Raw genomic sequence first — 143656 nt, 5'->3', positions numbered from 1 at the left:
GAACATGTCTAACTTGAAATCACTGACCTTTTTGTTAACTGCAATTTAATGGGGTGATTCACTCTATTTTCCAAGTATACATCCATCTTCTTAAAAGTGTTGACATTCCAATAACCCTGCTTTTGAGCAGAGTCCTCTCAATGCGTGCTTGCTTACTACTGAAACACCAAACAAGCACACCCTTGAGATTTTGGCACCCCACTTTATGAATTCCATAAATTCAGTGCATTTATGATGGGCCTGCCTGGTGCTCTTAATGAGACTCGTGAAAACTTTGCCTGGTAACACTTTGACCTGCTGAGCATAGGAGAATACACAGTAGTTATTTGAGGGGTGATGTCACACCCAAGTGATAGGAGTTTTCCATGTCTGCTGGCCTTACGTAAGACTGAAAATATCACACCACGACCTAACAACGATAGAGCTGGGTTTTTTTGGTTTTTAGCTTGGATAGCCCTCCCCAGAAGATGGAAAACAAAGATTTCTCTTTCAAACTAATGAAGTTCCACAAATCTGGAGTTTCTATATTAACAAGCAGCCAAAAGTCCTCATCAAAGATCTCTGCAGTCCCAGTAGTAGGTTTTGAACCTTTAAACCTGGATCAACAATGAACATTTTGCACTGCAAAAGGTAAGGACCTAATCCCCAAAATCTAACACAGTTTTTAGTTACTTCTAACCAAGACTACACCTAACTTTTGGTGCAGTAGTGCTCTTTAGTCACATCTTAATTCTTTATATTTTGCTAAGTAAATGAGGCACATGACCAAATGTGCATGGAAATACAGTATAAATGTCAAAAACGGAATTTGTACAATTTTAATGAACTTCAAAGTCAATATTTAATATGACAAATGACATCAACAGAGTCTGAACTCTCTTAGACAAGCTTTCTTGTCATTTCTATTTCAAGATGATCCCACGCTGCTTCAATAACTTTGAGGTCCGGACCTTGGGGAGGCCAATCAATGACTGACCTGGTCCAATTGTGTTTTCCAATCATGTCGTTGGTGCAAAAAAATACTATGTTATTCCTGTCAAACTGCGCTACCTTTGGCATTTGCCACAAATTCAGGAACAAATTATGTTTTTTTTTAAAATTTGTGACACGCTACCAGTAACAAACTCCGTAAATTTATAATCTAAAATTCTCTAAATTTTAAAATCTCTAAAATTCTCAAAAAAATATGATTGCTTGAAAAGTCTGAAGAATTGAGGGATGGTTCAAATCAGCGGTCCCAAACCCCGCGGCCCGGAGTCGTTTGGTACGGGCCGCGAGAGTTGAGGCTCGGGTGTGAATTTATGGTTTTCAGGGTTTTTATGGTTATTTTTTTATTATTTTTTATCGTTAACTCGGTTTCCCCGGGTGTTTTCCCGTGTGGTATGATTAAATCTTGGTACCGGTATTGGTTTTATTTTGTTATGTACCTTAAAGGCCAGCCCGTGAAAATATTGTCAGACGTGAACCGGTCTGTGGCGGAAAAAAAGGTTGGGGCTCTAAATGGCCCTTAACCATTTTCTGAATCCACTATTAACAGGAAACCACATGTGGATGCAACTAGTAAAAATGACCCTTGCCACCCAGAGGCTGTCTGACCAGCAGTTAGATTCACATGAAAAAAAATAAACAGCTACATTTAATCAAAAATGGTCCCTTAAACCAATTTTTAAGCCCTTGGTAGAATAATGAGAAATCAGACACCTAACAAGCTGAATCCTGCTCTGTTTCATATTGGCCAGTCACTTCCCCGCATTGTGGCCATTCACCTTTGTGACACAGTTCAGCGGTTTGTGTCGTCAGACAGGGCGGCTCTGTAATGCTTCATAATCAAGCTTATCTATCCAAGCGTGGAGAGCAGCTGGACTGAGCTGATATTAGTATGCTCCCGGTGTGGCTCAGTGACAGAAGCTGGAGCTCACTCTCCCTTCCTCTCTCCCTCTCATTGCGTGGTATCAGATGAAGAATTTCATGTGAGAGAGGGTAGAATGAAATGTGCTGGCGATCTGCAGCAAACTTAGATTGGCTTTGTAGCTTTTACTGTTTTGAAGTAACTGATGGTCAAAGCACACATCAGTCTAAGCTGGATAATACTGACCCTGACAGCTTGTTTGCAGAGGCAAAGGCGCTGTGATTCAGCAGAGGCCCAAAAGAAAAACTGGACCACAAGTTGGAGATAGATGTCAAATAAAAATGTGTGCTAGAATTTTTAAACTAGCCCCTGACAGTGAGTTCAGAAAAGCAAAGTGAGCTGCTGGTGTGGAGCCTTGCTGTAATCTGACAGACTGATGTGATAAAATCAGGCCAAGCAATTGCATCGTTGTACCTGGAAAAGCTTTTTCTCTCCTCTAAAAGGACAAAGGCTGCAATTAGCGTTAGTGATGACTGCCAACTGCTGACATGGCTTTGTATCACCCACCCATCGTGGCTCTGTTTGTACCGTTTTTTGAGGTGGGAATCATTAGCTTATCTCAGTATCATGTCTCCAACAGAGAACGCTGACCGTAGAGGCAGTTTGGGCTCCGGCAGGTGTTTTTTACCCAGTGGGGATTGGCTAGATGCAATTTGCTGTTTCAGAATTGGACTCTTTTTCAAGGTTGCTCTTCTCCCACATAGACTCCACTAAAAACATGAGAAATGCCTGGCAGCCAGGTACCCATTGTAACCACACTCGAACAAGGATCGAGACAACTCTCAGGTAATTATAGAAGGTAGAACAAATTTTAACCAAAGAAACAACCTTTGCTTCAATCTAACTTAGAAGTCAGTACTCATAGAGAAAGAAGATGTGGGTTAATTTGACTACAAACAAATATGGATAATGTAACATATATTATAAGTCATAATAATTTATAATTTACTTTCAACAGCTTACCACCTTTTAGAGATTCTTTACTTTTAGTTGACTATATTTTTCTTCTCAGTTCATAAATGAAATTGCATTTTATTTATTTATTTATTTAAATTTTGTGATTTTAAGTTTAGCTGAACTGACCTGTCCTACTTGCAGAAGTACCATGTAATGTAGGTTATTCCTAACCCCTTGCTAAGGTATCACCGAGGGCCTGTAGTGATGCGTAACACATGTGGACCGTGCTTTACAGATCCCTAAACAAAAGCAAACCGTCTTATTTTCCTGTGACGGGCAGCAAGGTGCAGAATGTGACTGCAGCCTTAGCTAGTAACAATAATTCATTTCTGAGTGCATCCACTCTGCAAATGATCTACATTCAGCGTACCCACTGGGGTCACTCTGCAGAACAAAGCATTCCTCTTCTTCCACTTTGTTAGGTACCCTTGTTCAGCTGCTTGTTAACTGCAGATGGTTGACAGCGTGCTATCTCTCTGGAAGAAAGGTGATTTAAGTGACTTTGAACGTGGCATGGTTGTTGGTGCCGGAGGAGCTGGTCTAAATGTTTCAGAAACTGCTGATTGTGCCAGTAGCCTTTAACGCCATGTGTTCTCCTCAGTAAGGATGAGAGAGAATGGGATATTTACACACAGTTTTTTTTTATTCTTACCATTTGAGTGCCAACTGCATTACAAAACCACACAGCGATCTGTGTCCTCCTCTGGTCCCTAATAAGGTGATATAAGTCAGGTGTGCCTCTTTCCTCAGCTGCCACTATTCCCCAAACCACACCACTCCATCTATCCATCGTCCAGCTGAGCCAGAAGGGCAGGCCATCTACCAGTCAGGGGGCTGGTGGATCGATCCCCAGCACCTTCATTCCACATATCCTTGGGCAAGATGCTGAACTTTGAGCTTTAAAAAATACACAGGCATAGAAAAGAAGTGCTGTATAAATATGTTTCTGATTAAATGAATTCAACTTGTGGTATGATGTGCTTTGAGTGCTCAAGTTGAGTAAAAAGGTGTTATATAAGTGCCAGTCTATTTAGTAGAAAGGTGTGCCTAATAAACTGTCTGTTGAGTATTTATATACTGTGTAATCATACACAAAATACAGACTCAGCAGGAGTAATCATTTAAACACTTTATTTAAGTAAAAATGAGTTTGGTGACATAAAAGTGCCTCCAATGCTGGAAAACTAAGTACATATTCTATTATCTGGCAGAGAAGAGAGGGGAAAAACAGAGTTTACACAGGGGAAACAGTCAGGTACAGGTGAAACACCTTAGGATGGAGACACCAGAAAGTAGGGTTGAGATCACCTTGAAATAAGATAATCATGATGTCATTGCACGCTGTGTTCCTCACATCCTTCTGCATCTTTTGGAAAGCTAGCAACATTTTATAGCTCTCAATATTAGACTCAGGGGTTGTTTCTGGAAATAAAAACATAGCGGCCAAATGGCCTTCTGTGCAGATGTCGTGGATTTGTTCAAAATACCCTCTTTTTAAAAAATGTATTTATTTATTCTGATCCTTTTAAGCACCACAAGGCAAGTATGAATGGGCCTGGATCTGTTATATTCAAGACAATGGAGCCATTTCTACCTTCAAAACTGTCCATCTGATACCAAATCAATGTGGATGGATAAACAGAGCAACAGTTCAGGGAATAAATATGCAAATTTGGTTTGAGGGAAATTGTCACTTTAACAGTTAAGCTCCAGCATCCATCATGGTGGGAATAAATTACACATTACGATGTTTACAAGTTCAGTGTTTCTTTTCCACTGTAAGGCTGAAAGAAAGACAATTACGATATGGGGAATAATTCCCCACATAATCTCTCTCGTAAAAACACCCCTCCTGGTAAACTTACTCATTTACTCACATGACAAAATAGCCGGTTAGATTTTTATAACGCATTTTTCTGAATTCACACAGGGTCATAAGAATTTGATTGCCCTTTATTGTCTTGAATATTGCAGTAAATGTGCATGGACTTAAGAACAAGTTTACTATTGTGTCACACAAGGTGCACTTTCAACTTGGGCCGCTGAGAGCCGGGAGCAAAAAAACACCCAAAGAGCCAGAATGGCCCAATACAGTGGATATGCTATGGTGGGTTTTTTTTGCCTCTCTTCTTGTCCATCCATTAACAGTGAATTCATTGGTTGCCAAGTTGAGAGTGAACCCCGGATAGGTAACAGGTAATGTTATCCACCTTGACATTTCCCCAGTTAAATGTAATCTCTGGAATTTAAGCCACATTTCTTCAGAGAGACACACTCTGACACACTATTGCTTTTCTCTTCCTTTGTATCGATTTGTTTTGTATCAAAGAGCAGTGAAGGCAGGGATAGAGAAGGGAGAGAAACGCCGTGGCAGAAGCACAGCTCTTCTAAAATGTGTTTTCACTATGTTAGATCAGGCTTTGTGGTGACAAAACATAAATGGACTGCATTTATAGTGCTCTCATCTCATAAAGGATGTGGCTGCATGAACATCACTGTATGCCACTGCAAACTACAGATATGGAAAAAAAACATAACATGATGAAAAGCCTGTCATTCACTTTTTCCCCATGAAAAGTGAAGAACATCTTTCACACCTACACCTATATGTATATATATATACAGAGGGCTGCACCAGCTAAAGGAAGTGTTGGCATTTTTAATGTGCAATCTGTGTAGAAGTCTTCCTGGAGTGTTTCTTATTTCGTCGTTTTTAAAATAAACCTCAGATAGCACAGGAATAGAAGAAATATAAGTACAAAGAACTTGCCAAGGTCCTTGGAGGGAGGGAGAAAAGAAAGCTGCCAAGCTTGTGTGGGCAGCATTAGAGCAACATCCATCCCTGGTGAGGGGTGGAAGAAGGGGAGGGAGGAACGGACCACAGAGGACCCCAGCTCTTTGTTGGGATCTGAAAGATGGACAATGCTGCTACTGTGTGCCGAGAGAAGGAGCCATGCTGCTGCTGGTTCCATAATACTGTCAAAGCTTGTCACAATTATGCCACTCTTTTATTATGTTCTATCGTTTTTTCTAATTCACCCCTGCTTCACTTCCTTTTTGCCTTTCTCCCCTCCACTCTCTCAGCCTTTTGCTTAAACCTCACCTTTCATAGTAATGATTTCATGTAGCGCTTGCTTGTGACCTCCTGCAGTAAGCCACAAATGGCATCTGCAAATGATCCAATCATGCCACTGTGCTTAAGGTGGTGGCGTGATTGTAAATGTTAAAGTGAATAAGTAATGTCTCTAATTTTACACCAGCTGGACTGCAGATGTGAGATTTGTGATAAGTGACACATGGAGAAATTTAAAGGACTCAACCAGTTTGCTATCACTGTGTAAGAATTGACTTGGACTTATCTCAAATGAGATGTTTGATTTGGATTTGCCTTTCACAGTAAAATTTGGCTTGCAATCTCAAGGGTTGGTCTGGACCTGTCACACATGGCCATTTGTTTAAATTTTCCTGATGCATTCCAAATATCACTTAATAAAAGTTTGGACACAGGAATGGGACTTCCACCCGTCCACCGCATTCACAAGTCCAACATGATGAGAATCTCTGTCAGCCTCTGTGAACTCCCTACTTCATCTTAAAAAGAAAGCACTACCTTGTTGCACTACTGGGAAGGCAGATCTCTAACTATTTTTAGCTGATCTCTTCCTCACAAGGAGTCACCACAGCAGGTAGCTCTGCATGTTTGATTTGGCAGATTTGTTCACCAGATGCCCTTCCTGAACCAACCCCAAAGCACTCAGATTTAAATCATGGAGCTTTTGCTTGTTAGGCAAATGAGCAAACGATATACTTTGGAGCCACTGAGAGTCAGATCACTAAATTAACCCAAATGTTTTTAAAAAAAATTCACATTACACTGATAGGAGTTCCTCAGCCATGCCATGAATCTCACAGTACACAGTTTCTGTGCTGATGTTAATGCCAGAGGAGGTTTGGAGCTCTGTGGTTACTGAGTTAGCAAAGCATTGGTGAATTCTATGCTTTATGCAATCATATACTGTGATTCTTAAATGCTTTGCAACAGTATCCCTTACAGGTCATTGTGGAACTGCTAGGAGGGGTTGTGTGATTTTTTTGAGGTTTTTCTTCTGTTATTGTAGGGTTTTTACCTTACAATATAAAGTGCATTTAGGTTGTTGTAGTCATTTGGCACTATTTAAATTTAATTGATTCAAAAATTAAGAAACTGAACGGCTCATTTTGTTTGTCTACAGAGTGTAAGTGGTGATGGACTTGGCTAAATGGATATTTCTGTCCATTTGCCTCAGTCTAAAATTGCATTATGTCGACATTTTGCTTAGTGTTATTGAAGGAGTTAGAATTGGAGTTGATTGGAGTAGTCTGCTGTGTCCGACAGTGTAGCAATCAGATCTGTTGTCTGAAGGCCAAAAAATACCAAACAGATTTACTTTTACAAGTGGACCATTACAGCATTCGCTATCCGGTCGTTAAGTCTGACGTCACTAGCCGTGTCTGGGCCTAAACTCCGCTGCAGGTCCATATGTCAAACGATCACTATGGCATTACTGAGAGTTGAAAAACTGTCTAAAGTCTTTCATCTTTAATAAAATAATCAGCGTTCTGCTCTACCAGGTGTAACAATTGAGTTTAACATCCAGGCCTCCATGAAAACGGAATTTATGACATTTAACGGAGTTAGAAGTTAGCAGGAAGTTAGCTCACTAGCTTCCATCTAAATACAATATAGCATGTCCTGACTGCAGGGTTTTGGAAACAAATTAAAACGTACAGCTCTGTTATCACTTCTAACATAAATGAAGACAGAAAACTAAACAGCAGTGACGTTTGTAGGGTTACTGAAGTTTGGCTAGCTGGTATATAATGATGTGCTACGTGACCGCTAGTGACACAGCTATGTTAGCTATAAACAAGCTAACTTTTTTCCCACTCGATAAAAGTTACCGTGAGTGTTCTCGGTGGTCAGGAACAAATGTAATCGCATGGCAGGATGCTGTAAAAGGACCAAACTTCAGCCAGGAGAACAACTGAGATAATCCATTCACAATACGAGGTTAGTATTTCATATACTGCTGCATGGGCTGGGCTGTAGTTACATCCTAAGGTTTTAAAAACTGAGCTTAAATAAATGATTAGTGGTAATAAAAGCCGAGGGAGGTCAACAGTAATCACTGACTGTTTTAGGAGCTTTTTGAGATTAAATAGAAGAAAATACAAAACATTAAACATGTTAACAGCACAAAAGCCATATTAAACGCAGACTACTTTAGGCCCGGAAGCAGGATTCGTCACGTCATCACTTAACGACCGGATAGTGGTCCACTTGATAGTCATATTTTTTAGAACTTTATTAGGATTTTTTATTTTGAGCAGAGAATAGAAAAGAAAAAAAGAAAGAAAATATAGCTGGAGGGACAAGTAAACAGACCGATAGGGACAGAGAGAAAGGCAGAAAAAAACATGAGAAGCTGTTTCAACACCAGCAAAAACCAAAACCAAACTTGTCTTGAGTAACTTAACCTGGTGTTGTAAGTGCTCGATGACATTAAACTGGACTTCTCAGTAAAGTTTGCAAATAACTCTTGCAGCAGAGGCTCAGGGCTTGATTTGGACATCTCATTGTGATTTTCTCTAACAGATTTTAAAGGGCCACAGAGTTGTGTGCATTGTAATAGTGCCCAGCCGGTGGCTGCCTCCACCCCAAACACGGCAATGATTGTCTGAAGAGACCTGCTAACAAGAGAAAAAACTGAAATAACACGAACACGGTATAAAATGTGGTGGTAGTGGTGCTTGTGCTTTCAGACTCACTTGAAGTACGCATGAAAAAACGCTGCATAAAACGCTTCACGTAAATGTAGAGGCAGCCAGCTGTGGAATATTGCAGCCGTAAAGTGGAGAGGTTTTTTTTTTTTTTACTGAACAAAGCCAGGACAACCGCAGAGGAGACCGTGTGGTGCTTATGTTTTATTTCAAGAAACTTTAGGGAACAACCCTTGACTCATATTCAGCATACTATAAAATGTGAATAGCTTTCCAAAAGATGCAAATGGATTTGAGGAAGGCTCAGAATACGTATGATTGTGCATTTCAGTGGTATTGTGTATACATATATATATGAGAGCAGAGGAGAGAGAGGATAATTAACGCAGCAAGACTAATGATTTGTATCGCTAGGCTGCAATCTAAAAAATAGGGCGCATTTAATTGAGTTACTGAAATGAATGCCATTTGCAGTTTGCAGGATATTGATTTTTTTTCTTTCTTTTTTTTTGCTGCTGTATTCAAAGCAAGTGGCTGTTGTTTCAAACAAATTTGAACAGGGAATGAAGTTGTTTCTTTCGTGAATCTGCTCTATTCACCATGTAAATGCAGCTTGAGGCAAACAGTTTATTTTGATGAGACAGGGTGAAAAGAAAAACGTGGGTGAATGAAAGGTCGAGAACAAAGTCTGAAGTTTGCAGAGAGCGTCAGCTGCAGCCAACTTCCCTCAGTTTTGTGTCTTTTCTTTATGTAAGACTTTTGAATTTTGCTCAACGAGCACTTGTGCAACTTATTTTCGTTCTCTGTCATGCTAGTGGAATTTGTGCTCTCTTCAGATGCCTCAGGACATGAATATTGCATTTAGTTCGACCCTAAACACTGACATTATTTATAAAGGCAATCATCATCAGCCGTGAAGTGAACCCTGTCTGCCTGCACCAAACAGCTGACTTCAAGGACTGTCTTTGTCGCATAATAAAGCAGGGATTCAAAACCACACACCAGTATACATGTTCTTCATTTTTGTAATATATATATATATATATATATATATATATATATAATATCAAACTTCCTTGGTGCTTAAACATTTCCATAATGTCCATTATTATGTCCCACTTTGCGGTTGCTTCTCTCCTCAGCAATTTGATAGAGAGCCTGTGTCGTCTTTTACCCCAGGTATCTTCATTGTGTGGTTGATGAGGCTGTCAAAGACAGTGTCTGGCCAAGTGATGAGATATGACAGGAGTGAAGACTTGCCTCACTAGGTCTCACCTGCAGCTGCTGGCAAAGTCAGGATGTGTGCGTGTGTGTGTCTCACATGTGTGTTTGTCTGTATTATAAAAACCCCTGGTGCTCATTTTCAGTTATACCCTCAAAATGGCTGTGGAAAACCCTCACTGGGCTTCAGTCACAGCCAAATAATTTGCACTCAGTTGGTAGTCGAAATGCAGTCAGTAAGTATACAGGCATACACACTTTTTGCTGTTGTGTTGTCTCTGGGATCTATCACATTAGATTAGACACAATATGATATGCACAGAAAAGGGATTCCAGTAGTTTATTACACAAATTCATTAACAAATGGCTTGCTTGACTCTGAAGACAGCTCCCCTGTATTGCTGCTACTGCTACATGTTTGACTGATACAATATTGTGCAAAAGTGTGAGAAGCCCATGTTGTGTCTACATGTTACATAATTTTTTACTAGTTACTATTTGTTACTAGCACTCTTTAGGCAAATCTATGAAAATTTCCAAAGGATAACACAGTTTAACAGGCATAAAAAATGTATTTTTCCACCAATAAGGTGATTTGCAAAGAGCTATTAACTTAAACTTGGTATAATGCTGCATGAGGTGCAGTGTGGCGTTAAAAAGAATTGAGAAAACTGGATAAGTGGAAGACAAGAGAAGTGGCAGGTGTGAAACTATCTACAGCAGATGGACATTATCTGAAAGTCCTACAGGACCTGAGAGGTTCATCTACTGTTCACTGAAGTGTCTTAAGAAATGGTTTCGGTGGCTGTCAAGAAGTCATTCATAAGGAAGGAAAGCAGGGAGAAAGGTATGCTGAGGTATGCAAAATTACACAAAAACTGGGCAACACAAAATATGCGGCAACATTGTAAATTTAGAGCCGGTCTACTGGAAAAACAATGTAACGCCACCATTTCTAACCCCAAGCATTTTTTATGTTTAATGTTCCGTTAAAACATTTTCATATCACTGCATTTTGGAATTACCAATTACCAGTACTAATAAAAACACAAAAACGCGTGTGAGAATTTCCAACAACTGTTATTATCTGCTTAGATATCACCATCAAATCTTGGATACCTCACAGTGGAATCTGAAGTCGGGAATTTCATTTTCAATACCACATGAAATTGCAATATCAATAACAGCTTTAAAAAAGTGAGTAGAAAAGGTAATGCAGCTGAATCTACAAGTATCAGCTTCTTGACCAGTTCCATCAACTAGATCACCGTTATATTTTCTGCCCTGTATGGTAGATTATAGCCAGAAATACAGAAAATTTGTTCCTGTCCAAATTCTAACACTGTATGTCTAAGTAGGTCAAGAGAAAATGAATAGGAGAGTTGGGGAGGGTGGCTGGTGTGAAGTGATAAACAGAGGAGAGTTCAGCTCAGTATGAGTCATCATGGGTGGTGAGGTGGTGGGCAAACAGCTTTCCTGTGTCAATAATGAAGGAGGGACTCTGTGAAGAGCAGAGCCATCACAAGGCAAACTGTGGATTATCAACTCACAGCAGCTCACAAATGACAAGGAAGATGCATGTATGTACATTCACACATTTGAGGAAGGTGCCCAGTGAATTTCCTTCGAAACGATGCACGACACAGAGACAGCATAAAAGTGTCTGGCTCAGACCTCTGTGCTGACTTCAGGTCATTAAGGTGTCACATTAGATTTCACTCTAAATGGCCCAGCAGGGCTGAACTCCTTCCCTAATGAGCATCTGCACCACTGTCAGCGCCACGGTACATGTTTGATGGAAAACACTGTAATGCATTATTCTGTTCAAATGAAAAACAACAAACAATGTGAAGAAGAAGAAGAAGAAGAAGGGAAAAAAAAGTGGAGGACACCCAATCAGGCGCTGCACATCCAAAGCATGAATAAAACATGAGCAGCAGAGCAGGACGGTTTTGCATTATGTCTCTCTGTGGACATTTTTTTTTTTTTTACTGTACACTGAAAAACTCTTCCAGGCAGTAGGTGATAATGCACAGTGGGAAACTTTTGCTCTCCACATATTCTGCAACACACGCAGAGCTATAGTTAGACACAAGTTTGGAAACTCTAATGGGGGATTAAATGACTGCACTGTCGAAGTTTGGTTTTCTATGACCTCCACTATTCATTCTTTAAGGCTCTGGAAAGCTATTTTCTCAATCAGCATCTTAATATGACTAATACGATCCAATTTCATGTGACATCCTCATTATATTCCCAGTGGCCTGATTTGGATGTGACTTACCTGATCTGTGTTCAACTCCTAAACATTTCCTGCTTGTTTAGTCATGAATAGTTACCTTATACTGGATTTAGAATATTATATTTTACTGAATATAAGCTTTATAGATCTGCATAGGCTTTTCTGTAAATGATCATGGCCCAACATGGTTGCACAATTATGTTACACAAACCCACAAACATGCTGCAAACCAGTTTAATAATATGTTATTTTTATAATGCAACATAACACCATTATTTTTTTTTGCCTGTAGGTACAATTCATATGTAGATTAGTATGTGGCTGACTGTCAAATGTCTTTTATGTAATAAAACTACACTAACTTTCCTCTCCAAATATTTGGTATCCTATCATACTCTGTAGTTTTACCAAACAGTGGGTCTCCCACACTGCACTGACTGACTCTCAAACAATAAATGCTCTTAATGAAAATAGTTCTGACAGTGTAATATCAATAAATCCTGTAAGTAATTGGTCTGATAGACATTGTGCTAGTCTTGCCAGACCAGAGGGATAAACTGAAAGAAGTAAAAAAAAAGTCAGGTTCTCTGCCTTGACGAAACCTAAGATCCAAGTCAGACATACGGTGGATGAGCTTGAGCTAAGATGAAACCACCTGTAAAGCATTTATATTTACATGTATGGAGGAGCAGAGGGTTTCCCAGATGGCACAGAACTCATGGAGAGACATTCTGCAGCTCTCAGACAACCGTGCTGCAACAGTGAGTATAAATGGATGTAGCTGTGTGATGATGTCACCATCGGTGAATGAAGCAACCAATGCAGTGAGGATAAATGCGCCATTAAGCCAGGCTTTCTGCTTCACACTTATTGCGTACTCACGAGTTTCACACATCATAGACTTTTTCTGCACAAAATTATCCTTATGGATGCCTCTTCCTCCAATCAGAGAGGCTGTCAGTTGATGATAATAAAATAGTTATAAGAATCTATAAAGAACATAAAAATGTGACAGTAAAAGGAAACATTGTTGCAAATGGGATGAGAGACTAAAGTTGAAGGAAATTTTAATCTGCTTATTTCTAATATTATAGCTGCACATTTGGACTTTGAAACCTTAAACTGGATGTATTTAAACATTAAAAGTTACTGTATCATAGTCTAATAAAATAATATGGAAATTGTTTGCTAATAGTTTGTGGTGAAATCAAACTAATATGTATATATATATATATATATATATATATATATATATATATATATATATATATATATATATATATATATATATATATATATATATATATATATATATATATATATAATCTGTGCTGTAGCAGTTACAGTTCCAGCAGTGTAAAACAAGTTATCCGCAGATTTAAACCAAGTATAAATGCTATGATACACAGTTTGTCCAGCAGTAACTTTACATTTAGGTGTCATTCAGTGGTTTTACTATGGTAAATGGAGATTCGTGACATCTTAATAAAAGAACCACCATCACATTGTGAAAGATCTGCGTGTAGCTGTGGCCTCTGGGTACTGTCCTGATTGTCCAGCTCTCTGAAGGTGCCACGATTCTACCTGTATTTTTCCTCAAGCACTGTAAAAACTGTGAGAACGTTCTTGTTCCACTCAGCTCGCCTCTACCTTGGTGACAGGCCAAGCCAGAGTTTACATCTATGAGAGGCCCCAACGTTTTCATATTACAAGATCAGAAATTCCTGAGGGGTTGGTGCACAGTGCTCTGACTGTTTGGTGCTCCTGCCAAGTCCTTAGTAACAGACAAGCCTATATTTAGCCAGGTTTTATGGGGTGTTGGAAAGTGCCTAAAATAGTTTGGAGGGAGACACTTCTACAATGCTACCCCACAAGGGTCTATCACACTCGGGAATATCAAACTCTGCAAACACAGCTCTTATTTTGCTGTGATTCTTGGCACTTGAACATGAACGTGATTGTTTACCTTTCTGTCTGAGGCAACAGTGAAGGCATCCAAAAACTTAAGTGAAAAGTCTTTAAAACTCAATGAATCATTTAGTCTGTCAGGGCTTTCAAATAGAATTTTCCCTGCACGGTTAATCTGTGGCTGTGGGATAAACTCAAGCTAAAATGCAGTTGATTTCCAATGCAGCCTTGACCCTGTCTTCTTATCTGACAGTTTCAGTCCTCCAACCTCCATCCTGGGGGAAACCTGCAGTTTTCAAGAAAAATTCTGATACCAGAAGAGCTCCATACCTACAGGAAACAATGACTGACAGTCTTCAACATCAAAGGTTCAACCTCTTGTCAGTTTGATGCAAGAGTTTCAGAGACACAAGCAGAGGAATATCAAAACTCCAGAGTCTCCAGCCTGAAGTGCAGATACAAATACATGAATGATCTCACATGTGCAGTACAGAGATTCACAGCTCTGATAGAGTTCAACTAAACACACACACACACACTCACTCACTCACACAATCGCACACATACAGAGACTCGCAGCTCCAATTGATTTCAGCTATCGTTCTACATTTTACATGAGACTTTGAAAAGCCTGCACAATCGAAGGCTCAAAGGGAATTATAATATCATGAAAGACATGTGGGCTGTACCTTCGACAAAATATGTATCTGATGTATTTTTAACTCTGACTCATAACTCTGAAAAGTTTTGTTTGAAAGTTGGCAGAAATATAGTATTGTCGCCCTGCTCCAGAGTGATTCCATGAATATGTTTATGGCCTGGGATTAAGTGATAATGAAGTGTTACGTACAATGCTGTGCAAAGTAGGCCTGATGCAAAAGATGTTGGAACTTGCAAGCGATGGAGCAACAAAGTGCAGCTCAGACTCAGAAGAGTGCTGATATGATTATGTGGCATCCTCAGTTAAACCAGCAGTATGAGTCAATAACTGACATTCCCTCTATTGTAAACACAGCAGGATATCACCACTATATTAAGCCTGAATTTCATGGAGCCTGTTTGGATTATGCCTTCTCTGTTGATATTACAGATACATATCCCAGCTGAATTTTCCACTAGTGGACAGAAAAATGAAGCCAATCCATGCATGTGCTATTTAGTTCAAATTCACTCCAGTCCACTGATCCAAGCCTAAATAGAAAGTCGCTCCCAGTCTGAGGATGGCACCCGTAACCTTACAGGAAACCCAGGGTTAGAAAACAAATTCTTCAGATGCTTAGCTATAATTTTAAAATGTGCATAAAACCGCAGCGAGTAAACAATTCTGTCTGTGAATTGTTTTTCCACCTGCAGGAACTACGAGGATGTGAAATTCAGTGTGCAAAGATATTGGGAGCAGAAAGGTGGAATGGGCTCAGAGTGGGCTTGGTGGTCTGGTCTTGTGACCCTTCTGTGTGATGGTGTTAGAGGACATTTCAGACAGCACCTAATATCTTGCAAGCAAGCTGGAACAAGTTCCCAGAGAGTTTTTGGCTTGTTCACTGTGCTGTTGACAGCAAAGCCAGTGCCCTGATTGCCTCCCTCCCTCCGCTCTTTGGACCTGAATAGCTATTCCAGTGAAGCACCGAGACGTTGATTATGCAGAGCAATGCGTGCTGGGAGAGGACCAATTACTCTGATGTGCCTTTTCATGTTTGCACATTGTTGAGAAGCACATCGGCTGGTGTCCCAGGGGCACACACAACAGTACACGTCTGAAGAGGCAATGCCAGCAGCCGTGATGGTGGGCGCAGTCATAATTGTCACAGGAAACATCATGAATATAAATATACAAAGAGAATATGCCAGTGAAAAGCTCTTTATTGGTTTCAGGCAATAACAAAAGGGAAATTAAGTCTAAAACTATTTATTGCATCAGGAAGAAAACTAGGTCTACACACACAATACAGACAAATAAATGGCAGTATAGACATTTAATATTAAGGTGCTAGAAACATTCATCACAGATTTTGGTTCATAGTAACATGACAGCATCACACAGTTGCTGCAGATTTGTTGGCTGCACATTGATGATCCTACATCCTACCACATCCCAAAGGTGCTCTGTTGGATTGAGATCTGGCGACTGCCAAAGTCGTTTGAGTACAATGAAGTCAATGAACTCATTGTTCAAGCAAGTCTTAGATGATCTGAGCTTTGGCCAGTTATCTTGCTTATGGTAATAAGGGAATAGACATGATCTGCAACAATACTCCCAGGTAGAATATGGTGTTTAAATTAGGTGCAGTAGGGGGCCAAAGTGTGCCAAGAAAATATCCTCCACACCATTACGCCAAAAGTAGGCAGAACTAGTGATTCAAGGCAGGATGGATTTCATGCTTTCATGTTGTTTACTCTAAATTCTGAACTGAAATATGCTGCAGGACATGAGACAGCAAATGTTTTTCCAGACTTCCTTTGACCAGTTTTGGTGAGCCTGTGCAAACTGTAGCCTTAGGGCAAGGCAAGGCAAGTTTATTTGTATAGCACAATTCAACAACAAGGTGATTCAAAGTGCTTTACAGAGACATTAGAAACAAGAACAAATAAAAAGCATGATTTAAAATTGATTAAAACAAGCAAATAAACTAACTAACTAATTAACAAACAAACAAACAAACAAACAACAGTATATAAAATCAAAACAGATAAAATCAGAACAGTAGATAAAATCAGTAGTTAAATGTAAGTTTTGAAATTTAAGCTTAAAGTGTGGATTTGGTGCTTTATTCAAATGCAGCTGAGAACAGGTGAGTCTTCAACCTGGATTTAAATAAACTGAGTGTTTCAGCTGATCTGAGGCTTTCTGGGAGTTTGTTCCAGATATAAGGAGCATAAAAGCTGAATGCAGCTTCTCCGTGTCTGGTTCTGACTCTGGGAACTGATAAAAGACCGGATCCAGATGACCTGAGGGATCTGGATGGTTCATACTGGGTCAGGAGGTCATTGATGTATTTTGGTCCTAAACCATTCAGAGCTTTATAGGCCAGCATCAGAACTTTAAAGTCTATCCTCTGACGGACAGGCAGCCAGTGTAAAGACCTCAGAGCTGGACTGATGTGGTCCACTTTTTTGGTCTTAGTGAGGACTCGAGCAGCAGAGTTCTGAATGAGCTGTAGTTGTCTGACTGATTTTTTAGGTAGACCTGTAAAGATGCTGTTACAGTAATCAAGCCTACTAAAGATGAATGCATGGACTAGTTTTTCCAGGTCCTGTTGAGACATCAGATCTTTTATCCTTGAAATATTCTTGAGGTGATAGTAAGCTGACTTTGTTATTGTCTTAATGTGTTTTTCTAAGTTTAGGTCTGCATCCATCACTACACCCAAATTTCTCGCCTGGTTTGTGGTTTTTAGATGTATAGATTGAAGTTCTCTGGTGACCTGTAATCGTTTTTCTTTGGCGCCAAAGACTATTACCTCAGTTTTGTTTTTGTTTAGCTGGAGAAAATTGTGGCACAACCAGTCATTGATTTCCTCAATGCATTTACCAAGAGCCTGTACAGGGCCTCGGTCTCCTGGTGACATTGTGATATATATTTGTGTGTCATCTGCATAGCTGTGATAGTTTATTTTGTTGTTGTTTATAATCTGTGCCAGTGGGAGCATGTAGATGTTAAACAGAAGGGGTCCTAAGATGGAACCTTGTTTCCTGTTCGTTTCCTGTTCTCAGCGGACACCCGATGTGGTCTTCTGCTGCTGTTGCCCGTCTACTTCAAGGTTTGATATGTTGTGCATTTGAGTTGCTGCTGCATTCCTATCAGCTCAAAGCACTCTGGCTATTCACTTCTGACCTCTGGCATCAACAAGGCATTTCCGATGAGAGAACTGCCGCTCACTGGACCTTTATCTGTAAACCCTAGAGATGGTTGTCTGGGAAAATCCCAAAAGATCTTTCTGCCTGCCTGTCCGTTATCAAAAACCATGCCACGTCCAGAGTCACTTACTGTAAATAAACTTTCTTCCCCATTCTGATGCCAAGTTTGAACTTCAGCAGGTTGCCATGACAATGTCTACATGCTTAAATGCATTTAGTTTCTCCAATGTGGTTGACTGATAAGCAGTTGAACAGATGTACCTAATAAAGTGTCCATGAGTTATTCTGATTTTAGAATCAAATAGGAGTCGTTATCTCAAAATACTGGATCCTACCTTTCCCATAGAGTAACCAAATCATATTGTTTTTCTTTCTCTCTCTTTATTAAAATTGCATGTTGGATGAACTAAACCACGTAGTGTCCTTGTCATGGTCCGCGGCCCGGCGTCCGGGGTGCTGCTGGGATGTCCACGCCCACGAGCGTGGCTGCTAACCCCACACCTGCATCCCATCCCAGGCGATCACCAGGTGGACTATTTAATCCTGCCCTACCTGCTGCTCCACGCCAGTCCGTAGTCGCCTCTCAGCGATCACAACTCGGCGTGTTTTTGTTTTCGAGCCACCTGCCTGTCCACCTGTCCGCCTGAGATTTGGTTCACATTCAGCTTCGCCGTCTCGACCCCTTTTGGAGCTCCACCCCCCTCTGGTTCACTCGGCCCGGCTATCACCGTGAGACGCACACTCCACCTTCCCTCGTATGCTGCCTTTTTTCCGCACCCCAGTAATCTGTCTCTCTTTTTGTTTTACAGCCTCTCACAGCCCCGCTCTCGGCGTTCCCTGTGCGGTCCCTCGGTTTCTTCTGGTTTCATACGTTGTTTTTCTGGCTACCCTCACGGGACACCTTTAGTTGCAATAAAAATTACTTTCTTTATTCGCTCCTACCCTAGTGTGTGTGTTCTGCTACTGGGTCCTGCCTGCGCTCGGAACTTTGGTTCATGACAGTACGGACTGGCCAGTATGGACCCAGCAGATCCACTCCGCTCCGCTATTAATAAACAGGGCGCTATCCTCGGTCGCCACGATCAGCAGCTCCAGTCTCTCCAAGACCGTTGTCAAGAGCTCAGTGACACTCAGAATAAATTACAAACTAGGCCGTCCGACCCCGTGCACCGCGGCGTGTCGCCTCCGCCGCTGGAACCCTTCCACGGGGAGCTGGACCTGTGTGGGGGGTTCCTTTTCCAGTGCTCCTTGTTTTTCAGTCGCACGCCTCACGCGTTCCCCACGGGTACTGCTAAGATCTCCCACTTCGTGGGATTGTTATGGGGGCGTGCTCTAGCATGGGCTGAAGCCTACTTGAATTCTCACCCCATTCGTGATTGCGATTACGATGACTTCCTGGAGGAGTTCCAGGCTACGTTTTCCCCTCCGGTATCGGAGGACGATGCCGCGCAGAAGTTGCTGGGGCTCCGTCAGGGGCGGCGCAGTATTGCGGAGTACCTAGTTGAATTCCGTACTCGAGCGGTCGCCGTGGGTTGGCCCGATTCGGCTCTTCGTGGGTTTTTTTTACGGTCGTTAAATGACCAGATGAAGGACCAACTAGCTTTTCACGAGGAGACCAGATCCTTTGATGAATTGGCCTCCCTCTCCCGTAGGATTGACAGACGCTTGCGGGAGAGGGATGCCGAGCGGCGGTCTAAGCCTATGGGCTCCGTATTGCGCCCCGGGTTTCGCGTTTCTCCGCCCCCGCCCCCAGCTGCGTGTGCGCGCTCTCCGTCGCCGCCCCCGCCTGAACCCATGCAGATCGGACGCTCTCGGCTTTCTCCGGAGGAGAGGGAACGCCGATTTCGGGCTGGAGAATGTCTGTACTGTGGGAGGCCCGGTCACTGCATCGCTGTTTGCCCGGTCCGCCCAAACGACCCGGCCCACCGGTGAGTCCGGGGATACGGGTGGGCAGCACTCTAAGCACTACTAGACCCCGATTGTTACTGTCCGTTACTATCGTGACTTCTAATCAGACTTTTACATGCCCCGCGTTAGTGGACTCCGGGGCGGAACAGAACCTTATGGATGAGAAGCTGGCTAAGAGGCTAGCTGTGTCTCTTACTCCACTCGAACCGCCCATCCCTGCGTCTACATTAAACAACCAAGTGTTTGCATACATAACTCACCAAACCGCGCCTGTACGGTTAATCACATCAGGTAACCACCAAGAGCAGCTGTCCTTTTTCACTTTTCCTGCTCCTGACACCCCGCTTATCCTAGGCTACCCCTGGTTACAGAGACATAACCCACACATAGATTGGGCCGGAAAAAGTATCGCGAGCTGGAGTGTGTTTTGTCTGGCGAACTGCCTGAGGTCAGCCGTTCCCTCCGCCTCAACGGAACGGAGGCCCGCCCCGCCACCCGCGCCGGACCTCTCTTCCGTGCCCCCCGACTATCACGATCTCCAGCAGGTGTTCAGTAAAGATGAGGCGCTCTCACTCCCGCCTCACCGTCCATATGACTGTGCTATCGATCTGCTCCCGGGTGCATCGCTGCCCTCTAGCAGATTATACAACCTGTCTCGCCCCGAAAGAGAAACCATGGAGAATTACATCCAGGAGTCGCTAACTGCAGGACGTATTAGGCCGTCATCCTCTCCCGTGGCTGCGGGTTTTTTCTTCGTGGGAAAGAAAGACGGGACGCTCCGCCCGTGCATCGATTACAGGGGGCTGAATGACGTCACCGTCAAAAACAAATATCCCCTCCCACTCATTAGTTCTATTTTTAACTCACTCCAGGGAGCTACGGTCTTCACCAAACTAGATCTGCGGAACGCCTACCACCTGGTACGGATACGTGAAGGCGACGAGTGGAAGACCGCCTTCAATACCCCACTAGGGCATTTTGAATATCTAGTGATTCCGTTCGGGTTAACGAACGCCCCGGCGGTTTTTCAAGCCTTAGTCAACGACGTGTTACGGGATTTCCTGAATGTGTTTGTTTTTGTTTACCTGGATGATATTTTGATTTTCTCCAAGACGCTCGAGGACCATCGCATCCATGTGAGGAGCGTGCTACAACGGCTGCTCGAAAATAGACTGTACGTAAAAGCGGAAAAGTGTGAGTTCCACGCCTCATCCATTTCCTTCTTGGGCTACATCCTCGCTGGTGGGCAGGTGAAGACCGACCCGGTGAAGATCAAAGCAATATTGGAATGGCCGGTTCCGGAGACACGAAAGAAGCTTCAGAGCTTCTTGGGGTTTGCGAATTTTTATCGCCGTTTCATTCGAAACTACAGCCAGGTGGCCGCGCCTCTCACCCAACTCACCTCACCCAAGGTGTCTTTCACATGGTCCCCTGAGGCCCACGCAGCCTTCGCTAAATTGAAGCGATTATTCACGTCCACACCCATTCTGACCCATCCTGACTCTTCTAAACAGTTTGTTGTTGAGGTCGACGCATCTGATGCGGGAGTCGGGGCGGTTCTTTCCCAGCGGTCTGGGCCCCTGAACAAACTCCGGCCGTGCGCCTTTTTCTCACGCCGACTCACCCCCGCGGAGAGGAATTACGACATCGGCGACAGGGAACTCCTAGCGGTAAAACTCGCATTGGAGGAATGGCGTCACTGGCTGGAGGGGACCGAACAGCCCTTCGTTATATGGACGGATCATAAAAATCTACTGTACCTTAGAACCGCCAAGAGGTTAAATCCCCGTCAAGCTCGCTGGTCCCTATTCTTCGCCCGCTTCAACTTCACACTCTCCTATCGTCCCGGGTCACGAAACATCAAACCCGATGCGCTCTCCCGTCTGTATTCCCCCGACAGCGAGGCGGCCCCCCCCGCCACCATCCTGCCTGCCTCCTGCGTGGTGGGTGCTCTCACCTGGGAGATTGAGGAGACCATTCGCCAAGCGCTCCCGGGGGACCCTGACCCAGGGACTGGACCGCCAGGACGGCGCTTCGTTCCCGCCGCCGCCCGGGGAGCAGTCATCCACTGGATCCACACAGCACGATTCGCGTGCCACCCGGGCGTGAGCAGAACGGCGCGCCTCCTCAGCAGACACTTCTGGTGGAAATCGCTACTACGGGACGTGAGGGACTACGTGTCTGCCTGTGCCGTCTGCGCTCGTAATAAATCATCCACGAAACATCCCATGGGCCAGCTCCACCCACTCACTACTCCCCACCGGCCCTGGTCTCACATCTCGCTTGACTTTGTTACCGGTCTCCCCACCTCTTCTGGAAAATGTGTCATCCTCACCGTTGTGGATCGGTTTTCTAAGGCCGCCCACTTCGTCCCGCTAGCCAAGCTGCCCTCGGCTGCTGAGACTGCCCAAGCGTTAGTCACGGAAGTCTTCAGGCTCCACGGAATTCCCCTGGACATTGTCTCCGATCGCGGTCCCCAGTTCACCTCACAAGTGTGGAGGACCTTCTGCTCCAATCTCGGCGCCAAGGTCAGTTTGAGTTCCGGTTTCCACCCGCAATCCAATGGGCAAACTGAACGCCTTAATCAGGAGCTGGAGACTATGCTGAGGTGCGTAGCCAGTCAAAACCCCTCCTCCTGGGTTACTTACCTGCCCTGGGTGGAGTACGCCCACAATACTCACACCTCGTCCTCCACCGGCTTCTCTCCTTTCGAAGCGTCCCTCGGGTATCAGCCTCCGCTCTTCCCGGAAGAGGACCTGTCCCTCTCCGTCCCGTCGGCCCCTCATCACCTCCGGCGCTGCCAACGTGTGTGGCGCTGCGCTCGCCGCGCCCTCCTGCGCGCAAAGGAACGACAGGCGCACTACGCCGATCGTCGCCGCGCCCCAGCCCCTGACTACCAGCCGGGACAGAAGGTTTGGTTGGCTGCTGGGAACATCCCGCTCCGGGGCACGTCCCGCAAACTGGCTCCCCGTTTCATCGGGCCGTACGAAGTGGACCGAGTCATCAACCCGGTGGCAGTCAGGCTCCGGCCTCTCGGCGTGTGCATCCCACGTTCCATGTATCTCAACTTAAGCCGGTCCGCCTCAGCCCCCTGTGCCCTCCTTCCGAGCCCCCTCCTCCCGCCCGGCTCGTCGGCGGCCATCCGGCCTATGCGGTCCGGCGGATCCTGGATGCGCGCCGGCGCGGGCGCGGCTGGCAGTATCTTGTGGATTGGGAGGGGTACGGCCCCGAGGACCGCCTCTGGGTCCCGCGCTCCTTCATTCTGGACCCTCGTCTCATCTCTGCTTTCCGTGCTTCTCTCCGCAGGCGGGGTCCCGGCCGGTCGCCTGGGGGCGACCCTTGAGGGGGGGGTACTGTCATGGTCCGCGGCCCGGCGTCCGGGGTGCTGCTGGGATGTCCACGCCCACGAGCGTGGCTGCTAACCCCACACCTGCATCCCATCCCAGGCGATCACCAGGTGGACTATTTAATCCTGCCCTACCTGCTGCTCCACGCCAGTCCGTAGTCGCCTCTCAGCGATCACAACTCGGCGTGTTTTTGTTTTCGAGCCACCTGCCTGTCCACCTGTCCGCCTGAGATTTGGTTCACATTCAGCTTTGCCGTCTCGACCCCTTTTGGAGCTCCACCCCCCTCTGGTTCACTCGGCCCGGCTATCACCGTGAGACGCACACTCCACCTTCCCTCGTATGCTGCCTTTTTTCCGCACCCCAGTAATCTGTCTCTCTTTTTGTTTTACAGCCTCTCACAGCCCCGCTCTCGGCGTTCCCTGTGCGGTCCCTCAGTTTCTTCTGGTTTCATACGTTGTTTTTCTGGCTACCCTCACGGGACACCTTTAGTTGCAATAAAAATTACTTTCTTTATTCGCTCCTACCCTAGTGTGTGTGTTCTGCTACTGGGTCCTGCCTGCGCTCGGAACTTCGGTTCATGACAGTCCTTAAATTATTACCCTTATTGTTTCGCCATGAAGTCTTTTTTTTATATGTTTCACTGCATTTAAAAAGCAGTAATAGTTTTCTGCACCACAGTGCTTTTTCTAATGGTGTTAAAAAACTGGCTGACCATAACCACATCTCATATTCGCACATTAGCATCAACCCCACATAACATTTTCCAGCTTAGCATTCACTGAGTGCTTGTGGTTTGATTTCAGCTGAAATAAATAGATGACCTCGTGTCGGCTCTGTACCTGCACTCCGACCTCTGGGACCCTTTGTGCTGTTAATAGCCTCGCTGGCACTGAGCTGATGCAGCTTCTCACATTTCCCACATCACCACAAGAAGAGAAAATAGAGGAAAAAAAGCTCAAGAAGGCAAACAGCACCATTTAAATTCACAACTGATAGTCTGTAATTTTTCCCCCCTGAATGTTTACCTGCAGGATAACAGCCTTTCATTTTGTGCATTGTTTAGTATCTATTGCAGCAAAAGACAGCAAACTGTAATGCTTTTTCTTCCAGCTTTCTATAATGAACTCACAAAATCCCAAACAGCAACTGAATGCTGATATGTGCATTAGTATAAAGAAAAAACAGTCTGTCACGCACTTATCCCTGTTTAAGTCCTTTAATACTTTAAGCTTTGGCTGATTCATGGTATGCATTTGTGTATTTATGGGACAAATCATGTAGCATTTGGTTGAATCAACAAAGAAAGCAAATACTCTATGACTGAAAGGACTTTCTTTTAAATGTCCAAGTAATATTGCTTGTTCATGTTTGATTGCATGTCTGATTTGCATGCGGTTACTCTCGAAAAGTGATTTGTTTTTGTCTCCGCAGGTCACAACTTAAGTTAAATAGTCCAGTTGTTTGGTGAGTCAAGCAGTTTGGGGCTACAAAGCAATGGATTTCTTTCTAGGCTTGTTTGGGGAAAAACAAAAAGTTTTAGGAAGCAAAACTCTATTTCTTTTCTGATCATAATGCCTCTGTCCATCCTCCCAATCTGAAAAACAATCCCATTTTAGTTGGAGGTCTATGAGTGTCTGCCGTCATTCAGCACCTGCCTCGTTTTGCTAGATGTTTGAATGACAGGTATGTTGGATGGCTTTCATGTACTCGAACAGAGTGTTGCGTTGGGAAAGTTTCCAAGGTATAAATTTATATATAGTAGTAGTTTCAAAGAAGACAATCAATAAAAACGCACAGCAATGGGATGCAGGGTTGCACATACATCAAGAAAAACTCTACTTCTGCAGAAGAGACACCTTCAAGTCAACTGCTATGGACAACCTGGAGAAGAGAAAGATTATGCATTTTCAAAGTGTGCCCTTTGGTCAGATGAGACAAAACTGGATGTCTTTGGCCACAGAGCCATTTCTTATGTTTGGAAAAAGAAGGCGGAGGTGTAAAAGAACATGGTGGTGGCAGTATTATGCTGTGGGCATACTTCAGTGCATCTGAAACTGGGAATCTCGTTAAGGAATCATGAAGAAAGAAGGACATATGGAGATTTTGAAAGAAAACCTCAAGCAGTCAGGAGGAAAACTGGGTCTGGGTCGTTGCTTTGTCGTCCAACCCACTTTTTACAAGGAGAACCTGGAGAATTTACTGTATGTAAAATTTATCAACATGAAGAATCTTATTCTAATGACTTTTATAATTGGTTTGAACTGAGCACTGTTCAGTTCATCAGGAGTGAGAATTTGGTGAAATCGTGCTATGAAAATAGAAACGTGACCTCAAACATGAGCACAATTTGGATGAAGAACAGTTCAGCAATCCCTGTGTGCAGTTTCACAAAAACCTGACCAATTCTATGTGAGAAGTAGTGATTCCCATGATTTGTGGAGGGATAGAAAGATCTATGACATCGGTGTTTGCCATGCCATGAGCTCATCAGTCCTTTGGCTACATTACAACAACAACAAAAATGAAATCTACAGCAACATAAAACTAAAGAAAACTATATGTCACCTACAATGAAACAAAGAAACAAAAAAGACGTCAATCTTAGTGACTAGCTGGTAAAGAAAGTAACTTTAAAGGCAAATATTTCCCACCAGAAGCAGTGAAGACCAAAGCAGAGCTAAAAAAAGAGTTTCTATTGGACTCCATTCATCAGGTGGCAAATAACCTGATGTGTCTCTGTTATCTGTACCCATATCTTTGTTATAGTCTACAGCAGAAGAAGCAAAACACTATATATCAAGGCACATTCAAACAAGTAATTTTTGGATACAACATTTTTATCTCCTCAGCCAAACATGAATGTTTGCGTCCAAGATTTATTTTTTAATATGCAAACTAAGAAGGCAGATTATAACAGATAATTGAAAATGTACTTTTTTTTTCTTCTTCAGTCCCATTCAGGACTGAAGTGCATGCTGTCTTAGTCTTTGCTGTCCACGCCCTGAATACAAATGAAAACTTTTTAGTATGAGCTGGGCATTAGTCCGGTAAGCATAATATAAAAGATTTCTCCAGGGGTTAACTGTTTAGATTCAATACAGAAACTGCCCAAACGAAGGGCAGGCTTACCGAGTGCTGAGAAGCATCTTCAAGTATTCATTAAAGGTTTAAATGTGAGCGGTAACATCTGAAGAATGTGAAATAAGGGCCTGGGTTATTGACTGAGCCTACAAGTTAATTTAAGCTACATCATTAATCAAAGAAATTGGTGTAATTAAAAAAATCAGGTTGGGAATGTTAAGTTGATAGATGACAGCTTTTAAAGGGTCAGAGATCTGCAATCCCATGTGTGATATTTAGCTATAAACGGAGTACACAAACACAAGGGATTATCCACAATTAGAGATGCAACTTCATGAATATGCACGACAAGACGTTGCAAGTGTAACTGAATGTGCCTCATTATCAGCTCTGTGCAGATACTTACCTGAGGCCTTTTAGGAAATCAGACGCCTCTTTTGATCCTCTGTAGTCAATTTACAGTATCTTTAGTCAAACTTTATTTAGGCAGATTCTGTTGGCAGATTATGTGATATAAATAATGTACTTTTGTAAAGTTAAGAAGCTTGAATCTACTTTAGAAACTTTAATTCTTCAGGCATCAGTCCAATGTGAGATATGTATGTGAGATATAACATGTATTAACAGGATGTAAGCGTGGGCTGTATTACAGCATTGATACCACAGTATTTTAGAAAATCCAGATGGTTTTCAAGTCAGTCTTCTATTAAACAGATGACTATGTTAGCCACTGTGATCCTCTCTGTTATCAATTCAATTCAATTTTATTTATATAGCGCCAAATCACAACAAAAGTCGCCTCAAGGCTCTTCATAGATACAGAGAAAAACCCAACAATCATATGACCCCCTATGAGCAAGCACTTTGGCGACAGTGGGAAGGAAAAACTCCCTTTTAACAGGAAGAAACCTCCGGGAGAACCAGGCTCAGGGAGGGGCGGGGCCATCTGCTGCGACCGGTTGGGGTGAGAGAAGGAAGACAGGATAAAAGACATGCTGTGGAAGAGAGACAGAGGTTAATAACAGATATGATTCAATGCAGAGAGGTCTATTAATACATAGTGAGTGAGAAAGGTGACTGGAAAGGAAAAACCCAATGCATCATGGGAATCCCCGGCAGCCTACGTCTATTGCAGCATAACTAAGGGAGGATTCAGGGTCACCTGGTCCAGCCCTAACTATATGCTTTAGCAAAAAGGAAAGTTTTAAGCCTAATCTTAAAAGTAGAGATAGTGTCTGTCTCCCGAATCCCAACTGGAAGCTGGTTCCACAGAAGAGGAGTGTGAAAACTGAAGGCTCTCCCTCCCATTCTACTTTTAAATACTTTAGGAACAACAAGTAGGCCTGCAGTGCAAGAGCGAAGCGCTCTAATAGGGTGATATGGTACTACAAGGTCATTAAGATAAGTTTTTTGGACATCCTGATAATAATGAATTGCAGTAGTCCAGCCTGGAAGTAATAAATGCATGAACTAGTTTTTCAGTGTCACTCTGAGACAGGATATTTCTAACTTTAGAGATGTTGCGCAAATGGAAGAAAGCAGTCTTACATATTTTTTTGATATGTGCGTTGAAGGACATGTCCTGGTCAAAAATGACTCCAAGGTTCCTCACAGTGTTACTGGAGGCCAAGGTAATGCCATCCAGAGTAAGAATCTGGTTAGATACCATATTTCTAAGATTTTCAGGGCCGAGTACAATAACCTCAGTTTTATCTGAATTAAGAAGCAGAAAGTTAGCGGCCATCCAGGTCTTTATGTCTTTAAGACATTCCTGCAGTTTAACTAATTGGTGTGCGTTATCTGGCTTCATAGATAGATAGAGCTGGGTGTCATCTACATAGCAGTGAAAATTTATGCTATGTCTTCTAATTATGCTGCCTAGGGGAAGCATGTATAGTGTAAACAGAATTGGTCCTAGCACCGAACCCTGTGGAACTCCATAATTAACCTCAGTGTGTGAAGAGGTCTCCATTTACATGTACAAATTGGAGTTTATTAGATAGATATGATACAAACCACTGCAGTGCAGTACCTGTACTACCTACAGCATGTTCTAATCGTGCTAATCCGGTCGTTAAGTGATGACGTGACAAATCCTACTTCCGGGCCTAAAGTAGTCTGCGTTTAATATGGCTTTTGTGCTGTTAACATGTTTAATGTTTTGTATTTTCTTCTATTTAATCTCAAAAAGCTCCTAAAACAGTCAGTGATCACTGTTGACCTCCCTCGGCTTTTATTACTGCTAATCATTTATTTAAGCTCAGTTTTTAAAACCTTAGGATGTAACTAACCTCGTATTGTGGATGGATTATCTCAGTTGTTCTCCTGGCTGAAATTTGGTCCTTTTACAGCATCCTGCCATGCGATTACATTTGTTTGTGACCACCGAGAACACTCACATTAACTTTTATCGAGTGGAAAAAAAGTTAGCTTGTTTATATTATGCTAACATAGCTGTGTCGCTAGTGATCACGTAGCACATCATAGCCAAACTTCAGTAACCCTACAAACGTCACTGCTGTTTAGTTTTCGTTCTTCATTTATGTTGGAAGTGATAACAGAGCTGTACGTTTTAATTTGTTTCCAAAACCCCGCAGTCAGGACATGCTATATTGTATTTAGATAGAAGCTAGCGAGCTAACTTCCTGCTAACTTCTAACTCCGTTAAATGTCATAAATTCCGTTTTCATGGAGGCCTGGATGTTAAACTCAATTGTTACACCTGGTAGAGCAGAACGCTGATCATTTTATTAAAGATGAAAGACTTTAGACAGTTTTTCAACTCTCAGTAATGCCATAGTGATCGTTTGATATATGGACCTGCAGCGGAGTTTAGGCCCAGACACGGCTAGTGACGTCAGACTTAACGACCGGATAGAATATTATGGTCAACAGTATCGAATGCTGCACTAAGGTCTAGCAGGACAAGCACAGAGATGAGTCCACTGTCAGAGGCCATAAGAAGATCATTTGTGACATTCACTAAAGCTGTTTCTGTGCTGTGATGAGCTCTGAAACCTGACTGAAACTCTTCAAATAAGCCATTCCTCTGCAGATGATCAGTTAGCTGTTATGCCTACGATGGGTCAGTAAGCTGCAGCACCAAGTGTCATCAGTCAAGCAGTATGGGTTTGTGGAAGAAAGGTGCTATTATGGTTCCTGCTACGCCCAACCTCAGTTTTACAATAATATATTTTCAGAGCAGGTAACCACATATATCAAATCCTTTGAGTATTAGCTTTAATTCAAAGAGTTTAATAAAAGTAACTGCATTAACTGTTTAGAAATTACAGCCATTTTTTACAGAATCTCAGAAGTCATTGGATTACTGACTTACAAGTATTTTCACGGCCAGGTGAGGCCTGTTATTTATCCCTATTATTCCAAGTTTTCTACTTGCATTTAGTAGCTGTTCACTGGAACTCTCAATATGAGGTCAAAAGAGTGGTCAATGCAAGTGAAAGATGTCACTGTTAGGTTAAAACCAACCAACCAACCGACCAACCAAACAACCAACCAACCAACCGACCAACCAACCAACCGACCGACCAACACACCAACCAACACACCAACCTACCAACCAAGCCCAAAACAAAATAAACCTATCAGACAGATAGAAAAAATCTTTAGGAGTCGCCAAGGGAACACTCTGGATTATTCTTAAAAAGAATGAAAATATGGGCCAGCTCAGTAAACACCAAAAGGCCCGAAAGACCACAGATGACAACTAAAGCACATGATCACAGAATTATTTCCATGGTTAAGAAAACCAGGAATACTTTTGAGGAGGTGGACACACTATTGTCAACGTTTACAATCAAGAGACAGCAATAACAATGCAAATACAGAGGTTTTAGGAAAAGATGTAAACAACTGATTACACTCAGGAACATAAAGGATAGATGAGTCAGGATTAAACAAGATTAACTTATACCAGATTGATGGGAAGAGAAAATTATGGAGAAGAAAAGGAATAGCTCATGACCCAAGGCAGCTGTCAAACCCTGTGGAGGCAGTGTTATGGCATGGACATGTTGGGCTGCCAGTGGAACCAGGTCACTAGTGTTTATTGATGATGTGACTTCTGATAGAAGCAGCAGGATGAATTCTGAAGTATAAAGGACTGTACTCTCTGCTCAGATTCAGCCAAGTGCTTCAAACTGATCAGATCGTGCGTCACAGCACAAATGGATAATGACTCAAAGCAAACTGCAAAAGCAACCCAAGAGTTTCTCAAGGCAAAAGAAATGGGATACTCTTCAGTGACCAAGTCAATCACCTGATTTCAACCAAGCAGAGCATGCTTTTCAGTTATTAAATATAAAGCTGAAAGCAGAGAGATCCACAAACAAGCAGCAACTGAAGGCAGCATCAATGAATACCTAGCAGAGCATCACAAGAGAGGAAATACAGCATCTGGTGATGTCCATGGGGTTTAAAGTTCAGGGAGTCATTGACTCCAAAAGATTTTCATCCAGTCATTAACAATAATACTTATATTTAATATTATGTTAGTTTTTCCTGTTAATTAATTTTGAGCCTATGAAAATCGGGGGAATGTGGATAAAAAGTTGTAATCACTAAACAGTTTATGCAAAGTTGTTGTTAATCCCCTTGATTTAAAGCTGCAAGTCGGCACTTCACTCACATCTTGGTAGTTTGTTTGTAAATCCATTGTGGTGGTGTACAGAGGCAAAAGTACAAAAATGTCTGCTTTCTTTTTTCACCTGCAACAAAGATCATATGTAGGTATGAAAAAAACTGATACTGCCTAAACCCTGCAGGAAGAGATTAATATCTGCCTCCGTGTAATCTTGCTCTGACATCCTGTGTGTGACAGTTTAACTAAGCATTTCCAGCTGCAGCACACAACACTGACCTTTTCTAAGATAAATGAGGAGGAAACTGTGTGGCTGTTCTGAGACACTCTGTACTGGCTGCTCAAAAAAATTTGGCGACCTATGAGGACATCAGCGCTGACCAGAAAGAAGTTTCCAGTGGTATGTGGCCTTCATAATTTCCACATTTAAGAAACATGAGCACCGAGAATTTTCAAGAGCATGTCTCTTTGAAGAAAAAAATTGCAATGACAGACAAGAAAGCCCCTCACAGGTTTATATGTGGGCCCATGCGGTCAGATGAAATTTCCATTAATACACCATAAAATACCAGTGCTGTCCTCTATGAAAGGAGAAGATCTGCGATGTATATCATACTATAAGTAATTGCAAATAGTGGCAATCCTTACATCTATACATGTCTATAAAAAAAGACAGGCTTATAGAACAAGAGCAAAATTGTGTGCTCACAGAAGATTATTCAGTGCTTTAAAGGACCTGCAATCTTACTGGGTCTGTGATCTGAAAAGTGAATTTCTACCACTGTACTATACTTCTATGTTATCCTGAAAAAGATGTTTTTGGAAACAGTGCTGTTTAAATACTCAGCCCAGTAACATACGTTCACTGAATAAATATTTTGGACCTATTTAAATGATGCGTATTTGTAGGTCACGTTTGCTCGGTAAACACAGAGGGCATTGTCCAATTCAGACATGCTGTTTTGTTTTTCAGTGTGAAACTGGCCACTGGCAGCAATGGAAAGATTCATACATACAGCACTATGCAAAGATCGTTTATATTTTTCTAAGAAAATAGGAAACAGGTGCAAGCATAAATGTAAATACAGTATATAAGCGAAAAACACAAGTTTGTATAATTTTAACACACGTTAAAGTCAGTAATTGGAATGACTACCTTCTTCAGCACAGCCTGAACTCTCTTTGGCAAGCTTTCTTGGAATTTCTTTAATTAGTTGTCAGGAATAATTCTTCAGGCTTTCTTGAAGGACATTCCAAGCTCTTCTTTCAATGTTGGCTGTTCAGTTCTCTGTCAAGATGTTCCCACACTCAATAATGCTGAGGTCAGGATTCTGGGGAGGCCAATCCATGATAATAGTGTGATTGCATGTTTTTACATGCTTTTACTGTATTGGGATCATTGTCATCCTGAAAAATGAATGCGTTGACAATCAAACATTCCAGATGGGAGGATCAAAATATTTTCTGTCAGTTTTGACAGGATCCCCAATAAGACTGGCTGAAATGCATTCCCAAATCATGACATAGTCTCCACTGTATTTTACAGATGTCTGTAGACTCTCGGTCTTATACCTCTTTCCTGATCTTTATATTAACCAATGTTTGAACCAAAGGTTTCAAATTTTGATTCATTACTTAATAAATTTTAAGTCCAGTTCTTGTGTAATTTGGTCTTTTTTCCCTTGTTTTCCTTAACAACGGGTTGCTGCCAGCTGGCCTTCCACCTTTCTGATGAGTCTTTAGTAAACACGTCTTTGCACGTCCTATTCTTTAAAGAAATGACTTTCAGGAACTGCTCATCTTCTGTAGATAATTTCCTATGCCTGCTTCTTCTTCTCTTGTCCTCCACTTGTCCAGTTTAGTCACATTTGTTAAGGCCACGCTGCACACTGTGCTGAGATATGCCAAGTTTTTGACTTAAAACTGTTTGAGAATCACCAAATGTAAGTACAACAATTGGAATCAACTCCAGATCGTTTATCTGCTTAATTTGTCATGAAATAACAAAAGAACGCGCCTCACCAGGCAATGAAAATAATTATGTGATTGTTATCCAATTACTTCAGAGATTCTGAAAAGAGGAGACTGTGTATAAAATGACTGTAATTACTAAACAATTAATGCAATGCTTTTGTGAAACCCACTGAATTAAACCTGAAATTGCGCACTTCAATCACATCTTTATTGTTTGATATGTACACTGTGGTGGTGTTCAGAGCCAAATCTACAAAAATGAGTCATCTCTCAAATATTTATTGACCTGTCTGTAATTCTCATTTATCTCGTACTTTAATTTCAATTTCCATTTAGAGAGCTGCAAGTATGCAGCTCCGCTGTCACTTCTGTGGTAAGATAATATGCATTATACAGGCTGGATATATTACTATGATACATATGGTTGTCTGATCTGTGTCTTATTATATACCGAGGATATCAGGAACAGTGATATGCCACGATAAGCACCCTTCTTCCGCAAAACTCCTACTGCTTGATCGATGCAATTTGGTGCTGCAGCTTACGGACACATCATGGGCAGAATAGAGAGGACGATAGTGGCTTCAAGATGAATGTACATGTGGTAACATGTTAGCTGTCTTGTCATTGAGAGTACGATACGGAATGCTCCAAAACAGCGTCATATGCATTCTTCTATTTTATTAGTCCTGCATGTTGTCCAGAGCAGGTAGTCACGATTTTCCCTCTTAGTAGCTGCAGCTTCACCAACAAAGTCTAGTGCACTGTGCATGCTGTGCAGTGTACTAGTGAGCCTTACAATGCAGTATATCTCTAGCTGTTTAAAAGAAAGGCAGCCCATAGATTTACCTGACTTGAAATCAAGCCATCTGGATTTCTTAACGCTTTGTTAAACCATAAAAATACTATTTTGTGCCAAATTATGAACTTTAACAACAGGTTGCTTGTAACAAAGAGTCTAAAGATACTCGATTAAAATAGTTTCTTTTACTCTGTTATGACACAAAACTGATTCATCCCTTGAGTCAGGTGCTCTCTTTATGCTTGATTGATTTATAGGCAAGTGTTAAGTAGCTTAACAAACAAAAATATCAGTTTTCACTGATTTCCAAGGACTGGAAATGTTCAAATAAAAACTCTGAAAGACCTTGAGAGAGCTTGGAGAACTATTTTGTCAAGAACACTTTAGAAAATGAAGTCTGACTCCTTGGAAGGAATATATATATATATATATATATATATATATATATATATATATATATATATATATATATATATATATATATATTAGGGGTGCAACGATATTCGTATCGATATTGAACCGTTCGATACAGTGCTTTCGGTTCGGTATGCATATGTATCGAACAATACAACATTTGTAATTTATTTTATCAACTTTCCTTCTGACGATGCTGTCTGTGTGGAGCGCTCAGTGAATCTGCGTTCGACTACTCCGCCTAGGCTGCACTGTCGAGCGCAGATCCACTGAGTGCTCCACACAGACAGCATAGTCAGAAGGAAGAGCGCAGGGCACCTCCCCCACCCTCATTCAGATCTGGCGTTTGGAATTATTTTGGTTTTCATGTGACGTATGACCCTGAAGGTAAGCGAGTCATGGACTAAAGTAAAACAGTATGTTGGATGTGCCATGCAATGCTCAATTACATTGGTGTGAACTAGTGCGTTAGCGCAGTTAGCTCGTTAACGTGTTGGCCGTCTAGCCCCATGCACGGAGCGATCGGCGGTAGCTCGTTAACGGAGATTTGCCGTGTTGTGGCGTTAAGGTCATTTCAACGAGATTAACCTGAAAGCACTAGTGGGAACACAACGAATATGACTGCACATTTACGCCGACATCATCCTAGTGCAAAGACAAAAACAACAAGCATGCTACTAACTTTAGCCGAGTCATTTAGACAGCTGTTAGCACATGATTCTCCTTATGCTGCTGAGAATATAGCCCAGAAGAAGCGGATAGTATAGCTTTTATTTTGGAAAGAGCCATTTCTCTGTAATAAACTCTCTTTTCCAAAGATGAGTGATTCCTCAATCAGATACAGGGCTCGCAATATCGCTAGCCCGACGTCCTGGAGCTAGCGATTTTTTCAGTCGGGCTACCAAAATCTATCTCTTCCCTGCCCGTCGGGCTATTGTAGGAAAAATATATGTCAATGCTTTTGCATTCTTTCAGAAATGTAGCTGGGTAATTATGTCATTGGCATCGGTGAGCCACTGTCAATATGTGACATATTGAAGTCGCGTTTGAATTTGCGCTTGTTTTTTTGCTTTCACTTTGCAATCGTGTGAACTGTGTATAGCGAGCGACATCACTGATCTGTGAGTGATGATAATTTGTGCACCAATTCCTCTGACATCGTCTTATTAATCGTTAGCTTACTATGCAAACATGACAAGTGAAATCTCCCGCAGCTTACACATGTGAGAGGTTGATCGCGCAGAGAATCGCTGAGCTTATGTGAGTGCGCGTGTAAAAGCATTTCAGTTCTGCTGAGCCAAATAAGACAGGTCAGGGTGAAGAAGTGACAGCCAAAGAAAAGCTTACCACAAAACGGAGAAGTTATGACAAATCAGACTATAAGGCAAAAAGAAAGTGCAGCTTTATGGTTTCATGGACAAAAGAATTTCTGTGGCTGCAATATGATGAGCTAAATAACCAGGGCTGCACATAAGTGGTCCGCAGGTGCGCATTCGCTGTCAAAATAAAAAACACGCACAAGGGTTAGGGTTAAATTTAAAAACTGTACTTTTGAGTTAAAATATATATTTATAATTTTAATAAATGACAAATAAAAAATGCATGAACATTTTTTTGTATCGAAAAAATATCGAACCGTGACACCAAAGTATCGAACCGAACCGAACCGTGAATTTTGTGTATCGTTGCACCCCTAATATGTATATATATATGTATATATATATATATGTATATATATATATAGGTTGCAAGACCAGACAGGTTGGTCAGTCTGGTCTTGCAGTCTCGGCTGATTGTTCTGTCTACCAGTAGCTGGTGTTTTGCGCCTCTGGTATTCTTGCCAATCCCTTTCTGTGTCCCGCTCATGTATTGACCCATGTGCCTGTTCATCTTAGCCGATATGATGCCTGACAGGAGCTTCCATGTAGTACTGAGGCAGGTTATTGGTCGGTAGTTGGAGGGGACCGGTCCCTTCTTGGGGTCCTTGGGGATCAGGACCGTCCGACCTTCGGTTAGCCATTCCGGGTGTCTCTCGTTAACTAGCAGCTGGTTCATTTGTGCTGCCAGACGCTCGTGGAGTGCAGTCAGCTTCTTCAGCCAGTAGGCGTGAACCATGTCGGGCCCTGGTGCTGTCCAACTCTTCATACTGGAGACCCTTTCTTGGATATCTGCCACTGTGATGGTTACTGGACCCTGTTCAGGGAGGTCGCTGTGGTCAGCCCTCAGATCCTCTAGCCACTGAGCATTGCCGTTATGGGTTGCTCTTCCAGTATTGCTCCGTCTCCAGCCTTGGTGGTGCTGTTCTCTTATTGTTCCCTTGCCACTGAGAGTACACCTTTGCTGGTTCTGTGGAGAACAGCTGGTTTATTCTCCTGCCTTCTATCTCTCTGGTGTACCTCCTCAAGCGGCTGGCCAAGGCTGTGAGTCTTTGCTTGGCAGTTTCCAAGGCCTCAGGTATGGACAGCTTGCTGTATTTCTTAGGCACCTTATTTGTCGCACCTTTCTGCAACTCCGTAAGTTGGCTAACCTCCCTCCGTGCTACTTTGATCTTGCCCTCTAGCCTCCTTCTCCATGGAGGGTACTGCCCCTTGTGGCTGTTCAACTTGTAGCCAAGCATCTCACTGATCACTGCGTGAAGTACCCTCAGAAGGTCTGCTAGATGATGTTAATGCAGCACTACGGGCAATACCTACAACCACGATTACAGACACTAACAAGCTGATCTACAATACGGCAACAGTGATCAGTGAGATGCTTGGCTACAAGTTGTATTGTAGATCAGCTTGTTAGTGTCTGTAATCGTGGTTGTAGGTATTGCCCGTAGTGCTGCATTAACATCATCTAGCAGACCTTCTGAGGGTACTTCACGTAATCTTGGTAACCGGCTACGGGGGATCCAGGTTTCAAGCTTGGCCATGATCTTATTTTTCAGGTCAGTTCCTCTCGCACTCAACGATCCTTCTCCTATCGCACTTGGGGCTATGTACCCAATCTCGGGTGATGATATCTCCCCCCTGACCTGGCGTCCTGACTCCTCCTTGCCGTAGCATTTGTGTTGTACCTCGTCAATCTCTAGCTGTGAGAGCAGTCCCTTCTTTCGAATGTTGGAACACTGAGCTACTAGTTGTTTCGCCGTCATTGTGGATGTTGGGTATCGAAGAATCCATAGGTCCCTCATCCTATTCATGTAGCCCCTTCCGCCGGGGTTATTTGCGTAGTAGCATTCCAACAACGCCCTGTTTTCGTCTCTTGCCCACCGATATATATATATATATATGTTTTTTAAGTTAGGGGTGTCTCAAGATAATATGCCTGTTTTTTTGTTCTTTTTTTGCTCTCTTGCCATAAATACTGGTTTTAATTTTTAGCTTTGAATCAGTATACTACTACAAATTTTGGTATCTATGCTTTTCATCTTCTTGCTACTTTGGATCTTGATTTAAAAAGGCTAAACTGTGATAACCATTCAATTAAGTCCAGTTGCATGTTTCCAAAAATACCAAAATTTTGTTGCGTGGCTTGACAGAAACCGGGTGTAAACGATCACACGGCACAAATTCGAGACTGTGTTTCCTCCTCTGAGCCAAATCAGAATCAGGAATTTATGTTATTACTTCCCTGCATTCTCAAAAAAATAAATAAGTAAAGAGAAAATAATAAAAAAAAAATCTTAAAACATTTTTATAACCCTTCCTATATCTGAGTTTTCTGCCACAGTCTTTGCAACCTCTAGTCTGTTGTGATGAATAAGAAAGCATCTTTTTTCAGGCTGATTTATTGTCATAATTCAGATTTTTAAAAAGCCATTTTAAATGTACTTTTCTGGGTTTCACAAGATACAGTAGGATTCTGGATGCTGCAAAGGCTCTCTGCAATTTGTCTGCATCTGTGCAAAATGCAATGAAAAACTACAGCAGTCTATACAATGACTATGGCTGTGTCTGCTCATCCTTTGAGACTGCAGTTTTGGTTGCAGGCTTATTTACTGTGTTTCTAGTCTAATTGTAAACAACCGAAAAGAAAAGATTTTTTCCCCAGCAGCAGTTAAGATTCCAATATAAACATCTCAGACACATCACCTGCTAAGTGGCGTAAATTAAATCTGAGCCGACGCTTGGTGATAAACAGCAGAAAATAAACGGAGGAACAGCGCAGGGGTGGGACAAGTAACTAAGCATAATTCATCCGATTAAATCCAAGCAATCTGAGGAGGATAGTAACTAACCCACAACTACTGAAGCAATGACAAACAGATTTAATGTAAAATGAGTCACTTTTGCTCGGAAAATGTGAGGCAGTTACGGGGAGGTTAAGCCCATAGTGTCTGCGTCGTGGGACACAGAGCTGAGCCTACTTTGAACTTTATGCCCCAGTTTCTCATAGTCAGACACAGCAGGCATCATCCCAGTGTTTCCCTATGAAATCGGCTCGGACCAACCATTATCCGGCAATAAAGCCTTTAGCTCTGCTGTATGGTGGCCAAAGCCCTGGGGGATGAGATAAGACGCGAGGGTGGATTTGGCTCTTAAAGCTGTAAATCTTTTTTTACATGCCCTCCTCTCAGCTCATGTTGGAGACTGTTGCTGTCTGAGCTAATTGGCTGAAAGGACTCTGGCAGCTCAAGGCCATGAAAAGAAAATGAGCGACAGAATCCAATTGGCTTTGCCTATACAAACAGCAGTCTGAAAAATGACAAAGGGAACACACAGGGGTGAAAGAATTCAAAAGAAAGAATAATGAGAAGGGTGTAATGACATGTCACAATACAAATATTGAAAAGATTGAAGGAATATTTGCTTTATATTTGAGCTGCTATTTGCTCGTCTGTTAATTTAATATCTGCATGTATGAAGCTGTCATCACCAGAAAAACAGCCCGTTCCAGCGTAAATCGAGGTAGCATTCAAAGGGAGGAAGATTGTTTGTTTGTATTATATGGCAAAAATGAAGAACAAAGCACCCTTTGTGTATGGGTTACACATTAAATATGTAAAAAGTTATTCTGACCTTGTCAAACCTTTGGGGAGGAAGCAAAAAAAATACTTTTCTCAATAGACCAATCTGGAGTGGACGTTATGGTTACATTACTGCAGCTGTGTGCAAACTCTGTGGGGATAAAATGAAAGAAATACAGCAAAAAGCCATAAGTTCATGAGGTCATTTTGTGCCATTTTAAATGCAAAAAGAAATAAAATAAAAATGACCTTGAGTTTTATAGAATATCGCTGCCCTTGGAAGTGAAAGGCAGAAGCTGATGGTTGCATGCAATTAAATAGATACACTGAACTGAATAAAATCTCTGAGAACAAGACTGCATGAAATCTGCAGCACAAAAAAAGGAAAATAAGTGATGCACAGGACTGTGGACGTTTCTTTATATTTTGTCAGGAAAATGGGAAATTGTTGCCGTGATATATTTTGATAAGATGTCAACACCACTGGCTGAAATGCAGCGCCCAACCATGGACAGAGGCTTTACCGTATTTCAGATGGCTGCAGACACTCACTGTTGTACCCTTTTCCTGATATCCTCCATACATATTTCTTGACAGCTGCTTTTCAGTTGAAACCATTTTTGATGAGGCTTCGGTGAACAGTAGATGGCTCGGCTAACGGCATGAATCGTGTGTCAGGTCGTTGCCTGACGCTTTCCTATTTCTTAAGGACATGACTTTCAAATATAATTTTGTTCACCTGCAGTATGTTTTTTGGCCTGCCACATCTTCTCTTGTCCTCAAATTGTCCAGTTTATTCAAATTATTTGAATTTTAATCTGATATCTCTTTAGAAACCTTGATTTTGGTACTTTGTTGGTACAAAATGCTATTTTATGACTGTTAAACTTTCTCATTTTTGGTATTTTTTTCCGATTCCATTTCAAAGGGAACAGGTTATGTGGTTATTTTGACAGGCTAGACAGGTACAAGGACTGGACTGAAAATGAGCGAAAAAGGAGCCAATATCCAGAGATCTGCGTTATGATTTTACTGCTTTAAATTTGGGTGTTTCCACGTACTTAACATTAAAATGGTCAATATTTTAGCTGTGGCGTGACATAAGAAATCAATGGCCACTGACAACAGACACAAATTGAGGACATGAATTAAGCCAAATGAAAATCGTGACAATTTAATGACTTTATGTCATAAAGGTAGAAGAAATAAAAGCAAAAAGTGGAGAACTAGACGCTTCAAGGTGAAGCTAAAGCACTCTGCACCATATAAGCAAAGCCATTTTTGGTAATGTCCAGTCTTCAGTTGGAATTTTATTTTAGTTTCTGTTAACTTAAATGTTGTTTTCATTCCAGTTTAATTTCTAGAAATCATAATAGATGTGATCAACTGTGTATCTTACCAAGCTGTGAGCTAAAGCACCCATTAATTAACAAAGAGTGATGGTGGCAATAAGTTTAACTCGGTGCAGAAACCTGTATTTAGGAAACAGCAACTTGGAGGCGAATAATGACCTTGGATGTGTGCCCACGTCTGTTTCACTCAGCAGACTGTGTACTGCTGCTGTGAGTGCGGCTGCTACGACACCTGAATGAGCGTGAAACAGCAAGCCATCACAATAATGTTCGGCTGAGAGGAGGTGGGTGTGCGGGGGAATTTGTAGGAGAGAGGAATCATTGATATGAAGATTACAGACAGCTCTCCGTGCAGCGTTCATGAATTCTTATCTTTGCATTACTCATTCTGTCTCAAAATAAGAGCACAATGTCAAAATGAAACAAGTCATTTGTGGCGATAAGAAACAAACCCCTGTGGTGGTTTTTTAATTTGTGCTCTATTTAAATGTGATCCCCAGCAGGGAATAAGATCTGTCTGAGAAAATCCTGTCTCGGAATTAATTCTGTATTTTTAACCTAGCCAAATTTTTAAACTTTACTGAAATGATGAGAGGAGAGAAGCTATAAAGATGTTCAACATCTTTCAGATCTAGCTAGCTGAAAAAGCAATTTGAAGATATGTCATAGTAAAAAGACCAAGTGATTAATCAGTTTATGTCTAAATTGTGAACAGATGGACCATTAAAGAGTCTGCTTGTGCTTTTCACGTGTTCTTTTCAGTGACATTTTTCTATTTCCTCCCAGGCACTTTGCATTAATGTCTCACTTTTGCTTTCGAGCGGTGAGGTAACACTAGGTAAGGTCAGCTTACAGAATGGAGCACTTGACCATTAATGTCCTCAAACAACCGACCGATGTTAGCCAGCTAGCTTTTGGGCTGGGTAGCTAGGAATTTGTGTTCATTTTCAAGTAAGCTAAGAAAAAAGAAACGTAGTTAAAACTATCCAGCCAGGCGGTTATGTTATGCTCAAGGGATGCAAATACACGCTTCAAGCAGCTTGAGCCCTAATGGCTTCCTGGATATTACGCAGAGGACCTTTAATGAAAACAATCATTTCCTGCAGCCAGAATCCTCTTAATCCTCATAAACCCAATACGGTGAAATTTGTTCAGTTTTCCAGTTTATATGTGAGCATAATAGTCAATTTTGCCAAATTCATGTGATGGGTACTCTATGTCCACTTTATCCTCCCCTCCTTCTACATTCTTCCAGTGGTGAATGAAAGGGATTCACTGTTAATGGAGAATGTGAAGTCACTCCACTGGCAGAAGAACACAGGCTAGCACCTGGATGGAGCATTTGTCTCGCTGTGTGTCACTGACGGATTGCAGTTTGTGAAACATGGCCAGACAGACAGTACACTGGATACCAGCCATTCAATTTAATCCCACCACCATCAGTCTCATGGCCATTATGACTCAGCCACAAGTACTCTGATGGAGATTTACTCACCTGTGTTCCCACTTCAGACCAGAGGAGTGGAGCCAGCTAGACGATATCCTCCTTTTCCATTTCTCCAACCTGGGATAAACACAGTCACATCCAAATGATTTGACAGCAGAAATGGATACACAGACCTCTATATCTCTCTAACAGAATAACATTTGACAGATCCCACAAGGCAAGTCCAGCAGGATGTATTTCCAGTAATACAAACCAACTAATCTTTTCCACAGAGGTTTACTTTGGTTCTTGAATGAATAGGTAAATTTTCTCAAACCATTAACCTCGTAGTCTAAAGTTGCAGTATATGTCTCCATGAAAGCCCACAGTCTGTCATTTTGATGACCCATATCACCTTTCATTTGTTTTTACCATGTTTAATTCAAATATTGAAATGGTAAATGTTTCAGAGAGCAAAAACGAATCATAGTGGGTTAGTAGATAGATATTTCTTGAATAGTTTTTCGGTCATTGATAGGATGGTCTCCGCTGATATGGAGGAGAGAATGAAGGTAGATATATTGTCTGTACAAAATACCAGGTGGAAGGGAAGCAAGGCCAGGAGCACTGGAAGTAGATTCAAGCTGCTGAAATTGAGTAGGGGTAATCTTGGAGGAAGAGTACATAAAGGGCACTGAGGAGATGAAGAGAGTGTCAGACAGGATCATGAGTTTGAAGTTAGAAATACTAGAGGTGATGTTGAATGTTGTCAGTGTCTGTGCCCCACAGGTTGTGAGTTAAAAGCGAAAGAAGAATTCTGGAGTAAGTTGGATGAAGTGCTAGAGTGTCCCCAGGGTGAGAGTGGTGATTGGAGCTGACTTCAATGGATCTGTAGCTATTAGAGGGGTGATGAGAAGGTGTTGGATAGGTATGGTGTTAAGGAGAGGAATATTGAATAATAGGTGGTAGTGGATTTTGCATAAAGCATTGAAAAGGCTGTGGTCAACACAGATTTCAAGAATATTGTATGGCGAAGGGGCAATCTGAAGGAGACAGGAGACTGCAAGGTGGTGTCGGGGGTGAAGGTGGCTCGGCAGCATAAGGTGACTGTCTGTTGGGATAAGTATGAAAATCAAGAACAGGGAGCAAGTGAAGGTAGAGGCAATAATTAAATGATGAAAGTTTTATATATTGCAGAGTTTAGAGAGGAGATGAGACATGCTCTGGGTGTTAGGGAAGAGTTAACAGATGACTGGGAAAATACCACTGAAGTGGTGAGGGAAACTGCCAAGAAGGTATTTGATGTATCATCCGGATGGAGAGAAGAGGACAGGGAGACTTGTTGGTGGAATGAGGGAGTACAGGAAAGTATTCAAAGGAAGAGGTTAGTAAAGAAAAGGTGGGATGGTCATGGAGATAAAGAATTTAGACAGGAGTACAGGGAAGTTAGGTACACTGCAAAGAGATGTAGACTTTTAGGGAGTTGAATGTGAGGTTTGACAGTATGGAAGGAGAAAAGGACTTGTATTAATTGACTAGACAGAGAGATTGAGCTGAAAAGGATGGAGTGGTTAAAAACAGAGTTGGAAATGTGCTAAGGCAGGGGTCAGCAACCTTTAACACCGAAAGAGCCATTTGGACCCGGTTTCCACACAAAAGAAAACGCTGGGAGCCGCAAATACTTTTTGACATCTAAAATGAAGATAACATTGTATATATTGTTTTTTACCTTTATGATTTGTGTGAACAACTAAGGTGTGTTGCTTATGAAATCCATGACGTGCTACAGAGAAAATTACATTTTATTTATGTAATTAACACATTTTGAACTCTTAAAGAAATATAACAAAAGGAAAGACACCCAGCTGAACTAAAATGATCCAGCAAACAAAACTGTTATATTGCCTTTGGGCTTTTGGAGCCTTGACCTGACTTTTAAAAAATAACTGGAAAAAAAGCACTATGCTGCTACAAAATGAAAAATAGATATTTGCAAAATTCTGCCTAAATATGTATTTTACCTGGTTAATGTGTGTGGCGGGGCGTGGTCTGCAGCACCGCTGCAGGGGAGGCGGACGCACCTGAGCGGCACCCGCAATCATGCCTCACCACCTTAACGTCTGTGCTATCTATGCTGTTGTGTTGGTGTGTGTCAGGCTGTGAGCTGAAAAGCTACAGCCGGCTGTATGCGTCAGCAACCGTGTGTGAAAAGTTTTACAGGTATGAAGTGGTATTTATGCACCAAAAAGGTGATTCCTAAAGATTAATCAACCAAAACTAGGCATACTTGGTCACGGTGTGAGTAAAACTAACAAATGGAGGAGGAAACAAAAAACTATCTGGAGCTGGTGAACAGAATCCAAAAGCCACATCCAATCCAGCAAAGATCTGACACAGCACCTTAGAGAGGCAGCTGGACTTTCAGTTGATTTATCTATGAAGCCTCATCAGAAATGGTCTCACTGGAAGGGTGACTGTCAAGAAACCATTATTAAGAAAGTTACACAGGACAAAAGGTTGAGAAATGCCAAATTAAAAAGAGCCTGGAAATCAGTGGCAACAGGTCTTATAGAGTGAGGAATGCAAATTTGACATTTTTGGTTGAAGTCATCAATATGTACAGAGGAGATATGAGAGGTAAAACTGTGAGTCATCTGTAAAACCCTGTGGTGGATCTGCCCTGGTTTAGGTCTACATTTTAGTCAGTAGTGTAAGAATCTTTCAAAATTGATGGAATGATGAACAGAGCAAAGTACTATCAGATTTTTATCCACTATGCCATGTGGAAATCATCTGATTGCAAAGGCTTCGTTTTTCAGCGTGACCGTGATCCATAAACACTGGCAAAGCAGGAAAAGCATAGCTGGATAGAAATAAACATAAAGGAACACTATCCATTCAATAACACTATTATTAAAGCAACATGGGATCATTTTGTCAGAGAAAGGAATAACAGGCAGCCAGCATTCATAGAAAAGCTTTGAATATCTTTCAGGAAGCCTCGAGAACTATTCCTCAAGACTAGTTAAAGAAATGACAAAAAGGCTTAGCCAAGAGAATTCGCCCTGTGTTGAAGAATAAAGGTTGCCATACCAAACATTCACTTTCAAGCTGTAGACAATTATACTGGCTCTTGTATCAGAAGTTCAATTGTTTAAAAAAAAAAGATCATCAGTGAATAAACAATCTTCTTATTGGCTGTTTTGTTTCCCTGAGGTTGTCCAGTTTTATTCATGGCTGTGCTTCCTAACCATACAAAATCCTCCTTAATGGAAGTTGTCTTCCTGCTCAATCTGTGCATTACATTTTCCTTGACAAACTTACAGGCTTTATGACCTTGTGCTCTTTGAAAAGTTCTGATGATTACAGAGCTGCGGAATCCAATTTAGCTTCCACGAGCAGCCGTTGATATATGAAATAGCTGCCTTTGGCCACGGCTCGAGCATCTCTGTGTGCTCTCTGCTTTGTTAACCCACCAAAACCCCCGTGTTTTCATATGCCAAGACAAATGTGATCACACTGTTGTAATATGTTACATTCATCCTATCCTGTAATGCAGAGTTCAAATCTTTTGGGTTAAAGTAATTATTTGTGTTTGGTCTATAACCAGAACATCAGTAAAGCCTTGTGCTTGTCTAATCAGCTCTAATCACACTTATTTGGATGAAAATTGATATTGATTGGCAGAAACAGCCGCACAGCTGCAGTGCCACTGACAACAATGACAAGACAAAAATGTGGTTTTGAGACTGCAGGTCCTCAGCATGAATTCCTACATAAGGACAAAAGTATGCAAAGGTGAAGACACGCAACCAAACTGCTTCATATGAAAAAGAACACACACACGCGCACACCCCTCATTGTGCATCTGAAACACTGAGGAAAAGAGTTGAAGTGAGCGGAATGAAAAATAACATGTGCATCCATGCTCTGGCACATCGCGATGCAGTGCAGAATTCATAATACTTCAAAAGAGCTCTGTGGTCCCACTCATTTCAGACATAAACACTACAGAAGTATGCTGCTCAAGCCGTGTCTTTGGTTACCGAACCGGCAACAATGGGGTTGCCATTGACTGTCAGACAAGTGAAGAAAGATGCTTAGCCAGTGCCTGAAAATAATGCGGATCTGATTGACGTGTTTCCATTACTTTGTAATAATTACTTCATCATTGCCGTCTTAGTGTCTACAGTTTATTTACATGATGGTGCCTTTCTAAACCTCATTAAATCCCCAGAAGATGCAAATGAGGAAAAAAACTTATATGTACCTCATTGTCCTCCAGCCATTTTCCAGTTCATGTTTTTGTCTGAGTTGCTATTTGAATTCCTTTGTTGGCTCATTAAAATCTTCAGTGCCAAACCAGTGATGTTTGTTTCACATCACCTGGCATGTTTAAATTTTGGAAGACACAAGGGTGATAGTGAAAGAATTTCCTGCCCACAAAAATAGAGTGGAAAAATGTGGAAATGCAGAGTCCCAGCAATAACCTGAACAACTGATACCGCCAATAACATTGACATTTTATTAAAAGGTTCCTGTTCACAGTTATTATGAAAAATGATGTTTTATAAACTGATTTCCAACTTTATTAGACACGCTTGTTCAGCTGCTCAAAAAGACCTGCTGAAGTTCAAACTGATCATCAGAGAGGAGGACAAAAGTGAATAGGGTGACTTTGAACGTGGCCGGGTTGGTACCAGATGGGCTAGTCTGAGTATTTCAGAAACTGCAGTTCTGTTGGGATTTCTAGGGATTATAGAGAAGGATCCAAAAGAAAAAATATCCAGCGAGCGGAAGTTTTCTGAGCAAAAAATAGTTTGTTGATGCCAGAGGTCAGAGGAGAATAGCCAGAATGCTTCTGGAAGGCAACAGTAACTCAACTAACCACTTGTCTTTTGTACAGTCATGGGTTTAGAACCAAGTTATGCAGGAGACCACACTGGCTTCCACTCCTAAGAACAGGAAGCTGGAGCTATGGCTTGCAGGCTCAACAGAATCGAACAACAGAAGACTGCAAAAACATTGCCTGGTCTGATGAGTCCAGATCATTCAGATGGCAGGATCAGAATTTATTATAAACAACATGAAATATGGTAATTCTTATATAGCGCTTTTCTACTCTCCCGGAGTACTCAAAGCGCTGTATACAACATGCCTCATTCACCCATTCACTTCTAAACACAAGTGCAAACTAAAGTACATTCACACACATTCATACTCCGATGAATGCATCGGAGGGCAACTTGGGGTAAGTATCTTGCCCAAGGATATTTGGCATGCAGACTGGGGAAGCCAAGGATTGAATCACCAACCTTCCGATCAGCAGCTGATCTGCTCTACCACCTGAGCCACAGCCACCCCACCTGAGCCCACTGCACTAAAATTGCCTCCACGGTCACCTTATGTCAATCCAACAAGCCACCTTAGGGATGTGGTGGGATAGGGAGAGTTTTCGAAGGGGTTGAATACGGTACTAATTAAATATAGCTAATAAAGCGGTCATTGAGTGTACATGCATGCAAATACATCTCATGATGTATGAATGATAAATGGAAGAGAAAAGGGACGTTATATTTCCTTCTACAGACTTTCAGACTGAGTGCTATCTGCACTGTTTGTACGTTCCAACCTCGGGTGTATTATTTCAGTGTTTTCAGCAAACATACAGTCAGTCTTGAAAGAGAATGGGCTCAAGGTTAAGATGGAGACAATCAGACCGTTTCTATTCACCTTGCTGAAACCTTTTAAATGAATCAGTGTGTCTTTGTGATATGTGACTACCACGGTTTTTGTGCTATCACTTTATTTTGAAGCAAAACACTTTTAAAGTGAGGTGCAGTGGTTCTTTTTTAAAGCTTCTTTTGATTGATTGATTGATTGATTGTAAAGTTTTACACTTTTTCTTCATATGTTGTCTTAATTTTCCTTATTTTGTCCGGTTAAATGCTCAAGACTCCATAACATTAAAAACAACATTAAAAATGAGTCAACTCAACAACTCACAGCACTGCAGTGCAGAATCTGAACAAGGACCTCGTCCCCTCTTCCTAAAGGTGAAAGCAGAGGCATAAAAAATAATAAGCATTAATTAATTAAACAAATGCCATTTAATTATCTTTTCCAAGTGATAACTGCAGTCATAATGTCAAAAAAAAAAAACCCTCTTCAGCCTGCATGAGGTTATTCTGGCACACGTGGAATTCATTTCTGTTTATGTATTTCTGGGAAGTGTGTTGTGTTGTTATAAAAAAACAATGGGTGATGAACCTGCCTGCTAAACTGATGTATGGGATCCTGTTCAGCACTGCAGGAGTTTCTCTATTGGCCCTCTCCAGAGAAATGTCCTCCTCTCGAAAAAATGGTCTTTCTACTAGACAAACAAACAGGCGCTCATAAATCAAACATGTATTTTAAGAAAATCTGTCTGTTTTCCCTGCAGTGACTCTTTTTGCTCAGCTCAGTTAACACATGATGCAATTTATTGAGTACTGCAACAGAAATATTACATTTTTCCATTCATTTGATGAGTCAAAAGGAGCAGCCTCCTAATGCACAGAGACGTATGACGAAGACAATGCACTGTGGCAGCTTTGGCCCAAAGTCCTGGTTTAGTGAAGTGCTGAGGCAGCAACGTTCACTGCGGTGTCAGGTACAGATGTCTCCCTGCGAATGCTGAATCAAATGATTTAGCAAGCATAAAGCAGATTAAAACATGCTGTAATATTTGTTCTTTTGATCTGGGCTATGGGTCCACATCATCTTTGGTCATCTGACCACAGAAAAAACCCTGCTTCCTGAGAAAATCATCAACTGTTCCCCCCTTTCTGTGCAAAGCCATTAGGGGATTTTCTGTGATTTATTCACATGGTCTTGATCCAAAGCACTTTCCAGTATACATCACTGAAAAGGTCGTTTAAAAGTCTACAAGAAAAACCCAAACATGAAAACCCACACTTAAAAAAATAAGTTATTAAATTCTCTTTTATCTTTAACATGTCTGAGAAAAGTGATCACTTGCAGTCTGTGACTTTGATAACTTGCCGTAAGACGTGAAAAACATCAGAAAAATCCTACGGTTATATTCCTCTCTGCCATAGACCATAATTATTGTTCAAAAACTGCTAAAACACATCAGTAAACCAACTTGACACAAACATCATCTTCTGGAAAGCCTTATAAGAGTGTACAACACTGCCTTCCACCAAATCAAATCAAGTCGTGTTTTTTTTAACCAAACAGAGTTAGAGGGCAATGTAATCTCAGCTGTTGGACTGTGTTCAGGAAAGCAGGAACATTTTCTAAATTAAGAATATGCTCCATTTTGTGCCACATGCAAGTTTTAGGGAGATTGCCAGGGTGTATGGTGGAGATAAAGAGATACTGAGGCCCACTGTGAGGTTAAGATTAGGAAAAGATTTCTTTAAAAAATGGAAACTATATATTTCTGACCTATTTTTAAAGATTGGCAATGTTTGGGGAATCTTTTGAACAGTAAGGGATAGAGCTGTGGCCACAGGAAAGGTAGGGAAGGCAGAAGGTATTGAGAAAAGATTAAAAATTGATTTTATTAATTTTATTTACATTACATCAAAAATATTTTGAAAAGATGTAAGTGGTTGAATAGTTAGGGGTGTTACATGCTTAGAACGGAAAATTACAATAAATTCAAAGAAGATAGGTGCCATCTAATTTACTTAGGCTACTGTTGCTCATCATCTGTCTTATTGTTAACAAATAATTATAAAAAAACATATTCTGGGGTAATACTTTATATATATATTGGACTTTGGACATACTAGTCTAAAGTCCAATACTGATTAACCCTAATGACTGTGGGTTTTCAGCAAAATGACAAATTTTTAAAGCTGTCAGCGTTAATCTTGTTAAAATGACGTTAACGCCATAACTGCATTAACGCGGCAAATCTCCGTTAGCGAGTTAGCGTGGATCGGCCCGTGAGTTGGGTTGCATGGCGTCAACGCGTTAGCACGGTTAGCTTGTTAACACGTTAGCGCCGTGCGGGGCACGGGGTGATCTGCGCTAACTCGCTAACGGAGATTTGCCATGTTAATGCGGTTATGGCGTTAACGTCATTTTAATGAGATTAACGGTGACAGCACTACAAATTTTATTGCAGTGTACGACATATAATTCACTTTAGTAGCTACACTTTGCTAGTAGCCAAATTGAACATCGTTCTGCCTTCAGAACTGCCCTCATTCTTGGTAACATAGATTCAACATTGTGCTTAAAACATACAAATTGCCTGTTCCACATCCAAAAGGTGCTTGGATAGAGGTTTGGTGACTGTGGAGGCATATTAAATACAGTGTACTCATTTTAATGTTCAAGGAACTGTTTGAGATGACTTGCGCTTTGTGACATGGTGTGTTATTGTGCTGGAAGCAGCCAGCAGAAGATGATTCCACTGCGCTCATAAAGGGATGGACATGGACAGCAACAATACTCAGCTAGGTCGTGGTGTGTAAAATATCAACCATTCTATTACACCACCAGCAGCAGCCTGATCCATTAATATAAGGCGGGATGGATCCATGCCTTTGTGTTGTTTACACCAAGTTTTGGCCCTACCACTTGAATGTTGCCACAGAAATGGAGACAGCTAATGTTTTTCCAGTCTTCTCCTGCCCAGTTTTGGTGAGCCTAATCAAACTGTAGGTCCAGCTTCTTGTTCTCAGCTTACATCTGATGTGGTCTTCTGCTGCTGTAGCACATCTACTTCAAGGTTTGACGTGTTGTGCATTCAGAGATGCTCTGCTGCATAACTTGGCCACATTCTTCCAATCTTCTACTGTCCATTTTTGCTGAAATAATGTAAATTGTCGCTTCAGTTCAGCGTTCAGAGATGCTCTTCTGCTTCCAATCAGCTTGAAGCAGTCTGGCCTTTCCCCCCTGACATCTAGCATCAACACAACATTTTCACCCAGGAAGCTGCTGCTCACTGAATATTTTCTCTTTTTTCTTTTTCAAGTTGGTTGTGTGGGAAAATCCCAGTACAGTAGATCAACAGTTTTTGAAATACTCAGACCACCCTATCTTGCACTTAAATCATATTTCTTCTCCATTCTGATACTTGTTTGAACTTCAGCACATCATCTTGACCATGCAAGTTGCTGCCATGTGATCGACTGATTAGATGCCTGTGTAGTAACTGAACAGGTGTACCTAACAAAGTGGCTTGTAAAGCTTTTAATAGGGAGGACCTTAATAGGTGGCCACCAAAGATTAGGGTAATGAGAAATTTGCTGAAGATTCAGTGTGTGTCAGTGTGAGGTTGAGGTTTGACCTTTTATCATTCTAGCTATGAGGCATTTGTATGAAACATTTTTAAAACGAATTCCTGAGTTAAACCTTTTACCAAATCAAACTCTAATCAGTTCATCCTTGAGTCCAAATGAATGTTTGTGTTGAATAAAGAAATACTGCCTTTTTGTGAATGGGACTACCAACTCAAAAACATAATGCCTGAGGGCACGACTGTCACCGAGAAATAATAAAATCATTATTCAATCTTTGAAATTGCATCCCAGGGTCTTTGTTTAGTCCTCATATTAGTGCTGAACAGCGCACACATATTGCCAGGGTCAGGCTGTAATCACTGCTCAGCCTTCACTCACACAACGTGAAATGAAAGAGATGAGTAATGCGCAGGCTGAAAAGAACGGCATGGCAGAAGTTGCCTGACCCCATTGGAGTTTAAACCAGACTTAGCAACAAACACATCTTCACAGAGCACGAAATAAACACAGTTTACCCCCCCTTTCATGACCAATACTGGAAACAGACTGTATTCAATGGAAACCCAATCATTTATGCATGAGCTCAGCATTTATCCTTCAATTATCATGACTCATGATTTTATCAGACATCATTTCCACCCCCTCTCACCAACAGGCTTGCGCAAAAGCCTCATCTGACTGTCCTGCTGAGTTCTTTGCAACAAATTAAACCCTTCCTATTATGCAGAATACAAAAGAGACCATGTTAAGATTTGGAAGTGCTGCGGGTCATAGAACGACTCAATGGTAGATATTTAACAGACAAACCGTGAAGCGTCTCGCTCAGTTCAGAGACTCTTTGTAGAGTTTAGTTAAATTGGGATAGAAGAAATGTTCTCATCTCAATCAAAGTGTGACAGCTACTGAACTACTGCACACCTGAAGCAGAAAGTGCAACAAAGTTATATTTGACTAAACTGCAAAAAAGAAGCTTTTCAATTTGATCTACCTTGGCTCCAATTTTGAAAATATATGAAGAGAACTTGAATTCATGGAATATTTTGTAGTCCTTTGATCAAATTTGAAGGTTTAAAGATGCTGCTTTCCACTGCCCCACTGTTGATTGAATATTGCAGTGACATGTTAATGCTTATAAAGGAGCTAGTCATTTCTAGCAACGCTGCCAAAAATTAGCACTTTGATCTTTGGCAAGCCATATTTTAAAAAAGCAACCCTGGGATGTGTGTGATGAAATAATAAATCGAATACCACTGACAAACTGAACTACATCAGGTTGTGGTACGAACACCTTGCCATTCAGTACTTGAACTAGCTCAAAGAAAAAGCTGCTTGCAAATGAACGCACATATTTTGCCCTGTCCTCAGAGTTACATGTGACCTAACACACAAAATAAACTTGGAAATGCAATTTTCTAAAACGCAAAAAAACCCAAAAATCAACAACACAGGAAGATAAAACAAACAAAAACGAGCTGGGGTTTTTTTTTTTGCATCTGTTTCCTTTTTTCTCTGATTTCCACCAGGCATAAACAAAGTGGAGGCAGTTTCTGATAGGCAGGGTGGCTCATATGATCTGGGTGACTTTCTGAAGAAAAAAAAACAGGCCTACCACCTTCCTCATAATCATCGTCATCATGTTGTTGGTCTCAGTAGTGGATTACATTAATATTATCCATGAGTGAAATGCAGCCAGCAGTCAGGAAAAATTCATATTGCGAGAAGATAAAATTCTTGAAAATCTATAACACCTATTGGGTATCTTGTCTATTAGCAGTAATGGACGTTGGAAGCTTATGAAACCAGCATGTGGAAGACAGCGTCTGAAGGCTTAATGGTATCCAGTGCAATGATTGCGATGATGATGTGATTGCTGACTCAGTGACAGCAGTTACAGAATTACGGCAGCATCAGTGAAACACGATATGAGACAACACATTTTCCAGCTGAGAGCTCTCTTAACTGGACCCCCACCACCACCACCACCACCCAGCTGCTTGCAGATAGAAGTGTGTCCATGTGCTGTACGGTCACCACAGTCAAGCTATTACCCGTTTAGCTTTAAATCCTCCAGATGCGTCACGATGAATCATCTCCCACATCTCTGGCTGAGATTGCATCTCCCTGTTGGTCTTCATCATATAAGAATGTACGCTTGTTCTTGAAACACCAAGATTAAAAATAACTAAATAAATAAGCCCAAGAACATGAATGTGTCACTTGTGGTCTTTGTGTCTTTTTTTTTTTTTTAAGTAAGTGTATTATGCTATATTCATTTTTCTTTGGGGCAAACAGAATGCTGTTGTTTAAAGGCATCCCATTTTACACACTGTCACTCCCGTCTCTGAAGAAAAAAGCCTCACAGCAGTCCAGTGATGAATTGAACAGTAGCAGGTTTATGATGTTTTATAACACATTATTTTCACTATTATGATTACTATTCCACTTCTATGTTATTTACTACAATAATATGTCATAAAAATCTCATCAAAAGATCAAAACATTTTTGCACAATCAGTTTCTCGCTGCTTTTTGTCCCTGTTGGTCTATGCCAATGCAATATTTAAACATGTTAACAAATATGTGCTTTCACATTTTCTTAAAACCCGTTTTTATTCCTTAGGTTATAGGAAAATAAATGGGAAAAACCCATCAGAACAAGCCTGAAAGTTTTCATCAGTGCAATGTCCAAGTAATTCCATGTACTTCCATTGTGTTTTATAGACTCAGAAATATGGAAAACATAAACTTTTTGCCCTTTTCTTAAGATGCAGAGCTGGCACGAGTAACCTACATAACCTAGAATTGGTTATTTCACATGTTCCCATTACATACACTCCAAAATTGCTCCACCTATTCTGATTTGGTTTACATATCGAAAAGGAGTAGGAAGAAGTGCACTGCACACATATTTAATCCCATAAATCATCAGGTAATATTTATCCAGCTTCCTTATTCATATAAATTAATGAATAAGGAAGCTGGATAAGACAAATTTGGGCCTTTTTTTTCATGAGACTCTGTGGGGACAGATTTGCTTTTGTGATCTTGCCTCACTTTTTAAAAAAACCAAAACAGAACTATCATGATACTTAAAAAAAACCCTTTCAATGTACACTCTGCTCTATGTGACTATAGAATTTATGGCGACCACATCTTGTTGTAGTTTTTAATCTTTTGGCATTTGTTGACTATGTAAACACATTTACCGGGATAAATAGTTATTTTACGTTTTATAGTGTTTATTCTAGCCAATAATTAGGATAGACAAACTTTAAACTACAGCTGTCAATAGCATAACCTTGACCTAGGGGCAGTCATGGCTCATGCAATCGATTATCTAACAATCGGAAGGTGGATGGGTTGATCCCGACCTCCTCCAGTCCTCGGGCACGATACTAAACCCTGAGTTGTCCCTGATGCATTTGTTATCATGTTAGTTAGCATCATGTCAGATAAATGAATGAGTGTGGTTGGATGAATGAAAGATGCTATATAAGTACCAGACAATTTACCTCCCATCTGACTCCAATAACTGCTTTGAGGTGGTTTATATTGCAAGGTAGAAAAAAACCCTACATAATTCAAAAGAACCATCCACAATCACATGATCCCCTATAAGCAAACACTTGGCAACAGTGGGAAGGAAAAACTCTCTTTTAACAGGCAGAACCAGGCTCGGGGAGGGGCGGCCATCTGTTGTGACGGTTTGGGGGATGAAGGGAAAGAGAAGAGAGCAGAGAGAAACAGGACAAAAGGGAAACTGTAGGACAGAGTTTGCTTTATTTAATCATTAGAAATAATTAGTGGTGTATAAACAGACAGAGTTTGAAAACAGATAAATGAAGGAGAAACGCTCAGTGCATCATGGAAAGCTTAGCTAGTTAAATTAGCTGGATGAGCAGCCTAGTACAATCAGACTATTTTTACAGTATTATCACTTCATAAACAGTGAGCGTGGTCTTAGGGCACGAATGGTGTTGGCTGTTTCTAGTGAAGAAGGCAATTTCAGATTCTGGGTTATTTCCCAAGGGTCACCACAGATTGATCCACCTGTCACATATTTTACACTGGATGCTTGTGTCTCCTCCCAGAATCAAACCAGGGATTTAGGTCTAAAAGGGAAATGTGCTAACTACTACTAGAACCACTCTTGCCATTTCTAGAGTAAGCCATTTAATTATTTTTCTTTTTATTCTTAGGATATATTTTATTTATACATATTTATATATTTCAGTTGGATTAAAAAACACTGATTATTTTTTGAAATTCATAGTAATCTAAACATGCTTACACTTGCTGATGTAAATCACTCATAATGAACCTAGTTAGAGAACCCGCCTTGGGGAAGAAGCACTTGAATAGGATAACTTTGTCTAGCATCGCATCGTTTCCTTTGTTTACTTTGATGTCTGACATTTGTTAACTTAGTTCGTTGGATTTAGGACACGAGCAGCAGAGCTGAAAAGCTACTATTTATGTCAATACTTTATAACCAGTCTGCGTGGTGTAGGGCATTGTTTTGGAAATAAACATGTCCTCTCCAGTCTAGAAGGTCATTTCAGATGCGCTCTTATTTCCCAAGTGTCACCACAGCAAATGCATCACGGATTTTTGGCATGTAAAGACAAAGAAGATCCCGGCAGAACCACCTCTGCCATTTCTAGAGTTAAGTTATTTAAATAATTGTGTTTTAATTCTTCTTTAAATCGTCTTTTATGTTATTATTTGTACATTTCATGTTACATTGAAAATTATAGTAGGTAACTTTGGAAATCTAAACAGTTTCTATTTCAAATTTATTTTGTTGGTGTCAGCTTATTTATAACACAATAGTGATGACTCTTTGCAGGGTCATCGCTCCCTTTCTGTGAATTTTTGCTTAAGGTCCCAGACTCCACAGTTAGAACTGATTTCTACATTTCTTCTTAGGAAACCCGCGTGTCATCCGTTTGACCTCTCACCCAAGCATCACACAACACCAGAGAGAGACTGAGAGAGAGAGAGAGAGAGAGAGAGACTGACTCCCACTGTTCGCGTTGGGAGCCTGAGCGAGAGGCAGAAGCGAAAGAAAGACTGTCACACAGCCTGGCTCGCATGCTTTAACTTGTTCTCATGTAACCGCCCGTGAAGGAAAGACGCAGAAGAAGAAAACAGAACAATTGCATGGATTTACAAATGCCTTTAAATCTCGTGACCACTGACCAGGGAATATGAGCCGGCTATGAGAAGTTGTTTGATCCGACCGGACGTGCGAGCGCTGCCGGCACAAATAAACTCATGGTAGGTTTTATTTCACACAGCAGCCTGCTGTATTTTCACGGCTGTTTAACCTTTTTAACATCAGTTTTCTGCTGTGAAACCTGTTGTCTGCGCCAGTTCAAAATAGTTTATGCACTCGCTTCTCTGGCTGTGTGTCTGAAGGGAGCGGGTGCAGAAATGGAAAAGTTTATGGCTGATTTGACTGTGCGCGCACAGTGTATAGCTACGGAGACATCATAAGTATAACGGACTCCTTTCAGCGCAGAGGCGCCCGCTCTCCCTAAAGGGAATGAATAGGTCACTATGTATTCTAATCAAACCCAAGATTTGACTCATTTTAAAGCGGCGGAGAGAGCCGCCGCTCCTGAGAGTTACCGAAAAGAGCGCCAATCGTGGGCGAACATCGTGGAGATCATTCGCAAAACTATCGAGGAAATCTTATTCGAGTCGCAATCAGTGAAGCGGTCGCTTTTATTCCAAAGTAACCACAGCGAGGTCTTTGGTTACATTTCCTGCGAGAAAATGTGGCTTCCATTCATGAGATGCAGGATTTTCAACCGTGAGAGACCAAACAAAAGGTTTCCTGCTGACCAATGAGAGCAGGGGAAGCCTCTGGAGGGACGGAGCGGTCCTCTCTTTGTCCAACAACACCAGACCGACCACTGATGCCTGCCGCGAAGCCAGCCTGACCGGGGGGTGTTTGGGAGTGAGACGGCATCTTTTTGCGATTGCGCGTAAAGGCGCACCTCACAGTCAAGCAGGATCTGAAAACACCTGCACATTTATCTTTAACTGCCTGAAAGAATTTGCAGGAGGTAGACATTTAAATTAGAATATGCTGGTGCTTTATGGAGTCATGTGATGTGCTTGGTTAGTGGCTGACACATGCCCCTCGGTGTGAATCACCTCACTTTAACCTCCTTCCCCCTTAACTTTCGGCTTGGTTAAGTTAATGTGCACAGTAGCTACTACAAGGGATTTTAATTACTGTAATTGAGCTTTTAATTGAGCACAGGTAGCAAAGTGGCTGCAGTGGTCTCAAACGCTGAGAGAACTTAATCGGCGAAAGAGAACTTAAGTAGCAGGACAATGCAGAGGTGATGGGAAATCTGTCAAGAGCACTAGTGCTGGCTGGAGCAGTTCATTGATTAGATGAATGCCAGGGAATTAATGAAGTGTTTAAAGAGCTGAGACATTTATCAAGCAGAAATGCCACGCATCCTATAGCGACCATCAACTTAAATGATTTGTGTCACCATACATCTCATATTTGTGGGATTTAAGGGCAGTTAACTGTGCAAGCAATGTGAAGACGTCATCTTTTTTTTAATTACATATCATGAACTACTAAGCACTCATTCAAAAAATAAATTAAAGAACAACCCGTGATGAAATTAATAATTGCTATCATCCATAAAGAACACTTATTTTTAAAGCTTATATATCATGTCATGTTGTTTACATTGGCGCGGCAGGATATATACAGTGTGTGTGTGTGTGTGTGTCTGTGACAGGATGTGTAGCTGTTTGTAAGTTGACACAGTCTATGTGGGAAGGCGAGTCGTAGGCGTAAGTGTGGTGGGGATTCTCTTTCTCACTGCAGTATATTATTATACAGTGAGTGGGATGGATGATTAAAATGATTTAAATGCCTCGACTGAGGGTAGCGTGCGTGGCCTCTAGCAGCCTCACTGTTTTTGTTCAAGCTCTTTTTTAAAGATTTCTACCCACAACAGATTTCTGGAGTGACTGAAGCACTTTGATGAATTACTCTGGCCAGCCCAAGTTGATCTATCATATCAAACTTCTGACTGGTGTAGCGTCAACGTCTCTCTTCATACTGGGCTGATGAGGCATTCATTTCGCATCTTGAAGAAGCAGAGCTATGAATGAATAATATTTCTGTCAAGTATGAGGAGAAAGATTTTTTTCAATGAGGCTTTGATTACGTGTAAATGTGAGCACAGCGGGATTAACAGCTTCAAACACTGGTTTTTCTCCGGTCCTGAAGATGATCACGCTTCTTTCACAGAAAGGATAAGATCAGTTTTGATGTGAAACATCACGTCGGCAGAAAAATGCATATAAATATGACGTGGCGATCATCTTATTGCTAAGCAGATCACAGTCTGTATGTAAAAGATTCCTCGGTTTCTGAAAAACGATGGGGAATGCATGAGCAGATCAGCAGAAGCCAAGAAGAGAGAACTTTAAGAGAAAATAACCCTACTTCTCTCCCGATGTATGACCTCAGTATACTTTTCTTTTGTATACATTTCTTTATTTTTGGCCTTATTTACAAGTTTCAAGCCATATTTATTGCCAACACGTTCTCACTCCCTAAGGGTTATTGCAGCACTATAATTATTTTCCAAGAAAAGGTTTAAATTGACGTAAAACACATGATAAGCAGAAAATGACTATGACAAGTTGTTACCCAATAAATGACTGACAAGTGACTCCTCGTAATGGGTAAAGATTCACTTCCACTTCCCGCCCATGACATCTGAGCAAGGAGTGGAAGCGATGTCAATGGCCAAAATGCAGAACTTATGATAAAAAAAAAAACTTGCGGCTTAAAATTTGTCATCTCCAAACCGTTACGTGTCTATATCTCATTTACAAAATCGATGACTCAGACTTGATGTAAATGATTTTTCTGCTGGTTATGAAGTGGAAGCTGCTTGTACTGAACTTTGCAGCTCTCTTTTTTAGACCTATCTTTGTTCATTGCAGTGGTGAGTTGTGCGTTTTCCTTTGTTTTTCAACCCACCGTTTAGTCCATGAATAATTGCCTGGCTCCAAGTGCCTCTACTTTCACCAAGAATCTTTCAAAAGGGCCCGAGTTCATTTAAGTTGATATGAGATTTGTATAGATCACAGGAATGTAAATAACAAGCTAAAGCTGTTTAAGCAGGGTTTGTTTTTCCTAATGCATTTTCTTATGTATTCAAAATCAAGCATTCTGTTGAGCAAATGACAAAGGCTAACTTTAAGTATATTTCCAAGGATGTAGTTTTATAAACTACACCCAAGCTATAGGCTGTTATATATTGTGAGTTTGATAAAGAAGAAATGCTAACCTATCTTTGTTGGAATTTTCTCAGGAGAAGGGGATGCAATAGACACAGCAGATGCATTCTATAGGAATTCAATTTAAGTGACCTTTACCATTACAATTACCATAGAGAATTTAAAAGAAAATATGCAAAGGGCTGTGGTCTTTTCAGAGTCATGGATTTAAAGTCATTAGACACTGACAGTGATGAAACGTATCCCAATGTTTGGACGAAGGATGAATTACACACCGGATTAGTGCAAGTGCACAAGATGAACCCAAGTGTTTTGTGCAGTGGGGCAGCTTTTATTAGCAGAGAGAAGTGAAGACTTTCATGTGAATCGTGCCATTGTGCATTTAGTGTCACATGCATTTGCCACGTCGGTGCGTTTGTTTATTCATGCAGTTTTAATTTAGGTGTAATTTTCACCGGGTAATCCAGCCCATAAATCTTGAAACGTTTTCATATTCTGCTGGTGGTGTCATAATTTATCAAAATGAACTAGAAAGCGGAAGTATTAATGAACACTGGTGCATGGTCTGTCTTCCTGCCAGCTTCCTTTTGCCCCACATTTCTTTGTTTTCAGTGAGAACTCGTTTGGGACATTTTGCACCAGATGGGGCAACAGTGTGTCCCAGAGCAGCTCTGTTTCATCCCAAAAGCCTCTGATCAGACCCTGTGGCATTTTTTCCCTGGTGGTCAAGGGAAGCCAACTACCCCCCCTTCTGTTCAGATTTTAGTAGTTATTTAAAGAAAAAAACAATCTGTCCAACAGTTTCAGTAATTCTTCTCCCCTCCTGTTATCTTTCTCACTCATCACTGAGGACTCGTCTGTAAAATGCACTGAAGCACTGTACTTCTGAATGCTGGAGAGATTGTGGCTGTTTACAGCTTGTGCAGGCTTGTTTGTGTTCTCAGTCTGTTATGCTGGGCCCTGAACATTTGATCTAGCTTTAAATGATAAGGAAGCATGGACAGTATCATTGTACATCAGGCAAGTAAAACAGGGTTTGTAAGCAAAGGTGCCCTGATTGCACTGGGAAAGAGAGCACACTGCATGTCGGTAAACGTCAGCATCGGGTATGTTGCATACTCTCTGCACATCCTGTATCTGCATGTTTTGTGTAAAATGCAATCGTGTGGTTTAGGGTTACTGTCTCACTTGGCTTCCTCAAAATTGTACCTCACACCACACCACAGATCAGTGCTTTTGATATTGAACACAGCTTTCTTTTTCTCAGTGACTCATGCATTCCAGCCCTGCTCTGATAACTGGCACCCATTTTGTTCTCTTACATGGCCTTTTTCCATCCTGTAGCACAACTGTGTTTCACAAGTGAAGCATCTGACCTGTGTCTTGTTTCTTTGAAATAAAAATTCAACCACTGCTGCAGGATGCTTTATATCAAGTAGACATATCGAAATATGAAAAAAAAATCTGTCAAGTTTTCACCTTCCTTTCAGGCTTTTTACGAAACCTTTGTTTTCTTCAGCACTGGCTGCATGTTGCATGCTGTAGATTCAGTATGTAATCAACCCTCAGCAATACAAACCCCTCCCACTCCCACAACATGACGTCTTTTCAGTTAAGCTGTGTCCTCAGGGTCTATGAGTCTGCTCTGAGGATTAGAGAGAAACTTACATTTTTGAAAATGTCCATATTTAGTATTCACCTCTTGCTTAAATAGTTTCAGTTCTGCTTTTTCAATTCAATTCATTTTTCCTATTAGAGATTTTCAGTGTCATTGGAGCCCCGTTGTGCTACTGTTGACGCATACTGACACATCCATGTTTTCCTTTAAAAGGTTGCTGTGAAGGCATTATTAGAAATGCAGCGTTGTACAGATTCTGTACTGTTTGGTCAGTTACGGAGTTTTGCGTGGGAGAATCGTATGAAAAGAAGCAGCCATAGCGAGATGAAAAGGTCGGCACGTGTCTTGGTCCTTGCTGTTGTTTTCCACTGTCACACCACAACACATCAAGGTGAAAAGTTGCACAGAGCCAGGGCGACTCAGTTGCTCTCAGTCGCTCATGGCATAGTTTGGTGTGACTAAACCCACCACAGTGGAAAAACCCTATAATACCTGTCTTCCTGCAATGTGCATTCATAAACTGTGCCCACGGCCGCAGAGCAGTTTTGTTTTGAAAACTAATCTTTGTGGGTTAGACACCCACTTGGCTAAGAGATTTCTGGTCAGTGTTGAAACTAGAGATGGCACAATACCACTTTTTCATGTCCGATACCGATATCATAAATTTGGATATCTGCCGATACCGAAATGAATCCAATATAGTGTGTTTTTTAATCAATAAAACAGTTTTTTTAATATCTTGCTCCTTTTTGTATAAGTTCATACTCAAGTTTAAAAAAAACACTAAAGCTATTCTGTTATACCTGTATGCAAAAAATACACTGCACCCAAAATATTTCATAGTTCAGCAATACTGATCAATCTAATAAACTTAAACCTACTCCATTCTCCCTATTCTGGTATTTTAAAGAGTAAGCAACCTAACTAATAGGGCTCTAAAACTCCCAGCAAAAAAAAAAAAAAAAGGGAACACCCCACCCTCCACCTCATGATGCTTAATTGACGTAATCAACTTTAATTTGATGCAGTGTGAAAGAAAATGCACAGAAATAAATTATTTTTCAAGAATAATTAAATAGAATCAACATCTTTCTTCAACAGAATTGCAGACTGCACAGATCGTACCTTCCCAAAGAAAAAGTACTATAGCTTACTAGGGTATATTAGACTTAATAGTTACTATATACAGTAATGGACTTCTATACATTTTACATCAGATTAAAACTTTGGGTGTAAGATTTGGATAATTATTTATTAAAAGCTCGACATTTTAAATGAGAATAAGAAAGAAAAGTATGTCTTTGTGCCCTCTTTTCCCTGTTCATGCCCTATCGGCCCCCCTGGCTAAACTTTGCTAGAACCGCCCCTGCACAGTTACCAGCTGTCAGCTACGTAGAAAAGGATCCTGGTGTAGAAAGTAAATAAATTCTAACAGCTTATCAAGCTTAAACGTGCTGCTGTTGTTCAGCCGCTGCTTTCCTCTTTCTGGCGCGCAGTGGGCGATAGACAAGCAAGAGAGATGGACTCTTGACAGAAAAGCCAATCAGCTGATCATTGATCAGTTTCATGATTGAAGTAGCAGCAGGAGAGGGAGGGGGAGAGAATGAGAGGCAGTCGCTCCATATATCAGTTGTAAAGCTTACGGGAATGCTTTACAAACATTAAGAGATGAACTTACACACTTGCTTTACTTCTCTCTGGGATAACTTCCTCGGAGATGAAATGCCAGATTGGTAGCAAGGCTACAAATACACACAGCCACTCTATCACATGACGCGTTCTGTGAGGTGCTTTTTTTGATATTTAATGGATCGGATTACATTTTTTATTTCTCTCCGATATCCGTAATTTACATCAGTATCGGACCAATACCGATACATAATATCGGATCGGTCCATCTCTAGTTGAAACCCTCAAAATCTGTAAAGTGTTTACCCTCCCTATATGTCAACAGAATATTGTCAACAAAACAAAAAACGTCCACCTTGTTTTTATTTTCTGTATTCAAAGATTTTCTCTAATTTAAAACTGAATATTTTTTTGTGTTTTCAATGTTTGAGCAAAACAAGTAATTTGAAGACTTTATTTATTTGCCAGAGGTTTATTATTCAACTAATTCTATGTCCTGTGAAGACTGCACATCTTGCAGACTTTAGTGGAAACATACATGTATCTCATTAGTATGCAAAAGAGCTCTTTGCGTCACCGTAAACAAACCGGCTGTCAGAAGCTGTGTTGTTCTCTATGTCTATTTAAAAGTCTTAGGCCATTCAAGCAGTCTATCAAAAGAGATGTCAGCTCTTAAATATGTCGTCTTCAGCTTCTCGCCTGTCACAGGAAATCCTTTGTTGCCTTTGTAAATTTTCATAAACAGACTGGTGTTTTTGTAAGCTTGCGTCTAAGTGACAGCGGGCTTCGGTGTATGACTGAATGATCTGTACTAGAAACAGTATCCGGCTGCATTCTGGCTGTGTTTTAGTGTGGGAGTTGGACTTTGAAACTAACGGTGCATGCAGGGTGCCCGGTGATAGATGGATCCTCCAATGAAGTCATGTTATGTATTCCTGATGAGACTAGTGAATCAGAGGAAAGGATTTATGTGGCGGTGGAGGAGCAACCACTCCAGAAGATGTTGTCTGTGTGAAGTGGTGGACTGAGGCTGTTTGTCATTGTGCTGAACATCCAGTGATTAAGCTACCATGCTGACAGACATTCATCTGCTTTATCAAGTGAATGACTTGCATGCAAAATTCATTTGGCTCCAGTAAACAATGGGAAGTTTAATGGCAAGTCACATGCTTCATCTTCTTTTTGGTGTAATCCCATAAGTCACAAAGGTTTGCTAGTCAAACAGTGGTTTGTCTCTGGTTCCTTGCAAATTTAAAGCAATGAATAAAAAAAATTATAAGCTACTACATGTACTGCTAAGTGGGAAAAATTAAAGGTAAGGAAAAAAAATCACATGAAAAACAACCTGTTTTCAAGCAGCATGCGAGTTTTAATGTGCAGAAATGACTGTTGTGAGAAACAATTTCAAATTTCTTCAATAACGCAACAAACCTTGTGCTACTGAGACATCTCACTGGGACTTTGAGGTGCTAAGTCTGGCAACTCACGGTTGCGTGACACTGCCAAGCTGGGGGTCATTGCTTGTATTAATGATGCATGGGGAGCTGAACTGGCTTTTATTTCCCACACCATCTGTATCCAGTTGTGCCATGTAGATGGATTTTGGCGAGCTGAACAACCCCCCTTAGCAGCCAGTGGTATGATTTATGGGACTGTGGCACAAAGGGATAATGTGTGCAGAGAAAACTATTTGCAATTATGCAAATATCCACATTCACGATATACATCTTATTTATTTAATGCAAGGTTTAATATTGTGTTTTCCACTAAATATTCAAAAAGAAGTTCAGTGATTTCAACTGTTTTTGTTTAGTAAAAGCAGAGACATTTATATCTCTCAGGAGAACATAAAAACTGAAAAGGGTTGGAAAAGGAAGAAAATGTAATTTAGATAATTGAGAAATAATTGAACAACATAGGTTTGTGAAACCACTAGGTCTAGATGTGTAGTATGATATTAAAATAAGTAGTGATAAAGAATCTTAGTAAAGCAGAGAGAAAAAATGGCTGATATCAAGAAATCCTACCAGTGGCTGGGCAAAGCAGGATTGAAGCACAAGAATCATGTGTATATGAAATATTTTAAACTATTTATATTCACAATATTATTGGATGACCACTGATAGGTTTGTAGCTTGAACCCATCTGCTGGAACGTTGAAGACAATATAATTACACTGCAAGCAAGACGCAAGTAGGCAAACTTCTTCATGGTACTCGTGCACGGGAGAGAACCAGACAAACGCCGTTCCTTCGCTTGACCCCAGTAGCTCTCGTCCGTCCTCCCGTAACACTGTCCTTTTATTGAGGTTACATGAATATGCATAGGTTCATTAACATACGACGTCTACATACAAACAAAGAGTACCTTGCCTGTGTGTGTGTGTGTGTGTGTGTGTGTGTGTGTGTGTGTGTGTGTGTGTGTGTGTGTGTGTGTGTGTGTGTGTGTGTGTTTCTGATCAAAGGGTTAAACATCCTTGGTCAGGAAGAGGGTAGCCTCCCCCTCACCCTAGATGGTTCATCCTAGATAACACGGTGAGGAAGTCCTGCAGTTCATCTAAACAAAGAGCACTTAGACTAGAACAGATGTAGCTACGTTAATCCTACCATAAAACAATAAGACACGGTATGACCTCTCATGCTCCCAAAGTGCTGTCTAATACACACAAAGTTTGCAGACTATCAAGGATCAAAACCTCTACCAATCTACAACTAATTACAAAACTCTAAGCATATATAAGTAAATATTTCTAAGCATAAATGACAATCAACAATACAAATCTAACAACCACCTTTATTCCTAAAAGCAACTCTTTTTGGCAAGTTTTCTTTCAACAGTCTTCAGGAAGCTCTCAGGAAGATCATGAAGCCTGGTTCTCCGGGCTTCATGATCAATCATTTCTGCTGAGGCTTTAGCCAAAAGTAAAGCGGATCAGCTGAAAGGTGAGATTTATCTCTCAGATACTGTGTCTGATCTTTTTCCTATTTCTTAAGGACATGACTTATACGTTCATCTGCTGTAAAAAGAATAGTTTTTGTAATTTTTTTGTTCTCCACTTGGCAAATTTACAAATTTTCTTAAGGATTGGCTGCACACCAAAGATAATTCACGATTTCCTGTAATAGCTGTTTGGAATCATCTTCCTTTTTTCAAAAATACAATTTGAGGCCTGTCAAACTGTTATCTTCAACATTTGTCATTCTATTATTTAGTGCTGAAAAACTTGTCTAGTGTGACCTTTCATTTTGTGACATGCAATCCAAACATTTCATGAAAAAATTAGGAACTACTGTGAAACCTACTACTTCTCATCAATTATTCATTTTTTCATATTTGTGAAATTTTTCATGTTTGTGAAATATTTAATTAATATAAATTTAAAGAACAGACAAATATATACCACAATTTCTATTAAGACTAATGTGACTTAACATATTAGATCATATCTTACTTTCTTAACTATTCAGTACGCAATTACTTGAGTTTGGATGAGTCCAGCATACCATCACACTATCTCTCTATCTCTATTTATAGATATATCTATATATCTATATATAGATAGATGTGTGTGTGTGTATGTTCCCATGGAATTTCTTGGGGTTGCAGGGCAGTAGAAAGACAGAATTAGTGGTTCTCTGTGTGTGACTCCAGTATCTTTCTTCCAGATGTCACTCTAATGGGCCTCAGCACAGACCTGTGGGCACCTCAACAAAATAGAGCACCACAGATAGATGTGTTGATTTCCCAATTACCCCTGGCTACTCTTTTTTTGATGAGCAACTGGGAAACCTTTCAGTGTCCCAGTCATTTCTCACCTGTGAGATGGGATTTTTTAAAATAACCGCACTATGCTGAAAGCTTTTGCTTTTGGTTGTGTGTTACTCTGTGTTACTTGCAATGTACCTTAACGCAAGGTTAAAGCTGCAATTAGAAGTACCAACAGCAACAGCTCGGGGGCTTATTTAACCCAAAGAAGAGGATGCATCTTAGCATGCACATGCAACTTGGCAGCACGTCTGGTTTAGCTGAAAGGCCAACACCGAGTTCCGTTTACCAGACAGGTCCCAAATGTTTAGCTAAAGTGTCAGACGTACCTGTAAGGCTGTTTACTTTTTTGTGAATTTTTGGCAGTGAGGACACAGATGTGGCTTGGGTCACAAGGGATTTGTACAAATGTTATTTCCATCGCTTTAGCTATCATTTCGTGGGATTATCCCTGCCAAGTTAATTTGGAGCTGGAGTTTTATATCTGTGCTGGCAGCTGCTGCCAATATGAACCTTTGGTGTAGCAGAGAAATTGTTACACTTTGCAAGACGGATGTGCTGTTGTAGTTAGAGCATCCCTCAGCCTGCTGCAATTCATCAGGATATGGCCAAGCAGGTAGAATTGTGTATATATAATCTACTTCTAGGAGGAACAGGACAGATGTATTACCGTGATTTACCTGACACTCAAATTACAGTGTAAGTAATCCTTCTGCTAGAGGTGAAACATAGTGACAGCCTTATAAATTAAAATATACCATGGAATTAATCCTAGCTATTAAAAAGGAGACCTCTTAATGCTCACCTTTAATTTGGAAAATTAACCTGCCTGGCTGTCTGTTAAGCCTGTCCAAGCCTTCGTTACTGTTGAGTCATTTGTATAATGTAGCAGGGACAAAAAAATAAAGCACAGCACCTTATAAGCTGAAAACCTACAGGCCAATTTATTATTATAGATCCGGTGGGATGCCCTTGAGTAGCCTTCTTAAAACTGTTTACATCAGACCTGCTCCCTAGTGAGGGAGCCAACTGACTTAGTAATAGCTTACATTTTGTTAATTCACACGTTTTCTTGGCAGTCATAGGCTAAGACTCAAACCATGCTCATAGCTGGCAAGACAAGCTCTGACTGCTAACTAGGTGTGAAACACTATTGCATAGGCTTACCATATATGTCTACTAGAGAACCTGCAGAAATCAATGAATTACAGATAAAACAGGAAGCTGCTCTAAACACGTCATGGCCTTTGATGCTTCTCCTCATAATAAGATAGCAGCAGATGAAAACTTGTCTGACTCCAGTTTACTAAGTGGAGATGGCGCCTTGCTGGGTATCAAGAGCGTCCAAGTTGTATTTGCAGAGAGAGGCTGCATTTCTCTGATTATGTCAAGTTGCTTCTGGAATCCTCAAAACAGCAGGATTTTATTTTATTTCCTCCAGCTTTAGTCAGAGTCTCACAAGTAAACAAGTTTATTTGCAGGAGACTGGAGTGGAGTGGAGAATGAGCTCAGCTGGATGTAAAATTTCTATTAAGACTAATTTAATTTAACATATCAGTTTCAGTTTTATTTAGATTATATCTTAATTTCTTAACTATTCAGTACGTAGTTACTTGAGTTTGAATGAGTTCAGCATATCATCACTATACTTATATATATCCTTTAGGCAAATACAAGTTTTCTTTTATTCAGCAGTTACAAATTAAGACAAATACCATCATACATATTACAAAAGAATCATCAAACATTACATTAGAATTAAGATAATTGAATTGAACCGGGAGCTGCAATTTTAAACAAAAAATAAGTTAACAGTTTGTACAGCATGTTTGATAGTTTTAATTTCATCATGTGCTCAAATACATTAACAAAAACAATTAGATAAACTCATAAATCTGTTAACTGCCGAAACATTTTTTTCTGATCACCAAATAAGTATTTTCTTATCAAAGGATCTGCAAAAAAGGGCTGATTCAATGAATAGGAATGGTAAGAATACTTAATTCATAGGTATATTTTTTTCTTCCCTGGGATGTTAAAGTTGCTTTTAGTACATAATGCTAGAAATGGTGGGTAATTTCCAAATGTCACTGAATATCTTGTTCAGCAAAGCAGCTCAGGTAATAGTGATAGCAATGAAGAGTTAAATGTTTTCACTTAAGGTGGTAAGATGGAAAATTATGTCCCTGAAAGCTGAATAAGCAATGACTTTATAATTTTTCATTCTCAAAATACACAGTGTATATAAAATAACTCTGTATATACTGTATCTGTTTATGTCAGTTGATATATTGATTGATAGTCCAGTCTCAGATGTGCATGGTGAGATGAAAACACATTGATTCACTCTAAGGAGTCTGGGCAAGGCTGCACTCATATGCTTAAAAGCTTAGGTTAAGCAGATACAATATTTATGCTATGTAAAACTGATGCAAATATATAACAATGCATTTATATATAATAAAGAATATTTCAGGTATATTTCCCATTCATGTGGCAGTCATGCAAACCTCTTTGCTTAATCGAGCTGGGGAAAAAGGGGAACTCATTGAACTCATGCTGTTATTTAATCTTTTGCTAGTTAAATATATTTATATTGGGGTGGCTGTGGCTCAGGAGGTTCAGCACAGCAGGTCATCTATTAATGGTTTGACCTCGGCATGTCAAGTATCCTTGACCAAGATACTGAATGCCAAGTTGCTCCCAATGCTTTCATCAGAGTGTTAGGAAACATTTTCTGATCCTTAAACTTGGGTTACCATAAATATTTGTATTGGTTTCCATGTCATTGTAGTGATGATCCAAGCACCAAAAGGCCACTTGACTCAATTTGAAGTAATTTCCAAGCTGCTGTGGTGAAATAAACTAACGTCCACCATGGCCAATACCTTTAACACTTTATCATCTAATTCTTAAAAAACAAAAAAACAAAAAAACAGACAAATCTGAGAGAATGACTGAAAGCCAAATTCACAGTGCAAAAACAGATAAAAACACGACACTACCATCAGAACCAAAAACCACACGGTTGAAAGATCTGTGTGGCTTCCTCCTGGCTCTAATTCTCTCCACCTGTGCTCTCAATGCGTTTCCTACATAGGGCAATGTAAAACCCATTCCCCGTGGTGCTCAAGTGACACTACTGCATAAACAAACAACAAAATACACTTTGAATGAGATCGAATCTAATTTAGATAATTATCTGTCCAACACTTTATTTGTTTCAGCTCCAGTCAAAGACTACAATAGTTTGGAATTGCTTTCTAAAAACATTCAATGCTCATGCCTTGTTTTGGGGAAGAAAACATGATGAAAATTTTCGCATAGGTCCTTTAATTTCTCAACCTGGACTCTCACCAAATTCCACTGAGTGTAAACCAAACCTTAAATATATTTATGCATGCACAGCTGCTCCATAAAATCGTATTTTAGTAGTGGTTCACCCTTTTGAAGTGTAGCGTGATTCCAAAGTATAAAATAGCATTTACAGATGTGTTTGTTAAGAGGGTCACTGGGCAAGACACTGAGCATGGAAAAATACAACTGCAGTATTGTTTTACATCTAAATTTAGTCTTGACAGTCTTAACCACAGCATATGTTTTCTTTTTTAATACAAGTGTTATTGACTGAATATAGTTTCCCCTGAATTTTTCTGCGAGCCTGTAGGGATCAAAATCTTTTATGCCGCTCTGTGGGTTGAGAGGCATTCCACTGGAAATGGTAAACATTCCCATTGGATTAATTACCAACTCCTTTTCCTCTGTTCTGTCTGTTTCTTGTCAGAATGGAGGTTAACAGTGGAATGAACTTTGGTCCACATGTAGAGAGTTTGCCTGTCAGGTCTCATAAAGCGCGAGGAGGCGAGTAGGACCAGGTGTTGGTGGATTGTTGAACAAATGAAAAGTTGGATGTCTGAAAGAAGAGGTCAGATTAGGTAAAAGGGACAAGTTCTAGCATCTTGTAGTTGTTTGTAGTTTTATCTCTTGTACAGATCTTTGAAGTTTTTACAAAAGTGTTATTGCAAGTTTGAAACTTTCTATGTCTATCTTGCATTGTTTGTGAGTAGTCTTTTTTTAAACCTAACTTATAAGAAAACAGGTGCGTTGTTGGGATTCTGATGTTGTCCGATATGTTATAGAGGTTTGTGGCTTGAATTTTCAACTTGCATTATTGCTATTTTAATCATCTACACCTTACCAGACAGTATAATACACATAAAAATTGACAATAATATCAGCACAAAAACTTTACTTTAAAATTGCAATGGCAATGTGCTGTTGTGTCACCAAAGACGGTGGGATTCACTCACTGGGGACAATGACTTTGATATTGGGATCAAATAACAGATAGGTACATTTACAGCTGCTACAATGGCTGAAAATTATAAATAACCGAAACTAGCTAATTTCGACAATTATCTGTTTATGTTTAAACTCTACCTTCCAAGAAAACAGGTGATTTTGATGGTGCACAATATCCTATACATGTTAATGGCTTGCATATTCAACATGCATTGCTAGCAATTATAAATTCCAGACATAAGCCTCCACTAACAGCTACTCTCATTACACTCAGTGTTATTCAAACAGGCACACAGAGTTCACTTGAGCAGTCCACCCAGGTGTAACATCCACCTTATAATCTAAAAACAACACTGCACATTCCTTTTGCCTTCATTTTAAACAACGTGAGACGAAGGGATGTCACGATACCCAACTTGACACCCAGTTTGATAGCAAAAGAAAATGATTATCCTGCCTACTTAAATGTGCACTGCATAGCATTAACCACTGCAAACATTTAAGCCTATGGAACGTGGGGGATTTTGTAACAGCAATGTCAGCTGTCTCAAAAGATAACACATTCAGACTAATATTGGATGAAGTTGTTGAATTGAAGCACATTCACCTTTTTAATTATTTGTTTTTACCATTTAAATCCAAACAGATTTGGATGCTGGACTTTCTGGTGCTTTCCTAAATTGGAAGTATTTCCTCCCCTGATCTGAAAAGCATGATAGCATTGTTTGCATACTGCCTTTAGGAAATAAGTTATCCCCCTGCACCTTAATGCCTTGGTTATCTATGCATCGGAGTTCAGGTTCAAGTTACTGTATTTGTACTGGCAGACAGCTTTAGCCTCTCAAGACCTCGAAATGAGACTTTGGAAACCAGTGGCTGACGTCACAGTAGCTATGTCCATCTTTTATACTATGAACTTTCCCTGTGCCTGTGGTCATCCATCAGCATGTAAAGATACAACAGACTACTTGTAGCCATATACTACCCCATTCTGCTTACAGTACCTATGATAGACAGAAAATATTTTGTGGTCAGAATTACGGTACTTTAAGGTATCACAAATATGGGTTCTGACAGCATCTCTGTTGAGATCTACCTCATTAATTGTTGCTATGCTGAGATCACCAAGGCTACAGAGCAGAAGGATAATTATCAGGTAAATTTGGTGTCCATCTGCAAAATGAGTGACTCACAGGTGATTCAAATGTGCTATTTGTCCCCAAATTCTTTGTTATTAAAAGATACAGAAGAGCACCTCATGTGGTATAAAATGGTCTTCTGTACTTTAGAAGTCATGGCAGATGGCTGCCCCTCCCTGAGCATGTTTTTGATGGAGTTTTCTTCTAGTTAAAAGGGAGTTTTTACTTCCCACTGTCCCCAAGTGCTTGTTCAAGGGGGGTAATTCGATTATTGCAGGGTCTTTACCTTACAATATAAAGCAGATTTGGTGCTATATAATTAAAATCGAGTTAAATTGAATTGGATAAGTAATATAGTTTATGTGGGTTTGTACTCTTTTGAACTCATCTCTACCACCACAAACAGAAAAACCAGTCACTGTGAATTAAACTAGTATTTCATGACATCTTCTTCCCCATTCCATGCAACTTACTGACAAGTTAGTGCTGTATTCAAGATCTCTGGATCTCTTTTATCACAAAATCTGTCAGCAAGACGGATTAATATTTCACAAAAATAAGAAGAATAATCAACATAAAGGAACATAGACAGACATAAAACACTTGATAAAAGAGAACAGAGAAACTGAATTTAATTGACTGGAAGATTAGTATTAGAAAGCTTAAAACAAAGGGGAAAAAGAACAGTAGCAGGGAAAATGCTGAAATGCACACAAGGATCTCTTCAGAATTATTTTTACTCACATGGGTATAAATTTTCTAAAGTTAGATAATAAGTTGCAGACACATCACATCGAAGTTCATCCTGATAAATTATTCGTTTGAAACTGCTGTGCTAACGCTGCACTGTTTTGCATATGCCCCTCAAGTTTGAAACACCATTTTATCCACACACATACACCTTAATTGTTTATTGTGTTAAAGACAGAGCTCTTCAAATAAAACCATCATCCCTTGTTCAGGGTTTGATGTAAAGTATACTCCCATCATAAGACACATGACCTGTCACTTTCCCTGTTATCATTTTCAGGCCTAGTTTATCCTCATCATTTGTGTTCTGTTTGGAGCCCAGAACAGCTCTTCACAGCATATCCATTACCACAATCAATAATTTAAATAGGAGCCATTGTTTTTCTCTGCTTTTTAATGACGCCATCATAAGCACTTATTCACCTCAGAAGGTGCTGCCACTGAAATTAAAATAATGAATAAAAGATAAGATAGTGGAAAGTGCTGAACTGGGATTCCAGCTGTCTGAGATCCCAGCTGAGAAGCAGTTATGAATGCAGGGCAGAGGCCACGTTTCTCACCACCCTCCTCGGGGGTGAGAGCGGCTGATGGTTGTGTTTGTTAATTTGACCCTGTGTGCTCATTGGTCAGGCTGAGGTCAGATTGACTTCCTGGGGATTAGATTCAGATCTTTTGGGCCACAGAGTGTGTGATCCGGATGAATGTGATGGATGACTTCTCCTTGGGTAATATGACAAATGAATCCACTCTAAGCCACAGTGAATACAGATCTTCTCCTTGTTTTTCTTATGTGTGCTTGTAATTTACATGATTGAACTGGGCCACAGACCTTTGGGGGTGCTGGAGAAGGAGTGACATATCTGACAGGTCAGGGTGCTCCTGCTCACTCTATTATCAGACATCTTTGTGGCACACTGTAGACATGCAATATAATACAATCCCCTTTTCCAAGTGTTGTCTTGTAATCCCAAACTATACTAAGGAGTAATTTCATGGTTCAGTAGATAGCTTTGGTTCTCACTTTATTTGCACTAACCAGCCTTTTTCAGTTGCTTTCAAATAAACACATCAAAGTTAAAGCTAATAATTCTCTTTTTGCCACGTTATGAGCATTTATTACATTTAAATTGTTGTTTTTAGAAAAATATATTAATATGGGTAAAAAGGTTCACCGTCTGTTTTTACAGATTCTAACACTCAACAGCATATTAGCTCTACTGTTGTTTACTCAGATTGCATAGAAAATATGTGGACATAGCCATGGTGAGGTCAAATCCAAAAGCTATAGGGCGCAAAACTGTTAAGCTAAGTGGGTTAAAAATGTCTCTAGTGCCATTATCAGTCAAATTACTAAATGGTAATAGGTGCAATTGTGGGGTACCTTATATGAGTTGCTTCCCTCAGTTGTCCAAAGTAAATTTCTCCCAAGAGAACTCTGAGTATAGTTGCTGCTCCTCCACATTGAAAGGAGACAGCTAAGGGCGACACATGTTAACCCTCTCAGGCTCAAATTAAGTTTTTGTTGCTAATGCACAAAAGAATACCTGCAGTGGTACTTCTGAGTAAAAGAAAACTCATAAAATATGTATGTGGGGTAATCAGGTTGTTAGCTTCTAACTGTTGCAAATCTGCAACGCCTGCCTTGAGAGGGTTAAGGAGCTGAAACTCCTAAACCCTTTATCCAATTTGAATGTTGATACCCTCAAATGAAAGCTGAAAGGCTACATATTATGCCCATGTCCATTATCTAATTATAATTGGAATATGTTTTAGTAAACAGGTAACAAAACAAAACTTGTGTCAGTGTCTAAATATGTATGACCCTAACTGCATCGGCTGGCCTGGGAACCCCTAGACTTTTCCCTGGATAAGCTTATCCATTGATAATGTCCCAGATAATGTTTATCTGATTTTTACTGCAATGCAAACATCTTAAAGTACATTTAAAAAATAACAAAGAAATCAAAATGTTTGCATACAAAATATAATACTATTCCCTTGACCATAAATACTATCCAGAGAGTGAGCCGCCTTGGGGGACGTTTGAGCTTTCCGAGTGCTTCTTGTTGATTTCTGTTTTTGGACTTCACTGATCAAGCCCTCCTTGTCCATGGGGCTGCACACCCACGTATCTTCAATAATGAGTAATTACATCTGATAAGGAGTTTAATACATAATAACATCAAGCGAGTAAATTTTTCACATGTTGGAGCTTGGCGTTCCTTTCATCTAATGCCATAGGGATACTCAACAAACCAGAAAGTAATGTCATTTATTTTTCCTTCTCATCTTTATCATGTGTTTGTGCATACAGATGTCTGATAAGTATTATTAAGTTAATGGCCTCAGGTTAGTAACTGCAAGTAAAAAAAATTGGAAGGGTGAACTAAACAGAAAAAAGAATTATTTGTGTTAATTTTATGTATACTATTATAAATCCAATTTTTAATATACATAAATGTGCATATTAGGTAGTTCCATAGTGTAGTGGTTTACAAATTTTCCTAACAAGTAAAAGATCCCAAGAAGTGGCACAAATCCCTGGAGTGTTGTATCCGGAACGGGATCTGGTGTTAAAAACATGTGACACCTCTTGAATAAAGGAGCAATTAAATGAAATCAGTTTGGCTTTAAAGCCAAAGTTGTCTGAGGAAAGAATTCATCAATATTCATGTGTTTCATCAATGCCTCCAAAGGTTTTGATCATGTAAATCAATAGAAAATTGTTAAAATCGAGTCAAAGAGGGATATGTCTGTACATACATACAAGAAACATCAGATAATATACACCAAATACATATACTGTATTACTCCTAACATACATTAGCATACATCACGTTACAATAACAGAAATCACTAAAAATATTCCAACGTTACCCTAAGGATGCTAATATATAAATATCACTAAGTAGTGTAAGTTACTAAGTAAGTAAGTCACGCAGTAAGTAAGTACTAGATTATACATTTCCCAGGCATTATAAAAAATACCTATGTAAACAACTCTATATACAACTTATATGTTTGGATGAATTATAGGAAAGCAAAGTTTATGGAAACCTAATATAACTTAAAGATGTTGTTATAAGAGATAGTTATTGCAAGAGAAATGTTTGTAGCTGCTCGAGTCAGTACATTTTGTGTAATACCGTATTAAGAAAAATTAGTAAGAAACATCATGTCACTGCTTCTGAGAATGAGATCAGTGGTTTAATGGATATTAGTATAGTTTGAAAAAACCCACACTGTCCTACTTCCAGTAACCCACAGTCTCACACAATTTAGCAGAAGCAGGTTGTTAAACCAGGAAAACAAAATGTTACACAACATTTTCAGGTTTGAAGCCTTGCTATTTTTTTAAACACTCATCTGTAGATTTATAGACAACATGTTAATGGAAAATTAATATTTAAATATGAGACACATGCATAATTTATTATAAGAGAGCTTCTGTCCCTTTATATCACCCTGGCAGAATAAAAAAGCCCCAGCACAGAAGGAGGCAGTGTCATTGTCACCAGCAGCTATTTATCACAATTCCAATATGACCAATCAAGCATTTGCCGCAGTGTCACATGTCAGAGAGCATTTAATGGCTGTACCACCCTGGCAGTGGCCTCATGCTGAACTTTAATTATTGTGAGTGGCCTGGTTGAAAAACGTTTTTTTTTTTCAGCTGACACAGCAACTACAATTCCTTTCTTCTTCCATCTTACTACTTCTATCACATTCTTCCCCTGCCAGTACTTCCTGTGTTTTTGGTGGACTTCAACCAAATTCAACTTCCTGTCTCTTGGAAATGTTAAGAGAGGTGAGGCAGTAAGAAGGACCAGATGGTTTCACAGATGTGAACGTACAGTAAATTCACGTTTTCAGCTTCTATTGGCTTTTATAGTTAACTTATCAGCTGTTTTTGTACAAAACACCACAACAGGAAGTTGCCTGGAGTCTGCAGGCAAGTAGGCTCATTAGCTGTCTCCTCTGTTCTTCTGTTTTTTTTGCTTATTTTGTAAGTGGTCCTAAAAGGGAAATGACTTTATAATGGTGTGTGGACAGGATCGTCCCTGAATGATAAACCGTTTCTTCACTATAACAATGGATAGTTGGAATCAGCCTGTCGAGAGCACTTCTGGGTAGCTGCCCAGAAGTGCTCTCTGGACAGAATGTGCTGTTCTGTTCTCAAGGTCTCTCAAGTGACTCCACTGCAGGGTTTGCAGTCCACTCTGTCATACTGTTTTCATGTTTTATTTTTCTCTGCACCTTGAGCAATGCAATGGTATTGAGCTCTCTGGCTCTGTTGCCGCAGAGGAAAGCTGGCAGTAGATTTCATTTTTATGGTATTGTCATATTCCACTTATGTTCATCTATTTTTATACCTCCATGCTGTCGATGGCCATGGCTAGAGGCATTATGTCTTTGGGATTGTTTCGGGACTGTACATTACTCTGCCATCCATTCATTAGTCCATCCATTCTAATAAATTTGAGATATTGTTGATAGCTTCTAAATGTTCTTTACATCTGCAACAACCCTTCACTTGGACTGAACTGATTAGATTTTGGTGCACATAGTAACCCAAAAAAAGCCTCATAAAATACACACATGTTACACTTGGTGTGATTGTGTTCAATTTAGTTTTTGTTTATAAAGCACCGAATCACAACAAGTCACCTGAAGGCACTTTATATGATAAAGTAAAGACCCTAGAATAATATAGAACAAACCCCAACAGTCAAATGAGCCTCTATGAGGAAGTATTTGGTGACAGTGGGAAGGAAAAACTCCCTTTTAACAGGAAGAAGACAGGACAAAAGACAACTCATTTATGCCATATTCACTGGAAAATCTATGTGATTCAATGATGATTGATAATACTTTATAAGCCACAGATTCAAAGGTGAACATTACTTCCTCCTCTTTATTTTGGCTGCTCTGTTTAGAGGTCGCCACAGCAGATGACCTGCCTGACACTAGGCTCCCAACGTATCCAGACTTGGGACCGGCAGTAGGAGTACAGTGGCTTGTGTCCCACAACCGAGCCCTGGAGCTATATTCAAAGGTCAACTTTAGTGCATCATCATACTGTTGGCCATTATTCACCATAGCCTCAGAACAGAAGTGGAAGAAATGTCCAGATTTTTCATCATTTTGAATTTGTGAAACTAATATTCGGTGCCCACGTATTACATGTCTTTGAAGGCATCTTTACATGTATGTTTGGATTTACATGGCTGTAAAGTGCAACTTGACTTGTTGGCAGAGGCGGTACTATATAGGGAGATTATATAAGGACCAACACTACAAGAGAATATAAATGTTTGCTTTCTTCCTTCTATCTTGATTTATTCCTTCATCACCCACATTTCTGATTGAACACTTGATTATGGATTGGGTTTCCGGTGACTAATAAATGCTTGAGGATTCAACCATTTTTCATTGAGTCTTTCTGGTGATATGAATCGGGCTCGCCTGAGCTTATCAACTGACCCTGTGCAAAACCTCATATAGCATTTCGCTTCACTGCATCCCAGCCACGAGTGCAACTTCTAATCTGCCTGTTGCTTCTCCAGATAAGTGAAGTTTTAGCTATCGTGCAGTGTAAACAGCACTGAATATTAAAAGATAGTCTGACATTTTAAGAACGCCCGGAGACACAAGAGGACACAAACATATACTCGGCCAACTTATCTTGCGGAACATCTTCAAGAGTTTCTTGCACAATGTTTCAAAGAGAAAGCATTTCCTCTGAAAATGGGTTAGTGCTAAACCCAGTAGAAACAAGGCCTTTTAATCTTCTCCATGAGTCAAAAATGAAGACAGCGATGGTATTTTAAACGTTTCCTGTGAGTTCTCCGTAGCCTGAGAAAGCACTACTGGTTTGCTTTGAATCAAAACAAAGACGGCCCATCAGCAGGCCAGCAATTAATTTCCACCATTTGAAATATCAGAGAGCTGAGGAAGTAGGACAGTGCACTCTCTGCTACACAGACTGTTTCTCCAGCCAGGTATAACAATAATTCCTTGCTGTGGTTTGAGCAATGAATGGTTAAAGGGCTGTTGAGTGTTTTTGTCATTCGCTTTCTCTAAGAATGAGACCAAAACGCATGGACATGTTGCTTTTGTGTCACCACTTTTCCATTTTTTGTGTGTGTGCAAAATCAATACCAAAGAAAGCAAATTTTCATCTTCAGAACATTAGAAAAGCTGTAGCATAGCCTGTTTAAATTTGATTTGCTACAGCCAATAGCGTGATAGTGATCGCCAACAATAGATTCAGATTGGCCAAAAAATGAGTTACACACAGCAACTTTTCACACAAAGAAACATTTTTGTATTGACAGAAATAAACACAAAGAAAATAATTGTTTGTGAAAGAAGGGAAAGTACAAAAGAGAATAGCAATTAACTGCTGGTGTGAGGAGGGCTGTTTTTTTCCAGAGCCGGGATGGGAAGCTTGGAGGAAAGCAGACAGCAGACTTTAAACAAATCAGCCTGATTGGCTGTGCTGATATGTCCCTAAATGACAGGGTAGATAGTATGGAGAGGCCTCGCTTTCATGAGTTATTAAGACTGTGGCCAATTCCATTTGTACCACACAGGGAAGGAGCCGTCAGCGCAGCACGTACACCACTACTACTGAGGCTTATGTATTCAAAGTTAACTCAAATTCATAATAACTGTAATTATCTGTGTGGTTATGTGTTTGATCTTTCCAACCAAACCAGTTTCCTGACCTGCGGTCTCCCTACATGAGTGATATTTCATTTCTCAGTGCCAATTTCAAATAAAATCTGAAACTACTGGTGATATTGATTGTGCGATAATAATTTATTAAATATTTAGTGATCATTATTAATTTTACAAAGCACGAAATCGTATTATCAAATTTATCCAGTCTTATTATTCTGTGGTTTGAAAAAGACCTGAAAATGAAGTACTGATGCACGCACAAAAAGCTTTTCAACAGGTTTTATACTAGAACACGCACACAAATGGTTTTATACTATATTGCACTCAAATCTGTTCTATTCAGATAGATGCACACAATTTTTTTTTATTCATAGCTAAAACATCTCAGCCTAGTCTGATATCAAGTTTTATCTTTAAAAAACACACACACAGTCATTTGCATTACATTTGAGTAAAGACATATTTGCAGATGAGATTTCTTTCTTCAAAAGAGGTTTAGTCTCACTACTCACAAGCTGCAGGGCATTGGAGCCCGATCAATAGGACTCTTAGGACAGATACCAATATTTGTCAATTAAAAAAAAAAAAAATCCAATATTTCTTATGCCATTTTTCTTCTTCTTTTAAAGACATGAAACATAAACAGATTTCCATAATATTTATTTGTATTTTTTTTTTTTTATTTATGCTTCACGCGATTCTGCTCAGCTGGTTGTTGTGTCTGTGGCGTTTCAAACATGTGTGCTGCCAAGGGAAGCTGGTGAACAAACTATGCAAAGTCAACACCCATAATAATATTGATGATTGAAGGGTGTTTCTCTTATTTATAGATGTCAGTACAGATAGATATCAGCAGTAAAACTATACCTAGATTTTTGTGTTTCCTCTTTAAATTTGTTTGGTTGACTTTTGTTGTTGGTGCAACACAGTATCAGTACACTGAATTTAATAGGAAGAATTGAACTGAATAGCTAGTGGCCAGATAATAGTTTAAGATTTTTTAATGCTTAATATAGATTAATTACACATTATTGAAAGAATTATTACTAATGCTTTAAAACTTAGTTGCAAAAAAACTTTTCAGCTACTTTCTTACAGGCAGTGTTCAGAGGCATTAAGGATGCTAAAGGTGGAAAAATGAATGTGACGGGTGGCCTTCAGTGCAGATAGTCTTCAAATCCATGCTTTAATTATTACAGATTTAAAGGTTTATCAGCTGAAAAAGGTAGATGATGCAACTTTGTGTTCTCTTTGTCCACTGCCCTCTACACATATTTCAGTTCCAGTTAAGCTATTTCATCATACTTGATGGACAGGAGCAACATATTTGCTTTATGAGTATAGCAGATTTGTCAAGCTGCCAGTCACCCACTGCTACAGCTAGCTGACTGATTGATTTAGATGCAACTTCCCTTGAGAGTGACATTGTTGTGTCAATGACACCGTCCCTTATTTGCTTTTGCATTTTCCATCCATCTGTTTTACCTGTCTCGATCTCTCTTCATATGTAACCCTCATGCACCATTTTTCTTTGCCTTCATCCTTGTAGTCTTTGCCATGACCCCCAATTGACTGATAAAGGAACAGAACAGAAGAGTGATACAGAAGAGTGATATGCTCATCAACAGTAATCAGCGGGCTTGTTAGGTCTAATTCTGTAAATGTCATCCTAACTTTAGTGCTGTGATTATAGTGTACAATCCTTTAACTGAAGAATCTATCGATTAAGATCCATTATTTTGCTGGCGTAAAGCAAAAACATATTTTACATCTGCGTCTTTCTTTTCCAAACTGAAGGTACTGTCAGGTGAACTTCTTGTAGGTTGGAAAGGAACCTTTTCAGAGCAGAGCTTGTTATTTCGACACCTGTTTCCTAGAAAGACTGTTGCTGTGGGGTGAACCTGATGGCCCAGCGGGGGGTAAATGACATTGCTTGAGCAGGGAGGCAGTCACTCCGTCTTCTTATCAGCTCTGCCTGCAAGCTGCTGGAATACAGAGCTGCAATGGGTAGCTGGGGGTAGACAATATCAGCAGCTGTGAGGACGAGCAATGACTCACTTCCACGGTGCCCTTATCTTATGATGTATGCGAGCAAGAGCAGGAATGGCATACATCAGCTTCAACTGCATGGGTATAATATATATATATATATATATGCAGCTCCAAGTGTGAAGATGGGAAACATTTCCAAAGCCTTCAGCTATAAAATCATTCTGCTCACCCTTTTAAAAAGTATCCTTTTTGTCATCCTGCTGTATTTTGTTCAGAGCAAATCATTATGGCTTACCTTTAGACACAAAGAAAACCTCAAGGATAAAACCAGAAGGTAGTACTGCGAGAGCATTATCTTTAAAGATCAACATTTCTTTCACCCTTTAGACATTGGCGTTCTTTTTTATCTGCAGGTGAGTGTTGATCCAAGTGACTTCACAGTGAGGAATACTATTTTCTGATAATATAATCCCTCCTGTGGTCCAGGCCCGGCTGCGTATCTCTTATATCTATGTCCCTCCCCGTGAGAGCCTCATAGTTTCTGGGCTGAATGTCTCTCTCATCCTTATCGTTTCTTCCATATTGTGATTCCAATGCACAGGAAGGATGGGAGGATGGACAATGAGTAGAGCGCTGCTGTAATGTCTGATTGAAACAGGAAGTTTAAGAAGTCATTCCAATTAGTTACATTTTTCTCATGATTATACCGCTTTGTTGAGGTAGAAATGTTGACATTTTGTGAGCTGCTGCAATTTTATATTTTCTTCGTATTCACAGCAGGTAATTACAATATAGCAACGTCACAATTTCACACAATCAGAGAGGTTTAAATGAGTTTTTTTATAATAATTCTGCTCTTTTACAATATTTCAGCCAGATAATGAAAACAGTGAGATAATGTTGACACCTAGTCATCGCACTTAGTTTTCTTTCTTTCTCTGTCTCTCTCCATTTAGTTAGCAGAAGTCAGTGGATGAGGTGGGCTGTTCTCCATAACCCATTATGGATATCAACTACTGGCTATTTACCCATCTCAAAACATCCTGTCTGAAAGGCTCCTGCTCCATAACACCTCCCTGTGTTTGAGCTGGGACGCCCGGGACTCACAGGCTGTGGACATCATGACACAGATGGACTACAAGTACAGCCTGCTGGGCTCCACGGTGGAGGACTACCGCAAGAGACCGCTACTCCTGCAGGTGGATGAAACACCTATGAACCTGTTTGCAGTTCTGGAGGTAAAACGGGATCTACCAAGACGATGGAGCAACCTGGGGTGGTTCCGAAAGATCCGTGTCTACAGCTTCCTGTTTGGCCTGGCTGTCATGTTCCTCATCACGGCTTCATACATTCTGACTGGGGACAAAAAGGGCCTTCTCCTCACCCCTTCTCCCTATCACTTCAGCAGCCTGGTCAGCCCAGGACCTTTAACCTTTAATCTCTCCTCGGTCAAGGATTACATACATATTAAAATGGTGGTCAAATCCATTGCATCTAAGGTGGAGTTTCAGAGCAGTAGACAGCTTCCGGAGCTTAAAGCACTGGTTAAGAGTGAGCCACATGTGAGTATCCAAATTATTCTATATATTCTTTTTCCAATTTAACGCATGGACTTTGGCTTTGGATATCAAATGCTATCACAAAATTGATTTATTTAAAACTGATTAAATTCATACTTCAGTACTATATAACTATTTATATTACTCCTTTAATCAGCCCGAAGAGCCTTGTGCTATAATTAAATGTGTTGAAAAGGTGATTGAAATCAGCATTCCTGCCTACATGCTGTCTACCCAGGGCTGAATACGGCTACTCTGGTGTAATTCCCCATTGGCTACAGTGTCTAATTTAATTCATAAAGAGATAAACCTGCACTGAAATCCTTCTATAACTCTTTATGCCAAACCAGATAATTACATAGGTCCCCTTAAGCTCAAAGCCATCTCGAGGTCCTTCAGCATGTTGGCCTTGAGGCTTTCTTACTGTTCGTCTCACCTCAAAGCTTAGTTCAATTAATTGCTAATCGTAATGATAATGGCTTGTGCTTGGGCTATTTGCAATATAACTAATTTCTTATTGAACAACCTAATGAATTGGAGAGAGTGGCTGCAGGACAATCAATACTGCATCTGTGGATGGATCCGGCATTAATTGTCCTTAAAGTAGCCACGTCTTACAAAGTGCAAGCAAGTCATAGTGACGTGATTATTTGCTGCCTTTCATCAACAAAAAGAAAAAAATAACATCTTAACAATGTGAATGAATGCATGCATGCTCATGTGTAGTGCTACCAGAAAGTGTGAGATGAGATTAGAGGTTAATCTGGTTACAAAATTACCAGAATGAAAGTTAACATTTTGTGAGTTTGCACCTCCACACTTACTCAACAATGAATTTGAAGCTCTTTTTGTGAGTGTGAGGGTGGATAATGGATCTGAGTTAGATTGTTTTTATGGCCACAAATTGCAATGTTCCCTTCTGGCCAAATCAGTCCCTCAAACACAATTCAGCTAATGGTCGTTTTAACTATTCAAGACCAGACTGAATGCAAAAAAGCCTCCAGAACAAGGAAAAAGGTATGAATGGCTGGACTATGTGGCTGAGCATCAGCAGTACAGATATGATAGAGTGTGCTGGTGTTTATTGGAACATTGCTCAACAAATTTAGCATGAAGCCACTTGCTTGTGTTTCTAATTTATTATAAGTCTGATTTGCCAGAGACCACATTCTAGCTGCACAAACTTGTCATGAACGCACACAGTGCTTGCCTAGTCCTACCAAAATAATGGTCTGTAGGCTATACAAAAAACCCCAAACATATTCATCTTCTACCGTGCGATGATAATTGAGAGTTTACAAAAAGTTTTGCGTGAAATGTCTAAATGGCCTAACAGACTGATGCAACCTGCTTTCTCTGCATTTACAGATGTTTTCTGTTATCCCTCGCAAATTTCTGCCTGGTGTCAAGAACCCCTGCTGGTATGAGGAATACACTGGGAATATCACTTCCGACCCATACAGGACAAACTTATATGGACGCTATTCGCGGCGCTTCAGAACAGTTTTCCAGCACTTGAGGAACACTTTCCACGAACATTTGCTTCATCACAACAGGAAACTCTACCGCATGCGGTGCCTTCCTTATTTCTATATCATTGGTCAGCCAAAGTGCGGCACAACAGACCTGTATGATAGACTAAAGCTGCACCCGGACGTGAAGTTCACAACTTTCAAAGAGCCACACTGGTGGACCCGCAAACGTTTTGGTGAGTAAGGAACACGTAATTTTGAGCGGTAAGGGAGCCTGGGACCATGACATATGCTAAGCTCAAGTCACTGTCATTATTTTGGCAGTAAAATAGCCTCAGTGGACCCCACAAAACCACTAAGTGACATAATATTGAAATTGTCTATGCTATAACTATCATCATATTGTTTTATGCGTGAATTGCACAGTTTCTGCATATTTTAGTAGGTAATTTGAGTTCTTTGGGTATTGACTGACAATAATGTTAGAGTAAGACTTTTCTGAAACAAATACACATTTATGTATTTGTTTTTACATTTAGTTCCATATAGTTCAGTTTCCAGCTGTCTCAGGCTTTCTACCAATTTCTACCCCGGCTGTCCAGCGTATTATGTATCTATATTAATATATTTTATATTCCCAAGTAACCTTGGGCAAGATACTGAACCCTGATGCCCCTGATGTTTGTGTGAATGTTAGATAAAAGTGCTTAGGGATAGATAAAAGCACTGTATGAATGTGTGTGTCACTGGGTGAATGAGACTTATAGTAGAAAGTGCTTTCAGTGCTTAAAATTAAGAAGAAAGGTGCTATATAAGCTTTTCCCAGTGCAATTACAGTATAATTACAGGGAAATTAATACTCAAAACAAAAGCACTACAATTAACAGAAACTGCTAATTTTCTGCCTGAGAGTTGACCCAGATCAACATCCCTAATTGTATATTTACAATCTTTATGCAGCAATTTGAATTATAACCATTCCCTGTTCCCCTCCTGCGTACTTCTACACCTTCATTAGACTCTTACCAGTGCAACTTTCTCATCTTGGTATGTGTGGTTAAGCTTATGTGCTAACAAAGCTCATTAACAGCTCGACTAGAACTATACGCAGAAGGATCTAGATTAACTGTGCTTTATTGTCATCTGTGACATAGACTCATCTCTGTGGTAGAAAGCACTTGAAAGGAACATAAAAACAACCGAAGCTTCTTCAGGCACACTGAACCCACGCATGCTGTTTTTTTGCACTTGTTTAGCACGTTAATGTTGCAGTCGCTCCTTGCGACACATCTCTCTACCGTGAAATTTGCTTCCCTCAGCTTCTAGGTGCATCATTTGGGCTGTTCCCACTGTGCATAAATTTGAATTTTACACTCTCCTTGAAAAGAGTAACAGAGCAATTATAGGTTTATTTAATTACACAACAAATCTTTCCATTTTATGATAGAGCTGTTGCATAAAGGCAATTAAAGTTGTTACTTCTTATTGGATAGAATATTGAATAAATAATGGATAAATAGTGAAAATACTGGCCAATTTCATGGAGAGTTTAACACTATCTGTTAATATATTGGCTTGTTTGTTTAGACGCACACAAATTACTGCCAAAATTCCGGCTTATAATTTTGGCACTCAAGGCGTTTGAACAGGTGGTAACTCGAACAAGTCATTTGCACAAACAAAGAGAAAACCCTGTGCGTCAAGAAGTAAGAGCCGCCTCGCAGCAGACATCTGGGTCGTATGGCAGTTCTAACAGTGTGCCTGACATTGTGGTGTTCTTCCTCCACGAGCATCTGTGATATAAAAAGAACCACCACACCATCACAGATGGGATTAAAAGATACGCAAGACCCGGGAGTGAGACTGAATGCACCTCATGTGAGAAGAAAACCCTCTGGACACCCTTAAGTTGAATGTTAAATCGCTTGTTTGGTTTGATTTAGTGATTTTAGACACCACGAAGGCTTTACTCGATTTCCTCTTACATCTGAAATATTTTTAATTACAAATTTAGCTGATAATAAGGCTTGTAGTAAAAATCTTAAGTAGGCCAAGATTTCTTTTTCTCTCTTGCATTGTTGTCTCTAAACAAGCAGATCATCATACCTATGAGGTTTTTTTTGTTTCTCTTTGATACTGAAAGAGTCATTAAGACTCATGAATAATGGGAATCCTTCATCAGCCCAGGATGCGGACATCAGCGAGTGAGTCAGCGCGTGCGTCTCACTAATGTGTGCCTGAAATAAAGAAATACAAAGCCCAGCAGTTAAACTTTAGGGGAGCGATCTGCCTTTTGACCGATGGCTCTGTTTTCAGTTCTGATTTCAAAATCAGAAGTCAATAACACAACAGCTTTATACTGAATTTTGTATATGCAGTGCTCAGATTATTTTATAATTATCTTTTAGTAAATGAAGCTATGCTATAACACGAGTGCAATACGAGTGCTCGATTTTCACCGTGATTTCTGGGGATGGGGGCTATTCTTCTCCTCAACAATGACTAATTTGACATTTTATTTTTCCAGCAGCTGTCTGTCTAAAGGTTACTTAATGATTTGAATAAATTCACTCATGGCTTTGGTGTACTCCTTGTTAAGGGCACTACATACAGTATTGGCCACAATCTTTGGAAAAAAAATCATCCAAATTCTCACCACAAATATCAAAAGAGGCTTAAGTGTCACAGCCAAATCTATCCCTTTGAAGTTTATCCAGTTGCTGACTATGCCCCTAATCCTTTCGAGACTCACAAAACCTAATTGGTGGATTGATCAGTCTGCATGCAATACTTATTTTAATATGTTGGGTTTAATCTGAGTTGATAATTATTTGAAGCTCGTAAAGCTGTGGGTTGTAGATGAGTTGTTTGCCTTAATTTGTCTGCCTCATGCTCCGTGTTTTCTGCTGCTTGTGATGTTGCATAGCAGCAAATGCAGTTATATCCCAAGGACACAGGTCCCCCTCAGTTACTGTTCCCCCTCGTTGGGTGCGCTTTCATCTTTGCTGTCACTTTCTTTCTCTCTATTCCTTCTAGTCATGAACTTCGGGCTGCTAATCAGCACTTTTCTCTTAAGACATCCTTTGAGAGCTCTCAGAATTCAAATGGTCTTGTTTTGTATTTATTTATTTTGATCCCCCTCGAGGCGCTGCTCGGTCGATGCAGTAAAAAGGTGATTTGATGCGATCCGTGCTACATAACTTTCTTGGAGGAGCATTTTGAATCTTAAGCAGATGTGTCTGTTGTGTACAGTTCCCATCAAGAAACACAGCCTATTTGAAAACTGCTCTATGCCTAATTCATATGAAAAAGCACAGGGACGGGGGGAAAAAAAGAAAAGCACTGAAGCAAGACTCGCCAGAGCCATCACACCTCATACAAGTGTGACCGTTCTGGATGAGTAATGATGCAGACTGGGTGTTTGGAGAGTTTACTTGAGTTTTCTAATCATGTTTTTCCTCCTAAGAAAAGGTGGTTTAATAGGACACCATCAAAGCATCGCTGAAAGTAACAGCCGCCTGAGTTACCTCATTATCCTTATGCTGCATGGATGCTCCCAAGTCCTAAACCATATCTCCACGATAGCCTACTAAATTATAATTATAATGTACACCACAGCAGCTAAGATGGAAAACGCATTTGCTAGTCCTGCATTTTAAGGATTAACTTGACATTGGCCTTTAATTGGAAAGACGAGAAAGTGATCAGAGACAGTACTCCCTGCTGAATTTGGATTGGATCTTTACTTGGATTTTATTAGGTCATCCTGCAGTCAGGACAACAACAAAACCCTAATGACCCCCTTTAGTGTGAGCACAGAAACACATGTAGAGAAACAAGAAGGCGGGACTGAAAACACACCCACTTTTGCTTCTAGAATCCCATTTAAAGCCAACGTATCCACTCCAACAGCTTTTTAAGTGTAATAACTTAGCAAAAAATTCTAAAATATACCTGCCTAAAGTCAACATCTTTTTCTCTGTCAGGTATCATTCGTCTCAGTGAGGGCTTCCATGATCGATACCCAGTGGAAGACTACTTGGACTTGTTCGATCAGGCTGCTTACCAAATCCAGGGCAACCTCACAGCAAATACCAGGAGATCCAGCCAACCTGATATGATCATAGGTAAGTGAGATGACAGCCAGCTCCCATTTGTAGAAATGAAACTATTATAACATATATTATTGCAACACTTCGAATTAAAATTTATTGAAGCATTTTCCAACTGGGCTCTGCACCACTAGTTGTTAGCCAGTGTGGATAACATGGATAATTATCGTCTTAGTAGCATATTGGGACCGAGATTTATAAAATAGACTTAAAATATTTTTGGGCAGCATGGTGGTCTTTACAGTAAGAAGGTCCTTGGTTCAAATCCACCATCTGGCCCAAATCTAGTTTAATTTCCGGGTGGTTGAAAATTCACTCTGTGTCGTTTCTACTTGGTGCTACTGTAACTTGCTAACAAAGGCTTTAAAAGTTATACAATGGAAGATTATAATCTTTAGAATTAAACAGTCAGCACAACTGAATACCTACATATACTGTAGTTGCCCTATGCCTACTGCACAGCAGCCTCCAGTGGATGTGAGCAACATTACCTTCCTGGTTTATGTCCCATTGCAGTAATTTAATGGATCTAACAAGGACTGCCAAAGAGCAGGGAAAGGTCATAAAACCTGGTACCCATTGCTCAGATGATTAGCAGCCATGTGATATAAGTACTAACCACTTGGCAATTGGTTTGTCACTCATTATGCAAAATGCTGGGAGCAGGAGCAGAGATTTAGAAGTGGAAGTTTTGCAAGCAAACAGAAATGACTTGAGTGCAACGATATAGAGGTTCAGTTAGAGGACAAGATGTCTGTGCGGGCAGCAGTCCGTCTCAGGGCAGACATACAATTTTGCGCAGTAGACGAACAAATCTATGTGGTTTATTTGAGTCCAAAGGCAAAGTTTTGAAGCGGACTGTTGCAATATTTGAACAAGAAAACAAGAACTGATGCTCTTAAATGAAATGTCTCTTGAATAAATACACTGTGAGTAATATGAGGTGACAGGAGCAGGTATAATTCAAACAAATCATTCCTTGATCCAGTTCAAATCTAACTGTCATCAAAACCTTCATATTCCAAAGTGACCCAGCTACATTTTGCATTTAATATGAACTAAGATTGCGCAGAATGCAAACACTGAATATCATATTGCACTTTTTGTGCTATGCAAGCACAGTAAATCAAACTTTGAGTTGCACATTATGACAGGAAACTGCATATCAGCATTTCCCCACACAAAAAAATACCCAACTATTACAGACTGATTATCATCAGAATAACATGTTTTTGGGTAGCTAAGCCAACAAGATACAGGCGATAGTGTGTAAAACATTGCCTGACTTCTTGCTAATCGCATCTCTTGGTAGTTTTCTAAGCGGAAACATTTCCTGTTGAGTGTAACCTCTGTCTTCCTGTTTTCTTTCACTGCTTCAGGGAACAGCTATTGTTCCCCACTCTCTACTGAGAATCTTATTAATTACTCGGGTCATGTATCTGTTGTGATCCATCTATAGAACGTGGTCCTGCAGCATTCTGTGCCCTCGTCGGGCTGCAGCCAATAGCATTGGGCCTGGGGTGACCTGACACTCACTTTAAACTTCGCCTGTAATCTTGTGTCCAATATTACAAAACTACTATTAAAGCAGCAGGTAGTGAGGATGAAGCATGGGGCCGCTCTGTAGCAGCCACTTTCACTTCAGTGAGGGAAGGTATTTCTAAACGAGCTAGTGACTAAGCCTTAAAGAGAGGCTCTAACAGCTTAATAATACTGGACTTCCGTCTGCCTCACTTAGCCACTTCACTGAAGTGCTGTATAAGGGAATCATTGTTTTGTGTGCATGCGTGTGTGAATGTGTGTGTGTGTGTGTGTGTGTCAGGACAGCAATAATACCCGCAGTGGGGTGGTGAAGTCTTACAAACCTCCTTCCTCTATCTGCATATCCTGTCTCCAGCCCCTCTGCAACTATCTGTTTCTGTCTTTTTTCCCCCTCCATCGCTTAAACACTGTGTCAAAGAAATTGCTCGGTCACAAAGAAAAACTGATTTCAATTTTCAACAACAGGCTTTTCACACTTGGCTCGCTGCATTGGGTGCAGCTTAGCATGTTGCACTGTTTTGTTTGCGATTTCAAATAAATAATCCTAGTTAGAGGGGTGTGGGGGAGCAAAACCCCACTCAGTATTCACACGATGCCCTGGGAGAGCCCAGCACGGCGCAGGCCTATGGCCAGGATCTTGGGCTTCTGATTCTTTTCAACCCCCGGCCAAGACCCAGCCACTATGAAACACCAGAGAGACCAGTCTGGCTCCTGCATTTGTTTGTCCTGTACAGCCCTCCCTCTGGACCAAAATAAGCCCTTTTAATGGATACAGAGACCTTTAAATAGACTTGATCACAGTGTGTATCATTTTATGTGTTAACAGCATTAACAGTGATCCTGTTTCGCTCTCACCGTTTTCATCGCAAAAAAATAGGCCCTGGCTATCGTCCCTTTTTTTCTGAGGAAGGGAGGCAGATAAGGCTCCTGTTGTGTTCCTTCCAAATACAGCTTTGCTTCACAGATAAGAGGATAATGAAGGCGCAGACAGTCTAATGAATCCAGGATATCATTTCTCAGCTTGGCTTGATAAAGTTTATGGTCCTAAATTGTTTGAGAAACAATGTCCTCTGACTTGGTATGAGCACCAGTCTGGACAAGGATTTGAAGACTGCAGTCATTGTACTATTTAGCTGCCCTTGCTGTTTGTCTTTTTTCTTTCTTTTTTCTCCCATTGAGCACTTGCTTTAGAACATCTCATTTTATTGACCTTTGCTTTCATGTTTTACTTCAAGCTTTAATTTAGAGGCTGTATGTTTCAAGTTTCATAACAACGTGCGATTTAAATCTCAGACAATCATTTGCAGGTAATGACAAACTAAAACGGAAATGAAAAATGAAAATAGGCTTAAAAATTAGTTGCAAAAACAACAACAACAATGGTTTTCCCAATACATGCCCATTATTTCTTAATAACCAAACTGTTTATTTTGTATTGTCCACCATCTAAAACCCAACTTTCAGTGATTAATAACATTTGGCCAGTTTACATTTAAGCCAAACGAGATACCAAATTCTGTTTGTTTTTTTAAATATCAATCAACATCACATTTTACAATAAAATACGTTTATGGTGATAAGAATAGTAACGCTAAAATAACAATACAAAAGTGTATTAGTATGATGTTTTTATGTTGTTTTAGATTATTAGGTGTAAGATAACACATATAACAGTAATTTGATGTAATTTAACAGGGATCCTGTACTGTGTATATTTGGTAAAAATACACAAAAAACACAAATAATGAGCCTTACACTAAAAACTAAAAGTGTCTGTGACTGCACAATATTTTTGTGTATGTGTGCATGTTTTTACTTGAAGCACTGTGGCTGTATTTTCCAGGAGAAGCCAGCGCATCCACCATGTGGGATAACAACGCTTGGGTATATTTCTATGACAACACAACAAAGGGAGAGCCTCCCTTCCTTATCCAGGACTTCATCCATGCCCTGCAGCCTGATGCCCGCTTCATTGTCATGCTCAGGGATCCAGTGGAAAGGTGGGAGAAATCTGCTTTGCTAGCGATGATGCAGATCTAGTTCTGATGTGCATGTCTTTGCACCCCTATCATAAGTGTTTACACTGCTGACACAGACAGACATTTTCCAGGTTCATAAGAAACAAAAGACCTGTTGTCACAAGAGATGTGTTGACTTTTACTCAGACAGGCTGCTACAAAAGTATCATTATGATGCCTTTATCAGACATGTGGAGACCTTACAGCTGAATGCCTGTGTGATAATGTGTTTAGACGGGGGTGGGGAGGGTTCTTAACGCTGTTAATGTTGATTTTTACTTCTGAGAATGTCTAAGCATGCTCTGTAATTGCTTCTGTCTGTCAAATCGTGGCCCGTGGAACCTCTCCCCCGAAACAATTCTAGGAAAAAATGAGTTGCATGCTCAATTAGATTAGCTGTGTCATTTTTATTAGGTGAGATCAGTTTACACCCTGTACCGCATTTCCTCTATACGATCTTACATTTCAAACTAAATTGCAACTTAGAGTTTATATGGATCAGTGTCGCCACAATTCCCTTTCATTCTCATTTGACATATGGGCAGAAACATGTTTAGGTCATAGAGTCAACCATTAAGAACTGAGTTGAGTTCACTATGAATACTTTTGGTTGACTTAGAAAAAAAGCCTAAATACAAAACATTAACAGACTGACTGGAAACGACAAAATACCAAATTGTAGGTCCTAATTTGGACATCTGGGTTTCTCTGTGAAGGCCTGTCAATTCTGGAACCCATTACTGACTGATCAAATTAATTACAGAGAGAAATCTTTCACAAGGGCTGGCTGAAAGCAAACAAGAGTAGCAATTTTTAGTAAATTGAACCCCAAATGATTATTTTGATTCATTTAATTGTCACTTAATCTGGCAGCTTAATTAAAATCGAAATATCTTTTTTCATTTTAAGAGAGAACAACAGAAGTATAATGGAAGCACTAAGATGACAGAGATAAGAGTCAAGACCAGTGCCAGCATCAATAAACATCTGGCTGGCTTAACAAGCTAAAATAATTTGCTGTCAGAGGAGGCTGAGGCACTGGGGATTCCTCTTGCTGGACCAATATGATGACTGTCTACAGTTTAATTAGGAGACATATTAAAAATACCAGAGAAGAGGAAATATATCTGTGATATTACAGCTTGTAAATGCTTGAAGACAAAAACCTGAAACATAATGAGATGTCTTTTCCATGTTCAAATTTGTCTCTTGTCTTGCAGGCTGTACTCTGACTACCTTTACTTTGGTAGTGCCAATAAGTCTGCAGAGGATTTCCACGAGAAGGTGTCAGAGTCACTGCAGTTGTTTGAGGGGTGCCTTACGGAGTTCACAATGCGCTCCTGTGTGTACAACACCACCGTCAACAACGCCATGCCAGTGAGTGTTCCCCGCCTCCTGCTTTTGTCTCAAAGCTCCGCTGAAAAGTGGCACTTAGTGACCAGTTGATTAGCTGGTGGGAACGAAGAAAGTAAGAAAAGACAGATGGAGAGAAGTCCGTGCTTCATTAGCAAACGCTAAAGTTCGCAGGACAGACTTAATGGAAAGGATTGGCAGCACTGTGGGACCACTGAGCAGTTCAACACCTCAAGCCTCTTTGTGTACTACAAAAGCTCGTTTTCCTGTGAACTTGCTTCTTACTCATGGACCACGTATTAGTGCCAGCCAGTGCCCGGGCTGGTGTTAGGTCAGCTTTTCTCATAGCACCCTGAGGCAGACTGTGTGAGATGGGGATGAGGATTGTCCTCTGTTGGCTTTCCCTTTATGCTGCCTTGTATTTAGAGGTTCTCCAACAGTCTTTATGGCCCTTCATAAGCATGTTTGCTCTCTAGCGATGACCTAATTGTTCATCCGCAAATATCTATAAGAGTTATTAGCCCATGTGAGAAGCATTACAGCTGTCCCTACAGCAGACTCTCATGCCTGTGGTTTCTTGATAAAGGTTTTAGAGCTTGGATTAGTGTCTTAGAGAAAAAAAACAAATAAACCCCAGCATGAGAACACGTCTGACCTAAACTGTTGTACCAAATTGATTTAACAAAGAAGGAATTGCTGAGCTGGCTTGTAATCATCGATTCTAAATGGCCTTTCAATTTTCGCTAAAAAGGCGAAAGGACAGCGTATTTTGTGCACACCTACTGTTCTGCAGTGAACTGTCACAAAGGAATCCAAAAATCAATTTCAACAAGGGTTAGGCTACGAGCAAATGCTTTGATGAGATCTCACAAAAGATCAGTGTGCTCATTTATTTCTGGGGTTGATGAATTGTGTAGTGGTTTAATCTACGTCTCAAATAAAACCTCAGAAAATTAAAAGAAACGTCTATCCTGTGTTCCCAGAGCCCAAGTTGAGATCTTTAAAATACTTGTTTTGACCAGAAAATAATTTAAAGATTATTAAATCTTTAGATTATTTCAATTTGCACTTTTACAAAAGAGGGAAAATCACCTTATTATGATGCAAAACTAAATTGAAATACTATATAATGTTTGGCCGTAAAGTATTTAGTTTGGTTGTGATGATGATGCAGGTTTCCCTCTTTCTTATCTCCCTCTCTCACTTCAAATAATAAACACTACACATTTACATGCCTACACAGCATCTAGCATCACTGAGCCGAATTCATGGAGAAGACGAAAAAGAAAGCAGTTAAAATTTCCTCCCTCCACCTGTTTATCTCCTTAAAGAAGAGGATGCATGCACCACTTTGCTAAGAAAAAGTGCCTTGCATAGGAATTTCTTATCTCATGTTGACTTTCTTCTTCTGTGCCCTCAGGTCAGATTGCAAGTTGGCTTATACATTGTGTACTTAATGGACTGGCTGACCATCTTCAGCAGGAAACAAATTCTGGTCCTAAGGTTGGAAGACCATGCCTCTAACAGGAAATACACAATGCATCAAGTCTTCGAGTTCCTTAACCTGGGTAAGTGAACAAGTGAGTAAGTGTAGTCATGGGGACTCTGATCAGTACAGTTCCAAACAGTGCCCTAGATACATACAAATATGGATATGTAGTGTAGCAGTGAATGTGATTATTAGAAAAACGACTGCGTCGACCTAAAACCTGTGCAAACAAATGTCACTTTAAAATGGCATGCAACGATATAATTAAAATCTGTCGATGCAGAATACGGGAGTATAAAATCTCCACTTAGGAGTAATCGTGAACAGTTTACCACACACGCACACAGGTTTGAGTGTATGAATATGACAGCCAAAAACAGCCCCTTCCAGCTTTGTGGAAGCTTCCTTCCTCTGAACTCACTGGTTTATCCCACAGTGTAATTGCCCCAAAGCTCAGACTTAGCTCTTCAAAGAGCTGCCAACACCATCTAAGGTGTGATTACCTTCCAGAGAATCTTTTGCCTTTCTCACTATTTTGTTCCATTTGTTTAGTGTTGCGTCAAAATCAAAATAAGTGGACCAGAACGAGGGGGTGTGAAAGAAATGTTTCTGTGTTTTTCACAGGGCCGCTGACAAAAGAAATTGAGTCAGAAATCACAAGAAGCCCGGCGTCAAACACCAGGAGGCCAGCTGACAAAAACCTAGGACCCATGCTGCCCATCACTAAAGACATCCTGCGGGACTTCTACACACCGTTCAATGAAAAATTGGCCAAAGTGCTGCAGAATGACTCCTTCCTCTGGGAGAATAACTCTAAACTCTGAACATCCCAACATCACAACTCCTGTTATTTTAGAAAAAGAAAGAAAGAAAAAAAAATACCACTGATGTGTCAACCAGCCCCTTTGGACTTCATCTCTCTCAAGTGCCCATTAAAAAACAAAAACAATAAAATCTATGTTTTTTTATTTAAATTATTTTTTTAAGTTATAAAAGCAGAGATGAATCAACGATAGAAAAATAGCACAAGCAAGTGTGGTGGTTTTGTGTGAGAGTGTGTGAGCGAGAGTTGAGTTGTTCTTGGCCCTGATTGTTGTTGTTGTTTTTTTTAACCAGATGTACCAAAATTAAATAGTGAAACTGAAGATATTACGTTGTCTCTTTATGTTTAATTAATTTAAAGAGGAAGATGTCCGACAGGACTGAAAGATGAGATGAGAAAAGATGAGATCTACTAGTTTTGGTCCTTTTCTTCCAAGATAGCTATACTCACAGAGACAAATTACTTTGATTGTACCTTTATCAGAAGGATTGTAAATATGGCATAGTGAAACGAGCTTGTAGGGGCACAATGGATTAGTGAAACAACAGCGCCCTCTACTGTGAAGAAGGTGTAGCTGCAGTCTTAAAATTGGCCTCATTCAAGACTAAAAGGTTAAAAACACAGATGTGAAATGGAATATATGTTATCCTCAAAATTAATACAATGGTTTGTCTCATGTTAAATGTTAGCAGAGATTTTAACAGGAAATTAAAAGAAATAGTTTCTGAATTAAATTGAAGGACTTATTATCTGGCAGATGACTTCCTGCCAGATAGTTATATTGTATTATGCATAATAGTCCATGTGGTATGAAAGATTTCCTGTATCTGTTTTTGTTGCAGCAGAGCTTAATCAGTCTGTTAGAGAAGGTGCTCTGCTGCCTGTACGGTAAGAGGTGCAGAGAGTCAGGATAATCCATAATGGATAACAGTTTGTTCAGTAACCTTCTCTCCATCACAGCTTCTGGGCTGGCTCTGTACAGTCACAGACCAGCCTACCTCATTAGTTAACCAGTGCTGGAGTCACTACCTCCTATGCTGCTCCCCAAGTAGACCTCAGCAAAGTACAGTACACTGATCACAGCAGACTGATAGAAAATCTCCAACATTTTGCTGTACACATTGAAAAATCATCTCTTTCTATAGAAAAGAAAGAAGAGCCTGTTCGTACCTTTTTGGCATACAGCCTCTGTATTGGTTCAGCCTGCTGCTGACATGGATGTCCAGGTGCTCCTCCGCCACATCAGCATTTCTGGTCCACAAGCTCTATAGCTGTCCTCTGTCCTTTATTTGCATCCAGAAGACAATTTCTTCAAGACCACTCCACAAAATTATCCACTAGTGCTCTGTACTGCTCCTCATTCCACTTCCAACCTCATCCAACAACTGCGGAGTAATCAGAGTATTTCTGCAGGTGGCATGAATCAAACTTACAAAGAAGTTCTGAGGTTTGCAAGGTGAGCAGGAAGACAGCACAGTCTCCTGTGGAGCTCCTGTACTGAACATCACCAAATCATACAGAGCACTGCACAGTATTACATGCAGTCTGTCTTGTCGGGTCATCAGTATCATAAGCAGCATGTAGACGATTGCAATGTCCACTCCTCCACTTTTGGATTTTCTCTAGGGTAAAAAAAATACTCTTTTAATAAGTGGTGCTGAATGAGTCACCGCTTTGCCAACGTCTGGAGGAAGGCCCAAACTCGAGGGAAAATTGATTGATAGCATTGTTTATTCTTGGACTTCTGTAGCTGCAGAGTGTTGCTGAAACACATAGCTCAAATTAATTTAACAATGCAAATAATTTCACAGTTTATACAGAAGCACACCTACAAAGGAGCAAAATATTGCCAGAAAAATTCCCCCAAAAAACAATATTTCACGTCTTTAAAACAATGTTGCATGACTTCAATTACGAAAATATGAGACTGTGAAAATGAAATTCGAGTACAATCTATTCTCTACACCAGAGGGCAGACAAGACTTAACTATACCTAATTGTAACTTCGATTTTAGCAGGACGTTTAGTAAGTTACAGCAATTATTAACGCCATCATTAATGAGAATATTATTATTAAACATTGTGATGCTTTAAGAAAATGTGCCTCGATTTTGAATATGTGTTAAAAAAAACAGAAAAATCATGCAGTAATTTTTCTTTCCTGACAATATTTATAGTTTTCCATCTTTTTTTTTTTTTTTTTTTGCCTGTCCCATTTGGCTCTTTTGCCATCAGAATTGTTGTCTAAAGGCAAAGAAAAGATACCCAACGGATTTACTTTACCAAATTGACCATCCCAGCCTTGCCGTAATGGTCCATTTGATTCACCTTTTATTGTTTATTTTATTTTCACTTACTGAATACGGGACAGACTTGACTGGGGGAAAGAAAGAGGGAAAGAGAAACAGTTGAGAAGAGGGACGGGGGAGAAGGGCAAAAGACAAAAACCAACAGAATGAGCAGAAAAAAAATGCATATATCAATCACCTGGATCACCTGCTGAGAAAGAAAAAAGAAAACAAGCAGAAGAGAACAAGAGTAATAGAATAAACAACATCACAATGATATATGGGAATATGACAGTAAATACTAAATATTAAACATTATTGTGCAGCACATAAGATCAACAGAACACAGTGTGCTTTGAGGTAGGAGCCAAAAAGGGTGTAGTTTGTGGGTGTGATCACCCGTGTGTACACCTGTGAGCATGGACGCGCTTGTTTTTTTTTTTTTTAAAGGTTCCTTCATGTAATGATCTGCTAGAGGGCGTGGGGGGGGGGGGGGGGGGGGGGGGGGGGCCACAGCCCCGTCCTCCAGGGCATGAAGCAGGTATGGAAGAGATCAAAACTCCAGACATCCAGAGGCCCCCAGAACACGAGAGACCAAGGAAGACCAACAGAGGGGCAGCCGCGCCACTGTCTCAGTAAGAGCTGAGGAGAGTCCCAGATGAGGGCTCACTCAGCAGCCGTGGAGCAGAAGCCAGGGGGAGTTGCAGTGACGCGCCCGTGAGCTCCGCCGGCAGCCAGCCGTGCCTGAGTGACCAAGCCCCAGGCCGAGAGGCCGGGGGCACCCCACCTCCGAAGTGGCCCGAGCGAGCCCCAGGCCAAGGAGTGAGCCGGTGTGTACCTAGACGCCCACCCCCAGACACAAAGAACCACCAACGCACCGATGTCTGAGGGAGTCCGCCACTGGCAGGGAGGGCCTGAGATGTCCCCAGAGAGGTGGCGTCTGACACCCAACCTGACATATAGACACAGACATACAGGCACACACATATACAAACATCCATTCCCACCCTCATGCTCTCATATGCACTTACTCCACACTCAACCAATGTGGAGACAGACATAAAGAGACGCTGTACACACGATCACACTCCCCAAGCGTACTCTACGAACCGGGTCTAGGTACCCTTGCCCCTGGAGGGGGGAACTGCACCCAGACCCAGGTGGTGTTACCCTTTTCCCTGCGGTGGGGGGAGGCAGACCGCCCCGACTCCGCAGCAGCAGGGAGGCCCCACACTCCAGACCGCAGTCGGACGGCCAACTCCTCCTCCTAGCCCCCCCGCTCCAGCAGGTCGCAGAGAATGGGGGTGAGAGAAGACTCCAAACCTCCCTCCACCCGCTCATTGTAGTGTTGATGCATGTGTGTTCTAAGGTGCATTTAAAACCCAGGAGGGCATGGAGCTACCTGCCAGAGAGCAGCAGGTAAACGCATGGTCCCTCCTGCTAGCCCTCAATGTCTACGTGTATTTAACATTGAGAGGTGGGCAACGACGCCAGGGGTGGGGTGTACACCCTGATGGTACTTTGGATTCCGTGGTAGTTTTCCATCTTAACTTCAAGACAACTTGACCCAAATAGCTATGAGAAACTTGAGCTTAACAGTTTAACGACATGAGATCTTCTACTTCTCGCTGCTGTTTTTCAAAAGGTAATGCAGCCCTTTCACTCTGCAATCCCGAAGTGCCAGCAATTTTGGCTACTTTATCCTCACTGAAATCAAGACAATCTGAATGGAAAAATAGTGACTCCAAGTCATTTGCATACTGTGTTTAGAGTTGGATGTGTATATGACTGGCTGAAGGAGTTTGGCTTTAGTGAGAGCCTCCAACCAATTTCAGTTGTCTTTGAATTCACAAATATTATCAAAGTATCTTTCATCCTAATCTGGAATACAGATTACAGTGACTGAGAAGAAACTGAAGAAGAGACTTTCTGAAATGCACACTTAGATCACACTATTTCAATTTTCTTAATGAATAACCAAACATTGAACAGATTGGCATTTAGGTTCTGATCTCAACACTTCCCACAGGTATATACTAAAACTAGCACTGCAGAAGCTGGAGAATGAGGAATTTAAACTTTAGCTCAGGGGAACTTTGAAATTTAGCCCACAGATGAATCCTGCTGATGTAGGTGGAGTTTATGAAATGCTGCAGTGTGCAGCAGAAGAGCTGGACAGAGCAAGCATAGCAGGGCAAAGGGCAACAAAGACTATAAGGGAAATACAGTGCACTAATGTGCATGTGGGTTGTGGTCATAAGTTACGACCCGGGCATGTAACAGTATGTAGACTACAGTATGAAACATACACTTATCATGGGCATGAAAGGCAATTTTGGGCTTTTATTGATTTTTTTTTATTGATGTTCTTTTTCCAGGGTGCAATAATTCTTCTTTAATAACTTTAGAAAACAAGAATTGGGTGCACAAGGTTGAATTTAATTTGGATGTTTTGGATGACAATAATAATAATATTAATAATAATAATAATGATAATAATAATAATAATAATAATAATAATAATATCAGCATCAGCTGTAGATATTATAACATCTAGAAAATATATTATCAGCATAATTATCAGCACATAAACACTGAGGGTTGGAAGGAATCCAGCTAAATATAGAGTATCAAGTAGCATTGGTCTAAGTTGGATTTTTGAGCTATTATTTGCCTGATTCTTAGATGACATAAGCATCAGGTGAAATATTCTAGCACAAGCTGTCATATTTCCATTCCTAGAGTCAACACATATTACTGTCCTTTAGTGTTGTGAGCCAAAAAAAAAAAAACAAGACAGCAGGAAATATGCAGCAAAATGAAACAACACAAAACATACTCAAACAAACCAATAACATAAATATTATAGTGCACAAATAGGAGACCAAAACATAGAAAGTTAACTAAAATAAGTGTAATAATTCATAAATGACTGCAATATTAATCCCAGAATTACGTCATGCAAGAGGTTCAGCAACACCGGCCTGCAAGTGCTAGCGGCTACTAACAAAACTCCAAGCTAAGCCACCAAGAAACTCATAACACGTATTACAAATAAATATTAGCAAATAAACTTACATGCGTGAAGACGTGATTCCCCACAGCTCCTTCAGGAAAGGTGGTCACTAAAATCCCAGGAAGGAAAAAGAAAATCAGATTCCAGGTTGGTGAAATGTTGCAAACAGTTAGCTAGTAGCATCAAAGGCTCTATAATTGTTTCTTCTCCATACTGTCCGGATGCAACATTATTAGCTTTCAGTTGTATGCAGGGTGGTTTAATTATGAAATAGTGTCATAAATCATAAAGTAGTTTACTTAGAATATGATGGAACAATATCAGTAAAAAAATTACTATAGAAATATGCAGTAGGTAGATATACGCTAACTCACTTTGTTAGGTACACCTGTTTAACCTCTTATGGCAGATACATGGACGTAGTCAGGATGACCTGCTGAAATTAAAACCGAGCATCATAATGGGGAAGAAAGGTGATTCAAGTGACTTTGAGCATGGCATGGTCGTTATTGCTAATCTGGGATTTTCCCACACAGTCAATGAAATGGTCAGAAAAGGAGAAATATCCATTGGCCAGTAATTCTCAGGGTGATAATTCCTTGTTAATGTCAAAGCTCAGAGGAACAACTGAGCCAAGGTATTCAGAAAACCATCTGTGAACGTATGTAATGTCAAAACTTGAATGTGATTGGTGACAACAGCAGAAGACCATACCAGGTGTGTCAAGCTTCTGCTGTAGATGTGTTACTCAACTTCTCTGCTAGGGTGGCGTCTGGACACCTGTGCCTTCCTGGAGCCTCACTCTCCTTCTACTCACCTGATGCTGGTTCTGGCTAATTGCCCCTGACACCATTTAAGGCCTCAGTGGAGTGTTGGTCCTTGCTGGATTGTTGTGCTATTTTCAGTTAGTGTAGCCCAGCTCTCCATGATATTTTTCCTTGTGCTCCCTGGTTCTGCGGCTAATTGTTGGTTCTCCATCTCCTCCTGCACAGACCTACCTGGACCCCAGCCTGCCTTCCCTGGAAACCCTTTGGTTGAGCAAGAGCGTGAGTGAGGAAAGGTATGGACATCTGGACTGAGTGTGTGTTTTTCACAAGCGGATTGAAGAGGACTGTGAGCGTGACTGTTCCCCAACCCTGGACCTACACCTGGAATCCCTGGACCCCTTTTCTCCCTCTCACTGTACATATGTAATTATTCCACCCACTGCTGTAAATAAACCTTGTTCTGTCTGAACAGTTCTAAGTCCTGCACTTGAGTCCAGCCTAGTCACCATGACAGGGTGCCACTTCTGTTAGCTAAGAACAGGAAACTGAGGCTACAGTTTGCATGGGTTGACCAAAATTGGACCCCATAGAAGATTGGAAGATTGGTCTAATGAGTCTCAAGTTCTGCTGTGACATTGGGATTATGAGCAGTGTACCCATCAGGTTGAATATGAATTGACTGTACTCAAATGACCTCTACATTCACCAGATCTCAATCTAACAGAGCAACTTTTGGATGTGGTGATTTGCATAATGGATGTGTAGCCTACAAATTTGCAGAAACTTCTCATGTCAATATGGACCAAAATCTCTGAGGAATGTTTCCAGCACCTTGTTGAGTCTATGAATCCTGGTACTAGAAAGGTGTAACAAATAAAACAGATATCCTCATGTCCTGTGAGTGAATATATAGCTCTGGTATAGTAGCAGCATCAAAATACGATTTTTCAATTTTATGATGAGACCTGTTGTCAAAAAACATGTGAATGAGACAAGTTGCTACACTTTTTTTTTTTTTAATGCTTTTTGTCTTTTACTATAAATGCGTCCACTCTCTTATTTTCAGTCAGTCTGCACACATGTTAGATCCCCACTGCCACTTTGTGTTAGAAGCAAAGGTTTGTGTATAAATCAGTGGGCTGGTGTCTAAGTTTTACAGACAGGCTAGGAAGGTTGGAAGATAATGAGAAGTTAAAACGTTCTTTTATATGATTTGTTGACTAAAAGGAAAACATGAAAAAAGAGGAGTTGGGGGTGTATGCCAGCAGCATGACGATGCAGACATCGTGTTTCAGGTCACATTTATGATATTCACTACAGGACCTTAGATGTGTTTGGGAGACCTTTTCTCCCCAGGTCCATTTCTTCTCTGTCAGTTTGGATAAGCTTCGAAGCAGGGCTTTAGCAGCGAGGGCTCCCTGTTTTACACCATCGTTTTTTCGTTTCTTCTCATCAAATATCTCTTAACTCTTTTGCTGTCCTCCAAGTTGTCTGCTGTCCTTCTCAGCTCTCTTTAGTCTTCTGTCAAATTAAACTGTCCCGGATCTTCCGGGATTCTTAATGCTATAGTGGTCCTTTAAGTTAATGTTAGACCTTCAGACTTTTGACCAACTGGGTATAAAATTATATTAGGAACCTTACTGCTGCTATTCTTGCTCATAACCATCCTTCATACCCTGAAATGAGCTGAGAAAAAAAAGAAAAAGTATATTCTTTTGAATCGCAGTTCTGTGTGTCTCTATTGTCTGTAAGAGAGAGTGCCACAGAGAGTTTCTTGTGACAACAAGAAAGAAAGACTGGATAAACAAGCTTATGCAACAAACATTTGCAATCCATCATGCTAATTGAGTGCTCTGATAGCCTGCCAGTTGTATCTGAAGAGGCTGTGTGAGGCCCAGTTATGCCCACTGACGTTAGAGAGACTGAGGAACGCAATCTTTAAAATAAAACCATTGCCTCAGTTAGGTAAAATATAGCAATATTAATCAGTTAACTTTTTTAATAGTATACACAAGAATGCAAAAGTAAGCTGATAATATTAAACAGAACAGTCCTGTGAGATCTGTTCAGCTTTCTGATTTTGTTGGAAGGGCTCAGCTGAAAACATCTGCTTGTGATATACAGTGCTATGCAGTTTTATCTGTTTTGGACACACATAGAAATAGAAATGGTCCTTGGCAGAGATTGTTATTACTGATTGGCCTGGTTATGTTTTTTTCTCCACATAGTCTAAACTAAGCTAAGACACGATGGCACTGTTAGAAAGCCGTTTCTCCACAAATAAGGGAAGCCACTGCCTTTCATGCTTGTTTACCTCCTTGTCCTTATATGGTTCTGTTTAGTGTTGACAAGTCTCCATATGGCATATTTGTCACTTCAGCTATTTTTAATCAGGGCAAATTCTTAAAAGTGGAGAATGTGTTAAACCAGATGTTACTTCTTTGCTTCTTCTGAGCCTCTTGTGCCCTTGAAATTGTGTCATTGTTCAACAAGGTTCACTGGATCTATGGTCGTTGCTCTGCATTAGCTTTCACATCAGACTCTAGCCAAGCATCTGAGAACAGCACAGAATTCTAATGTGGTTACATCTGTGTCTGGGCGGATCCTCGTCTTGAAGCAAAACTGACACATGTCCTTAGAGGTGCCCACTCTTGAACAGTGCTTTAGTATCAGTTCACTGGATGCAGCTGCAATATTAAACCAGTTTGTTTCAGTCATTCATTCATTCAAAAAACTCTCTCTTTATATCACTGACATTAGATGTAAACATCTGGCCTTATTTTGGTCACATCCAGCTGGAATCTGCCCCAGTCATAGCCAGGGCAGATTTAGACAAAGAATTAGAAACACAGGTGTTCAGGAAGGGAATCTTTTCTGGGAGGAAACTGAGGGCGGCTGTGCTGAAACACATCAGCACAGCAACAGGCTCCAGGCCACTGTGTTATAAAACTGACATTGTTGAAGAACAGCTTGAGGTCTGAGTATGTGATAAATAGATAAAAATGCTTTACAGGTCCCCAGTGGGGCGACATTCTGAGCTTAACAAACCAAAAACAGAAATAAATTTCACGTAATTGCAGAAATAAAATAAATGTAATAGTTTCTACAGTAACCACGCAGTGCTGTTGTATGAAAACACAGTCAATGCGAAAGTAGAAAACCAAAAGACTGGTTTGTACCCAGTGTGAAAGACAGATGTCCAAGTATATTTAGCTGGCCTGAATAAACCAGACACTACACACAGTGACAAACCACTATTCACTTCCAGTTTAAACATTTGCTTTGAGGATTTAGAAGAAGTAACTTTAACAGATTTTTTAATTGAGGTCAGTAATATTTAGCCCTGAAAGTATTGTAGTTAGTTAACCATGGTAGAAATAAGCTATAAACAATGTATAATTGCATATAATACTAATATTATATTATGAATTATGAGTATTCACTTTTCTTTGCACCAACTAACTGCTAATTTTAAGAAATGGGGTGTATTTTTACGGGTAGAATTAACTGCTGACAGCTTCTAGAAATAATCCAGATGAAAAAGCAATCAAAGCAATGTTCAAAGTTGTTGAAATGCTGTGTATAGAAACTGCAGGACGTTTCATGCTCCAGTCCAGACGGGGCAGTTCTCCTTTAGCAATATTCTCATTATAAAGATTAGGAAAAGATGCCACTATGCTGCACTAAATATAATTTGATTTAATATATAAATAAAAACAAAACTGAAAGAAATGAATCATTTGAATGTCATCACATCAGTCCATCCATCCATTTTCTTAATCACCTCATCATAAACAAACATATAATACATTGTGGAGTTATTTTTTAAAGAAAGGCAGATATGAAATGGTAAAGTGAGATCCGAGGAACCCACATATATAATTCCCTATATGCCCATATATTGGCAGTACAAACAATACCAGTAAGAAACTTTGTTTTAAATAGCTCTGTGTAGCATTATTATGAATTTGACCTTCAGATCAAACTATTGACCTTAAAAAAGGGGTCAGAGGTCAAATGTGACATGACATTTTAACTCTTTCGATTAGTTTACAATATACACTACTCTTGTAAGAAGCATAGTTTCTAAGTTATAAGGCTTTGCGTCAATTTTCAACCAGTAAATCATTAAGGTGACCTTAGTTGAGGGCCTTGGTGGATGTAAGTCAAATTTTAGTGGATTATTAACATGATCCCACTCTATACCCCAACAAAGATGTAACAGAATTCAATAAAAACCTTTGGTGCTACCTTGTTTTCAAACAGACAGTGTGACACACATGCAGACACGCATACAAATGGTACCAAAAACATAACCACCTAGGTGGAGGTAATTAGGAAATTGCTTACCGAGGTCACAAATCAGTTGAGAAGTAGGTTCATTTTGTCACTGACTTATCTTTGCAACCACATAAGTCATCTTCTACATGCCATTAAAATATTAAGATAATTCTAAAGTATTTCTATACTGTCTTTATATCCAGAGGCTAAAGCCATCTGTTCAAATCAAATAAAAGTGAAAAATAGAGAGGAGTGTTATTTCATTTCATTCATTCATTATAGCATTACACAACAGCAAAGAAATCTCACCATCTTTTGTGATCCCACTACCTAAAGCAAGATTAAGCATTGGATCTATTGGCTATAATCAGACCAGTAAAAATTTGCTGGCATCTTGAGTGGTGAAACAAGCTGAGTTCCATGAAGGACACCATGAAAACATAAGCTGACACAGACCTCCAGTCTCAAAACAGACTGCTCTGCATGTGTGCTGGTCGAGCAAATTGACCATTGCCACATTTCTCACAGTTTCCATGGACACAGAAGAAATATTGCTAAGACCCAGCACTGGGCTGTTACCTTCTTGTCACACTATGCTGTGATGAGAGATGTTCACCACTTAATTTCGCCAATTTTAGTGATACAGACACAGTTTTTTAAACTTTTTTATGTGGCAGACATTCCTTTTTTTATGGATTGTTAAATATGATCATTCTAATATGCATTCCAAGCCTTAAGTGTGTCAAAGCTCTACTGCACTTATCGTATTCCTGCGTCATTTGGGTTAATATAGCACCGCTTTTACATTCAAACTCTGACAGCACCAGCCTCATCCTTGTGTGGAACACATTTACCTTTCAGTGATTTAGCTTTCAGCTTTAGCTTGCCGCTTGTCAGACGTAGTGCCAAGATTTGAGAGTCGTTCCTAATGAAATGTACATACTTTAAAGCAGTAAATCCCAAGGTTGCAATATGCCCTGTTTTGGATCTATAAATGTGTCATATCACATTTTGTTTTACATGTAAATAAATAAATAGGTCAAGGTGGGTTTGTCCCGCTCAGGCAGGATAAACTCTTTGGATGTGAATTTAGTAGAAATATAGGGCACAAGCCAGTGTGGCACATCCAAGGTTGTTTTTGATGGATGATCACTGAAGGTGTTTGCATGCATACATTTCAGCCTCTTTGTGTGAGACTTTAAAACATTAATGAGGTTCTCTCCTTGCATGAAAAGCAAAGCACTCTCCATTTTAAGCACTCATTACAATTACCACTGTCCACCAAACTTGGCCTTACCATGCCCTACTGTACCATTGGATTCACAGTCTCAAGTCAGTGTCCCCTTTTTCATCAGTTACATAGTGACAAAGCAGCAGCAGGGAGAAATTTGCCATTGAGTTTCTAACCTGTCACTCTAGGCACTGACGCCCAGTTAATGAGAATTCAGCCAGGGGATTTTCTCCCTGTGAGAGATTATGGAGAGAGGCAGAGGCCATCACTCCTACCTTGGGTGTTCTTCACTGAGAAAGACAGCTATTGTCACAACATTCCTGCCTCAAGCTGCTCTATACTTCACAGCCTGATAAGCAGCTGTTTGATAAGCCGGCACCAGATCAGGTATATTAAACTCTGACGTCGAGTTTAGGAAATCATTTCATGCTTTAATAAATGTTAACCAAGATTAAATAGCGTCTACGCTCTAATATATCCGTTCTGTAGGTCACATTTCTACTAACAAATGAAGTGGAAGATTACATAAGGGTTGTTGGGCCTTTTTGCTATCCGCATTTCATTTTGAAAGCTGCACAGCAACAACAGCGAAAACTAATTTTCAAAGCAAACAACAGGAGCTTGAAAATAAAACACAAAGACAAGTGGAGTAGTACCTAGATAATTCTGCAGACTCCAAACACCTTCATTTTAGTCCACATACACACACTCTCTTCTCATAATATTAAATTATTATTACTTAATCAAACCTCATCCTAAAAGCTGCCATTTCCCCCAAAATGTTTCTAATGCTTCTTATATGAAACTTTGCAAGGTGAACCTGTTGAAACTGCCAAAATGATCTGTCCACTGATGTCACAAATATTATAATGCACTGACGCCTGTGGTAAATATTTGAAGAGCGTGTTTTGTGCACCATGTTAAAATAAAAAGAAAGATGTGCCTGAGAATAAAGATAAAGAGTCAGCTGATGTGCAGAGGGATAAAGGGGGTTGTTTAATTCTTGCGTGCCTATTTTGCGTTTAGTAAAACAAAATATAGCTTCCTTTTAGTTAGATTCAGTTACAAAAAAAATAACTGGGCAACACAACTTGTTGAGAATCAAAGCTGAAATCCTAGAGGCTGTTTCAAAGAAGCGATCTGTCATGTTACCAGCTTTTAATACAAGACATTCTTGTCTGCAGAGGCATCACAGCCACGGTGCGGTCCTGCATTTGAGAAACTCACTGACAGTTGTGGTTGCTTTAGCAGAAAGGGCTGACATTTGTCTCAAAGCCTGTTCAGTAAAGTTTTATAGTCCTTTTTGGATGCCTTCTTCTCATCCCTCCTTCCTTTCCTCCCATACGGCTCAGGATGGGTGTAGTCTAGATGAGAAGTGGGCGAGCAGTGAATGGCTGCCTAGCTGGCGAAGGATTATGCCAGCTGAACAGAGTCTTCCAGCCCTGAGCTGTCCACCCACTCCAGATCCTGTTCTTCTGTGATTAGCCTGCAGCCTCTGCCCACTTTAGCCTCCGTTCAGAGGCTGTCTCAGTCTCAGGTGTGAGTGATTTCCAGGCAACCTTTGCAGTTTTCTGTCCATCTACATGAGTTATGTGTAATGAACCAGCACATTTAAATTGGGCAGCATTCAGGCAGGCCACCAGGCTTGTTAAGAGATTATTATATCTGCCTTAGTTTGTCTTGCCTCAGCTTGATGAAATGTCAGAAGCTGTAGCTATTAGTTGTGCGAATGCTTGGTGGAATCCCCGTTCCTTATGACTACATCTTTTAAGCCCAAGGCTAGACATTTCTTTTCTTAGCATTAACACAAAAAGCACACACTCAAGAGAAAACCTTTCTCTCTATCTCTTTTCCCCCTCTAATTTTACCTAAAGAAAACTCTCTTCAGCGGACAAATTATGGTTTAATAAAGAATCTGCCAGTTTGACTCTCGCTTTAGGCTTTGTTATCATCTTGTTATGAAAGTGAGGCTCCATCAGCTGCTGCAGTCATGGCTGTATGAAAGCGAGGGAGAGAGAGGGGAAGAAAAAAAAAGAGGAAAAGCTTCATGATGTGATAAGCAGTGACACACAGGGCAGCGCTCCATCCCTGTGTTGGAACATGCCTGAATGCTCCACAGAGACTGTGTTTTGTTAATTTCCACTGCTTGTTAACGTGCAGACTACTGAAGAGTCCACACATGTCTTGGCTGAAGCAAAGGATGTATAATGGTCGCTGATTAAATACACTTTTACTATCGGATGCACACACATTTGTAACCGACTCGTCAAACTAAAAAAAGGTGGATCACGGTGCCTGTTTGCTTGGTGATACATGTGTTGTGCCAATTTAGACCTCATGTGGGCACAAGAAGGATACTTAGTGCTGCTTTTCCTTTGAAGATCCAGAATTGAAAACTGTTTAAGGGTTGCTTAGGTCTCCCAGTTGCTTCCCCCGCACATGATAGAGTAAACTTTTCTCTGATCAGAGAAGGTAGGAGGAGATGAATATGACAGCTGATCCCAAATGTGTCAGTTTCTGTCTCTACCATGCCTCGTGGCATCCTAAACAGAACTGTATTGTCTGTCTTCCTGCCTCTTCCCTTTCTGCTTCCTCATCTCCTGCTCTCTGTTTCTCCCTCCCTCGCTGCATTTTTCTCAGGCAGAGGCGTCCATGGACCCTCTGGCTCCCAGCTTTCGTCAGTGACTAGGAGTGCTTTGAAAACTTTGTGAACTCTTCCTGTTGGAGTGGGAAGGGAGAGAAAGGCGAGCAGTTGATGGCAGCAGCAGCAGGCTCCTCTGGAGACAGCATCAGGACTCTCAACTGGAGGTAATCCCCAGAAAATGATAAGAAAACACCTCAGGCTCTTAACCCCCCTGGCCCTGCTGGGACTCCTTGTGGGGTTGGCAGACCTTAGCCACGGCTCTGTCGGTGAGGATGAGGATTACTACATGCAGGGGCTGCTGATAAGAGAACAATACAACCAGGTCCAGGTGTTGGAGAAGCAAAATTCCTTTATACCCGATGGTGAGGAAGACCCAAAGGAGCATTCTGCCAAGAAGACTGCCAAGGCGAAGTCAGACAGCAGTAAGAAGACAGATAAAACCCCAGCAGATGCAAAAACGGGTAAAAACACTGCTGTGACTTAGAGAGCAACTTAAGCAACTTTTAAAGAAAAACAATATCAGTGAGTTTTTATCAGTTTTTTGTGTATTGCTGCACATTTTCTTTTAGAAATCCTCTACAAAAGCATGATCATTAGCAATCAATGAGCATTAGTGATCTTTAAGATTGGATAACAGACAATTCTAACAGTATCTTGTGCTGCTGCAACCTCTTTTTCTGTTAAATCCATAGGAAAGGTAAACTTATGAGATAGTGTTGAGACAGGTTTCAGTTTTTAAAACAGTCATTCTAGCATTTTATTTTTCATAGTCAATATTATTTGGAATTAAATAACATCACAAATGTCATATTATTTGGCATTTTGCATCATTGGGTGCTTGCTGTGTGGAAAAAGGGAAACATCACTCATAATCACCTTTTCTCAGAGTCACCAGAGTCAGCCGACGCTCATGCTAATCGATGAATAGAGATGAAAAATTTGGAGGCATCGTATTCAACCCTGATGTGCTCACTGACTCATAAAAATAATGATCTCATGATGTAGTCGTCCTCCTCACTACTCAGTATGCATACAGACCCATGTTTCTGTTTGGCTGCAGCACAACAGCAGGATTTAAAGCTTCATGCATGGTTGAGATTAGGATTGCACTGTGTGGTGGTGTGCAGTGCACATGTGAAACTTGTGCTATCCCAAAAAGTAACAAGCACCAGCAGTGCGGTCTTCCTGTAGTCCATGTTGAAATGGACAGCTTGAATCTCATTCTCAAAGAGTTTCTGCTCATGCAGGAGCAGGTTTGTAGGTGTGTTTGAAATGCTGCCAGGTGATTGGGAGACAGTAACAGGCTGTGAGGGTTTGTGTTGGTTGGTGGCTGATGGCGTAGTGCAGCTGTGTAGAAAGTGACCTCATGTTTCAGGCATCTGACTTCACGTGTCTCAGCAGAGATACCTGCTGCAGGTGAGACTGGAGGAGGAAGGTGTTAACAGTGATACAGAAGCTGCTTCTTCCCTACAATTACAGTTTTTATCGAATTAAATGCATCTTAATCACTTTAGTGTCTTCCAGATAAAGTTATTTACAGTATCTGTGTCGGTGAGGTGGCACTGTCACCTCAGAGCCTCAGGGCCTGGGGCCTGTCTGCGAGTGATCCTCATGTTCTCTCTGTGCCTCTTTGGGTACTTAGGCTTCCTCCTGCAGTCTGTTCACAAGCTTGCTGTTTTTTTTGCTGATTCTAAATTGAAAGTAGGTGTGAATAGATGTCTCAGCGTTAGTCGCGTGGCAGTCTGGTTGACCTGCTAAGCACGTACCCCGCCTCTTACCCAATGACAGCAGGGATAGGCTCCAGCCCAGATGCAAACCTGAATTGGATAAGCCAAAGAAAATGTTTAGATGCAAGTGTTGTATTTAAAGCTGCACTTTTAGACGGTTTTCTTTTTAAATATTAATTGTACCTAATATTAACTAGCTACATCTTTCTGCAGACAAAATAGACATCGAGCTACAGAACAAAAAAAGCTGTACGTTACCTTTTTCTAACAGGAATGCACAGAAACTAGCTGGTGAACAAAGCTAGTGTAGGACCATTAGTTAGAGGTGCGCCAGCAGAAGACTCGATTGTTTCCTTGCATGTTATATATGTTGTATTTCCAGCTTTCACGACTGCACTGAAGTGTCAAAAAAATAAAAAGAATTAGTCATGAATTGAGATTTGCTTTCAACTGAAATCCACAATGACAATCAATATTTTACTTTACCTTAAGAGTCTTAAAGAGAGAAGAAGAATGGAAGTTTCTTAACATCTTAGTGTCAGTGTAGGGAACAGTTTAAATGTGGAGAGTGAGCATTTTTTATTGATGATTGTTGCGTGGAAGAACCCATCCCTTCACTGCTTCTCGTAAGTAGGATCTCTGGAATTCATTTAGTGGAGTTTAATGTCATATTTCTACTGTACTATGATTAACTAAATGTCATGTGTAGTGCTAGTATTTCACCAGTGTCTCAACAACCATATGCTGGTGCTTTCTTAATCGGTTTTGCTGAAGCACATGTGGAGCTCAGAGCGCTGCGGAGTTGAACCTGTCCCCAGAAAGAGATGCAGATAAAGACTTACAGATGTGAGAAGAGCTGTTGTCATGTGGAGCCCATCCCAAACTTCAGTCAAATAAAAAGCATTTTCAGTACCTTTAATGTTAACTCACTGCCCCATACCCTGCTGCATGTACTGGGTGTATTTATGATGTATTTGAACCTTGATTTCCTGATTATTTAATATGAGAACTTCAAGAAACGTGCAAATTAAAATGCATTATTTATCTAACGTGAGAGGCAGACAGACATGAACTGAATGTAGGGAGCACAAGAGTTAAATGTTTTCAGATTCTGTGCCCAGAAATAATTTTTTGGTTCAGTCCCCATTCCTGAATCCATTACCATTTTCTCCTTTGTCATCACTTTTCCTATCAAATTCTGCGTTGACATCAGTGGATCAGCAATTTAAAATGTGATTCAGCCTTTTATAATTTTCTTTTCTTTTCCCTTTTTAACATTTCAATTCCTTCCTTAGTAAAATCCCCCAACAAAAAGGCAGAGAAAACCAAGAAGACTGCGGTGAAAAAGCCAAACAGCGTCTCAGAAGGAGAACAACAATACAACCCGATAAAAAAGGGTGAGTAAAAAAGCCAAATGGGCAAATCAAAGTTGACACTCACTTGTTATGGGAAATTCATGATCTCATAAAAAATCATCTATACTGCACTGTGCAAGGATCATTTCTATGGTGGGAAAAAAGATACAAGCTCTCTCAGAGATGACAAATCTTTTGGGTAGAGTAAGTGTTTTCAGAAACCATATTTTCCCTGAGAGGAAAGGTTTGGCAGTATAAGATGATGCTCTCAGAACTGGAGTCTAGCCGCAGAGGCACTGATGTCTTCTTTGCCTATGAAGCATTGTGTTTGGTTTCCATGGATCACAGTATATTTGTATATAAACTAAAACCAGGATGCCCCAGTTGTGTTTTTGGCACGTCAACTTGCTCCACTCAAAGTGTGATTCAGTGCAAAGTGTGTGTGGTTTAACCTCACAATTTCCACAACTCATAATGTACTAATATTGCCATTATTTGACTTATTTACACAGGATAAGACCTTTCTTTTTTTTTTTCTTCTATTGCAGGAAGCTCTATTTATTAATACTGGGAAATTAAGAGTGACTGGGGCCAACTGCAAATTTATGTGTTTATGTTGAAGCTATGCAAACAAGACAGGGAGAAAGGTTGCCATTTTTAATTTGGCATTCATGCAGCAGAGCAGAAAGTTGGATACTATTTCATGATGGAAAATAGGAACTCTATGCCGACATGCCTGGCATGCCTTGAACTGTCAAGATGCGGTGCAGACTTAAAAAATCAAGACTTAAACTTCAATCTGGTTTTTGAATATGTTTCAGCAGCTTCTGGTAGCAGCTAATTTATCAGAGGCAGGAATTCAGGGCTTATACTTTCTATAGATCAAGACCTCCAATACTCAGAACTTGTTCCACCTCTGAAATGTTAATTATTTGGCTGTTGTCAAAAGTCAAGGAGAACATGAGTGTCTGCCACATGCACATACCAAAACAAATGAGAGTTTTTGGTAATCTGAGACCAAAAGGGATTTTCAAGGTTTCATTCAGCAGATGTTTCAACAGCTCATTCATTATTCACGTCGGATGTAACAGAAATCAGCTGAAACAAATATTTCAACTAGGATTTGTCACATGTACTCTGTAAAGCTGCAGATGCTGGCTTTGATAAAAACCCCATTCTTCTTTCTGCTCGGCTGATGAAAAGTGAAAAGAAAATGGATTAAGGGTTGTAGGGAGGCTTACTTCTGGCACACTGAGTTGTTAAATAATTTTTCTATTACGGCGAAACAATGTCGCTTTTGTAAGGGGAATAAATAGTAAGTATTGTGTCATTTAAAAATGAGTTACAGTCTTGGGAAATGTCGAGAAATTCAACACACTGGCGGGTGCCAAAGTTGACTTCCTAGCACTGGATGCAGTACTTACTGATGGTGAAGTGATCATATGGGCTTTGTAACTCAAGGGATGGTGATTCTATTTACTTAGTTTAAAAAACTAAATAAAGTTTACTGGAAACAGTTGAAGTTGTTGCCCAAGTGTTCAAAGTGTTTCCTCAAAGTGTATCTAATAAATAAAGGGCTGACTTCTTTTAGTTTGGAAACAGTTTCAAACTCACAGCACATAAACATCCTAATATGAATAAATCATACACAGAAAATATTTCATTATTATACCACAAAATGTAAAATGAGAGCTTGTAACTGACAGAATTAGGTTTTGGCCTCAGCGATAAGTAGGCAGTTAGCCTAAATAGCAATGCCTTCAGTATCTATTTTGTCATTTTTATTACACGTTGCTTTTGAAGGCAGATGTGTGTATGTGGGGGTCCTCTTGTGAAGGATTGGATGCAGATGGTAATGATGATTTAGGACTTTGCAGGAAAGCAGACAACCATCTATTTTTTTGTTCTGCTAACCTTGATCCTTGGGCTGCTTTGTGGGCTAGGCTTGTCCCTAATATGTTGTGATCGCTGCATTCAGAAGCCCCACGGACTTACAATGTGAATCTGAGAGCATTTTAAATATATTCACAGGGTCGCAAGTGCAGCAACACATATTTTATTACTGTATAGAGTTACTATAAATACTACGCTAGCTGGTCTTCCCAGCGGCTTTGCCTTTGGCTTGTTAATCAAATTTTACGGTTCAGTTTTACAGCAGGAATTAATTTGAGCTCGAGCTATGTTTGCTTTATGCATCAAACATAAATCAAGACATGCATGTGCAGATTCTGCATGCTGATCCTCTTTGTCTGTTGTGTCTCTCAGGGATTGTGGTTGGCAATGTTTGAAATATTTCAGTCAGGTATGCAAAGTCAGCTTCATCTTTTGGAAGAAATTTAAATCTTACTGCAGAGGTAAAAGAAGGAAAGTTCACTTGTCTTTTTTTTCAGCCTGTTACACTTCTGGTTGTTCATTTATGAAGGCCAGCCTGGCTGTGTGACAGCGACATGTGCAGCATATGCCGCATGTACAAACACTCTGGTGCCCAATCGGAAATTCTTGCGCTGAAATTCCATTGCTGTGATCCAGGGAAGTCTGCAAACAGCCTGATCTGACCTAAAGAGCTTTTGGGCAGCAGAGATTTCACACGTCAACTTTGATTTGCCCATTTGGCCCTCACTGGATGATTTCCCTTGCACTGTTAAAAGATGAGCCAATATCACCCAAGTAGTTCTGTTCAGTATACGTCACCTCAGTTTCTGCAATCACTTAAATACAGGCATCTGTCCAAATAAACTCCAAATGCTCTACAGCAGCAAACAAAAGCTCTTTTAGTGATGTGCAGCTCTCAGGGACTGAGTTTTATCTGCGTGCTTTTCGGAAATCTATCTTGAGTATGGGTGCTAGGCAACCAACCCATTGCTGGAGCATCAGTTGGTGATACTGAATAACTTCTGCACTCACAGAGATAATTATCAGTTGATTATTTGATTTGATGGCTGCTAATTGTCATCACTGAAACTATCAGTATTTTATGGGATCCAGTGGATAAGAGATTAGACATCTCTTTATTGGAGTTGCATTCATGTAGATTTCTAAATCTGTAATTTGGACATAAAACCGTAAAGTTTAGGATGTAAAAAAAATATGTTGTGTCATCTCAGTTTGTAAAGTGTGAAGCTTGTGATAATAAAAGTAACATTTTTGACACATACACTGTGAAAGTATAAAGATATTCCAGAGAGACTCAAGTGAGGAAAAGCTAAAAGAAAAAAACAAATAAGATCTGCAGTTAATTAGCATGATCTGTGCAAGCCAAGTGTATTCTGTTTACACTTTAGCATTTCTGCTTGACTTCATACCGTATGTATGGTGGTTAAATGGGGACTTTCAGCCTGTGAAGACAATTGCATGCTCTGGGTCTGAAAGTCAGAAAGTCTGCGAAATGATGCTACATCCAATTAGTATTACTTTACCTTCAGCTTATAGAAAGAGTTCAAAAACAAAATGACACACATGGTGGTTGTGAAGTTTATCTGAAAGGGTTGGCTCAGGTTGCATTGCAGGAAATGATCCCACAATGGAAGCCACATCTTGAAAGTTTCTTTGGCCTGATCCATATAAGAGATAAAATTTCAAGATGATGTTTTATTGTGGTTATGGTTTTATCTATTTTAATTTTAATTTCCCATAATTCTAACCCTAGCTTTACACCAACGAACATAAAAAAACAAGTTATAGAAACATCTGTTTTCATTTTTATCTGATATTCTCATTATTTAGTGCAGGTTAATGCATGTTAAAACAATGAAAATAGACCTTTCCCCCCCCCAAATCAAGCCGTGTTCTCATTTATAACATTAAAAAGTTATCAGCAGGCTAAAAGCAGTAGCTGTAAGCCTAACCGCTTTCTGGCTCGTCTTGCAAGGAATACTCCATCAAGTTCCTTTATCACAGCTATTGTGGATGTGAATGGTGAAAGACAAGTAGGAAACCGTCAGATTAATGAGTGCTTCAGAGAATTCTATACAAACCTATATCGATCTGAGATGGACATAACAAGGCTTAACTCAGGCTTCTTCCTAAACGACTTAGTATTCCCTCAGCTTTCTGAAGATCAGGTAAGCCTGCTGGAGTCACCCATAACAATGATAGAGGTGGATAAAGCTATATCTGCACTCCAGTCAGGGAAATGTCCTGGGGCAGATGGTTTCCCAGTAGAATTTTTTAAGGTAATGAAAATGAAGTTAAATAGTTTATTATTAAGGGTTTTTAATAAAGCATTTGAAGAATCGAAACTCCCAGAATCTATGTACCAGGCTAATATAACATTGATAGCTAAAAAAGATAAAAATCCAGAGTCATGCTCATCTTACAGGCCTATTAGCCTTCTTGGTGCTGATAATAAGATACTTTCAAAGATACTGGCTCTTAGGCTAGAAAAAGTAATGTGCTCTATTGTGCATGCTGATCAGACAGGTTTTATTAAGGGGAGGAATTCTTATAATAATACTCGACGCCTATTTAATATTATTCATTTTTTAAATTTTCATCAGATCCCTGGGGTGGTTGTTTCTATGGATGCCGAAAAGGCATTCGATAGAATTGAATGGGAATATATGTTTGAAATAATGAGAAGATTTGGGTTTGGAAAAAACTTTCTGGGGTGGATCAAAATTATATACAAATCGCCAATAGCATCTGTGTTAACTAACGGCTTGTTATCTTCCCCATTTTCACTGAGCAGAGGTACAGCACAAGGTAGCCCATTGTCACCACTATTATTTGCTTTGGCCATTGAGCCCTTGGCCATGGCCATTAGACAAAATCCAAGTGTTCTTGGAGTTAAAATTGGGGATAGACAACATAAAATTCTGCTTTATGCAGACGATATTCTTCTGACACTGACTGACCCGGTTAACTCTTTACCCGTTCTTATTAGGTGCATCAAGGACTTTGGTCTTATATCTGGATACAAAGTAAATTTTGATAAATCTGTTATAATGACTTTGTGTAGTGGAGGGGATAATGAACCTTTATATGTTAAACCCTTTCATTGGGCACCATCAGGTTTTGTATATTTGGGAGTTAAAGTTACACCAAATGTTGGACACTTATATAGAGAAAATATTAATGGAATGGTTCAAGATCTTCGGGAGATGCTGACAAGATGGAGATCACTTCCGATATCATTTTTGGGAAGAATAAATCTCATTAAAATGGTAATCCTACCGAAAATATTATATCCCACAGGCATGTTGTTTGCAATCTTGAAATCAGAAGATATTAAAGTAATTAACAAGGCTATGGTGGATTTCATTTGGGCAGGAAGAAAACCCAAAATTAAATTGGAGACACTACAGTTACCGAAAGATCTGGGTGGGTGGGGAGTGCCAAACATAGAAAATTATGTCCTCTCAATACAAGCGAGGATTCTTTCTTCCTGGATACATGAACATTCTGATCTGCCATGGCTAAATATTGAGGAAGTATTATGTAAACCATCCTCACCTGTTAACTTCTTAGGGAAACGTCTAAATGACTTACCTCACGTAATAAAGCATAACCCACTGATATATAATGCTATGTGGACGTGGGGAAAACTGAGAAAAATTTTTAATAGTAGTCTTCCGTTTAATATCTTGTCAACGTTTATAAATAATCCAGACCTTCTGCCACAAAACATAGGGTCAAGCTTTGTGGGATGGCATAAAGTAGGTGTAAAGAGGTTTTATGACCTCTTTAAACATGGTGAGTTTAAATCATTTGAATCCTTGAAGTCCCAGTATTCTATGTCAAAGACTGAGTTTTATAAGTATTTGCAATTGAGAAATTATGTGTTAAAAAATGCTAAAACATTACGAATCTCAACTGCCTCTTTTCGGTTGGAGAAATTTTTTTTGGATAATAGGGAGCATAAACATTTTGTATCAAAGTTTTATTCCGAGATTTATGCCCTAATCGAGGATAAACTGGCATGGTTGAGAAAATCTTGGGGGACGCTGCTTAAATGTGAAATAGATATACAGGCATGGGACAAAATCTTGCTCCTTCCATCCAAAATCTCTGTTTGTAACCGATTTAAAGAACTGCAGTACAAAATTTTGCACAATGTGTATATTTCTCCATATATTTATAGTAAGTATAATATGGGAATATCTCCAAACTGTCTCAAGTGTAAGGTCAGAGTGGGCACTAGATTCCACTGCTTGTGGGAATGTGCTATTATTCAGTCATTTTGGAAAGAGGTCTGCGCCAATATTAGTACAGCCATTGGTCATCAGGTGACAGAAAACCCATTAATGTGTATATTGGGATATATTCCTGTCTCACTGGTACAACATGAGCATGTAATTCAGTCACTGTTAATGTTGGCCAGGAAAAGCATTATGTTGAGATGGGTGGGGGCTGAGCCTCCCTCCATTTCTCTATGGAAGTCGCTCATCATTGAAGTTATGACTCTGATCAGGCTGGGACATTATATTGATGGGAGCTCCCGAATTTTTGTTTACAAATGGAAGAGACCACTGGAAGCTCTGGGAGTAACCTATAAACTGGATCCTAGAGGACAACAGTTATGGACATAATGTTGTAATATTCTAGTGCTGTGTAGTGTTATTATTTTGGATGTGAACCAGTCTTATATTTGTTGGGGAAAAAAAGTTAAATAAAAGTTTAAAAAAAAAAAAAAAAAAAAAAAAAAAAAAAAAAAAAAAAAAAAAGTTATCAGCAGGCTAAAAGCAGTAGCTGCTGCAATTTCCCCTTTTTTTCCTTCCTTCGGGATACTGATATCGCTTTAGTCGTTTTAGCTATTTAATCATGTATTCAGGGTGTAGATTGATGACTTTGATAGGTGTGCTTTGCTAAATTATAAAAAGCAAGCGTTCAAAGCAGAGTCATTAATCACCCGTGAAGGCTGACACATTTTGGAATTCATATCAGTTTAACAATCAAAACAAAGATCACACTGTGAGACTGCTAAAGTAAATGTAGTTCATGTGAGACCCCTATGCTAAGTTGGACTGAGGCACAAAATGATCACCAACAGCTATGATAAAGGTTGAGAATTGTTCCTTTTACTAGAATGAAAGTGGTCACATAAAACTATGTGTTGTATCATTAGATCCTCTAATTTTCTTGTGAAAAGTCTAAACTGTACCTTACTGTTTACTCAAGCTATACAGATGCATTGTGTCTGACTCAGGGCATCTGCATACTCTGCAAAAAGCAACTTTCTACCACAGCTGCACATGATACATAACATTACCATCACAAGCCAATTTGTAATTCTCATTACCTAGAATGCCCTCCCATTGGACTGGAGTCATTGAAGATTGATGATTTTCAGCTTCATGCATCATCTACCAAACGCTATGGCCTTGGTGCACACAGAGGTCGCCTTAACATTCAGGTGAGACGGAAATGTAAAGTGTTGGCATAGCAGACTTACCAGAAATGTTGGGACTCGTATTATACCCTGGGCTATCTCGTCTTTCCTCGGAAGCTTTAACATTTTGTGAAGGCGTTTTCTTTCCGGCTCCATATTATAAATACAAAAAAATAAGATTGAAAGATAGTATTATTTTTAATCCATATTTAAGCTGCACTCAACGATGTGAGCTGTGATAACTTGGCTTTTCCCTTGTAAGATTGAATGACATTATCCTCTTGTTTCAGCTCACTGAATATTTTAATACCCCAAAGCTAACTAAACAGTGAAAGTAATAAGGTTACCATCAAACTAGGGGCACATCCCCAAACCTAATAAAAAATAACTGGCATCTGGGAGAAGAGAAGTGTTTCCTGTTAGTGCAAGCTTTGCTTTGAGTGCATTAGCCTGCATGCAGTGTGCAGCTAACCTAACATTCTGCAAGCTCCACCGCCCCAAATCTATCTGCACAATTAATGACACGCACAAATACACTTAATCCACTCAAGACGACATTAAATGGCAAACGACAAAACAGAGGATTTGTTGTGTTTGTGTATGTGTGTGTGCGCGTGCGTGTGTAAGCGCAGATATGATAGAAAGACAGATGGTGTCAAGAGAATAAGGAGGACCACAAAAAGCAGATGTCTGTTGACTCAGGCCTGTGCTCAGTGTTATATGTTGTTTAGATGAAAGATACTGAAAGAGCTGGGATTCATTTAACTATACATAAAACACTACTATAAGATAACTATATATAACCCTAACCCCTAACTATAGTTTGAAAGACATGCATTAGAAGGAAAATCTATGGAGGAACAAAATTGAAAGAAAGCAAAACCAGGAAAAGTAAGCCCTATATAAATTTTGTATCTGTAATACATGTAATGTTTCAAAACGGAGTCTCCATCTGGTAGCAGAACATACTGTATGAAGTGATGTGCCATCTTTCTTTTATTCTACTAAATAGTTCATGAAAAGGTCTCACTGCCTGCACCTGGACAAGACACGTGATACGGGAGTCAATATTTTTTTCTGTAGCCAGCGCATTTCATCTTTCATTAAAATATCTCGAGACGTCCTTCTAACTGGCTGACAAACAGAACATAAAAGAGACTACAAATGTCATCTATGAACCAGGTGTTTAATTCAAATAAGCCAAATATTCTTATGGCTCGAATACTGTGCAAAACTCTTGAGTCCCTCTATATTTCATTATGTTATTCTAGTAAAATGCAGCAAAACATGCAAAGATAAATAGAAGTGAAAACAGAGCTTCATTGGTACAAACATACTATTTCATATAGGCCAAGCTGTGATATCTTTGGCACTTTTTGCTGCTTTGACGAAAGAAATTAGTGTTTAGTAACAAAGTGCCTAAAAATACAATTTAAAATTGATTCTTTCCTAAGTTGTCTGTTATGTGTAGACACAACACTGGTTCATGCCTGAGTTAGGTGTCTTTTTTATTCTTTAGTAATTTGTCAGTCAGTGTTAACTGCCTTAGCAAACAAGAACAAAAAATATTTCCTGAAAATGTCAGGGTCAAGGAAAATGTTGGCTGAAAGAAAGCCTGGAGAACTATAATGAACACAACTTAAAAACCTGCAACAAACTCTCACTCTGTGGAAGGAAAATATAAAGAAATGAGGAGTGACTCAAGACATTTTTACACACTAATATAAATTAAAGAAGCATATAAAGACATTCACATGTCTGTTGGATTTCATAAGTTAATGTATCTTCCCTTTCCTTGCCTAACCCCTTTGTAACTGGAATTAGGATCAGCTGTTGAATTTATATTATGGCCTTTAACATCCTAATCTTTCTGATTAAAGCATGTGAAAGTCATGGTAAGGAGGAAATGACTCCATGCCCTTAACATCTGTAGTGAAGTATCTCATTCTAATGTTTAAATTTAGATGATAAAAATAAACAGTCAAGCCTGTAAGCATGCAATATGAAAATGAGTGTTCGTACTCTGAGCCAGTGTGTTGACTGGTACAGCACAGGCTTTACAGAGTAGCATTTGATCCCTTATAATCAGTGCAACATTTTCAGCTATTGCACCAGATTCGTACATCATACTAAAAGAGTTACACAAAAACAGAAATGGTGGGATTTGGAAAGAGTTGCAGGAGAGGAAGGACAGTTTTCAACACTGAGCCCTGTTTTATAGACGTGCTCATTCCTATAACTCTGCTTCACTGGCTCTGTTTTTTTCTCTTGTTCGCTCTTTTTATGTGACAGAAAAAAAGAGTAGGCTTGTACGTACATAGTAAAATTTATAGTTAATACACCTTATTTCAGAAGATATTCTTCACACTTCACTGTCTCCATTATAAAACACTTCAATAGTAAGTTTTAATTAGAATTTTATAAAAGAAAAAATGTTCCCAGTCAGTGTGTTGGACCATATTCAGACTGTAAGCACACGTGGAATTAAATTGGCTTTTTCTGACCTGCAGGCTGGCCTTTATGAAGATGACCTCTATGACGGGGCCTGGTGTGCTGGGAGAGATGACACTCTACAGTGGTTTGAGGTGGATGCTAGGAGGCTGACAAAGTTTACTGGGGTCATCACACAAGGCAGGAGCTCCCTCTGGTCGTGAGTAGGAACCCAGCAGACATGTATGGAGAGTTGCAGATGGTTGCACAGTGAGGATCTAGATTGTTCTTGTCCATGAAACATAACAGGATAAATATGTGGGATGGATTTTATGCAGGCTATTGGAGCCTGTTTTGATATATTTGTGAAAAAAATTCTAAAGAAAATCTGCAAGGAGATTTATAACTGAATATCAAGCGCAGTGTTATGTAATGTTTATGAATGTAGGCAATCTTTGCATTAACCACTTACCTTGATTAAGTCCTTTTTATGTTTTATACAACAGGGAGATAAAATCAAGACTGAAAACATTATCATGCAACCATTTACCTGAACTTTGAATAGAGAAACTTGAATAATTTTCCATCAAGAGTAAATATTGAGAATCCTTTTGCTTTGCAGATGTTGTTTCTCTGCTCTTATGCAGTTATTGTTCAGTACAGTATGACATTATACTGTTTCAGTATGAATCTGTAAATCTCGCATGGCAGAGTCACAGATTTAGCTTTGCCACTCATGGAGCCGCGCCCTTAACGTTGCTAATACAAACTCAAGCACAGTAAATGGTCATAAAACAGTTTACATGTTGCACGAGTTTCAAAATGACTCTCCGTAATAAAACTGAACGTAGACGGACATAACCATTCCGAAATTCTTGGATTTTCCCTTGAATCCATCTGGAAAATTTAACTCCACGAACATAAACAAAACAAGCTTTTCAATCTTGTCTACATGGCACCGAACCTTCACTGGTGTTTGGCCTTTTCATGAGGCTTTTCTGATCCCCTCACAGTGGGATTAAGGATTTATGAATATGACTGATTGGAGTGCAGCCTGATTCTTTCATTACTCTTAAAAGGTCACCACATTTTTAGAAATAACACATCAGAGGAGAGAGACTGTACAGCCTTATGGACTTGTTGAACACAGTCAGATGTAGAGGGAAAAAGAGATGCAACAAGTAGGCATTATTATTTAAAAATGCTTTTAGAAAGAGTGTGCAGCTATATGTAAAACAAAAACTGCAGCACCATAATGGCTCAGTGGAGTCTTATGTACTTAATTATAAATATCTCCCACCTCCCACTGCTACATCTGAACAACAAGTGTGCCAGGTCTTCTTTGAGTATCCACACATGCGTTTACTCTTAAATTTAGAAACCACCTACAAGTCACTATTGCTTCAATTACTGTGCCGCAGTGTATACTGTTTTTAAAGCCATTTTAAAATCAAATCAGGGTGTTTTCCACAGCACAGAGCAGGAAACAAACACTTCACTGTGGGTAAGTCACCCTAGGTGGAGTGAAAGTTATCTAGGTTTGTATCAACTGATTTATGAAACTGCCGCAGCTTTGTTTCAGTCATTTTGTGTGTAAGCATGTGTGTAAGAATGGTAAAAAACATTTCAAACACATTCCACAACACCTTGTCATCTTCATTTTTTGTTATACAAAACTGCAACTATACATGTTAGTACATCAAAAGAGCTTTTCTGCTACCAGAGACCCACAAATGTGAAAAAACTATATTTAAACTAGATTTGATTGCATCCCATGTAGCCAAAAAGGTAACAAAATGGGCCAACATTAGACTGAATGATACTATATGTGTTCTACTTTTTCAATCTGGTCAATTTATTACTTACAAACTGACAGCCTTTGTAAAGAAAGCACACACTCTGTCAATTCCAAGGTTTTATATATCAGGACATAACCAAAAATCGTCTGGTACTGTAGCAGCTTCTGAAGTTTTTAAAATGACATAAACATAAATAAACAAATTTCATCATGTCAATATTTTAACAAAAATGAAGCCACAAAACAGAAGCAGTGCTCTGAAAAACTACGCACATGCCATGATTTACCAGCTTCTAGGACCACTTTTAGCTGCGTATGTCGAAGTAACTGTTCAGTATCAGTCTGTCACATCATGGAGGCGTTTTAGTCCATTCTTCTTTACAACATTGCTCTATTTTATTAGGGTTTGCAGGTGGTCGTTTACACACAGCTCTCTTAAGGTCACACTACAGCATGTCAGTCAGGTTGAGGTCTAGACTTCTCTTCTGGTTTAGTCATTCTGTTGTAGATTTGTTGCTGTGCTTGGGATCATTGTCTTTTTCATGATACAATTGTGGCCAAGCTTTAGCTATTGGACAGATGGGCTCACATTTGCCTCCAGAATACTTGGTGTACGGGGGAGTTCATGTTTGACTCAATGACTGAGAATTTCCAGGGTTCTGTGGCTGCAAAACAAACCCAAAACAAACCCAGCTCCGTGCTTCACAGCTGGTATGAGGTGTTTGTGCTGATATGCTGTGTGGTGTTCGCCAAATGTGGCACTGTGCATTATGACCAGTCTCCACTTTGGTCTGGTCTGTCCAAAGTACATTGTTCCAGAAATCTTGTGGTTTGTTCACATGCAACTTTTTAAACCTAAGTCATGCTGCTGATGTCTTTTTAGAGAGAGGAGGTGTTCTCCCACCAGTCTTTTCAAACAAGCCATACTCATTCAAACTTTTTCTAATTGTACTGTCATAATCTTTAACTTTTAACATCCTAAACAAGACTTGCAGAGTCTGCGATGTTGTTTTTAGACTTTTTGTTTTTAAAAAGATCTTTGAGCATTGCGTGGTCTGACCTTGGGGTGAATTTGTTGGGACATTCAGTCCCAAGAAGATTGGCAAATGTTTTCCACTTGTGAATAATATTTTTAACTGCAGTATGGTGGACTTCACGTTATGTGGAAATGCCCTTATAAGCCCTTCCGGACTGATGGACAGCAGTACTTATCTATTAAGCCTAAAAGCCTTAAATAAATTGTTAGAATAAGTGTTAAAGCAATTTTGACAACAAGAAAGTGGAAAACTGGAGGGAACTGAGGACCACATTTGCATTTAAGCGAGAAGGCCAGCAGATTTTCCCCTGCCATCTACCTTTCTCAACTTCCCTCAACAATGTTATTTGAACACTTCAGACCTTTGTACTTATTAAGTGGACTGGGTGGCACAGACTTTGTAGAAAACTGCTATGTAGTCAGAGAGCAAGATGAGAGACTTTACCAAGTTGTGTTTGTAATTTCCCTTCAATGCTGGTGCAACCTAATGGCACAGAAGACACAGATGCCCGAGACAGAATTTCTCTGCAATTAGCTCTGTAGGGTATGTAACTGTCTGCAGTGCCAGCTCAGGGGCTTCCTTCTATAACAGTGCTTTAATTAACAGAGCTGGGAATTCTTACCAGGCTAGACCAGCTCAGCACTGATGTCTCTTTATCCAGAAGCATAGGAGGCACAAGGGAGTTACTGCCAACCTACATACTGCAGACTTTGGTTAGAGGTCTGTCTGGTGTTATGGGACATTAAGCCATCTGTGAGTTCTTTATATAGGCATATTTAAAAGGCATTGTACTGAGTGATGTCTCACCTGTCTGTGTTCAACATAAAGTACCTCTAAAGGACATGGCTGGTATATTTGCACACTTCATTAATTACTTCTCCTCTGTTCTCATATTTATAAAATTCCTCTTTTTTATTTTTTACATTTCTTTCTGTTTAGTTTATTTTAGTTTGTATAGAAATATGTATAACTGAGTTTTTTCAGTTCACCATTTATTTTTCAGTATGTTTATGTTTAATTGCAGGAGTCTGCCTATGTAACAGTCAACATGGTGAGTTTCAAATGTGCAACGTAGCCCACCAACATCTCCCTAAAGAAAAATTGTGTAATGGCCCCGATTGTTCTATGATAATGCCGTCGAGGCCTGGTTTCAAAAGTTCGTATGGTGTAACTCTAGGAAGGATTGATGCATATTGTCCTCAGTCTTACAGATTTGATGCTCACTGTGATGGATTAAACAGCGTGAGCAAGTTACAAGAGTGCACTAATAGATTTTAGTGTCATGGTCCTGGGCCGTGTTGGCCCAGTATTCTTAGTTCTCTTGTATTTTTGTATTTAGTTCCCTGTTTAGGTTCTGTTTCCTGAGTTGCCCTGTTATGTTGTTCCCTGTGTGCTTTCCCTTTGTGACTCTCACCCCCTGTGTGCCCCTCTATGTATTCATGAGCCCTTGTCCCCTTTCGTGTTTTATTCCATGTTTTCCCCAGCCTGTTATGTCTGTGTTCTCCCCGTGCTCTCTCCTCCTGTCTGAACCTCTGTGTACTTCCTGTTTGACTCTGCCCGTCTCCCGTCAGTGTTATGTTCACCCCGCCCTGTCTCGTTATGGTTATCTGTGTCAGCTGTGTTCCCCGTGTGTTCCCACTTTCCTCGTTAACCCTCTGTGTATTTCTGTCTGCGTCTTCCTCTGTTCGGCGTCGCGTTCTCCCTCATGTTGTGTGTTATTCTCCCCGTGGTTCCTGGTACATCTCATGTTTAGTTTTTCCAGTTTAGTTCAGTACTGTTTTGTGTTTCACCTTTAAGCCAGCATTAAAACTGTGATCTTTAAGTTTATCCCCGTGTCTGTGAGTCTGCATCTTGGGTCCTTCTCCTGCCTGCCACACAACGAATCATGACATTTAGTCTTTAAGGAGATTAATAGAGCTCAAGTGATGCCTGGAAAAGCCTGGAAAATAGATTAAAATGACTAAAAGACAGAAGGTTTTCAGAGCACAGAACCCATCTAAATAAGATAACTTCTTAAGCCTGATATTATAATTGAGTGTTTCCCACTAGACCCCCAGTGAATCTGGCACACTGCTTGGTCTAGGCCTGAATGCTCCTTTTATTCAACATGATTAATACTCTACAAAAAATCTTGATTTCATAGTTGCAGTGCAGTTTTCTAATGCACTGCCTCAAATGACATTTCTCCCTTATTCTTATAATTTTTAACAGGAGTGATTGGGTCACCTCGTACAAGGTCATGTTTAGCAATGACAGCCATACCTGGATAACACTGAACAATGGCTCAGAAGACTTGGTGAGTAACAATCTAGACATTTAAAGTGCTTTATCCACCCCTCATTTCTTTATATTTTGGACAAGGAGCCAGACTTTCTTCTGAGGTTTTTCAGGCTTTTCTGAATTTCTTTTTTGCATCTGGCCTTTCAGCTGATACATCTGCTTTTTATTAGAAATGGGCTCAGTGGAAGATTTTCTGTGAATAAGTCGTTCTTAAAGAAGGGAAACGGGGATAAAAGGCTGAGGTATTTCTAATTACGCAAAAACAGAACTGAAAATCAGTGGCAACAGGACTTCTGGAGTGACAAATCCAATTTGTGGTCAGGAGAGAGCTACAACAGTGAGTGTCTACTCCATCTATAAAAGACGATGGAGACTTGTTTAGAGCTGTATCTCAGTCAGCTGTATTGGCGATCTTCAAATTTCACAGAATTATGATTCATTAGATTAGATTTCGATCCAACATGCAATACCATGTGGACAGCATCTGAATGGCAACAGCTTTGTTTTTCAGCACAACAATGATGCCAAACACACTCCAATGCACTAAAACATACTTGCATAGAAAAACATACAATGAAATCAATCAGCCACTATCCAACCAAATATTGACTTTCAAGCTCGTTAGAATTGCAAAAACTCTTATACTGTTTTTCCACTCAAGACTTTCATACAGTATTGTGTATTTAAAGTCTTCTGACATATGTATCATACTGAAAAATACTTATACTGTTAATATTCCTATTAACCATAGCTTAATAAGGATTCTTGTTTTCCGTGTCCATGGTTGGATGGAACCATTTTTTAAAAAAGGCTACAGAGTAATTACACAGAGAGATTTAGACGCCTGGTTATTTCTTAGCTTAGCTGAAGTGCAATAGAAAAACAGTGCGGATGCTGAAGCAGATAGGAACTTCATCCTGGCTCATTGTCAGAGATGGATCTTTCTCCCCACTTAACACTTCTGCAGTTTATGTAACTGAATAGACAGAAACCAAATACAGCTGAAAGAAAGAAAGCAAGAAAGAAAAAAGGAAAGATTAATAATCTCTTCTGCACATGCAAATCGGATCAAGTTAATATTTTTGTGGAAAATCATATCCTCATTGCTCCCTCTGTGGTTCACATCCCAGTTAATTAAATTTTGGTGTAACTGTGCACTCCCTTGGCTGGTGATGTCATCAGTGTGGGAGATAATATCCCTATGGTAATTTAATGTCTGCTACAAGCCTCCCTCTCATCCACCTTTTGAGCCAAATGCCAAACTGTTCTGTTGGTCTTTCAAAATGCCAAAAGGTGCGGATGACAGCTCCAACCGTGGGTGTTAAAATTTACAATAAACTCCCAGTGGTATCAAAGTCTCATGACATTGTACAGGTGCATTTATGTGTGTTTTTATATTTTTCGTTGGTCTTTTCAGGTTCTAACTGTACAATCTCTTTTTTCTTTTAATAAGTATTTATATTTATAATATTTTGGTTGTTTTTATATATATTTTAAAAGCCTCTTTAGCATTTATTTTATGTAAGTCTATCTTTTTGTCTCAGTAGATATTCAAGGGCAACAGGGAAAAAGAGATCCCAGTCCGGAACATCTTCCCAGAACCTGTGGTCAGTCGATACATTCGAATTAACCCTCGCTCTTGGTTTACCAGGGGCAGCATCTGTATGCGAGTGGAGATCCTTGGTTGTCCTATGCCAGGTGACGGGTTTGTATGGACAAAGCAGATACAATTAGTCCTTAATTTTTCTCGCAGGGAAGATTTTGCTTTTATGCATTTACTTTTGCTTTTCCCAGTTAAAGGTTTTCTATCTGCAGAGATTATCCACAGTAATCATGACACTGTTGGTGCAAAAGACAGGACAAGACAAGAAAGAAAATGTTTTCATTTTGCACAGGCTAAACCTAAACTGAAACCAAGAGAGCAAATTTTAAATCTTTCTGAAGCTTTTTAATCTTTAAAAACCAGTAACTGTATGTCTTCTGATTCCAGATCCAAATAATTATTATCACAGACGCAATGAAGTCATAACAACAGATGACTTGGACTTCAGACATCACAGCTACAAAGAAATGAGGCAGGTGAGTTACAGTAAGCAGACCAGTAGTAAAAAAAGAGAAAAGACTCAACCTATTTCTTATTCAGACCAGAGCGTGAAGCAATAAAAATGGCGTATAACTTCGAGCCAACACTAGACAAGTTGTGTCCTTTGCAAGAACAAAGTGTACAAGTGTAACAAATGAAGCGAACAGTGCCAGCCACATAAAAATTCATAAAGCATCTCTGCTTGTGACATTACTTATTCATATAGTTGTCAAGAGCAGAAGCCTAGTTTGTACTGAGAAGGAGGACAGCTGTATTTGTCACTGCGTACACTCTGCCAGGGTGACTGTGAATTGTAATTGTCTCTAATGTAGCAGTTCTATGTGTCAAACATTCGACTACAGGTGCTCTGAACTGCTCTTTAACACACTCAGACTGCTATGTATGAGTCTTTAGAAAGCTGCTGTGAGTGCCTGAAATTATATTATAGAAATATCAAAGTTTCTGCTTTTCTTTGCTTTCTTTTCTTTTAAAGCTAACATGTCTCACACAGGAAGTTCAAGCACCAATAGGCCTCCATAAAGAAAGGCTATTTTTAAAACTCCTTTTGTAGGGCTCTTGCACCCTTGGCATTTTGCTTCTTCTTGTATGTACCATATCTCCCCTTCATCTGTTGCTGTTTAAATACTGCTGTGCCAGAACTTTAAATTGGAAATAGCCCTTTGCGGCTTCCCGAATAAAGCACGTGTCCAATGAAGGGAATGAACAAGATATCCGTTATGATGCTCAAGGACTGTCCTTTCTGTAAACCACGGCTGATTATAATACAGCGCCCTTGGGATTACTGATATTGCCAAACACAGACAGTGAAAAGACATTATAAATGGTGAGGAAAGAGCACTTTTCACGCTCTAAATTAATATTGCCCAAGAACACGGTGGCAGAGATGCTTCTCTTTGATAACAGCTTTAGCGTAAGTAGAAAGTTTAAGCATATAGCATGCGCTGTGTTCTGTTTTATTATGTTTCCGTAAGAAAAAATTACAGAGAAGTGGGCAAAAGATTCCTTCTTCTAAGGCAGATTGTCCCCCAGTGATCATGGTAAATAACAGCCCAGGTTTATTTATCAAGGGCATGCTGTGCTTTATTGAGCTGAGACTTAGGATCCTATATTTCTATCAATAAAAAGCAGACGTTTGTTTAATGATTTACATGAGAAGTTACGTTAAACACAGACTTGATTTAAACCCCATGACCGGCTAATAACTTCTGCTGCAGCTGAAAGAGCTAGCACACACAAATGTCTGACATTACTGGGGTTTCTTTAGTTAACAGCTAGTTAGTCTTTCTCCAACTGCACATTTTCTTTGTGTCACCACTCTTACAAAGAGGAGTATACAATAATTGTTTCTATTTTAATCTGCCTCTGTGGGGGACATTCAATGGGCCTTTCTTGCAGGCTTCATAATTGCCTTGACTGCTGCTGCAAAGCCCCTCACACTGGCTGCAGTGTTATCAAATAAGGGCTTTAACACAGCACTGGAGAATGTGTTTCTGGAGTGTCATTTATTTTTATATTTTAAGGATATGTGCACATGTTCTTACAACTAAGCAATGCCATTATTAAGATAGATAGATAGATTGAATTAGTGCTCTTGAACAAGTTGTTAGCAATAAAACTCAAACTAATCACAATTGCTCCAAAGGGCACTAATAACACAAACAAGGTAGAGAGACCCAGTTCAGTGAATTAGCTAAGGTGACCTCTTGCGAACAGCCAAGGCATCACTTTGCTTAAACTTTGTCTAAACCAAAAATATATATTTTTAATATGTGCTAATTTGTTAATTTAATCATTAAATTTGAATATTTTAAGCAAACGTATGCAGATTAACTCACTTCTGGATGCCAGCTCTCAGTGGACATTTAAGAAACTTAGTGTAACTATTGATTTAGATTTAAGTGATGGATCTTTATAGTCTGTAACCTGGCATGCAGATGTGAAATTTCCAATGAGGTGCATGCCAGGTTACAACATGTAGGAGGCATTTGCAGTTATGATTGATTTTATTCTTATTCATTTTTTATCTTCTTACTTTATATTGTATCCCATTCTTATTTATTTCATCTTTTTACCCTGTATATATCCTATTGTGTCATATCTCCAGTGTTTCCTCAGAGGGCGCACTCTGCACCGGGGCTGTGATCCCTCCCTCCTGCTGTGTGCCCAGCCTGGAGGCTGCGATCTGTGACCGGCTCCCGGTGCAGACGGCTCCCTGTGATAGTGTTTCCTCACTTGGCTCATGCGTACCAAGCCCAATTTTACTCTTTAAGTGTGCGTGTGTGTGTGTGTGGAGGGGGGGGGGGGGGATGTGTGTATTCACATCGTTTATGTTAATGAGAGTGTGGGGAGTGAGTTGGGGGGCGGGGTGGGCTGCTTTTAACCATGTAAAGCACTTTGTGCTACATTTTTTGTATGAAAAGTGCTTTATAAATAAAGATTAATTGATTGATTGATTGATTGATTGATGATATACAACATAATCCATGCAACTCAAAACAAGCTTTATCTGTTTCCTCAGACAAATGTGAAGAAGCAGACAAATTTGTGACCAAACCCACTCGTCACCATTTTCTGATTAAAAAATGTGAAACTTTAAACTAGTGCATATGATGAGCCTAACAGTTTGCTCATTATCTTGAAAACAGCAGTTGTCAAAACAATCTCAACTCAAGGTCGATTTGCTCGCTTGTTGGGCAGCTTTCAGAAGATGACAGCTGTTGTCTTGTCATGAAATGACTGATGTGCCGTGATTTTCTGTCCCTCTGAGCACTTCTGTGACTTTGAAAATTTTGTATCTCAGCTGTAAATACCACAAAAATTCCACCTAGCTGTTTAAATAAATGTATTTTTTGATCTCTTGTACCTCTGAAAGTAGTTTTTCGGAGCCCCAAAGATAATGTGAGTTCTGCAGTAGATATTAGCTCTCACATTTAGGTCAGATTTTATATAGAGTATCAGTAGCTAATGCCTCATTATTTGCTTTCCACAGCTTATGAAGGTGGTTAATGAAATGTGTCCCAACATAACCCGGATCTATAACATAGGAAAAAGTCAGAGTGGCCTCAAATTGTATGCGATCGAGATCTCTGACAATCCGGGAGAACATGAAGTTGGTGAGTAGTTAAGTAAGTGGATTATGATTGCTGAATATAATGCAGAAAAAAGGAACATCAAAGACACACAGTGTTCCTAAGAGTTATTTTCTTTCTACAGTTGTAGTGATGGCTCTATAAATTTCCATCTGTTCTCTCTCTCCATCTCTCCCTTAATGTGAAACTGTTGATTAGGCGAACCAGAGTTTCGTTACACGGCAGGATTGCATGGTAATGAGGTGTTGGGACGAGAACTGCTCCTCCTGCTGATGCAGTTCATGTGCCTGGAGTACCTATCTGGCAACCAGCGGATACGTCACCTGGTGGAAGAGACTAGAATCCATCTACTGCCATCTGTCAACCCTGATGGGTACGAGAAAGCCTTTGAAGTGGTAGGTCTGCAAGACAGCCATTTGTGACCTCCTACCATGATCTGGCCTCTGGTGAAAGCAGCATCTCTCTGCTTGGTCTCCTCCTAATAAAAGTGCATGTGGTGCTGGAAAATTAGTTTGTTCGTTTTCTGTACATCATTCAATGTGAGCGCATACTGTAACACACTTTTCACAAAAGCTAACAACCAGTTTCAGGGTCATGTTTTACTTCAGTACATGCAAAGTTAAAAGAGATGAAGCTACTGAACCCTGTGACGCTTATATAAAGGCAGCAGGCAAGCCAGTTTTTTTAAAAGTTATTGTTTTCCTGACTGATTAAAGTGATTAAAGTTTTTTTTTAAGAAGAAGCTACTTTTGGTAGCTCACTTATTCACCAGGGTTGGCACAGCAGGTAGCTGTGTATGTTTGATTTGACAGATTTCTTTTACGCCAGCTGCCCTTTCTGATGCAATCCCAAAGGGATTTGTGTCTCCTCCCAGGAAAACAAGGAAACTTTAGCTTGTTAGGTGAATGACTACTACACTGTGGAGCCATGGATTAAAGCTTTTTATGGTATTTATATAAAGCCAAATTGCAACAACAGTTGCAAAAGCCCTACGATTACTTACAATTACTTACATTACAATTATTTCTTTGTTTCCTGTAAAAATTAGACTTTTTACCCCCTTATTCTAGTGTACCTACCTTTAGGTATTTGTAGATAAATATAATTACATTATAATTTCAAATAAAATATGTTGACATGGCATTTAATTATAGGGGATTATGCCCTTAGTTGTGGGCTGTATTATAAAGTTTTAGTGCTTTTTTCATACTTGACTTTTTAAAAATAGTTTCTTGGATCACAGTTTCTTTTGTTCAGTGTATAAAAGTCTTATGTAACATGAAAACTGCTGCATTCATTTAAACTAAATGCTCAGCTCTGCATCTCAACTTAGCATTTGGTCCTGTGGCTCTACATACCCTTTAAGTTTGAGTTGGCTCCTGCTAGCCCCAAGTCTCATCAAACCATAGCCAATTAGTTTCAGCAAACACTATCAGTGTCCACTCCCAAACAAGCAATGATCAAAAAGAAAGATGTAACAAATGGGTTAACCAAGCTCGGAACACAGATTAAAAATTTAGGCTTTATATTGTCAAATAAAAATGAGTTGCCATGGCACTCGGCAGCCACCAGTTCTGATCAGATATTTTGGCAAACAAGACCACTAACTTTAATTTTGATGGGTTTAAAGCTGCATGGATCATCAGTCAAATAAAAGCATGGCGACTTTGCCCCAAAATGCTGTTTTGGCATGCAAGAAGGCAGGGAGGGACAGATATCTTCCATAAATTTTTATTAAGGATGCTTTAAACTGTGTTGCAGTGATAAAAAAAAAAAAACAAAACACTTAAAGCAGCTTTAAGCCCTTTTTGCTTGCAGGTGATGACCTTCCACTCGACAGCATGTTGTTTGTTTGGCAAACTGTGCGGATGGACCACAGGATTTTTTGATCAGTCTCTGCAACCCCTGCCCCTCCTGTGCCTGGCTTGATACCTCTGCTAAGCCTCTTAATGATAACTCCACACTTCCCACCTCCGCCGCTGACAGAATTCCATCTGTGATCATAGATTTGTGTTCCCACTGTCTTTGAATTTTCCAAATATTGTGGTTTTCTTTTGTTTTACGCAGGGCTCCGAGCTCATCGGCTGGTCTCTGGGTCGATGGAGCAACGATGGAATCGACATTCACCATAACTTTCCTGATCTTAACGCTATTCTGTGGGCAGTTGAGGCAAAGAAGTGGGCTCCTCGTAAAATGTTCAACCACCATATCGCCATCCCAGATTGGTACCAGTCCACAAATGCCTCAGTAAGTCAGTAAATCTTCCCCGTCATAGTCTGTCTTTTAAATTGTGATTGCCATTTGGTTTCCAGTGACTTTTCCCTCAGGTGACAAATTCTGACACTGTATTTTTGTCTTGGACTCCCTAGAAGCGTAACAAACAAATTTCATAGAGAAGATTATCAGTCTTTTGAAAAGGGTAAACATTTCACGGGGGCATATCAGTGCTGTCTATTTTGGGAGAAGCGGATGCATTCGCTGTGTGATGACAAAGGGGCTGTGAGCTAAAATATACCCAGCAATCTATTTAAAGCTCATCCTCACGAGTGTTTTGACGTTGGTGAGAGCCCCGAGTGAGTCATACAAAGCCTCCAGAATAGCTGCTGCAGCTGTAGAGCTGGGATCCCCATCTGTGCTCACAAAGCTGTGAAAACTATCCTTGCCTGCCTGGCTAACTGGTTCAGCCTGTGCTTGGAGATAAAAGGGGTTACGTGAGCCTGAACAGCAGGGGCAATTTTATCAATTTCCTGCCTCTTGATGAATATTTGTCCACTTTTTAAAGTGGATTTTACTAAAATTCTACTGCAGTATTTTAACATTTAAATATTGTTATTACTCCCTCTTGACAGCACATTGCAGCAAATTGTTTTCAGCATGAGTGAGTTTATTTAGTGACTGTGCCGAGACGATTGCATGAAGTACATTATCATTCCCTTTCCTGTATCCCCTCCCGCCTGTAGGTTGCCTTGGAGACACGAGCTCTGATAGCATGGATGGAGAAGATGCCCTTTGTTCTGGGTGGTAACCTCCAGGGTGGGGAGCTTGTGGTGACCTTCCCGTATGACAGAACTCGCTCCCAAGGGGTGGTCAGGGAGCAAACCTCGACACCAGATGACCACATCTTCCGCTGGCTGGCCTTCTCCTACGCGTCCACCCACCGTCTGATGACTGATGCCAACCGACGGGTCTGCCACACACAAGATTTTGCCAAGGAGGATGGCACCATCAACGGCGCATCCTGGCACACTGCAGCCGGCAGTTAGTGTCCATATCTGGAGGGTGGATTTCTCTGCTCAGCTCTGAGCCTTTGAGCTGTAGCTTTTTGTTAGCATATATCTGCATATTTGGAAAACTTCTGCTTTCAGAGCTTCTAGGTTTTAGCCAAAGCATTATGTAATAATTCACAGACAAACAAATAATAATGAAAGGCTTTTTTAAGCCCACTTTTAATTTCACAGATCTGGCCAGTAAGTGAACTAAATCCTGACCGGCTTCTGCTGTCTCTTTTTCTTGGCAGGTATGAATGATTTCAGCTATCTGCACACAAATTGCTTTGAGCTGTCGATGTATGTGGGTTGTGACAAATTTCCTCATGAGAGTGACCTGCCTGAGGAGTGGGAGAACAATCGCGAGTCTCTTCTTGTATTCATGGAGCAGGTACAGAGGCAAAGGAGCCCCTAAATTTCACACATGTACATAAAAAACTTAACAAATAACCAATAAAGGCACTTAAACATGAGTGTTTTAAATATTTTAGAGCTTTTTTATAATGTACATGGTTTTAATTTACTAATGTTATATCAATACCATAACTGTTTTATACTAAATTAATGCTGTTGTCAAATATAGGTTTAGCTAGCTGTTATTTGAATATCGGTGCTACATGAGGAGGAACTATATTATAGAATCCTTAACTGTCAACATACGGTACACTTCACATCATTAAACCACACACGATGACATGTGCCATGCTTCCACGTACAGGTGCACCGTGGGATCAAAGGTGTAGTCAAGGACCACCAAGGTCGTGGAATAGCTAATGCCATCATCTCTGTGGAGGGCATCAACCATGACATTCGTACAGGTATCATGCTGCTTTTACCTGATTCTTATTACTGTGACAGTGCGGTCTATCCTCTGTATGTGTGTAAACATGGAAAAATATTGTCCTTGTGACTGGTGCTGCAAAGTTGCCTGTGAGCTGTGTGTTTATTTTTTATTTGTCTGCCACTTTATATGTGTGTGCTTGACATCTAAATGAAAGGCCATTTCTTAGTTTTAGTTTTTTGAGATCCCCATTAGCTCATGCAATAGCAGTAGCTACTAACTGTTGATCTCTGTTTGTACTCTGAGTCATTAACGGTTAATGGTTTGAGCTAGTAAGCCAGTACAAAGTAAACATATTTACAGGAAACCCCCCCTTCCAATTGTCTGGACCTGGGTAGCTGTCAGCGTCTGTTTTGCAGCAGCGTTTTTGCATTCATCTGAAATTTTTTGCGAGTAAGCTCAGATTTTGCAATCAAAGCAGAAGAAGCTGCCTCGGGGCGCTCTGACTCAACTGTCTCCACAGTCCAGCTTATTCCTCAGAAATGAATCATTCTTGCAACGAGTTGGTATTTCGGTATAAGACGGGATAAAAGGCACAAACAAAAGCAGGTTATGTATTTTAGCGGAGCTCTGACTCAATTCACAGTCATAGCCTGTGCTGCCGAGGCCTCCTGCTCCGAATTTAACAATCAAGTGTGAGTCCTCAAGGCAATCTATTCTGATGCCTAAAAAATGCAGCTTTCCAAGCCAAAGTAGTTTTGTACTTAGAGCATGAAATCAAATGTTCAAAAGGACATTGGCCATTATTATTCCTGGAACTAAGTTTAAGTCAGCGCTTCCTCTTAGGATTCTCACTATTCTCAGCTGCAGAGAGGAAAGATGTGAGGGTATTTACTTTGATGACTGTACCTTTTCAGCTGCTTTGAATTTCCTTTGGAACTTTATGGACCTTTAGAAACAGGCGTTTGCAAGGCGGTTTCTCTCTTATCAAGATGAAACAGCTGTAGTCACCAAGAAGACATGACAGAAAGCTTTGGTACTGCTGATACACTGATATCCAATAGATAATGGAAATACGCTCTAGTTCCATTGCATTTTTCATGCAGTGACTTCAGAAAACAATTCAGTTCTCTTCTTCCATCTAGTAATATGAGCATGGATGCTGTTGTGTAACTATTTGGACTGACAGCAGCAGAACCAGACCTGCCTTCATATTTCATTTGTCTCAGTGGTTGTTCAGACGCGTCAGGTGGGTGTTTGGATGGCAGGAGGGACGCAACACTGTCGTTTTTGTGAGTGAGTCAAAGGCTGAAAATATTCCATAGGCGCACTGGTGTACTGAGGTCACGTAAAGGCAGTATTTGGCACAGAGAGACCAAGAAAATCCAACACGACAAAGCAGAGCTCCTTTTAAAAGAGCTTCTTTCTACTTTTATACAACACCTACCTCGTCAAAAGTAGAACACACAGAACTCGCCAACATTTATTTTAGGCATCAAATGAAGGCTTTTATGATGCTTGTTTTTCTGCCACTGCTTACTGGGCTGTTCAAATTCAGATTTCTAGGACAGAATTTGCATTTTGCAACTGTGGCAAAAATAGTGTGCTTTAATGTGTTTTCACAGTCCATAATATGTAAAACACTTAAGGGTGCATCACATATAGTAAAATTTCTTACTCGTGGCTGTGCCAAGACATTGAAATTGAAATTGAAATCAATTTCACCATAATTTATGCTTCAGCTTTATATCATGGCCTGTATATTAAAGATGGACGTAGTCACTGGATTAGAAAAGTGAAGCCTAAAGATGCAAAGGGCATTACAAAACTCTGGATCTAAAAGACTAAAATTCATTAGGTGTCAGCTTCTATGATGAACTGCTGAGTCGGTGCATATTTTTCTCAAGCCATTAAGATGTTATTAGCTAATTTACTACTTCTGATCAATGTGCTCATCATGCTTTTGAAAAAGAGAAAAGAAACTGGTTGGCCAACAGTATAACTGAAGGGAATAATAATTTGGCTGTATGGCAAGTATGCACAAGCACATCAAAGTCCTGTCAACTGATAAAAAGTAGCTAATTAATTGCACTATTTCCATTAATTAAAGGTCATAATTGCATTTTTTTCTCATAATTAAGTAATAATTAAGGTAAAATTAAGCAAAACATTGAAGAGAACAAAGTTTTCTATAGAATCTTAAAATGGACATATGTTCCTTTTTTTTTTGACATATACAGTACTGTGCAAGTCTTGAGCCACCTGTCATTTCTTTATATTTTGTTTCCAAGGATAACTTTTAGTGTCACAACGGGACTGAACGGACTCACGCGCAGGCTCTAGGTCTTGAAAGCACAAGAGTCTTTATTATGATGCACCAGGTGATTATTTACAAAAGTGAGGGGAAAGCCGGGCTCCGGGGGTCCACACACGAACGGGAAAGACACGCACACTCTCCGTCCACTCCTCTTCACACTCGCACACTCTCCGTCCACTCCTCCTCACACTCCACTCACTCGGGTAACACAGGGGTAGGTCCAGGGAATCTGTACACAGAGACACGAATGGGTAGTTAGGTAAATCGCTATGAAACACTTCTGAAGTCATTGAGCTGGGGTTACACTGACGAGGGTCGGCAACGGTCCAGCGACGAGAAACACAGGGCTGCTGTCTTATAAAGGAGCTGGATCACTCGTGATGAGCCACAGGTGCGTGGGCCAAGGGCAGGAGCCCGCAGGTGAGCTCCGCCCAGGCAGAGGGAGGAGGGAAAGAGGGGAAAGGAGAGAGCAGGAAAAAAATAAAAAAAGGAATACAAAACATATGTAGCCGTACTGAGCCGACCGGGTAGGCACAGGGACCCTGACATTTAGGTGGTTTTTAATGGTAGTTTTTCAGGCTTTCAGAACATTTCAGAAGGTTTTTCTATGAACATGCTTTTTCACTCATTTTCCATACAGTCCTTATAGCCAACCATTTTCAGAGGAACCTGTTTTCTTCTTTTTTTTTTTGTTTGTTTGTTTGTTTTGCTTTTTAAAATTCTGGCTGGACTGAGACCTTTCTGTGTGATTTCTCCATGTTCTCCCCCCAAGGTTTGCTCTAGGTACTCTGGCCTCCTCCTAGAGTCCAACAACATGCAATTTGTAAGGTTAAATTAACTGGTGATTCTAAGTTGCCCATAGGTGTGAATCGTTTCCTGTGTTAGCCCTGTGATAGACTGGCAACCTGTCCAAGGTGAACCCTGCTTCTCGCCCTATGGCAGCTGGAATCGCCTCCAGCTTCCCGTAACACTTAATTGGATAAGTGGAAGAAAATTGATGGATGGATGGTGTTGCATTGTTTGTTAAGCCACCTAACACTGACCTGTGACTCATTCAAGTTTAAAAAGTTACCTAACTCAAGGGATGAACCAGTGTTGTGTCTGCACTTAAACAATTTAGCAAAGGGAAGAAAAGGAACTTGTATCTTTAGACACTTTGATACTCTACCAGTCTGTCAAAAAAAACTAAAAACAAAATGTGTTGCTATTTATTTTGTTGAATATGCCAAAAAATGCCAACGATAACACAGTTTTACAGACATGAAAAAAGTCTTTTGGTGCCAACAAGGTGATTCCCGAAGAGTTATTACCTAGAAACCTGTCACAGTACTGTATGCAGTGTGTCCTTAAAAAACTTGATGAAGCTGGAGAAATGAAGGATGAAAGAAGTGGGAAGCCTAAAAACAACAAATGAGCACTATCTGAAAGTTATTCATTTAATCACAGATGCTAACATATTAATTTTGATAGCACTAAGTGCTTAGTATTTCTAAAATCTGCTCACCTCTTTACTCAGTGATAGCCATGACAGCTACAGCACTTTCCTACGAACAAAGTTAATTTTCAGTGTTTGTGTCTTCAGCTGCTGACGGTGATTACTGGCGCCTGCTGAACCCAGGGGAGTACAGAGTAACAGCGAGGGCTGAGGGATACAGCCTCCTGAGCAAGAAGTGTGAGGTGGGCTATGAGATGGGTGCCACCCGTTGCGACTTCACCATTGGCCGCACCAACATGTCACGAATTAAAGAAATAATGGAAAAATTCAAAAAGCAACCCATCAAATTGCCCATGAGGCAGCTTGCGGCCCGGGGGTCCAGAAGGAGACGTCTGGGAACATAATGACCGTATGAGGTAGCTGGAGGAAGAATTAAAAACAAACATCTGCTCTGATCAGACTGCGGTGAAAGCCAAGCCTGGGTTTGGATCTGTGTCAGATTCCTTCTGAGTGCTGTCAGTGGAATTAGTGTTTTGAGACTAAAAATGTGGATTAATTTAAACGGGGCACTCTATTTGATTTCTTGTTTGGTTAGAGCTTCTTTGCACTCACTGTCATCATCAACTTTTCTCTCATCTCAACGGGAAACATTTATGCTTTTCATTTGGTGGAAGGTCAAGTTTGTTAATAGGGCAAATCTTGTGGCATTAGCTATAACAGCAGATAAGAGATTGTCATCATATTAGAGCTATTTTTTCTTTAATAAATGACTATAGAAATTTAAGCCACTGTGAGGAACTACCATGAATGTCATTATGCACATACTTAATAACTTATGTAACACAGTTATATAAACAGTTACAAAAGCTTTATTACCAACAGCTGTATAATGTTGAGTCCTTAAAAAGCTTGTGGACTTAGTGACCTTTGTCATTGATTCTGTTTTATACACTTTTCTTTTAGTTATTAAAATAAAAGCTGTGTTTTGCACAAAGTGAACTCGTTCAGCTGATTATGTTGTGTGTGAATTCAACTCAGGAAGCCAAACTGTGTAACATCTTTTTAATACAGATTTTTGCTAGTCACTATGCCTGTCACCACATGTATAAAACTTTAAGCTTCTAATAATTTGCATGAGACATCCTGAAAATAGTTACATATCAGAATCTGTAAGTTTGGAGAGACATATCCAAAAAAAACTAGAGACAATTTCTTACATATAGAAACAGAAATTAAGAAAATGCTGTTTTTATTCAATTTTCATGCTGAGCAGACTCTACCACAAAAACAAAAATATCAATATAGTCTAATACAAATAGAACCTACTGGAGTACCCAGATGATTCTATAATTAGAAATAAGGGAAAGTAATTGGGCTAAACAGATGAATTCTTTCATTTACAAAAATATGCACATTGCCCTAGGTGGGGGGTGGGGGGGTTCAGGTGACGTTTAAAACATTCAAAGAGGTATTAGAAACGCAAAAATGTAATTTTTTGTACATATATATCTAAGTATTTGTTATAAGAAATTAAAATTTCACAGCAATCATTATAAACCATAAAATCATCACGACTGATTACTGCCATCTTGCCAGAAGTGGTCATATAGCTTGGAAAGGGCATGGGTGATCCATGATCTCTACATGCTTATTACTACTAAAATCTTCTATAATACACAAAATCTGTGTCTGTCTGTGTGGTGAACTCTCTCTAGAGATCAGGAGCCGAGCAACCAAACTTGACACACAGGTTCATCTTAAGCACCTGAAGGTTCTTATCTATATCTGATATTATGATGTCATCATGCTGCCTAGCAACAACTTAGCAGTGGGCTAAAATTAACCACGTTTAGCATGTATGCACATAATGATATGTGGATAAATCAGACATAATATATCCACTATAATAGCTTATGAAAACAGTGTATCACTTTAGTTTCTAAAGTAGTTCAGCTTGATAAATTCTCAACTATCAGGATATATTATTACAGTATGAAGTTGCTAAAACAGGCCAAACAATACTGTAGCATGGATATGTGCCAGTAAAAAAAACTGCTTGTCAGATAATTTAATTAAAAAACTTAAAAATACATTAAAAAGTCTTCAGACGTGAGCAGCATCACAAGAACGGTCAGAAGGCCCAGTTCAGTGACTCAAATAACTTTGATGCTTGAAGACAGGTGACAGCTTGATGACAGCTACCTGTCACCCAAAGCGATCATGCCATAAAACATGCATAAGTTAAAACCTTATCATTATGAAGTCATATAAAAGTTCAACCCTATACAGAAATCATGAAAGGAAAAATTAGATGAAAGACAAAACCCTTTTGGATGTACCAGGCATTTTATTTCTGCTGCAACTACTGTACTATGTCATTGCTTCTTTGAGATTATTGACAACATATACCAGTGATTCTATAAATATATGTAAGTAAGTAAAGACACCTCTGTTAAATTCCCTTTTTAGACACTGATTCCTGCCAAGGCAATATGAGTTGGATTTTGTCTCCACTGGGCAATAGAAGATAATCCTTCCAGCAGAGTGCTAACACATACTGACAGGCAAACACCTACCCCCGAATCCATCAGCAGTGGCGAGCATTCAGCCCATCGAACATGCAATTTAGGGGGAGTGCAGATCAATACTAAAATACTACTAAAAAAAACAAGCAAGATTATCAACTGATTGAGCCACAAGGGATTCACTATGATGTTGCAGGTTATGTGTATGATTAATTTTCAAACTGAGAAACATTTTACTTCCACCTTTTGACTGAAACTCCCTGATGGAACTCCATTTCAGTCCCATAACATACTGTAGTAGTAACGACTGTGGTTAATTTTAAGCACCATCTAATTTGATTTCTGGAGTGGCGAGTGGTGCATCGTAGGAGTGTCAGGGTAGGAAGACTCTAATTATCAGAACTCTGTTGGGGCTTTTACACATCACTGGATTATTCTGACAA

At 40.1% G+C, this 143656-nt stretch overlaps 2 protein-coding genes across 2 annotated transcripts; both read left to right on the top strand.

The window, feature by feature from the left end:
• Positions 1-55996: 55996 nt before the first annotated feature.
• Positions 55997-96095, top strand: chst15b (carbohydrate (N-acetylgalactosamine 4-sulfate 6-O) sulfotransferase 15b). The gene is made up of 8 exons (XM_085416677.1): positions 55997-56253; positions 82104-82709; positions 84075-84414; positions 88165-88305; positions 91676-91832; positions 93071-93227; positions 94624-94771; positions 95317-96095. The coding sequence occupies exons 2-8, from the start codon at positions 82269-82271 to the stop codon at positions 95514-95516; spliced, it is 1584 nt and encodes a 527-aa protein (XP_085272803.1). The 5' UTR covers positions 55997-56253; positions 82104-82268; the 3' UTR covers positions 95517-96095.
• Positions 96096-109749: 13654 nt separating this feature from the next.
• On the top strand, positions 109750-141671 carry cpxm2 (carboxypeptidase X (M14 family), member 2). Its single transcript, XM_085416692.1, has 14 exons — positions 109750-110203; positions 112765-112866; positions 120066-120175; positions 122662-122801; positions 127628-127712; positions 129244-129394; positions 129687-129775; positions 132790-132913; positions 133088-133284; positions 134957-135136; positions 135850-136147; positions 136407-136546; positions 136874-136973; positions 140836-141671. The coding sequence occupies exons 1-14, from the start codon at positions 109921-109923 to the stop codon at positions 141090-141092; spliced, it is 2256 nt and encodes a 751-aa protein (XP_085272818.1). The 5' UTR covers positions 109750-109920; the 3' UTR covers positions 141093-141671.
• The last annotated feature ends 1985 nt before the right edge of the window (positions 141672-143656 follow it).

The sequence above is a fragment of the Rhamphochromis longiceps genome, linkage group LG8 (assembly GCF_057381845.1).
Source record: "Rhamphochromis longiceps isolate RC_006_pf linkage group LG8, R_longiceps_female_GT1.1, whole genome shotgun sequence".
Lineage (NCBI taxonomy): Eukaryota > Metazoa > Chordata > Actinopteri > Cichliformes > Cichlidae > Rhamphochromis > Rhamphochromis longiceps.
The sequence above is the reverse complement of the archived record's forward strand: the minus strand, read 5'-3'. Positions and strand labels throughout refer to the sequence as shown.

Excerpts from the sequence above, each read along its gene's own strand:
- chst15b (XM_085416677.1), top strand. The coding sequence starts at position 82,269 with ATGACACAGATGGACTACAAGTACAGCCTGCTGGGCTCCACGGTGGAG. Across the intron at positions 91,833-93,070 it reads CTCAGGGATCCAGTGGAAAG|GCTGTACTCTGACTACCTTT; the intron begins GTGGGAGAAATC and ends CTTGTCTTGCAG. Across the intron at positions 93,228-94,623 it reads CCGTCAACAACGCCATGCCA|GTCAGATTGCAAGTTGGCTT; the intron begins GTGAGTGTTCCC and ends CTGTGCCCTCAG.
- cpxm2 (XM_085416692.1), top strand. The coding sequence starts at position 109,921 with ATGATAAGAAAACACCTCAGGCTCTTAACCCCCCTGGCCCTGCTGGGA. Across the intron at positions 122,802-127,627 it reads GGCAGGAGCTCCCTCTGGTC|GAGTGATTGGGTCACCTCGT; the intron begins GTGAGTAGGAAC and ends AATTTTTAACAG. Across the intron at positions 132,914-133,087 it reads TCCGGGAGAACATGAAGTTG|GCGAACCAGAGTTTCGTTAC; the intron begins GTGAGTAGTTAA and ends ACTGTTGATTAG.